Genomic DNA, 144,179 nt, shown 5'->3' on the forward strand with positions numbered 1-144,179 from the left:
CGAGGGAGAGATTCAGACAACGGAGGCAGTCAGTGAAAATGACAGGATATGGCTTCAGCCGTCACTGGCTTTTAGATGTTAAGTCATAGTGCTTTCCTCTACAACTCGCTGTCATTACATGCAGCACAAAACTCAGCTCCCTGCTGAATTATGCATGTGGGCTGGATAAGTCAGGTGCCAAGACAACAGCAGCGACGCATGTATGTGAGGAAACACACACACACACACACACACACACACACACACACACACACACACACACACACACACACAGATAGGACTGCAGTTACCCATAACCTTCATTGTCACAAAGTGCTTCTAACAGAACGATGTCGAGGTTATCTCTCAGGTCGATACATCCAGCACGAGACGGTAGCTAAATGGTTTGTGTGACATGTACGCTCCAAGCTTGAATTTCAATGTGAAACATAACTTCTGTCTTCCATGACTGCACTGCTCAATAGTGCTAAAAGTAACAAGTAGAGCAGTCATGACGTGGGAAATCAATAAAAGTCACCGACTGTGGAAGATAAGGCTGATCTTATAATTAAACTAATACAGTGAAAAAATGACTTTCGCAAATGATTTCCACTCAGAATGAGATAAAGAATAACAGTGTGTTGATGTCATTTGCAGGATTTGATGATCCATGGACCAGGAACACACACAGGCATGTAAACACTCATATACTTGACAATATGCAGTTTCATCAGTATTCCTCGTTGCATTAATGAAAACTATATCCAATCCAGTTCCCATATAACAGGTCTCAACCTCCTTTTAAACATTTCAAAAGGCCTCTTCTCAATTAATTAATTCCCTACAGTAAATGTTAAAATACTTTCTCTCTTCAAATATTATCTGAAATGAGATCATATGTGAGAAATTAAAGCATCCGTCTCTGTCACATTAATTAGGTTGCATCATGTGGTGGATATTGGAGACCAGCAATTGGTAGTGAGATTATTAGAATAGAACCCACATGGTAATAATAGGCACATTAACCCCGATATTCTTTTTGTCTGAGAAACACTTTCAACCAAATCAGACATTTATAATAATGAGAGAGAGAGGAACAGAGCAGAATTCAATTTGCTCTTCATCAGCCAGCGTGCTGTAGATGAGCAGAAAATAGTCACTTGCACTGCAAAAGTCTAAATGTGCTCCGATCCCTTTATAGAGAAAGCCATGGATGGATGTTTATGAGATGTGGGCACTCTTGTGGTTTTATGTGTGGCTAATTTACACACATTTTACAACTGAGGGGCTTTAGGTTAGTTTATTAACCTTTCATAACTGATTTGTGCAGAAGAGGGTGTGTATGGAAGTCTCACACACACACAGTACATTGGGTTTTCTGATTAAAATTAAATGAAACTAAAAACATGAATACATTTGAAATTGAAATGTCATTCTTCAAATGACCTGAGAGCTTGGCGTGTTTTCATGCTGGGATCATTAGAATACAAAGGCGAGAAACCCTTCCTTCGCCAGAATTGTTTCAACCATCAGTACAGACTTTTCGTTGATTTTGAAGCAGTAAATCTGCCCTTCAATTGGACGATGAGTAAAGAGCAGTTCAAGGGGAATTTTCTTTTATGTTTCAGTTCATTATGTTTTACTTTCTTGTTGAATCGTGTTAAGGAGGGGAAAACAATTGACATATAAGATATAACCTGAGTAAGATAAGGTCAGTATTGGTTGTGTTGGGTGTCGGGAAGATATTTAGAAAATGTATTTCTATTTGCTTACATAATGCAAGGCAATACTATTAAATGCTACTGATCAGCTTAATCCATTGGAATGATTTAGTCCCGTCACTAAGTTGCCGATCATATGCAGTTGGGCAGTCAAGCCATTGTGACTGGAGGTAGTTCAAATGGTCTTGTATGTGAAATCAATTTGCAATTGAATAAAATACCACATTTGGAAAGAAAGTATAATTTTGGAACTCTCAAACATGTAAAATCACCCACTAAAAAAGCATAAGATGTGGTTTAATTATGAAGATGTTTTAACACCATATGACTGTATCACTACAGTTGCCTTCAATGGAAGGATAGGTAACCAGAGAGAGACAGAGAGACAGAAATGAAAAGGCAGGAGCTTTAAAAGCTTTGGGAGGATTTGGATCCAATAAGCCATGCTGAGGGATTAATCCCTGTTAATGCAATGCCTACACAAACTGGACACAGTGCACACACACACACACACATACGGGGGCAGGGAGAGGGATGGTGGCATGTGAGCAGAATGACAGAAATAAGCCTGTATATTGTGCTATGTTAATGTGGTAAAACAACGCTGTTGTTCTGTGGCAGCATTTACACAATTCCATGTCAGCGTCTTTGTAGCTACTTTAAGTCCAGCAGTCAATCTGCAATTGAGCCAGATCAGCACAAGTATCAGTGTCCTTCAAAGGTGGGGATCAGCAATATCTACAGTGAAGCCCCAAGAGTAGCAACATTACACTAAAAAAGACGAGTGACACACCGTTTCTAGTCACGCAGTCAGACATTATGTCTACTCTCCAAGAGACAAAGACCCATACAACAGCCCTTCGGTATCTAATGACTCACTCTTCAGGGTACTGGCCAATAACCAGGAGAACAAACGCAGCATTTTACATATAATATACATTTCTTGCAGTCGCTTCAGCATTTTTGTTCTTTTGGCCACAGTAGATTTAGCATTCTTGAAACAAGTTTATAACAGCTGCTTGCATGAGGGGTTGACTGCAGTTTCATTAAAGTTAATCCAATACCTCTATGCAAATTAATGGGAGAAAGTGTTCTCACGAGAGAAAAGAAAAATCCCCTACAGACCTGTAGCCTCGGGCCCAGACAAAGGATTTCTCAGTGACAAACTACAGTGTAATGAAAGTTTAGAACAAGAAGAGAAATCTAGTAGACAAGCGTACTGTAGGTTAAATGTATTTCTGGCCATAGAGTAGAAGGTAAAGACTACTTATTGTTGAACCCTGTACTGGATAAACAATCAGTGTTAGAAATATGTACACAATTTAATTCAACAGATGGTGTATAAGAAGTAGACGCAGTCACATATTGGTTTTTGACCACCGCCATTTTTTTTGCAACCAGAAGTGACACGAGAGGGTGGAGCTAAAAAAAAAATGCTGAAAAAGACATTTTTAGGCAACCAAAATTATATAATTAACTTTAATGGACTGACACACACTGTGAAAGGGTTAACATTCTAGACTGGACGACACCATGGCAACGACCGGCCGAAAGCATACCCTCCTTTGTCCAATTCACCCTAAATGGGACCACCATTTACTAAATTAATATCATGCTGTATTAAATAATTGCGGTTCATTTTCTCATCGAATATACAATCAGACTTATTTTTGCAAGTTGTCCCCTGCTGGCTATTAGAAATATTGCACCATTAAAGCACTTCCACATTGGCCTCACTATTCAAAACAGTGTACATTATTATACAGGACAAACATTCACTATTAATTTATTCATACATTTATCTATAACAACTTAAATAATTGATTCATTATCGAATTTCCATTCATAAGAAAAATGCTTTATATATTTGAATATCTTGATATAAGAGGAGCAAAACTTAATAAAATCGACAATTCATCATGGATAAAATGCAACAGAAGATATATATATTTGCTGTATAATTACAAACATTCTTACATACTGAACTGATTTACAACACTAGATAAATACATACACTTTATCAAAGACACGTAGAAACTGCATTTATAACAATAATCACTTGCATTTCTAATGATATGTCAATGCAAAGGTTCACTATCATCATCTAATTAACACTAATAGGAATATGATGTATGAAGGTGTTTTTTTGTGGTCATTTGCTTGTAAAATATGCAGAAAGATGCAAAACCACATTTGCAGCAGCAATTGTCAGGAATCTGGGTCTAATTGAAATGCTGGTTCAAATCCTATGAGAGTGGGTTCGCAGGGAGGCACTTAAAGTTTCCTAATGTGTCAATGAAAGATGGCTGCATTACGTACATTGCTTTGACAAATATATGCAAATATACATATGTATATATGTAAACTAAGTTGATGCCACTTTTACTGAAGTCAAATAGAGCAGACACATCTTGGCTTTTACTCTGCCCTCAATTAAGCCTATTGTGTGTGAAGGGATGATTTAAAAGTGCTTGCAAAAATCTGTGATGATTTTATTGGTTTACATTTCTACTTGTGCTCACTTTTACAACATGAGGTATCCATTAACCATTGCTACCCAGGAAGCAAACGGATTGTCTTCGCAGATGCTTGTCCGTGTCTAATTTCTCCCTATTGTGTTGTTTCACTTGAGGTAATATTGATCCAATCAATATTTGCAGAAGCCAGCATTTGTTAAAAAAAATACTAACAGTGTGTTTTTCTTTTTGTATCCCAGGTGGTATAAAAAAGTTAAGCTTTTAAAATGTTCTCCTTTTGATGTTTTCAGTAAACCCTGGGATTCAAGGATTTTTGCTATCGATGTCACTGGAAATTCAACAAAAGGTACACAGTGGTAGCTTCTCCCAGCACTTTATTGTTCTCTTCATACATACATACATTATCTGGACCCGCTTGTCCTATTCTATGACTCATAGAGGTGCTAACCACTACCCCACAGTGCCGCAAACACTTTCCCAAAAAGTACATTCATATTTAATTTCACTGTTATACAACTACATTTTCCTTTCAAGTGCAACAACCATTATAGTCCCTAAACTAGATGATAAAGCATCCAATGGCTGTCCTGTATGCAACAAAGCCACAGTGATTTTGCAGTGCTCATTGCCTCCACAACATGAGTGGTGCTTTGCTCCTATGGAACGTATCTCAGAAGAGATTTGTGCTTAGAATGAAATTAATCCAGTGTGAAATCAAGAGTCCAGTGGTGTACCTCAGGAAAGCCCACAGAGGACACTCATGATGCTGAGCATCGCGGCTATGTTCCATCAGTGCTCATTGCTCTGCAGGCAACACTGTGCATGCATCTGCATGACAAAACATGCCCTTTCATCCATGCAACAACACAACGCTGGTACCCTCACATTACATTCAAACTATTTAACATCGGACACACTGACATTTCTATACGGATCACTTTTTGGCCTCAGCAAACAGAGGCCCCAGAGTTTTATTAGTCTGCACAAAGGACAAGTTCTTCCTCCCACAGCTTCATATTTTTTTTTTTTTTTTTTCAGTTGACAGCCGCCTTCAGTCGAAATGCCTTGAGGATCCATCATAGTTCAATCTAGACAAGGTCAAGGCGTGCTGTTTTTCTGTAGCCTATTAGTTAATTCTTCCAGTGGTTCAGGCGTTTCGATATATCCAGCAACAACATCAAGCAGGCCACTGTCTCATTAGCACTGGCTCTCTTGTCCCAGTCACAACCAGGCAGAAGATACTAACGAGGGCATTAAATGAAGAAAGAATAACTATCACAGTTCTGAGGGTTGAAGAAAAAATAGGTCTCGATGTACTGTACCGTTTTGGAGGAGCTGAAGAATCTCTTGTTGAGGTCAGAGAAGGGCAGGCTCAGAGAAGAAGAAATCCTGCAACAGAGAGACACTTAATCAGCTTCAATAATCATAAAAAGCATACACATGTCATATATCTGTACAGAACATGCTCATGCTAAATAGCTTGAAAAGGTTAATCCCTCAAAAACTTTGTCAGTGGATTTTAAGGGCATTTTTGTGAATAGGAACATTGTGTTACCTTGCCTACAAAACTGCTTACTATTTTGTTCCGACAACTTTTTCCATTTATTTGGAAAATCAATTAGCTTTTGGGAGATAGGCAAACTGGCACATCTCGAGAGATTAAGCATTTCAATTAAAAAACCATAGATGAGATTAGGAAAATGCTTCCTGAGGTGATAAAACTCTAGGAACTCGTATCATAAATCAGCAGGAACATTTTTCCACTTACATAATATGATTTTTGGATTATGTTCCCCAACAGTATAAAGGCATAGCTTTACAGCGTATAGTAAAAGCAGGTAGCCCGCAGAGCTTTTTTTTGTCTTTTTAAATGTTTCATACCCAGAGGTGATATTCAGAGATTAGAGTGCAGCTCAAACAGACCTTCACTAACAGAAGCTAATCCCTCCGACAACGAATGCTAGGACAAGTTCAATGTTCAAACATACTACAGACAATGAATCCGACAGGATTGAAATGGAGCAAGAAGATGAAGAACTTGTTTCTGGCATGAGGTCATACATGTACAATCCTGCTGGTAAAAGAGAGGCAGGCTCATGGAGCAGATGCATCCCACTGATAGGCTGGTGTCTATATCATTATCAAAAAATAAGTATACAGTTATAGTACACGGGACTACCTACAAATAACATTTAATTTGATGGGAACTTTAATATGAACATAATGAGGACATAACGCCATTGAGAAGGCTTGCTCATGTGAGTGAAAGAAAGGTATTAATAAGAGGTTGTTGTCCAGCTGCCTGTTGGTTTTCCTACCTGCTTTCACATGGTGCATTAGTGATTATATATCTGGAGGGTTATTGGATATGTGCCATAGAGCTAAGGCTGATCAGTGACCCTAACTGACCTCAACCTGACCATTGCTTGATGAGAGAACGTGGGGCTTTTCAGTTTTTTTCAAGGCTCTGATGCAGGTTAATGGCTGACCTCAAACTCTCCTAGAGTCATTCTGGACTTTGACACTGGGTTCATCTTTCATTAGCCAGAGGTCAGTTGTGTGTTGTGTATATGCTGCAGTTCACTATTTGCATGTGAGTGAGCGGGCTCACATTAAAACTGTATGTCTTCGTAAGGATGTGCATATGTGTGTGTGTGTGTGTGTGTGTGTGTGTATGCCCTCTTTTATATGAGAAGGGCTCAGAGAAATCAAATGAAGCAACCGATCTGCTGGGACACAAAGTGAGGCCTGAGACATAATTGGCAGCCTGCAGCTGTAATCGAATGTGCCTGTGGTATTCATGAGATTGAGGCAGTAATGAGGCCTATTTTCCCAGAGTGATATTACAAACAGCGTAAACAAGACAAAGATGAACATGTTTGGGGGTAAAGAGTTTCTCAGCACCAGTTCTAACGCTCTCCACAGCATGGACTTGCATTAAAACAAAAGTTTTGTACCAAGAGAGGGACTGTGATTTCAAATAACTGCAAAGGGCAGTAACAGCTAGGGGGTTGTGATGTCACTAAATGTAGTAATTGTACAATAAAATTGAAAAACAGGATGCCATGGCTTGTAGCTACTCCGTAACTAAGAGCTAGTTTCAGTCATTTATTGAAGACTCTGTTACTAGGTTGCCAGGAAACATCTGGAACAGGGCCCAAACAAAAGCGATCAACTATGTAAACAGGAAGTGAGGTTGCCAAATGATACTTTGAATTTAACATAATCCTTTGTACATGTAGAGTTAGTTATTCAATACCGTTTAGATTGGGAGGGTAATCATGATAAATTGTAAGCTTTTGCTACGTCCTAAAGCATGCCCTGATTTATCGTCTATTTTACTCTAAATGGGACCATAATTAACAAAAATGGACATCATGGTGTATTGAAGAAGACTTGAAACTAGTGATGTGACCATAAACTCATGTTGACAATGATTATTTGCTTTCTTTTAGACTTTCATGCAATCAGACTTATTTTTGCAACCCGAGCAAGTTTAAGGCACATCGGTATTGGCTTCACTTATGAGAACTGGAGGTTGCTGCGAAGCTAACTGACTCTGTCTAATAAACATTTTTGACATACCATTTTGTAATTGGAGTTAACTCATTTTGTTTTGTCATTTCAACATTTTTGGGAGTGTCATGCGGACTCTTACACCTCACTCTAAACAGGAATGTGTTTGCAAGCTTGCAAACGTTAGCTTTGTCGGTTAGTTCAGTTGGCTACATTACAGTTACAGTTTGGTAACAACTCAGTTCTATGTAATGCATCATTTGTGTGGTACAATCTGTTTTAATTGATGCATACATCTCCACTTAGTAAACTATTATGTTATAAAGGATACATTAAAACTTGACATTTAAGGCTTTGCAGATGTTTTACAAGGTAGGAAAGGCTTTCAACATGTTTGTTAGGCCTTGAAGATGCGTTTTAATGGGAAACAAGCTGTGTTTGTGAACTCCAAATGTCAGCTTTAACTGTGCAGCAACATCTTGCAATATGATTCACTGGAAGTAACATTGCATTTACTGAGGATAATAACTCAATACTGTATTGATTCTTGCGAATGCAGATACTATTTTTTAATGAAATTGGTTACTTGCCAATACCTGCTGCATTTAGGGTCATTTGACACGAGGGGGTCAGTTTCTCAGTCTTCTGACTGAGAAACAATTACTAACTAGCAGATTTGGAGCCATTTGCGAGCTAAACCTTTCATTGTGGCTCACGCTGTTATGGTTTCTCAGGGCATGAGTAACAGTTAGTGCTAACCGGGAGGTCTGAAAGCAGCAGGGGCCCATTGAGGCAACACTAGTCTGGTGCATTATCCTAGCTCTCCTATGACACTTACTGGTGTGTGAGGCAGCCAGTCTGAGCCGGACAACCTCACTGCTGCTCATCGGACTCTCCTCTCTATCATCTCCCATTCAGCTCTCTTTTCTGTGAACCGGCCAACCTCTCTGTTTTGTAACTGTCTAATTGCTTTCTGATAAACCCTGTGTACCCATCTCTTTTCATCTGTCCAATTTTCTCCTTTTTGCTAGCACACTCACAGTTCATCACTCACTCCTCCTTAATCTGGCACGTTTCTCACACTCCTAAGGTATGAAGGAAATTCTGAATACTCCACCGAGAAATCATTGAGAGGAAGTGTATTTTCATATAAACAAAACTTGACATCATATTTCTCTTTCTCTCTCTCTCTCTCTCTCTGTCACTCTCATGGTATGTGCTTCTCATACAAAAACGTGCACACTTCAGTATCAAATACCTGCACGTTTTCATCCTTTTGTATTTCCCAGCAGGGCTCTTTACAAATATAGTCAGACTTAGGCAGTGCATCAAGGAAGTAGTTCCCCATAATCCGCGTTGGATTTGGAGGATCTACACCCACTGTCCCTCTCCTCTCCTGTCAGTGGTGGGAAGCACTCAGCTGGGGTGCTTAAAGGTAACCAATTGCCAAGAGCCAGGACGCTGGGTCACGGCTAGGTAAGGCTTCGGATACAACCCGCATAGGCATCAGATGTGATACATGAGGACAGTCACCTCCCACAGTGTTTTGGAAAGCACTACAGGAGAAGCTCGAGGGTGAACTCTTTGTGTCAACGTGTGATTAAATTAGAGGATGGTTGAGAGGGCAGACTTAGTCGATATTTCATATTGCCCTATGGATATTTTATCAGCTTCTCTATTTACAGAAGTAGTGACAGCTACTCAGCGACCTCAAATGATGCACGAACACACACACACACACACACACACTAACACACACTAACACACACACACTAAAATCGGGATGCATGTAATATAGGCTCCTCTATATTCCCACATAATTACACATCAGCAAAACATATTTTCTCAAAGCAACAGCGCTCATTTTGTTCTGGGGGACATGAACTACAGGTCAGTGGTCACTCAGTGTTTCCTCATCATTTCCATCATACAAGTTCATAGTCATTGTGATCAGATGTCTCACTGGTCATTGTCGCAGTGCAACTGAAACTGACTCCTGGGGGAATACCGCGAGAGACTCACTTAAGTTTAGCTTTGCTCTCAGAGAGCTACTTTCTTGCTCTACTTCATGCTCCACTTCTTGTCCCCTATAAGTTATCACTGGCATAGTTAACTTCCTCAATCCATCATTGCTGACAAACGTTAACGCCGTAAAGAGAGCAATATGCAAAAATGTATGTTGAGTCATCCAAACCGATCAAATCATATGGGCTTCATCCACCATTATGAATAAAAGGATGTCCGTCATGTTTCGCTAGAAATGAGTGCGTTCCATAGAAAGTTAAAAAAAAGTGTGTTTGTAGTTGTACCAGTATCTCTCACACTCTCCCTCTCACCAAAACCAATGGTTTTGGGATTTCTTGTGACAGCCCGAGTGTCCAACTTCAGTTGCACGCGCAAAATCGATTTGCCCACTTTTGCTCAATCTCAATAGTTACTTTAAGCATGTGATGAATAAATACCACCGGCAGCCTACTGTTGGTGTGTGTGTGTGTTATTTGTACCGGTGTTGGATGAGTGGTGGGGCTCATTGGCCAGTAAAAAAAAATATTTCTAATCATTGTAACCATCTTATTTGCTAGTGAACCACTGATCACTACAATGATTGCTCAGACATTGTGCACCCAAACAACCTCAACGTGTCGACAATCACCGCGGGTCCGGTGTCTCCGCTCCGAATGCCCCTGGGAATCTCCTTGCTATGGTAACGACCCCAAAGACTTCCACTGTGATAACAGCTGTAGTCGTAGCAACAGTTGGCTACTGCAGCTCTTTCACACTGAGACAAAAGGACGAGGGGGTGAAGAGGAAGAGAGGGCAAGATGCTCTCTGTCATTAGTAGTCCGACAAGATATGCATCTGTATCTGCAGAACCTCCTATTAATCCACTCATCTTTTTTCTATCCATCCATTTTTTTGGGTCCATCTGTCTCCTGCCCACTTCCCCTTCTGTATTCTCACCTGTCCATGTATGTTATTGCCTTGTGTTCAATAGATAATTAACCACTTAATGCTTCAGTCATCAATGCACAGCCCGTTATCATGATTATTCCCCCTTTCTCTTTAAAGATTTACTCTCCAGTTCTTCATGCAACACTGATTTGGCGACATTAACATCCTGACAAATCCAGTGGCCATCCATCCAAACACAAATCAGAAGAATTCCTTTTTCACCAACTTTCATCTTCTCACAACCCATTTCATTTCACCTTGGCGCTTCTTCTACTCCCCCTTTTAATGATGCACCCTATAATTTCCTCCTCATATCCACTCACCCCTCTCAGTGTAACATCTCTATCACTCTCCCATATCATACCCACCTACCACTCCACATCTCTGCCCCCTGCTCTGTCTCTCCATCAGCACCTCCCCCTGAACGGCCCATGCACCCCCATGAGAGCACTGAGAGAGCCTGAAATATTGATGGCCCCAGGCGAAAGCCACCTCCAGCACAGTCTGCAGGGGGTACGGGCAAGGCCCGTGGTCAGGGAGAGTTAGAGCTGGTGAACGTTAGCATGGATACGGGTACGGCAGATGGAGGCGAGGTAGAATGAGGAGAAACGCTGGACTATATGTGTGTGTGTAAAAAAACATGTTATTCCGACTGCCAGCTGGCTTCTTCACATGCGTCTGGTGATTTTCTTCCAGGTGATTTGTTTGTGGATGGAGTGAGTGGACCCCTGAGCTGGACATTTTCCATACAGGGTTCACTCAACGCGTTTCTCCAAGATGAGCCTCAAAGCAAGCAGGAGGTTTGTTTTGGAGATGCTTGTTTATCCCCCCTCCCCCTTTCCTGCTCTTCTTTTCTGCTGGTTTGTTACTATCTTGTTCCACCTCTTGACAGTGCTCTCCCCCAAAGCCAAAACCTTCATTTTCTGCTTGTTAGTCACACTCCTTATCTTTGTCGTAATATTTCTTCAATCTTCTCTACCCCCCTTCCTTTGTCATTCCTCTATGGTTTCCCTATCTGCTGAAGGTGACCTTGCCAAAAAGACCAATAAGAATCGCCATGGAGACAGCATCCAGCTTGGTGATGCTTATATGGAGAGAGGGGGAAGGGGTAAAAATAAGAGTAAGCAATGGTGTGAATGCAGCTTGACTACAGAGCTTATTTTCTGCAGCTCCTGATTCATGGTCCAATCGCTCTAGTTTAGATTACTATAATATTGCCCCTCTCTCTCTCTCTCTCTCTCTCTCTCTTAAACTAAGACCAAACATGAAAGGTTGTACTGTTTACTGTTTACTGTGTGTCTCGGCTTTATGACACCCCTTTTTTGTTTCAGAGGATGTGAGTTGAATTTGGACAGTGAAATGTGCCCCCTTTTTTATCAATGGAAAGTGCTGACTTGGTCAAAGTAGAAATCTGTTCCTCCTACAACGTAAAATTACACTTACTTGAATTCCAGCAGCAACATAGACCATGCATATATAAACAATGTCTAAACCATTCTGCAGTGTCATTAAGAGCATCCACAAGGCCATTTAGCTAAATGTGTTAAAACACAATCACAGGGTGACACGCATCCTCTTCAATCTTTATGTGGTTAACACAGTCAGACCTTCCTTTTAAACCTTGTTTCATAATTAAATATAGTGACAAAATATAGTGGATTTTAACCATCATAAGCAAAGGGAGCCGCTGTTTCAGAGTTGATCAAAAATATATGAAGTGAGAAAAGCTTAAATTTCCGATGCTGCTGCAGCTTAGATATTGCTATTTATATTGCTGTGCTATTTCGTTGAGGGATAACTTTTGCTGCTCGCACATCTGTAGTTAGTTATTTGTATATTCTTTTGACTGGTTTTTATTAAAAAATTATGATTTGCTTTCCGTGACGAATGGCAGGCACAAAAAGGTGCTAACTCAAGGTAATATGATACAGGACACATAACCTCTCCTCCAGGGTAGGAGGAGGACAGGGAAGACTTAAATGCCCATCCATACCAGTCTATCTAAATGGATTTCTTCCTACTTCCTGCATTGGCACTGAATGTTGGCACCATAGGCACTAATTCACAACCATGATATCAACTTTATTCCTGCAGGACACTGGGCTGGTGATTTATCTCTTGTCTTTATCTGCACTGATCGAAAACACAACAGGTCAAACTAATTTGATCAAGCACTGGATATTATGAGCTTATAATTCAGCTGTGTGAAGTGTGCTTTAAGATGAAGGAAGGAGAAAATATGAATCTTTGTCTTGCTGCATTCCCATCGTGGGAATATCGTCTCATGCTTCCATGTCATAGGAAACCGAAAGATAAACGAATTGATGGGACATTCAGTAACGAGAAACTATACGGATAGGCAGAAAAAGAAAACATGGGCTCTTCACTAGCAAAATCTTTGGCCCTCAGTCGTTGTGTGGAGGAAATGCAATCAGGCCTGCAATGTGTCACTCACACGGCCGTAGGCGGAAACATTCACAGCTCCCTGTCAAAATTAGGGCATTGATTCAAAATGTAAATGTGTAACATTGCAGCATTTAAAAACGTTTTTTGTAACATGTTGATACTGAATTGAACAGGACCAAACTGAGGGCTTGGGCTGCTTTGAGGCTCTCACATCAAGTCACATACTGAAGTGCATACATGGTTCTTGTGCGGTGTATGATTTACCATGGATGGGACCACACTCACTGTGTAACACCAGATAAGATGTGAAATCTTCTCTGCAGTTACACTAGCCTGCAAACATACACACTGGGAACAGTAAAAATATATAATACCAAAAGCAAGAAGAGATGTACAGCATGTATCGTTATTGTTTGGAAGCTTGAGGAGGAGAAGAACAAGCCATTAACACAGCACTATTACCTAATAAAGCTGATTTATAAAGCCCTTGTAGCTCTATTTTGGTCTCCACCAAATCCTGAGGCAGTGTTGTGCATGAATGAGTTCAAAAGAACGTGTTCATTGAACACGTTCTTTTTTCTGTGAACTTTGAACTGAACGCAATGCAATTTGTAAATAAAGAATTTGAACATGAATTAGTTCAGATTGTGTGAAATGAACGACGAACGTCAATGTTGAGGTCCAATTAAACGTTAGGGGTGGGCGGATCGATCCATATATCGATAGTATCTCTTTTACAAGTATAAGATCACTTGGATTTCTTCACAGAGTTTGTGTGAGCGCAGAGTCCTCTCTCACTCCGCTCACTCAGATAAAAGGCAAAGCTGTGAACATGTTATTGTTTCTAAACAAAAACATGTAGTCGTGAACATGGGAACAGGGCCCAAAATGGCACCTCAAGGGATCATTTTTAGGCTAACACACTCCTGAGGGAAAACATCGAACTCCTAAGCAGCTTGTCCCAAGTTTACACTAATTAGCCCTGACTTTTTTCACTTGCAAATAGTTTGAAAGTATGAAAGGAGATCGTAAACAAAAGCCCCAGATGGGAGGAAAATCAGCGCTCAATGGCTTTTTTTTTTTTTTTTCAAAAGATGCAATCTGAGAAATCTAGCAGGTTAAATATCTGGACCTTTCTGCGAGTCTCAATCTTGTTGTGTGAAAATTGCCTTGACCGGCAATGGCAGCTCTGATGAGCTAAAGCCAAAGGAGAGCACAAGATATGGCTGTGAGACAAATATCGAAGGAGGGAGGCAAATTTATTTATCTCTAACTCAGCAGAACGGACAACCCTTGCAGTCTGCGTTTCTCTTTTCCACATTTTCTTTTTCCTTTCTTGGATTTTCACTGCAAATCAATGTGCAACTTGGATCACTAGATTCTTGCAGACATCCACTTTTGAAGGAATGAACTCGCTTCTCGCTGGTGTTTTGGCGTCGTTTGGAGAGCAGATCATGAAGTGTCTTGTAATGTGTGGCCCCCTGTCAGTGTTCACTTGTGTAATGTGCAAACCACAACTTCAAGATACCCCATTATAAGACAGATAGTCACATAAAGAGATCAGTGCAGCAATCTGATGACTTTTAAAGTCGTAGAATGTGGAGATGCCATATGTTCACCACCTGGTCGCTTACTGCATGCCATTTAGTGCCGGGAAGTGAAGTGGGTTATATCAGGTTGTTTGCTTAAAACAATCATCAAAACAGTCATTTGACTCAAAGTCGATGTCAAGTGCAGATTTTTATTATAAAATGTATTGTTTGGTGTATGAACCTGCATAGTTTATTACTGAGTTTATTGTTTAACGATATCATTAAAAATTGTTTATGGATGCGATTTGAAAAATGCATAAAAACTGTCTTCATGCCTCATCTTTGGCAGTTTGTAATAACTCCTTGTGTGGATTTGTGTGCTTTCATGTGCGAGTAACTCACAATACGATAATATCACAATATTTTGCCCACAACGGTGACATCACGATACTGCGATACACGATATATTGGGGTGTCCGTTTCACAGAATTGGTGAAACAGTGCAGTGCAAAGTCTTAGCTCCGTCCCTCTTTAATACACACTGACTGAACATGTCAACATGTGCCATCATTCCTATATAGCCATAAACTGGCAAAAGGCCAAGAGGAGTCATGAAGTAGTGATTCTGGTGAGGCAAATGGTAACATGCTATTACACCTGCTTTCTATATATTGTCCCACCACTCCTGTGTATAAGGGCTTACTTGTGTCTGTGTGAGTGCATGTACATCCTGAAAAATGCCCCTGCCAATGCTGAATGAGAGCTGCGTGGTTGGGACAAATGGTGTTTCCTAGCAGCTAACTGTGGAGGACTAGATGGATGGGAGGGACTATGTGTCTCTGCCTCAGCATTGATAAAGAGCATTAGAGGGCACTCGACAGACGGGGAGTGAGAGAGAGAGAGAGGAAATGGCAGTAAAGAAGAGGTAAGAGGGGAGAGTGAGCAATATAATTGGAGATAGTTTGACAGATAGAGCAGTGTTTCCCCTACCATTGTACAGGCCTGGCGGCCCGCCAGGCCAAGGAGACCTGCCGCCAGGCCAAAAAAAAAATCAAGCCACCAAAAATATATACCAAAAATAAGCCACCTATCAATTCATTCATAAATCAATAATCATTTACATTAGGAGCGCCTCCGCGCAGCACAGCAGACTTGCTCCGCAAGACGCGAGGCCGCAACAATCCTCACCGCGCGCCCCCGCTACGTTCTTCTTCGTGTACGTTCTTGATGTTGTTCTGATGCCGTTCCGCCTCGTTAAACCACCACGATGTCGCTTTCTACTTTGAAAACACGGAACGTTGACACTGTATTTTGATAAGCTGTTGCACTCTTCAGACTCGTGGTGTGAGCGGAACCGGTCCATAGGGTCCATAATATTTATTTTATTACATTACATTATTATTTATTTTTACATAATAAAAATGCGGCTGTGTGTCTCCGTCCAAAACCCGCTGCGCTCGCGCTGTCTGCTCGCACAGATCCGCTCGTGCGCACATGCGCTGATGCAGGTCGAGTGTTGTCGAGAAATATAAGCAGAGACGGCGCTCCTTAAAAACAACATCACGCCATGTGTGTGTAGTATTAGGACGTGATGACGTATGTACAACCGGCCAAAGCCCGTTTGCCCCCCCTCCCCGGGGGGGAGGGGAGGATTGTTTTTGATAAGATGTGGAACTTTGAGTTAACTGCTGTTGAGTAAACCTATAACTTATATTTTACTTGATAAAATAAGACAATATATGCACTCATATGTCGTTGTAGTGTTTTACAGTATCTGTAGCTATTAATGTGATGCTCATCATTTTCCAGCCATATTTTTCTGGACCCTGATCATTTCCATCAACCAGCACCTTAATAAGTCACTCACTCCTTGTGATCTTGAATACACTCTGGTTGAACAAAAATGTTGAATGCAAATATAATAATTGCAGAATTGCAGACTGCTTGCTGTGCCACCTGACTTAATCCAACTGCACCAATACACCATCCCACGCGTCTCGTCTGTTTAGGGTTTTTTCGGTGGGTACCACCGGGCCTGAAAAAAATTCTAGGGGAAACACTGTAGAGCGAGGCAGAATGGTAAAGTTTGGACACAAGGACATGGCGGTTTGCAGCAGTTGCTGAATTGTCCTCTTCACTGATTTCAAAGTGAGCTTTAATCAATCACAAAAACCAGATGATGAGCTCTGTATGCAAACAATGTAGTGCAGAGAATAAACAAACAAGTCCAAGCAATGACGTCTCCTCACAATCCAGTTATCGGAGTAAAATCTTTACAACTTGCAATTCAATTTCTGATGAGTCTCATTAAAACCCAGAACAGCAAAGAGGGATTGATGTGATTGTGTTGTTGACCCCTGAACACTGTGTGTGCTGAAAGGATTTGTTTATCATAAATGTGAATTGCAAAAATTATAGCTAAAACAAATACTCAGCAGTGGAGATGGATAAGACTAATCCAAAAAAAGACATTGATTTGCATACATTTGAATACATGCAAGTATTTATAATATAGCCATAAATCTACTCTGTTGTGAAAAAATACTGATAGCAAGCTGCTCTTTTTATATGCATGACTCAAACTGTAGAATGAATACCGGATTACTGTGTGTGTATGACATGTATTGTGTATAACATCAGACCATTCACAATACACAAATGAAATGGAAATGAAAACTAACAAAAAAACAAACATATTTGTGTGTGTGTACACCCACATGTATCCACATGCAAGTTGCCAAACCTCACTCTGAGTTGTTTTGACTTAGCGCACATGAATATTTTCAAGGTTTGTTGTGGAGGTGTAAACTATGCAAACACAGAGCAAACTAAATTAGCATGAAAGGCACAAAACCGAGCCTGGGGCACACAAAATTATAATTACATGGAATTAGCTCCACAGATTCTTACTATTATAGGGTAGTAAGAACATTATGTACCAGCAATGCTTCAGCATGCAAAGTCCCATCTCAGCAATCCACCTCAGCCTCCTGTCACTTCATATTTTTGCTGTGTAAAGTCATGTGGTGTGATTACAACTGACAAGGAAATTATATTTTTAGTATGCTACAGAGTTAAAACTGAACATATATATATATATATATATATATATATATGGATGGATAGCACACCTCTTTAGATAATTAGAACTACGGAGGGAAAACACGATTTGTGACTATTGTCTCACATTCCCATTATTCACACACCATCGATGTCAACGCCTCATTCCTCCGCCACATTTAAACTTCAACAATTTACTATAAATAAACATCATACGTCATGAAATTTAGTCAGAGCTTGACCTAAATTGAGTTGACTCACGGGCTTACATTGCAGCCCTGCTGCAGTAGTAGCAGAATATTCTAATGAGCTGAATGAGCCACAGTGTGACCTCTCACTAACTGACCTCTGTGCTCAGATAGGTTTCCGGTCAGCTTGCATGCCGTTTTGGCGAGCAAGTGCTGCAGCTGGTGTGCTGCATTAGCACACTTGTGAGTACACAAAGAGGAGGGGGGATGGGTGGGTGAATGAGGTCAGGCTTATCAGACAAATGGATATTTTTTTAATTTGTGGAGGACACTAAAAGCATCCAAATAAATGCACCTTTGCTATTTTTAGCAGCTTCGAAATGTTCATTTGTTTGACATTTCAATGTTCCAGTGCAAGATATCATAGAAGCCGCTTCACAACAGTGTGACATTCATCCAGCAAGGGATGGAGCCCCCTCAATGACAGGACAACAATCACACACTTATATCTGCCATACTCAGACCTGCAGCAAAGCACTTTGCACATTTATGGTTACCGGGGCTGAGATGCTTTTGTCACTGAGACAAACAGTCAACACTCAAGTCTCACAGGCATTTCTGAAAGGCCAGTAGATGAAAAGATCCCATACTCGAGAATTGCGAGACGAAGATTAAATCATGAGAATGAATCAGTGTCTCTCATCTGACATATAAACAAAATGGGTTGTTAACTGAATAAAATGTTAAATAACCATTTTATTGTGCAATACGTGTGTATGTGTGAGTGTTTGAACTAATTCAGCCATTATTCTGTCAAGTCTTTACACATCATCACAACCTGGTCGTAAATGTTTCTTCCACACATCTTGAGTGCAGATTACTACCTCGAGACTGAGGTGTCAATGCTGCAACTGGAGTGAGTTATTATCTCCCAACCCCTGAAGATCCACCAATCCTTCTTAGACCTCGTAAAAAGTGTGACACTGTTGGTGCAGCACAAACATTTATAATAAACCCCAACAGACTTTGTCAGCACCCCATCACTACCAGCTATCAACAGCCTATCTGCACCAGCTAGCTCTACCCTAAGGTTCAAATGTCGGATTGTCACAACAATTTGCTAATCCTGTTGCCGATGTTACACTGAGAAGTTGAGTGCTTCCTCCTGTGTTGTTATGCAGAGTTTGCTTTGAGTTTCTTTCTTCCTTTAAAAGGATACTTCACCCATTTGCATTAAACTTTGTATCGTTAGAAACCATATCATCAGAGGCTGAGTTGGTTAGAGGGGGCAGGACTACAACACTGGTTCCTCATGTTTTCAACCCGCCTATAGGGGGCGGGACGAAACACTCTTATAGAACTTAACAGAATTTGTCTCCAGTCTTGTTCGAAGTTATATTTATGAAGCTTACCAAGTCTTTTAATACTGGTAACTTTGTGTTTGGTTGTTGTCGTTATTGTGTTTTTGTTCAAAGGACTTTAAGTTTTATATCTTAAGTTTGTATTTTATTTATCAGAACTTTATTTTTTTTTTATGTTCCTCTTCCGTTTCGACAATAAAATAAACAAGTTTATTTTTAAACTGCATTATCATATTATTTTAGTGAAGACTCATAAATAACTATGAATAACTAATGTTAGGGAAATCTGTTAATGTTTTGTTACGTGTTTCTGAAATAAATAAAAAATATTGGCCAATATATCGGAATAACAAACATTTGTATCGGTATCGGCCTTCAAAATCCTTTATCGGTCGGGCTCTAATATTCATGTTTCCACCTGTGATCAACTAGACAAAACAGGTACTGAAATGTAGGTGAGTTTATGGAATGGGATATGACACAAATCATGCCGATGTAAGAATAGGCAATTTGCTCATAAAACACATCAGTGTTTTGGCTTTGCTATGAGTCAACAATGATGAAATCCAGCCTTGTGAAACCATACGACTCCCACATATTCAACGCATTGCAGATTGCAGAGTGGAGAAACAAAATCTGGTGGAATGATGCTGCTGTTGCTCTAATGCTTGTGCTGTCAGGACATGGTCCAAGTCATTTATAGGTTAAAAACAAGGACAATGGAAGCTGCAGGAGGGGGAGGAAGAAAGAGGGGTGAAGGGGGCAGATAAAGTGAGAGGAGAGAGAGAGACATGCAGAGAGAGTGCAGGGAGAACAAAGGAGGAATGAAGCAAAAGCATTAAAAGAGACAGAAGCTGACCTCGGAGCACCCTGGCATTAGCTTGCTCAGAACAGAGCATGGATTTGAGCAAATCAAAGCTTTCCACTTCAAAATAATCCACATTTGATAGCTTCCTCCCAGCCAAATTGGGACAGACAGGTCAAAAGCTTAACAGTCAGACACATAGCACATACATCATACTTCCAGGCACGTACACATGCAAACATGTGTACATCCTACACATGTACACATGTACACCCCCCCCCCCCCCCCCCCACACACACACACACATTAGACTGTAGATGCCATCCGTAGAAGGGTACCAGTTCCCCATCATGCTCTCACATTTATTTTCGTTTTCTCTGCCGTTCTGTCAGGTCTGCAGATTAACTGGAGAACAGTTTCCTCCTCAAGTCAATTTTACCAAGGTAGCATCGAAATAGCTCGTCTATTTATATTTAAGAGTGATTGACACTGTGTGGCAATTTCCACTCAAGACCACTGAGACCACCATCTGCACGCCACACCTCTGTCTCTGTTCTCTTCCTCTGGGGAATCCCATTACTTCTCTTCATCCATTACTTGTCTTCTTCATCTTTAAGCATCATTTATTTTGCCTTCTCTGCTCGGCGGAGCACCAGTCCCATTTCCACTGACAGCAGTTCGAGCAATTAGGTCATCAGTTGGCCTATTTAAAGCATGAAGAACTCGAGGCCTAGATTTGCTCTTTCACTTAAGAACATCGGAGTCTGCAAGAAATTGCGCAAAGGCAACATGTATGAAAAGCTTTAGACACCGAAGCATCGACATGCCTAACTTGCGGAGGCATATCAAATATGCATGGACTCATGTGGCCGACTAAAAGCCCCGGACGAGTGCAGAGTGTGCTGCCGTGGTGAAGGTCGGCCATCTCTTATAGCATCTCTGACACACACACACACACACACACACACACACAGACACACACACACACACACACACACACAGTGGGTGCAGACTCAGTCGTATTTACTTGCAATGTCAGGAAGTGTGAATTCTTCTTATGACCTTGGTCACAGGCAATGACCTGTGATGCGTTAAATAAGTCAGGGACCGACTGAAGCACTAAGCCTTGCAGACTAGGAGAGCTGATTACCACATGGGTCATTGATCTTGAAACAACTGGAGTGACCTCATGTTTCGAGATTGTCCCGAACATTACCACTTCAAGCCCTGCTGTATATCCACAAACAGCTTCTGTATGAAGCATGGATTCTCCTAAACCTGCTTAGCACATTCCAACAGCGTTTATTGAGTTACAAAATAAAAAACTTCCAGTAATACTTGAATTGTCATATGGCCATCCATCAGGCTAATGATATCATTAAGATTTGCTTAAAATGCTACTGTGCCACATTGTCACTGCATGGCTCAGTTAATTGAAACACTCACTTTGGGGGATTGGATGTGATGAACTTATTGGTCATCACCCTGCTGCTGGACACTTACAATTATGCTCCACTTATGGCAGCCACGCTACAAAGTTCTATTCCGTTCCCATGGTATACAGTTAAGTTATTTGCAATATTAAAACCTTTTATACTGCATTTGATCACTCGAGGCAGTGCGACTGCTGTAGCCGAAGACTGCAGGTCAAGAATACATGAGAATCGGTGCAGTGGAATTCACTTCAAGTACTTGTCACCAAAGGAGCACTACACATGTCAGTATACAATTGCCTGAAGGCAACCATGACCAGCCTGTTACAGTTAGTGCTCTCTTGTAACAGTATTCCACTGAACAAGCACAAGAGCTTCAAGTGTTTTCAGGAGAAAACGGTCTGCTGTCTCTTGACCCCTTTTTTTCTGACAGGAAAACATCCATCCATCCATCCATTTTCTACCGCTTATCCTGTATTCAGGGTCGCGGGGGGGCTGGAGCCGATCCCAGCTGTCATTGGGCGAAGGCAGGGTACACCCTGGACAGGACGCCAGTCTACAGGAAAACATTCTACATTTAATTTATTTTGTTTTTTTCTTCATTTATTCTATTCTATCTAATTTTTGGGGGGGGGATCAATAATGACATTCCCCTCAGTCTCAGCTGAATGTCGCGTTTAGTGTTATTGTTAGCATGCTAACAAAATAAAATCAGTTAGACATAAGACATCAACATGCTTCTTGCCACCATGAGCCTGTTAGCATGCAGATGTTAGCCTCTAGCTCAAAGCACTACTGTGTCTAAATGCAGCCTTTGTATGTGCTTTTATATACGTGTTGTATTCTTGTAAAGGGGAAAGAGATACCAAACACTCACTACTGAAACATAAAACAGACACACAAACACATCATCGTATGCACACAGCCCCCATACGCACACAGCCCACCCCCAAGGCAAGGAGCTCAGTCAATTCAAGCTCTTATTCACACTTACTGCTGTAGTGGATTCGTTGTTGGCCCTTTTCTGAAGTCAATTGATTCACCACGCTTGTGATTTAGCATCATTCCCTCAACCAATCTCTCCCTCCTTCTTTGTTGGCCTGTCACAGACTGCGATCAACGTCAGGCGCCATTGATGGAACATGGGAGCATGACTAGAGACGGATAGAGACCACCAGCAAGTACTGCATCTGACGTTGCATTGTTCGTGTTCCCATTTTAACGTCTTCAAAATGTGTATTCAGCATGATGGTGGATGGTTGAAATGCAGAATGATTCAGCATAAGCACACAAGCATTTATAGGGATTACAATCCTTTTGCCCTGAAAGCCATTTGTCTGTTTTTATTTCACTGTATAAACAAATGCTCATGTTTGCGATTTCATTATAATCTGCCCTGTTATGGCATTAACGTACATGGGCCAGATTGAAGCTGGCGATATGCAGCTGGTATGCCTGCAAGGCCCGCACATACAATGAGCACAGAAAAAAAAATCAGGTCACGGGCACTTAATATACTGATTCATATGAGACAGTAACAAAGAATACACGGACATAACGTTAATAAAATTGCAAATGTCTCACAGTGATATGTAGAAAGAATGAATACATTTTTATCAGAGTGGTTAAATGGGCCCCAGTATCAGAGCATCAATAGAGTTTAAAAGGACAGCTACCAGGGTGCATTGTTATTGTAACAAAACAGGAAGCATGGATTATGCAGCACTTAAAAGGTTAATGATATGCTCCGTAGTGATATTCTCTCCTTCCACACACATGACATGCTATTTAGTGTGCACGGATGCACGGCAACACATTTCAACTTTGAAGCAAAGGCAACATGTCAATGTAGACATTTGCAGTTGTAAATGTATTAAGACCCCCAAGTTAAAAATGAATGCAGTTTTAATGCAGCAGAAATGTTTCTTTCATGAAGGTTATGATATAAAGTTTTTCATCGGCTATTTTAGATCTGATTTCATGTATGGACGGAGAAGACAAAGTGTAAACACTTATTGTTTTGAATGTGTTTGCTGCGTTACAGTTTTATACGGAGCCATAGATATCATATCATATAGCACTAATTGTAAAATTGTAAATATTATTATATTACAGTGCATATGTATATAGAGTGTCTTTTTATTTTTATTTTTTCATTTTGGGTATTTTTTAAATTGTATTTATGGTCTTGACTGCAGTATTTCGCTTTATTGTTTATTCTTTGTAAGTATCGTGCACACTGAAGACCAAGGCAAATTATAAAACATACTTATTAAACTTGTTAATAGTTGACAATATAAACTCTAACAACGTTGTCCTGAATGGAATAAATGGAGTATGTTTTAAAATGCAACAGAAGAAAGGTAAAGCATGACTTTTTAAAACATTTGTCAGCTCAACTTGTTAAGTTGCTGTTAAGTGCTCCTTGCTGTGGAGATGCTATTATATGAATTTTGCTCTCCTGCCACCGTGCAGAATGCAGCAGGCCGGATTTTAACCGACACATCAGTTCACTAGTTATCCATTTTTAGAATTCACAGGCTGGTCTCTGTGACAACATTCATCCTCCAGTAATATGTCTGGCCTCTTCCACTGTCACTGTTGTGAGCCTTAAACTGACTCTGGTTATGGTCTGCCGGCCGCTTCCACAGAGAAATAACATCATCTCATTAACATCAGTTTTTATACAGTGTGTACACCACAGTAACAGTCTATATATTGGATTATTATCGCAACAAAACATGGCAGGTAGAGGCACCAGTCGTATATCAAGACAAAAGTGGTTCCTATCAAATAAACGGTTGTATTACTTCCAGACAGAAATCTGAAAATATTGTGTTTGAAAAATGTATTGCTCACATTTCTCATTGGGGCTGTAAAAAGCTGGTGTAATATGATAAGCGCTCTAGTGCCAAAAGGGCTTATTCCTCCCTTCACAACTTCTCAAATGCACCGATAAATCGTCAGTGACTCAGCCTGACGAGAACGAGCGAGGAAGGTTAGCATGAATTAGCACTCCAGTGCTAAGCAACTGTGACGCCGCAGAAAAAGAAGAAGATATAATTAGCCACACTCTCTTCAGATAAGCAAGGGTCGCTTCAGGCCATTCAGTCAAGACTTGCTCATGATTTGAATGGCATACATTAATAACCATGTTAATCTTCTGTGAATGCATAAACACTGAGTGATGCAAGGTTACAAACCACGAGTTAACGTTAGGAAGGTACATTCATGCCTGCAGTCTTTGCTAGATATCTCTATAAAGTTAAGTTTATTTTAGGAATATAATTTTATGTTTGAAAATATGTAAAGCCCAAAACATAATATTAAAGTAACATTGTATCCTTCAAAAATGAGAATGTATGGTACGTGAAGGCTACAAAACATCATGGGTTGGAAGAAAAGTAACAAGGACTGATTTGCAAGGCTGTACTTCAGTGCACTGCTCGAAGATGAATGATGATGTCAGCACGATTGAATGCTCACAATAACAACATACATCATGCTCACCATCTTAGTTCAGCATGTTAGCATTAGCACATGTGATGATTAGCACTGTAATACCACAGATTATTGTCAAGTCATCCAGGCTAGGGGTGTGCAATATGACGATATTAGATCCTGAACGATCAAAATGTCTCAAATCACTCCACGATCTGCCTTTACGGAGAGATCGTTAGTATCGTGCTTCAGCGCACATTCGCCGTCCACACGGAAACGTTTTTGTGCAGATATTCTGCTCCTCTGTATGACGGCGTATTAGGGCCACTGTATGAACAAAACGGAGCCGAGGAGGGCAATATTCCGAGAAATAAGTCGCAGATATGCTACTTTATTACGACACTAACAAACAACCGCTAACGTCCCATGAATATATGTACATTCATCTCTCTAATTAATCCATGCCAACATGTTATTACGACGCTAACAAACAACCGCTAATGTCCCATGAATTTATGTACATTCATCTTTCTAATCCATGCCAACGTGTGACAACGCCTCGTCACGGTCCTTAGGGTGATGGCTGTGGATGGTTATTGGCGGTTTTATTTTTATGGGCCAAATTGTCATCTTATGGGTGTTGTGTTATGGGTATTGATCGGGTGGTAAGGCTAAGATGTAGCCGTAGCTTTCACTTGTTGTCAGAGCAACGGCAAACATCCGGTCAAGCAACGTCTTTACTTCCTCTATGAACGCTATAATAAAGTGGCAAATTACCTACTTTAAAACTAGCAAATCTGCGACTTTTTTCTCTGAATATTGTGCACCTCTCTCGGCTCCGTTTTTTAAATGTATTTATTTTTAACTACAGTGGCCCTAATACGCCGTCGCACCTCTGCCACTACGCTGAAGGATTACGAACGCAAGCGGCATGGAGGACAACACGGAGGAGTTGGTCCCTAAAAATAATTCACTATTTATAGTGTTGTTTTACCTTTTAAAATTCTTGTTGAATGTTCATACTTTGCAGAATTGCACTTGCAAATTTGATTAAAATCTGTTCAAAAAGGTACTTTGGCCTAAATGGTCTGTTATTCTTTTTTTTTGTTACCTGTTGTTGTTCCAGTTTTGTTACCTTGTAGGGCTATATTTTTTTAAATAGGGAAATTAGTTTGGTTGTACTGTTCAGTAACTTGCAAAATAGTCTTACAAACCAACATGAAAAAGAATCGTGGATCGTGATCCTGCCCATCTAGTAGATGGTGAGTTATTTCAGAGGATAATTGAAAACATCAGGTGATCAAATTGAGATTCTTGGCAGCATGAATGTCTGAAATAGATGTTGAGATTTTTCTGTCTAGACCAAAGTGGTGGACCAACTGACCGTCTGACTGACCAACAGAGCCATTCCAGTAGCATTCATTGCCAGAGAACAATATGCGAGAGGATGAGAACTTGACGTCAGTTGTGTGTGGAAACAAGCTCGCTTTCTAGTTACAGATCAAATGCACAATGAATATATGTATTAATACATGGCGGTTGCCATTCGTCTATTCATCTCCGCAATCCTCACTTTCCTTCTTTCCTGTCTCACTCTCTGTGATATCCTTTATGAGTCACCTACAGGTCTGCGCTGCTGAAGAATCCAATAATTACTCCAAAACAACTCGTATCGAAAGCCATGGCAGGTTTATTTATATTTCAAACACAGGGCGTATAATGGCGCTTCACAGTTGCAAAGAAAATTAAAAAATCCAAACAGACTAAGAGAACGTAGAGCAATAAATCTCCATAAGTAACAGTAAAAGGCACAAAATTAATTATTAAGTGAAGTAGTGAACATAAAACATGGGTTTACAGCCAGCTCTCACCAAATTATGTAGTATGATGCCCCAACTTTTAGGTAAAGTATGCAATAAGCAACACCCTCCTTGCTTTTTGCATGTCATGTAGTCTGTACTGAAAGCAATGTAAACCCATCCACGTAGCACTACGTATGTTCAGTTGTTTATGTAACTACAACTACTCAGTTGACTGTTATTTTAAGCCCAACCATGATGTTCTTCCTAAATCTAAGTTTTTTTCCCCCTTAACCTACCTTACAGGTTTTGGAGCCTAAACTGAACCGAAACTATTTCCATGGCAATGATGTGGTGTATAAATGACATGTGAAAAATCAAAAATGCATACTAATGACACAGAAATGCCATGCTATTTATACGCCTTCCCATGAGATTGGGTTAGTGTTTAAAAAAAATTAGACTGGGAAGGTCTTTTAATGCTAATATATTGCTCAAACTACATGTAGCAATCATACAAACCAAAACTATATGCACCATCTCCACATACACTTTGCTTCCAATAAGGGATGAGACAATAAATCAACAGCAGAGTGCAATCAAGATCAGCATCAAGTCGGGAATAAGGGAGGGAAACGGACTGCATTCTGTCTGGTGCCTTCAGTTTTACCAGATTCAATCATTTCTGCCACACCGTTATTTCTCCTGTGGTGCATGCCATATAAGGGAATTATACAACTTATTTGTGAGAGAAAATGAAGAGAAACGAGTGATGACATCCCGTTGCATTTGTATGGCAGTGAAAGCCAGAAACTGCCTCCAACTCAAATTTTATCACCAGAAAATGCAAGGAAACAGAAACAGATGGAAAATAAACTGTAAAAAGAAAAAAGGACTCATCCATTCCCTTGAACAAATCAAAGCAGTCAGACATGATAAAGTAGCTGGCTGGTTCTGCTATCGCTTAAGAGCCGTTGTGTCTTGTATTATTATATTGGAGCAGTGCAATTAAGTTGCAGCGTCTGAGATGTCCACTGACCGTTCACGTTTGGTTTATTTATCATGTCTAATTGGGGTGAGTATATGCTTGCAGTTGTAGCAGTAAAATATATGCAGTGACACTGTGACTACACACAACACACAGTATCATTCACAACTCAGTCACATATGCACAGTGACAGAGAGGGATGAAGAGGGAGAGTCGTTATTTCTAGGGGCCAGAATTTGACTGATCACCGGGGTTGTTGAGGTCGAACCCCCAATAAATTGAACACAGGCGAATAATCTTTTTCCTTATCTATGTGAAAGCCAGGTGCTGTGTGTATCAACAGCACAGATCAACGTCATGCTGTGCTTTCTTAGAAAAAATGCACTAACATGAGCATTTCGATCACATTTCGATTTCTATTAACCATATAGTTATATTAAATTTGACGACCCAATTCTTTGTTTCATTTGTTTTAACATGGAAATGCAGCCGGCCACGAATGGGTTACTGTGAGTGTGAATAGAATGACTATGTTTACATAAACAATGAAGATATATAATTAAACATAATAATATAATCAGTCACACAAGTCCTTGCATTGTACAAAGATGACATTAATATGCAGTATTCACAGACAATATCTAATTGAATCTATTCATTTCAACACTGTGTGTGTGTGTGTGTGTGTGTGTGTGTGTGTGTGAGTGAGCGAGAGAGAGGGAGAGATGATTACCAAAGCATTGTGAGTAGATTTAACAAGTAACGTGAAGACAGAGGTTGGCCTCTTCTCTGCTTGTTCTCGTGTCGTCTAATTTCATTTTTCTACTTGGTTCTCCAGTGGGGGGGCTTTGCATCTCAATGAGGCTCTGTCCAGCTGGGAAGTGGTCTCACTACTAATAAAGAACAATTCTCTCACACTGTTAGGAAACTGGCAGGAAGAGCAGGGGGCTGCACTGGCAAACGTTATCAGGGAAAGTGTGTCTGTGTCGTGGTTTAACGAAGACGGAAGGAATGTTTCCAAATAAAGAAAAACAAAATGACCAACCTTCTTCGATATTACAATATAACGATTATACATTTATTGTTGAGTTAAAATGTTTTGACTTGTACCTTAAAGGAATAGTTCACCAATTTTGGAAATAAACTTACTTGCTTGCTTTCTATGCACCTATATTTGTACACCAAATATGAAGCTGCAGCCAGGAGATGGTTAGCTTAGCTTGGTATGAGGACTGGAAGCAGAGGGTTATGTGCTGGACGGTTTCTTGGCTAGGGGAGTCTTTTCATATCTTGTTACTTATGCTTTAAGGAGATAGTCTTATGATCTTCTGGCCCAGATAAACAAACACCTTGCACATTCTGTACAGACTCACGCACACCCGATCATAAAACCAAAAAGAGACACGGACTCACTAAAGACAATCAATATACTTCTGGATATCTGCAATCAACCATGACAACAGTGATCAAGAATCTAACTGTATCAACCATCCAACTATCCACATGCTATGATTGAGCAGCTGAAAGCTTGACGTCCTCTCACAGCAACACATCTTTTGACAGTGGCCATTTTCTCACCATTATGTTTAGCAATGGGCCTGTGGCTGCCAGAGATGGGGGGCTAGTTGCTGAGGCTATCATTCATAGCAGAGAGGAGGAAAGGATTAAGGCCAGTGAGAAAGAGCAGAAGGAGAGGGGTCTGCATCTTAATGCAGGCCTGAGTGTGGAACAGCCTTGTTATGAGGTGGCTCGGTGGAAAGGGAGGAAGATGCAGCGGCTGGGTGGGTTGGTAGGTTGCTGCTGGTGGTGGTGGTGGTGGTGGGTTAGGGGAAGGGAAAAAGTAAGATGCCAAATTTATATTTTTAGAAATAATGAGGATAAGAAGGATAGATGAAAAAATTAAGAATGCATGCGCAGTACACAAAAAGAACATCATGTACAGCATAAAAAATGAACACCTCTTTTTGATGCTGCCTGTGCTCTACACGATTTTAAGTTAATTCAACCACTGCCATTTGGCACCAACAATTATTATTTTGTTCCAATACCATTGATGTAATTTGATTTCCTTCAAAACAATTAAAAGTTTAAAAGCCTTTATTTTCTGAGTTGGAACACATACTGTGGATTACTAAATCATCAGTCATTTGTCTCCCATTCCAATCTACATCTGCTATCTCACATTCATCAATCAATATTTCAAAATCAGGGAATGCTTTTTTTGTTGCTTTTTGATGTCTGATGTCAAAGCTCAATAGTTAAATCAAATGAGTCACGCAACGATTAAACGAGTCTCTCCAATCCCAATGAAAGTTAAGGCAGACACCAATACGCCTGAATAGATGAATTTAAAAAAAAAGTCGAGAAGAAGACTAGAAATTCAATTCACTTAGACTGAGAAAAACATTTCTCACACTTCAAAGGACTTCTTCATTACTAACAGACACAATCTTTGCCTCAGACACAAGAAGCGGCAATGGCTGTCACACACAGGCAAACTGCACGAGGACACACAATCATAAACCTGACATGGATCCATCATAACAGCATTTCAGACTCCACCAGCCTCCTTCCGTTGTGGCTGTTTGCCCTCGCACTGTTAGGTTCCAGTAACAATCATCCCAAAGAACGCTTTTCTCTTAGCCAAAGCAGCTGAAAAAGAAACAACAGGGAAAATAACTGCTGTTGCACATGGGGAATTTGATACATGTGCTGACCTTAGGTGGATGTTTTGCATAACTTTATATGGACATTTGGGATTGAGGATAATTATCCTTGAGGTTCCATAGAGTTAAAGCCTTGCATAATACATCATCATGTGGAGAGCCACAGTGTGAAGAATCTCCTCAGTGGATGCTTGTTTGAACAGATTAACATTTGACAAATCAGTATGCAAACATTGTATAAAATGGATCTTTTTCAAAGTCTGACCAGCATCCATATTTTGCATCAACGGACATTTTCACATACTAATAAGCATTAGTGAGCTGTGCTTTTCAAAGCAAATATTATCTTTCCCTAACTTTAAGTGTGTTACTTGCCGAAGTAAAACCTAATTGCGATACACAAACACGGCAGGAGTAATCGATGGGGGAACAAAAATTGCTTATTATTTAATTCATAATCCACAATTTTCTTTGGCGAGTCCCTAAATCCTTGACTTGTAGGTACACAAAGCAGATTCTTTTTGCAGTGTTAACAAGCGTCACACCAACTATAGAGGCACTACATGTGCAGAATTACAACTCCCTCCTTGCCCTTGCCAGCCTGAACCTGTGCCAACCCTCGTAGCATGGCCATTAGATGCAAGGCAGGTTAAAAGAGTGAGACTTAACGCCTGATGATTAGAGTGGATGGCCCTGGGTTTTGGACAGGTAAGAGCAGACTTTAATTGACTAGACTCACTGCACTGCTTTGATTTCACGCTGAAAAATGTGGGAAGTTATTGGTGGGATGGGTGGACCGCCTCTCTCAGTCTTTGGTTTTAATAAAGATAGCATCAGCTCGTCTGTGCTTATGACAGCTGGAATGTGACTATCAGACAGATACAGAGCGAGCGAAAGAAAAACGAAGCGCAACAAGGAGACACAACTGCAGCACTTTTCCAAAATGACACAGTTTCATGACTGCTAGTGATACATTAGGTAATCAGCAGATGGGTGCAAATTGTTTTGGATGACAAACATTTCTTCAGTTTTATCACCCTTGACTGCGATCACTACAATTTCTGTACCAAATTACTGGGAGGGCCTTTGCTTACCAATATCCAGCTTACTTGGATTAATCTTGCTGATTTTTCTTGCATCTTATGATAAAGAAAGTTAGCTTGTCTTGCAATATCTCACAGGAAAGGGTTTTTAGAATAGGAATGAACTCGAAGTTAGGGATTGTCTGTTCATTGTGTGAATTATTCAGTTTTGGCATTCCTAGTTATACCCAACAACAGCTCCGGAAGCCTTTCTAATGGTAGTCTAATATTGTAAATCTATGGAAAGCAGTGACCTATTTCGAGAAACCTTCTTTAAGAACAAGTACATAAAGGACACGGAGATGTGAAATATCTGGTTTCTTCTGCAGACGCAGTTTCTAACTGTTGGGAATGACGACATCTCATTCCTCTAGCGAGGCAGTTTAAATATAGATTTCTGCTACTTTATCTGTTTCTGCAGCTTCCGTCTGTTGATACATGATCATGGGCTTCCTTTTATGTTTTCATCCTTGAACTCCAGCAACCGTAACATCAACTTCTGTATTCAGCCTTATCTACACGGTGCCAAGAATTTAAACTCATATTTACTGCGGTGACATTAAAGCATACATTTAAATATTAACTATGATTGAGCCCACACAACACCAAGGCACACTGCAGAAACACACGAGGGAAAGATCCCCCCTCCCATTACCCTATATTGCCTTCATCCCTTCATTGATGCAATATGGTGTAATCTAGTCCCTCTGACTGAGTACTGGAATACACACCTCCGACTCTGCAGATATTTAATACAGGACTGCTCTATACATTATAAATGGCCCTCTGCAATATACCACCCTTCAAAAAAAGCCACTGTGCAAATACAGAAATGACCTGTCCTTGGAGAATTGGGCAATTATGTTCCAGTGTTATTTTTCTTTCTGTCCATAAAATGTGTCATTGTTGACATACAGGAGGAGGGCGGGTTCCATTCTGTTTTTCCTCTCACAGTCCAAAAACATGCAGGATCGGTTAATCAATTACTTCAAATTGCTTGTAGGTGTGAATGTGAGCATGAATGGTTGTCTAGGTCTGTCTGTACATGTCGGCCCTGTGATACACTGGCGACCTGTCCAGGGTGAACTCTGCCTTCGCCCAGTGTCAGCTGGGATCAGCTCCAGACCCCTGCGACCCTGAACAGAATAAGTGGTAATACCTGACGGATGGATGGATCGGGGCTTTGAAGGCAGTGATAAATTGGCATCAGGTGGAAAGGGATGTCTATACCCGTACACTTAAAGTGATATTGATTGTGTTTTAAGGATGACCTTTTTCAGGTGGGCCAAACAGGTTTTTCTGCCGCTCAAGTCCACAGCAGTCTTGATATCGCTCTCTTCAAAAGCAACAAGACTCCTTTGACAGTAATGTGTTACCTTGCACAACACAGGAGTTCATACAACCCCAATTCAAAAACACAGAACCAAACACTTTCAGTTATTTCCAAACTAGCCAAGTTTCAGCTAATGTTCACAAGATCCAAAACCTTATTAGTTAGCTTACATCACTGCTTTTTTAGGATATCTGCATTTGAAAAATCTGGGAAAGACTGCAGATGAACCTGCCCTTGAACCAGATAACCTTTCGCTAAGGTCAAAGAGGTCATCATGTCACAGTGGACAACAACTCAAGAAGAAATGAAGAATGTCAACAAATGATCCAAGAAAAATAAACACAAACAATCAAAATGTGCGGCACGGGATGATGCATATGAGAGGTAAGTGCAAATATCACAGATTTTATCCAACATGGCCGTGGGCTGCTTCTTTTTTGTGTGTGCCCTGTGTCCGTGTGTGGCAGAGACAAGCAGAGAGGGCAGAGTGCCGCTGAGAGTGATGAGATGCGATGAGACATAGTTTGAGTGAGTGCATACTAGCAGGAGGGAGAGAGAGGCAGAGTGTGTGAAAGTGGATGAGAGAGTGAGAGAGCAAGGGAGAAGATGGACATAAATGGCTATGAGTTAGCATAGCCTGCTAGATTTTTCTTTTCTTTTTTTTTTTTTTGCAGCTGAAGCCAATTGAGGCCACTAACACTTGCAGTAAGGCTGCTTTTCAGGTCAGGCAAAAAGCTGCGCTAAAAGGGTAGCTAGACCTAAATCCATTGTTAATTTGATGGATTGAAAGACACTGCAACCTACTAACGCATCCAAACACGTTGTAGTACATCAAGTGATTACATCTTGTCTCATGTCAGCTTGTCTAGTCGATTTCAACTGTTTATTATTGATTCATCTTGATTTGGATCCCTAGCAAGCTGAGCATAGCTGAATCTGGATCAGCCACTTGTGTCCTTTAAAGTGCCAATTGGAGACAGCCACATTCTCCTTCTCATTCATACTGCTCAGTTTATGTCTATCACAGTTTTTTTTGGCAATATATTAGAACATCTTGTCTATCCTCAATATTTCTGAGCTGGCGCTGCTCATACATGCCGTGGGAAAGTGAGCGACTGCTGGTTGGGTGACTCATTTGAGTTTGTGGATTAACTGACCTTGTAAGTACAGGGGGACTGGGAGTCTGAGCTAATCATCCTCCCTTGGAAGTGGGCTAAATGGTAGGGTACTCCGGTGGCCGCATGGCAGCGAGTCACTTGACAAGACACTTAAATGTATCACTATTTGCCGGAAACTCATCTTCAAATAAACCCAAGGTTTTCCCATCCTCCTCTATAAAACATAACGCAACTTTGGCTGTCACGATTCTCAGCGCCACAAAAAGAGTGAAAGAATAACCTACTTGATTTCACTCCTCTCAAGAGCGTCTGCGCTGGAGTGTTTTTAACCAACAGAACGATGCCTCTTGATGTTCAATCGTGAACAGAGAAGACACACCATGTCTCCAGTTTCACTTGAGCCCTCTGAAATTGCAGCGGAGAGCAAGCGCTGATTTTTTTTTCAAATCTTGGAGGACAAGATGTCTCTTATTACATCAACAAAAACTACTTACTGCCAGTAGAAATGTAGGTGTTCTTGTAAAGCTCTCAAACTCATATTTGACTACTTTCTCCTACTACCATCTTTCCTTTACACACAAAGGCAGGGAACTGACCCTTTAGTCTGTGATAATGTCAACTAGTCCAATGCACACCAAGACTCCAATTATGTATTAACCTATCAAAAATAATATTGCTGTGAAGCAATGGAGGGGGTTCACACAGATTGCCCATTTGTTTACCCACACACACACACACACAAACACATACACAGGTAAAGGTAAAAAAGTGACGTCCTGTGAAATGTCCAATAATAGCCCATACAGCCTGCATGTCTTTTAAACCCGCAAAGGCGCGGTGTAAATACTGACTCCAAAACAGCTTTGAAATCAGCATGAGTCACCTTCCCACGCACCACGAACCAAAATCTCCACTCCTGTCAAACACATCTGACTTGATATGTAAAAACACACACACGATAAAAAAAATAAATAAAAAAAAACGGCGGGCGACACGTCGGCTGCCAGACACACAAACACCAACCGGCGACTCAACAGTTTTAGGCTCCGTGGAGCCGTTTTACCTTATGTGGATGTTGGAGTAGACGGCGTTTTGGCGGATTTATCCGTGTTTTGTTGGTAACTTCATCTGTTTGTTGAAGACACGTTGATAGGAGAGAGGAAGGAGAAACGCCAACAAGCGTCACCGTGATAGCGGCGGCAGCGGCGGCGGCAGCAGCGGCGTTTCCCCTTTGAAGCCCCGGTAGGTTACTTGTCCTCTGACGCCTTATGTGTCCGGTGAGTTTGTGTGTCTCCGGCCGGGAGAAGAGCGAGAGTCGACCACGGTCGTCTCCATTACCGAGCTTTGTATTCACCTCGACGGTCTGAGACGACGGACGGGTGGAGAGGAGGACTGCCTCCGTCTGTCAGGCGAGCCGGGAAAGATACCGAGATACCGCTGCTGCAACCCACCACCAAACTCCAGAGAGAGAGAGAGACAGCGAGAGAGAGAGAGAGAGAGAGAGAGAGAGAGAGAGAGAGAGAGAGAGAGAGAGAGAGAGAGAGAGAGAGATATGTGGTAAATCACAAGTGAAAGGCATCAGTGCATTTAGGTTACCCATCATTCATTTGCGGTCATTGGTATCCACTTGTAGTAAGATGATGTCATCTAAAATTACTTTACCAATCTTTGTGTTTTTATTTACACAGAACCATTTTTTTGGCGAACCATGTTTTATTGGTTATGTATTTGTTTCTAGAAACTTGCTTGTAATCCAAGTCTTCATTGGAAGGGTTACTCCAGCAATTTTTGTATTGCACTTCATTAAAATTGCGGGATTCACGACAGATAAAAGATCAATAAAAATCGACACAGCAGAGGCCAAGATACTGAATTATAGTCCCTATGAGTCAAGTTCCAACAACACAAGTACCCACATTTCCCATAATGCAACTCAATAGCAGCATTAACCCAAATGCCAGTTTGTAACGCAGGTTTTCTGTTCATTTTTTATTTTTTATGCCCCAAGCCATGGTAACCCTGGTGACATCATCGTGGTTATTTTCTCAGCCGCTCATCTAGGGCCACAGAAGACATTTTACAGCTTCTCCCGCAAGCTGAGTCATATTCCTCATGACAAATAAAGTGACTTTTATGTGTTTTGTGTTTTATGTGTAAAATCAGTGGGGCGCCCCTTTGATTTTGGTCCAAGTTGCATTATCATTATGAATTGAACATAAAATGCATTACCACACACAGTAATGACAATAAAAATTGAATGACAAAAAATCAGCTTGTTTTAATGGACTTGGACCGAGCAGAAATGAATGGAAAACAATGGCCGCCTATAGGGAAAATGCATGACAATATGTAGAACTGCACAACATGCATTAAAAAGATGTTCAGTGAAGACGCAATATGATTTGATTGAATTGAACGCTAATAGTCTCTGAAATAGAGAAGACTAGTAGATTTTAAATCACTTTCATGGGCGCATTGCTTTGGTAGCCTTGAGCTTATTTCCTGTAAAGACTATCAGGCATGGGGGAAAGTAACCTGCGTGGGATCAGTCCATTTTCTTTTCTGCAAGATGTGTTGATTGTTGTCTCACATTAAGGGAAACGTGCCACCTTACTGGATACAAACCAACACAGTTCTGCCCATCTGTTCTTATCAGACTGGTCTTTCTGAGCAGGGAGTGTAATTTATTTTGTCACCCTCTGCTTTAGCGCTGTATAGTCTCCGTGTCATGTCAATAAAGCACAAACTGAAGTGAACTGAAAGGGAGAGGGAGAGATATGAAATAGATTCAGCACCACGGACAGCTCACCGTGTGCCCTAACTAGGCCAAAGACTGCTCTGGTTCTTGCTGGCACCTTTTTTATCATGTCAATCTAAATTCAACTTGGAACAGACTAAAAATACACCGACATTAGTGTTGTTGTACTCAAAATGATTACCCCTAAATACAGAGACAGAACACAAAGGAAACACGCAGCTTTTTCTATAGATGGGGAAAAAGGCAGGAAGGCATGTAAAGTGTATTGAAACATCAAAGGAGGTTTAATGCACGCAGGTTTATTGCTTTATTATAGGCCTGCTTCCGCCTGTCACATTTGATCACTCTCGTCCCTGCGAGGTGAAGGCCAGGGAGAAAATACAAGTATTTCTTGAAAGGTCGACATTTACCTCGATGTACTACAAAGCTGGGCACACGCTGTGGCTCTTTCTCCCACACACATTAGCACACACTGGAAGTGAGAATAAATAACCCCATTCATAATTCTTTGGAGCACTGTGACTGCAGAGTACTTTTTTGGTGTCTTTTGGCTCATTTTAACTGATCTCAGATGGAATAACTCTAACTTATCTCTGCAGTAAAATGCAATGTGGATTTATCCCAAAGCTCTCTCTCTCATTCTCTCTCTTGCTCTCTCTCTCTCTCTCTCAATCAATCAATTTCTGCAGGCTACAGCAACCACTTTTCTCCCGAGCCGGGCGAGTTGCAGCTCATTGATCGGTCTTCCGTCAGAACTCCCTTCAAGTACGTTTGCGCAAAATTTTTACACTCAACTGGTAATGAAGTGACTCCTCAGCCACTGTTCACTTGACACTTCCCACGCACCACAAACCGGGAGACAAGGATCTACACACTTGGAGTACGATTCAAGAAATTACCAGCTTTGTGTCTAAGCATTGAAACAAAAATGTTCTGGGAATTTTGCTGTCTGATACAACGCAGAGGAGTAGCTGAACGGCATTAAAGGAGATAGAGATGATGAAAGCCTCCAAGATCCAGACTTGAACCCACAATGCGTGGCAGGCACCTGGGCATGCATTCTGATCATGTCTGGTGCAACATGAGGCTTTCCGATAAGCCCACCTTATGTGAATTTAAATCAAAGTGGCTTTCTATGGCGCTCCCTGAATGTCTTTAAGTAGCATCTGTGCTGTGTGAGGAGGAGAAATAAGGGGAGGGCTACCTGCTTAATTAGAAGGGGAGTGTGTGTTGTGTGCACAGCACGGTGTTATCACATGTAATCAAACATCTTAACAAGCATCTATTTGAGCCCTCACACAGCATTCCCTGTGCGTCTATTACGCCATATAACTACATATATCAAAAAGGATTAATTTACATTCAAACTCATTTATCTTAATTGCCACCGCAGCCTAGAATCCATTTACATTCCACATCAGTGCTAGAGGTAAATATGCATTTGTTTGCAATTCATTAATATATTAAAATGAAGGACAGAGAATGACTATGGCAGAGCAGCAAGTCATGTGACGGTCCAGCTGACAAACAGATGGTCTCTCTTTCATGCACGCACACACACACACACACACACACACACACACACACACACGCTCACCCACTCACAATCACATAATCAAAACCGTTTAATGCCCTTGCTTCCTCTTTGGAGAAAAAGGAGATAAAGTTTCACACAATCAGGAAATTGCCGGCTAAACCTGCATGTCAGAATTAGTAGTGACATTTCGCAGAAAGGAAGGGACCTTTCATTCTGTTCCATGAACACTGGCATGACTTTGGCCCGGACTAATTAAGGAAATTGTTCTGTTTATGTGTAATGTCTGCACCTGCTCATCAACATCCCTGACAACATTGATTAACTGCATGCTGTGTAAGAGAAGGCTTGGCAGCTCATTAACCAAAGGAACAGGAGTTGAAGGGCCGTGTTATAGTTCAGAGCGTTGTGTCCCTGTAGTCACTCTTGAAGAACAACAAATAATGACACCACACCTTTTGTTAACAGGTTTGAGTTATGAGTTTTTGTCAGACACTACAAGGCAAAGAAGAAAAGGTACAGGCAAGACAAAATGTATCTGCAAAACGGTGGAAGTTCACATGAGTCTAAATGTCTTCACCACTCAACTACACCATCTTATGACTATAGACCTTCTTAATAAGGCTTTTAACTTTAATTTGGTATGTCTGAATTAGAGCTGCCGACTCATTTTTTTTGGCAACCAACTTCTCAAGCATTTCAGCTCTAAACTGAATTTTTCTTTGGTCATGTGTCTTCTTTTGTGCGTGAATCAGAAGTGTGTATTTAATCATAAAATCTCTCTGAAAGACAGACATTATACACTATTGAAAATGGCCCTTAATATTGGTTCTGAAAATAATCAACTTACAAACTAGATTTTAATCAATCACTTCAATACAACACATGTAGTATTTTCTTCACATTTGTCTTTTCGTCATTCTTTTGGCTGTAGACGAAAAAATGACGACTTCCAGACCCCTTTGGACCTTTGACCTATACACCTGATGTGAATTCACATTGTATTCTCTCGAATACAATCACTAAACAAAAGCTTGCATATCGAGCAGCTCTCAATGGGAAAACCGGGAACACAAACAATGGCACATGACTCCACTTCTAAATTTGCTCTACCCGCCTGCCCTCTGGTAATATTATTAATATTATGACCAACCACTTTCGAGCATCTATCTTGTCTAACACCTGTCCTCCTGTCAGATCACTCATTTTAATGCAGACACTGCTGAATGCTTAATAAAAGTCAACAGAAAGAGAACACTGCCAATTTACAAGTCAAATATGCATGCATGCAGACACACACACACACACACACACACACACACACACACACACACACACACAGAGATGCACCTGTCCGCCTCTGCTAAATGTTACCATCTGAATAGGCTGTCAGGTGGTGTCAGTTGCAAGGGTTTTTTCCTCAGTGGGTAATTGGATTTCAGATATAGAGCTACCTGTATTGTGGAGAGGACATGGCCAAGTAATCAACAAGTTCAGGCCAACTAAGCTGGAGGGATGAAACCACCTTTGATTTGTTGTTGTTATGGATATAGACTGTATGAAAGAAGTGGACGTTGTCACCTTTGGTTTGTGGACTGCCGTTTTGAAGCCTTAAATTTGTCATTTTGGCCGTCATGGCTCTTTGCAATGTCAATGTCAATCACAAGGTAGCCACGTCCTGCTTTATCGTCTATTTACCCCGAATGGGTAAATAATTTACCAAATGTAAATGTGAATGAACATCATCCGAATTTAAGAAGAGTTAAATCTATCAATTAAGACCATAGACTGCTATACAATCTGACTTCTTTGCAAACAGACGACTTGCCCTCTGCTGGCCATTAGGGGGAAAAAAGCAAGTTTAAGGCACTTCCACTTGGCTTCACTTTTCAGAACCGTCATCAGTGGTAATTTTATCTTAATTATGGAATTATTATTATTATAACAAGTACAATATCCATATCATCTCCACTCACAAACAAATTTCTCTTTGAGAAAATTATTATTATTAAGTATTTCTCAATGCATATCATAAGCACTCACTGCTGAATAAGCACATTATACAATTTCACACTGCTTAAAAATCAAGTGGGATTCCAGTGCTATATATTGCCCTGTCAACACCTCTCAAATGTGATACAAATTAGTTTGAAAAATTAATGTATTAATTATCACCTCGAGTGCTTCACTTTTACAAGATAGTAAATAAGTCTATATTGCGTATGACATCCATGTTCTATAGTAGGAGGCAGAAAATACCCATGATTGTGTACAGGATGAATTATTTTTGTGTGTGTGTCTGTGCTTGCGTGTGTGTGTTAATTTAACTGAATTTAGACCAAGACTACAATTATTGGTCTTTTCAACACTGCCAATGTTGTCGAAATTTATTTTAATGTGTCCCCCTGAAAAAAAAAAGTAAAACAGTCATTTTCATTGCATGTTCACATCACATTACCTCCTATATTATTATCATATTTTTTTTGGAGACACAGGACACACAGGAGGAGCTGTGACTTGGTATCAAAAACTTCTGACATTACTGCAATAATTGCATTCTTAGGCAATTCGATTGGGACCACTTCTGTTTTGGAAACGGCTCTCAAACCATACATCGTCTGAATGCCCTACGGCTCTAGTGGGTTGTAAAGTTTCATGAGGCAGTGATTATCCTCGAGGTCCCAACAGGTCATTATATACTGTGATGTCAAGTTTCAGAAAATGTCTATTATTGACTAACATCATCACGCATGAATACAATTGGTCTCATTGGATCCCTATGGGTCTCAGCTTTCCTATAATACCTACTTAATTCAATTCCAAGACTGTTTAGGGAGCCCAGTATGAAGAAATATTCAAATACAACAGTCTTAAATAAGAGAAAATAACACATTTATACCGCATAAAAAAACTGCATGAAAGTGTGTTCTATTGGTACCCATGTGTCTCCCCTTTACATTTTTTATAAAGACCCAAAGAACCATTTCTATTCACATATATTGGGGTGATAGGTCATGTGACCCATTTAAAATGTCTAGCTTTGCTCTCGATTTAAGACTGAGCTACAATCTCTTAAAAACACTATGTCGGCTGGTATTGCTGGATATCCTGTTGGGCTCTACAATCCTGATGTTTCATGGTAATCCATAGCCGCATAAACGTTGAGATATTTCAGCCTGGACTGACTGACCATCGTCACACACAATGGCTGTCAGACTGACACAGCATCCACAGAGCCATGCTGCTAACATGGCTCAAAAGAAACATCCTTCTCATCAAGCAACAAGTCTATTCTCAGCATCCTGTAAAATAAATTGCTGCATGCAATTTCCTACACACAAAGAAACAAACAGCGTGATGAATGACCAAACAAGGACGAGTGAACCCAGCATGGAGAGCCTTCAGAAAAAAACATCTTTGAGATCGTTCTGTTGATGAGTGCTGCGCCATAGCTATTTAACCTTCCGTGCCAAAAATCTGAGCTGCGCAAGCTGCACTGTTCAAATCTACTGTTCAAATTCAGCCAGTCGCATGTAGGGCAATTTAGACAGCAAACACATGAAATACAGTAATACATTCAACAGTGATTATCGACTCTGTTTTCCAAAGCCCACAGATGATATAATGGCTGAGCTTTTAAAGGGACAGTGTGTAACGTTTTAAGTAATTTATTAGCTAAAATCAATATCTCCATTCATAAATTTGTCCTCATGTGTATCACGACCGCGTGCCTTTTACAGTCAGTTTTGTAGATCAATATAAGCATATTAGTAACATTTGTTTGTTGTGTGTCTAGTTGTTAGCTGATGCTATAGGCTACGACATAGTAATGGAAGGCTACCAAAAATAAACCAATATAAACATAGCAACATAATTAACTATCTTGCTGGAGGAGTAATTACTTATCGATGCTCACACATGTTTGTTTGAAACCTCATCACCTGAAAGGATACTGGTGAAGTGGTACTGGACGACATGTTGTCATAGCTTCTTGCTACATAACGGCTACTGTAGTTGCAACAAAGCGATGCGCTAGAGAGCTCTATTCGTTTGCAATGCAAAATACAATTTCACCACTAGATGGGAGTAATTCCTTAACACTGTCTCTTTAAGAGCTTGTTGGGTCAAGGCAGGATTGTGCAGACCTTTGTCTTAGCCCAGGCTTCCTTACATGGCTCTTTTCCCTGGGGAGAATGCAGACAAATGAGACTTGATGCCAGTGACAGCGACACAGGGGAGTTTATGGGGCACTGAGAAGCCAATGGGCTGATGATGCCTGCCTCAGACAAAACCATGCCACGGCTTTGAGCAATCAGAAACTGCTTTATAGTGCAGGAATTTTATCTTTTTGCAATCATGTTAAAGTGCCGGTGATGATACAGTATATCATTATAATGAATTGGGATCTGTATTCTTTATCCCATACCGATTAGGAATTAAATGAATTAATCTCTCTGCCTCTATAGAGCAACCGCATTTCCTTTTTGGATCATATATATATATATATATATATATATATATATATATATATATATATACACAGTGTATTACAAAACCAATTTCATTACAGTCAACATATTAATACAGTCCACACTAGATTTAATGTAAACCATTTGCATGTACAACACCATATTGCACAATTCAACCACCAGCAGTATCTGTACATCACTTTCCATGCCACCATAATCAGCAAATATCCAAATCTGTTTGAAACAAAATATATTGTAATCCTTTTTACTTTCACCTGCTGCTCAGGAGCACCACCTAGCCTATGCATACACCATGAGGTGAGCTCTAGCTGCACAATCTGCTGCCTTTCTGACCTTTGCTTCAGTCAGGCTGTAACAAGACGGCTCTGACACAAAAACACAGATAATTGATCTGTGTTAGACTCCCAGAGGTCACACCAATTATTTCCTCTGTGAAAGCCAAGCAAAAGGAAGACCAACTATACCCAAGTCCATCAGAAGATGAAAAGCCAAACTGCCGCATTGTTTTGTTTTTACATTTCTTTCGCCCTGTATCACTTTTCTCTCCTCCGGACTGGAAATGTCACCAGAAGAACTGTGAGAAAAATGTGCCGCCTCTCACTCAGCCCAAACCAAACTGGTTTATTTCTCTTCACTCTTCTCAAGTCTTTCTATTCTCATCAGACTCAACATCTGCCCGGTAACATATTCTGTGACTCAAGCGTTACACACTGACACACACCCACATGCACAAACACACATGTATAGTCTATACACACTTAATGGGTGCAGAAAGGTTCAGAAAGGCAGTGGGCCACATGCGGACACATGCAGCCTCTCACAGTGTGGGAGAGAAAGGGCGAGTAAGAGGTTAACTTATTTCGATGAGAAAACACGGGCGAGTTACGCTATTTTATATTGTTGTTGAATTTTTCTTCTCTCTGTCCTCTCCTGCATCATCCCTCATACTGTACATCACACACACACACACACACACACACACACACATTCATGCTGTTGCTGGACCGTTCGAGTCCACAGTGAAGGCTTGCTGTCTCACTTTGGAACACATCCTCTTGGAGGACTATCCATGGAGTCTCCTGTGTTTTTAAGTGTGTATCCATTTAGAAGATATGTATCCTCTAATACACTCAAGCAACATTCATGGTTTAAACACAACACATGTGCCAAATCCTGGCCATGCTCCATTTGGGACTAACCGTTCCATTACTTCTATTTAAAAAACAGAGACTTCGGCCAGTGGCCAATGAAACACAGCCACAGATGGTTCCTTAATGCTAGCATGGGCATTTACAGATGGGGGGGGGGCATAATGAAATGAGCCAAATGGGAACAGAAGCAGCTTTACAATAAAGGTAGAGACTGAGGGATGAGCATGATTGCCAAAGTGCAACACTAACTGTTAAGAATGCTTTTTTAACCTCTATGTTCTTCATAGTGACAAGAAATGTCTCTTCTTCATCACTGTAGGATTATCTGTGCTTAAAGCAAAGATTATGAAAAGGATATTTGACCAGATGAGGACAATCCAGGATGATGGCAAGTAAATAAATGTGGCAATGGCATATGCCAAAACAAAGATCACATGTGAAGAGCTTAAGTATCCATTGTTAAAGTGGGGACTTTGTGTTTGTGATAAATACTCTTTTCAAACAGTGACCTTTTCCAGAAGATGTGACAAAAACACTTTCAGTTGCAGCAAAAAAATTGACCAAAAAAACAATCAAACTGTCACAAAAGTAAACTATCAAGAAAGCCTCATGCCTAATTTGGTATGAAACATGCATGCAATATAATACTGAATACATTAAACTGCTGCCTTTGGGTCCACATTGGGATTACCTGTCACGACTCTGCTGGGAAAACCAGCATCAGCTGCCAGTTTATTCTCTGTTTATCCGGGCTGTTATATATTATAAATACATAAGCTACTATGCACCTCTTCTGCACTGGTGCGTTAATACATTATTCAGGACTACAAGGCCTCGAAAACACTTGGCGCATTCATGCAAAGCGTTTCTATACTTTTGTGGAAATGCTACATTAAAACGGGTGAAGGGGCGACACTGTCAAATGTTAAATGTACAGGAAAGCTACAGAATGTGTAGGTGAATATGACACGGATGATCCATTTGTCCTCCTGGCCTCTTTGTACTGTAATGGTTCAGCTTGTGTGTATATCTAACATATCTGCATTTTAGTTCTGAACCACTCCCATTTACCACATCATTTATATGTATTGTACCCAGCCTTTACTGTAAATAAAGTCACTTAATTGACAATAATGTCAACACTGCCGATGGTATTGTTAATGGTATGTTGAAATGGCATGAATAACACATCGAAGGATGACATGGAGACATGTTGGTTATCACGCCACTGACATCACGCACAACCTTGTCTTTGCATTAATAAGCTTGGACATATGCCATGTTCAGCGATGCTTAATCACCCCCCACACACAGTCTTAAACACGAGAGTACTTCCAAGGACATCATAATGACTTACAGGAAACCCCTGAGGGCTGTAGCTCAGGTGGCCTTCAATCGTGTATTTGGTGTCTCAATCCTCTCCTCCTCCTCCCACATGTTGACGCATCCTCGAGCGAGACAATGAGCCCTGCGACTGTGTAAAAGTAAAGCATGGAAGTTGCGTAGGAACACAGCTTCTGCTTAATACTCTAAATTAAACTCAATTCTTAACTACACCATAATTAGGACTTCCTTCACCTTTAGCTGAAGCACATTTCTAACCTTAATGTAATGCGGAGTCATATACCACTTTCAAACAGTAAAACAGGAGTAGGCTGTCTTAGGGATGTTAACACTTTTAGCCAAGGTTGTGTTTGTTGAGAAATTGTTAATCACTAATTAACTGTAACATTTGGGAGAACTGAGAACAGGCATATATAGCTTATTATGCATGTGACTAACACTGTATGTATTAGTGATATTGCTGGGGTTTTTTTTGGTTTTCGTCTTTTAGCCCATGTGGTTTTGTGACAATATATAATAATTTAGTGCGGTGTCCTTTAATGTGAATGCAGAATCTGAGACTCTGCGATAAGTGTTTGTGTGTATATTCTGTATGTGTGTGCATTTATGTATGCGTGTGCAGCTCCCTGTGTCTTAATCTTTCCATCGCTCCTCAGGCATCCTTTCCTCTGTTTTTACAAGATGCTGAAAACTGCTGTATCCGCAAGGGGTTCCCGACCGAGCATCTAATGCAAATGAGCCAAATCCGGTTAATGTGAGATAACAGCATTGACAGTAAAATTCTAAACTCCAAAACAACAACAACAAAAAAACAACTAAATGACTTTTGTTGCTTTATGCTCCTCCAGATGTTACATCTAAAAGTGTTAACCTTCTATAATGCTCAAATCTGCACGCTTGTTATCAGTTTTTCTGCTCTAAATGTGGATCGTCTCTGGTTGCGCTACAACCTGAAAACAAACTTTATTAAGTGATATTTTGAAATATGTTTTTCATATCTCTAAATAAGAGTATTGTTTCAGTAATTTGTCCTTTTCACAAATGTAATTTTAGGTATCCCCCCACACACACATTCAGCTGAGACATTAATCACAACCCACTCTCCATCGTCTGTGTCCTTCACTGCCATGTTAACCCCACATAACATTCATGGACAGTCTGCTCAAAGTCATAACTCATAACTCCCTCACTGTGTGCATAATGAGGATTTACCCTTCCACCTAACATGGGCAAAAGGACAGGAGATTTATAAGAATATAAGATTATTTTTGAACTTCTTCTTCAGATGGAGGAAGGTGTGCCACTGTGAAGATCATTTCACACAATTACACTGTGATCATCTCTGGTGGTATCTGATTAAATGGCCCAGCTATTAAAGCAGTTAGCCCCCTGCTACCCAGGAACTCAATTGTCATACTATCTATTTTCTCTTTTCATTAGATCATCCTCAGTTCTTCATTATAAAATGACAAGTATCCAAATGAAAGTGAAACCCCATTCTACATCTGTGATCTTGCCATTTGGTCAATGAAAGATTATATTCATCGAGTCTCATGTGTCTACTTGTGAAGCCAAATCCACAAACGTAAAAACTCATTGTCCACATTCACATTTTTAAATGGAGACTTTTAAATGTAACAATATTCCTCCGCCATAAGTGGCAACAATGATTTTGTTATACGGGTCACTAAGTGCCTTTGGTGTCCCCATCAGAATTACTTAGTCATCATGAACATATCACAAAATAATGAAATTCTGAGGCGGTATTACAACTGATTAAACATTGACACAGATATCAATTCAATGTTCACTGATTTTAAATGTGTTTTCCTCATTTTAAACCACTTCCTTTGTTTGGGTGTATGTGATTTTGGCACGTCCCACACGCTGCTCTGCTAACTTCAATGAGTGCAATAAGTGATAAAATGACACAAAAGTAATATAATTTTTTATATATTCTTATTGTCTACAACAAGTGTTCGATGAAACAAGTCATTTTTTTCATATTCTTCATTGACAGTGAATTGTTGTCTTCTAAATTTATGAACTATGAATGCTTTTCTTCATATTTCTGCCTAAGTCCGAATGAACTGTTTCAACACACACTCACATTCACACCTATGTGTAATTTAGAGTCATTATTCAATCTATCCCAGAGCCTGTCTTGCTGCTTGCTGTGAGGTGCTAACCACACCATTGTGCAGCCCAGGCCTGGACAAAATACAGAACTAGAAAGAAAAATAATAAATCAATGATTAATCATTTTGTGTAAAAGTAAAAGGAGGACCACATATATGAGAACATTTAAACAGTTTCTTTTCTCTCTGGCTTATAGTTGCTGTATATGTGAGCATCTGTGAGGTAGCTGTGGAGATCCTCCCTGACTTTGTGTAGGTGGTAGTTTTTTTACTATATTGTCCCGTTTTTTTGTTATTGTTGCATTTTCTTGTATTATGATTATATTATGTGCCACTTACTTGTTGCTGTATGAATTTAAAAACAAAGAACTGGCATTACATGAATTTTCTATACATAAAAACTGCCTTGCCTGACACCTGCCCCATCTTATTTCTTTCTTTCCTTCTCTAACTCCCAACTGTCTGGAGAAAGATTAAATAAAAGATGAAAAAAGGGAGCAGACATCTGATAGAAGTGAAATCTCAGGGCATCATTCATCTCTCAGCACCGCGGCTGGCAGTCGGGATCATTCAACGCTCCGCTGTCTCTGCTGCAGAGGAATAATGATCAAGCAAATACAGGCAGATGTGACACACAGTATGTGAACTCATTTAAACATTACTGTGTAATGTATGATGTTGGACTATACAGCATCATAAAACTTCTGACATGTGTAAATGTTATGGGCAGCAGTTAATGCTGCATCTGCTGAGAGGCCTTCATAAAAGGTTACATCCTGGCTGCCACACATGGAAATTGGCAGTTATCTTCTGATGTTTGGTGGGTGTCGACAGCGCTGCCTCTCTGTGATGCATTCAAATTTTATTCAGGCACACAGCTGATAAGCCCCCCCCCCATACACACACACACACACACACACACACACACACACACACACACACACCTTTTGCTTGCAGTCATATTTCTGTGTTGAACAACTTTCCGAGGTCTGCAGGCACACGCCCACACTTTTACAGTATCTGCAGACTTCCCAATAAAGTTGGTGTCTGAACTCCCCCATACTCTCTCGCCTTCTCCTTTCCCTCACTCACTCACTCACTCACTCACTCACTCACTCACTCACTCACTCACTCACTCACTCACTCACTCACTCACTCACTCACTCACTCGTCTTCAACGTCTCCAGACATTTGGTCCACTAGAGGTTGCTATTGATCAGGTATTCCACTTAGTAGCATCCTCTCTGTCATTTTATCAACACTTTTCTTCTACAGAACAGGAGCAAGAGTGTTTCACTGCAATAACTGACAGCCAGGCAGCATTGCGTTGGCTGAAAATAAAATAAATGGTAAATGGCCTCATTTATATAGCGCTTTTCTTCAAAGCGCTTTACAGTAATGACTGACATTCACCCATTCACGCACACATTCACACACCGACGGCGGAGTCAACCACGCAGGGCGACATCCAGCTCGTCAGGAGCAATTAGGGTGAGGTGTCTTGCTCAGGGACACCAGGCACCCAGCTAGGAGGAGCCGGGGATCGAACCGGCAATCTTCCGGTTGCCAGTCCAACGCTCTACCTCGTGAGGATGGAAGTGTTTTTCATCAGTCATTTTGAGGTATAGAAAAACAAGAAAAATGGAAAATGTTTTTAAATGTAATGTTTTGCTCTTAAAACTACTGATGAAGGTCTCGTATAACTTGGAGTTTCTCACGTACTCATCCCCATCGCACTGGCTGCCAAATGGAGCAGCACACTTGGCGAGTGATCATTAATTTATGACATACCATATGAGCAACACTTTTTTAAAGAGAGTGTGCAAATTTCCTCCCTATGACAGTTAAGTTGAGATATATTCACCCTTTGTGGCGCTGGGATAGCATAATTTAGACCTTGGAAGTGGTTTTAATGCCGGCTGCGAGTTCCTCCTCATGATGCGATTGTTTTTCAGGGCACCGGAAGATGAATGCTGGAATTTAAATTGTTTGTGGAAGTGCTTTCACTAATGGAAGATTAATTTAATGTTCTCTTTAATCATAGTCATAATAAATGAATCTGGTTTGGATTTGATCTGTACGTGGGCTTTATCCATTGCTAAATTAATTATTGGTAAATTGTAGACTGTCAAGGCAAGCATGCTATCTCAGATATGCTTGTTTTCATTTACATTTTAAGTGTTCAGCATCTGAAGACCTGACTGCACTGATTGATTACCCGGCTCTCCACACCAGATCCCCAGCAGTGGCACAATGCACAGCAGGACTGTCTCCATTGATTGCACCTGTGGCGAGGCTTTTAGTAACGTCTAAGATAGCGTCGAAGTTAAAGTTCATGCAAACACAAATTACTCTCATGAGATGCAAAAGTGTGTTTGCAGGTACACATTCAAACATCTTGAGGGCTTTTTTAACTATGAGCAACAAGGTTCTTCTATAATTAATAGAAAACATGATATAATCAGTATGGTTTTACTGTACTGAAAAAAATATTATTAATTGGTTTTCCTTCCTCTTTTTCATTCATACAGCCCATTAAAGTAGTTCTGCCTCAGACAACATGCCTGTTCGATGTATGCCCCCGTGTTGACAGGAGGAAATGAGTCATGTGTGCCAAAAATACACAATCTTTGAAGTCAGAGTTTGCCTGAGGACGAGTAGTATTCCTAGGAAAGGAGTGAATTCATGTGTGGTATTAAGCACATATCGCATATCTCATCAAAAAGATCTGAAAGGCAACACAAACAAATGCTGAATTCCTAATATTTCGCTTTGGTCTCAGACCTGCATTTCCTACAGGGATCAAAACCAAACTCATTAGGATTTCTGTTTGTGTTGCACACAGTTTTTGATCGGGCATGCTTACTTTCAGCACAGCATATCAAGTGCTTTCATTAGTATTTTTTTGCTGGAATTATCTGAAAGCCTGGAACAAGCTCTTCTGTGTCCGGGAGCAAAATGAAACAAGAGTAAATTTAGCTGTGAACACAGAATCATCAGATAAAAAACTGCCAACTGTTTCCACTTTACACTGTGAGACCTGATCACCAAACTGGAAGCAAAATAGTTGTTGTGAAACAGCTGACTGATATGTACTTGGGCATCAGGGGGAGCTGTTAAAAAAACTGTTAAAAACATTTCTCACATTTGAGTTGTTATATATAGAATTGTCCCATTCCAACATCACATGGTTTGTTCTGACAAACAATGCTACATATATTTATATCTTAAAGTTACAATATGTAAGAAATCTAAAGCAACTGGCTGTAAAATCATCCTAATATGTAGGCCTAATAGAGACTCAGGAATAATGATCATATAACATACTGAACTCACAAAAGAGCTAGTTAAGATTCCCAAAAATGCCAAGATAAAAACCGAGGCAAAGCAAGGGTCTATATAGGGGATGCATTTGAACGGTGGAGACAGTTGAAAGCTGAGAGGAATTTGAAATCGGATGCAGAATTGGCTACACTTCTCCTAGACAGGTAAGTTGAGCTTGGCTAACTAAGTTAGCATCATAGCTTGACGGGGATGGACATTTCGAATACTTTGAACTGTCGAGTAACAACGTTATTCATTTCGATCATAGAAACAAAAGTTAGCAGCACATCTAACGCTAGCAGCATTAGCACTGTCCTGTTACGGGCATCCGGCTCTCTAGCCGGCAGCCGGCCGGACATCGGCTGGACGCTAGCAGCATTAACACTGTCCTGTTACGAGCTGTGCTGCTAACGTTTGTTTCTATGATCGAAATGAGTAAAGTTGTTACTCCGCTGTCCGGCCGCCTTCCAGCCAATCGTGAAACAGATGCCTTCAGATTCACAAAAAAACTCCGACAGACAGTTGCGACAGGCTGATTACAACCAATTACAACCACATATTCACGGAATGGTGAAATTATCGTATTTCTGGTCTTTTTTGGGATTATTGATCGTACATCGTACAGAGGGCAAAATTGTCGTACAAATACGATAATTATCGTACACCTGGCAACACTGTATAGCGCCTTTAATAAAGTAAAACAATCTTGCTCATCTTTGCGACCTGTCAATCACAAAGTCAACAAAAACTAATGTTCTTCTTTGTTGTATTTTCTCTCATGCTCTTTTTGTCCTCTCTCTTTTTTCAGGATCACCATTTCCAATTCCATTCGCTCTCTGAGATTTTTTTTCTTATGGCAAAAATGACATTGAGTTGGGAGCCCATCTCTGAACCACTGTCGATATTTAACGGCTGAAGGATCAGACTTAAACGGGCCTACATCTCTGCATGAACAGCAGGGAGCTTGTGATGACATCTCCTCTATAGGAGGACGGGTAGTCATGCTGAGACAGTCTTTCTATCTATCTATCTATCTATCTATCTATCTATCTATCTATCTATCTATCTATCTATCTATCTATCTATCTATCTATCTATCTATCTATCTATCTATCTATCTATCTATCCACTATCTATCTAAATGTTGATATAGTAAATTAACATTAACTTATCATAATCAATAAATTAAGAGATGTCCAGGGGGCGATGTGGGAGATTGTGACTATAGTATCTCATAATTTTGCCAATATTTGAGTATTTTGTAATTGTTGTCATTCTTTAAGTTTTCATCTATTTGTTTTTATTTCCATGACTGCCAACAACAGGGAATACGTTGAGCTATGGATGAATGCATTTACTATCTTAACATCTGCCAGCCATTTGAATTAAATACACTTATATTTCCCCACAGAGGAGACCCCCAAACCTTCCTTTTATATACAAGATTGAATTAAGTGAAAGACAGCACACTGTATTTCACAGTGATGTGAAGGCAAACATGTCCTTTTATTTAGAGTGGAACCAATTCTCCCTGAGCCGAAAACAAAACACCGCTATGAATGAGCAAACCATAACAATAGAAATGTTTTCAGCATTGGACAAAATGATGATGCATGTGGAGGCAAAGCCTATCAGTCATCTTTGCTTGAATAAACACACTTCAGGTGCGTCTGTGAGCACAAAGGGTGAAGAGGAAGCCTGTGATGATGATAAATGTTGCTGAACACATATACTGTAATCCATGCGATGATGCTGCAGTCTCAACAACTCCTGGGGCTGCTTGACCCAAATTTCGGAGCTCCATTTTGTATAACGGGTGGAAGTCAGGCACACTGGGCACAGCAAGAACAGAGCCGGGATGTGCATGAGAGAGTACACAGCTATATTTATTCAGAAGAGGTTACCTCCGGCAACCTCGCTCACCTGCTGATCACTTTGGAAGGCCAGTGTGTTCTCCGTGGAGTCTTCGGCAAGGGTAGAGCTACTTTATTCAGTGTTGCACTTACATTAAAACACGTTTGAGTTCATATGTTCCTTTATGTGATTCCAGAGGGGGATTTTTTTTAATCGTCTTTATGAAACGGTTTTAATTGTTGATTAAATCTAGTATTTGGGAGTAGGCCTTTAAACTGTGTTTAATAAACAGGCAAAACACCAAACCTTGATAACTTGCATGACCAAGAGGTTCTCGCCAAGCTTGTGTGTAGTTTCCGCCCCCCCCACTACACTCCGCTCCTCCTCCTTTCTTTGCCTCCACCCTTCCTCCGAGGCTACACCTGTTGCATGGGGTATAGAATGTTGTCACAGCTTGCCCTCCAATGTTCAGGCCTACGGTGAGCTAATTTCACACAAGGATGATTCTCCCGTGGTTCTCGGACACAAAGGTGACAAAACAAGGTACGTTAACTTTTTCCTTCATCTTTTTTTTTTTTTGCTCCTTGTTTTTTAATATAGCCTGTGACATATATTATACTCAAGTTTTTAGGGTGTAGCCAGTTTCCTCAATCGTTCAACTGGGAGACTTTTATTCTGGCCTCGGGTGTGAAAGGGAGCAATATGGGAGATTATGAAATAACTCTGCCTCCGGGCTTCTCTGTGCAGATGAAGCTTGCGGTGTTAATATTTAATATTTACTGTACACGTCCCAGTGGTGAGGTGGTGTTAGAGTCGGCAGAAATCCTCGGAAATCATTCTGCAATCAGGAAACAAACGTTTTCCATGAGCATGAATCCTTTATGTTGGCAATCCAAAGCAATACAGGACTTGTACAAATAATAAAGTTGCTTCATGCAGAGGTTTACTCAAAACGTGTAATTTAATAAAAATGTGTTTCGCACTTGTACTTCAATTGGGTATTTCCATTTTATGCAACTTCATACTTATACTCTATAATATATACATTGAGTATACATATTGTACTTTTTATTCAACTACTTTTGCTGTTTTCCTGCCATTTATCGAATGTAAAACTAAAACTTCACACTGTGTAGTATTGGAATTATTGTAGTTTTTGTTTTTCTTGAATAGCCGTGAGGGTCGGCTTTTCTTTTGAAAATCCTGTTGCCAAATTGCCACTAAAACAAGTGTCTTTTTTTCCATTGGAGAGGCAATTACAGTAAGATTTCTGGCTCCAGTTTTCCTTTGAAGTTCGTCTCAGCTCAGTTGTCTGTGTGCAGGTTTCAGATGTTGTCAGAATCCTGTGGAAGAATCAAAGCAGGATTTTCTTTTCTTTTTTTTCTCCTTTATTGTCCAGATGTTTGAAAGTCCAGAATAAGTTCCACATCATCCAAGAAAAACAGATCTGTGTATATGCTATTTAGAGCTTCAACATATTGTGTCTGAAATAATGGGGCGGTAAGGTGATACAAGCAGTCATTTTAGAGGCCTAGAAGTACGTTTAGACAAAAGACAACCTCACACAGTAGGTCGGTGTGATTTTCGAGGTGGTAAAAGAGATGAATTTGATCCTGGAGGTCACATTTCCTACCTGTAGCCCTGTCAACCTACACAAAGGTGGTAGTTCTGCTACTTTCCGGTTCATGGATCTGTCCTTTGTCAAGGAATCCCACCTGTTGGCCACAGACATTGATGTGTGTAAGTGTCTGTGTGCATGTTGTTTTCTTTCTACACTTGTGTGATATGTCGAGTCGTGGAGACTAAAGGTCACAACCTCTGACACAGTGCCTCGGGTTCAGCTGCCTCAATACAGATGCCGAAGTCTTTATTTTAGTGTTTTTGTAATGAGCTGAGCTATCATTAGGCTTTTTCAACTTTAACAACATGACCCATCTTTTGAGTATTATAAGCATGAACAGGGTTGCAGGTTGCTGTAATAGTTTTTAAACTTTAAACAAAGATAGATACATACTTCCCTTTTTATGTCCGTAAACAAAAATGTTTTGAAACCAAATTGCTTTCAAGAAAATATTCCAAATTGCTTTTCAGAGCAGAAAAATATATTGACACAAATTCAGATAACCGTAACACATCAGATAAAAAAAATTTCTATCCCTTGGTTGTTGTGAGGCAGTGGCTATATTAATCCTAGCTTTTCTATTATTAGTTTTTTTTTTTCCCTTTTCAGCTGATGCACCGTCGAGTTTCCCCACATAAAAGCTTTTAATGTTTCCTAGAACGGAAAGCCTTACAATCCTGGGCAAACACAGGCACACACAGATCAAAACCCATCAAAAAGAGAGCACACATGCACACACCCAGAGTTGTTTGAAACTCATGTGTTTACATTTCAGGCTTGTAGGAACACAGAACGATTTTTGAAGATTGAAAAGACCCCGTTTTTTTTTCTTCTTGGTGGTTTTTCTTCTTTACATTCGAGAATTAAACTTTCAATAATTTTGTTGAAAGATTAGCTCTCTGCAGTATAATATGCTTGATGGGTGCCGAGTCTTCGAGCTACGATGCATTTCCTTTGCCCTTGTGTGTGTGTGTGTGTGTGTGTGTGTGTGTGTGGCGCTCACATAACCTGTTTAAAGACGAGGCTCTTTGCTACTAATGTCCCTGTCAGGTTGCTTAAACAGCTGCACACTTGAGTATCCATCCACACACACAGTCACAACGCACACACACACACACAAACACACACACAAACAGTTGTTTTTTGCACAAAAAGCTTCAGATATGTTGGAAACCATGTGCTTCTTCACACCAGCTGTGTCTTTACACTGAGATGATTAACAATATGACTCACTGACTTCCACCACCTGGCCACCAGAATTATTGGGAGCAGACACCATCTTATCAGACCAGGAGAATCTTTCTTTGACGACACGTGACAACCTTGAAGCATGTTTGTGTGTGTGTGTGTGTGTGTGTGTGTGTGTGTGTGTGTGTGTGTGTGTGTGTGTGTGTGTGTGTGTGTGTGTGTGTGTGTGTGTGTGTCTTTGAACCCTGCATCACACAGCTCTGCCAGCCAGATGTTTCTTGGTCTTGGGATAATAATACCTTACAAGGAGGCAGGTGAAGAGAGGGTCATAATGCTAGTGAGTCCACATGCCATCTGGATCAATTTATCCTGCCAGTGGAAATGACTGCCTTCACCTGACATTAGGGAGGAAACACTTATCATTAGTGCTTGTTTGTTCCAGGCTCGTTTCAGTGGACCATCTTTTCCTTTTTAGGAAAGGGTGCTCCCGCACTTGAACTATATGTTGGAGTCCTTTTCATTTCAGATGCTTTGAAGCCAAGAGATGATATATAGATGCGAAACAGAGCAGCCTTCTCTCTTTTTGTGGTCTTGTTGAGAGGCAGAGACTTCTCAAATTACACTCACAACACAATTGTGACAGTTGAAATATGACACCTAGTGGTTTACCGTTCACACTGCAAGTTCTGTGAAGGAAGTACATGGCTGTCTTGTTCACTGTGAACATACTGCACATGTCCAAGTATGCAGGTGGATATTTTCACTGTATTCTCCATTGAAAATGCAGTTTTAGATTACTATTTTCCAATTTGTTCTCAGTCTTACTTAAAGAGACAGTGTGTAGTAATTACTGTGGTGAAATTGTATTTTGCATTTAAATGAATAGTGCTTTGTTGCAACTACGGTAGCCGTTATGTACCAAGAAGATATGACATGTCGTCCAGTACCACTTCACCAGTATCCTTTCAGGTGATGAGGTTTCAAACAAACATGTGTGAGCATGTATAAGTAATAACTCCTCCAGCAAGATAGTGATTTATGTTGCCATGTTTATATAGGTTTATTTTTGGTAGCCTTCCATTACTATGTCGTAGCCTGTTGACCACAAACACAAACGAATGTTACTAAAGTGCTTATATTGCTCTACAAAAATGAGTGTAAAAAGCGTGTCTGGAAGCGCCTCTCGCTGATGTCATCTCCTTTCATTCACACTGGCTCTGAAAGAAATCATGTTTAGGTGTTTATGTCCCTCTCCGGCTGTTGTAGTTTTCAAAATGGTGGAATGGCATGGAAGCCTTCTGAGGACTTACCCGTCTAATGTAAATACAGATAAGAAATTCCTCGCTTACAAGGATAAATCAGATTATTGGCAGAGGTAATTATACACATATGAGGACAAATTTCTAAATGGGGATTTTAGCTAATAAATTACTTAAAACGTTACACACTGTCCCTTTAACTATTTTATTTGTTTAACGTAACTATTTGTTAATTAGTTACATTGCAAAGGCAGGATTAAATTAAACATTAACCAAGATAAAATACTACTCAAACATCCCTGTTTTCTGACCACATCCCACTAATTATTGGTGTACAGTCCACTTATCAATACATTCCCTGAACTCTATCACAGAGTCGGTGCATCTTGCTCCTGTTGTTGTGTGCATTGGGTTGGTCCTGTAGTCTGTCGGCCCAGCGCTGTGTGTCATGGCTTCCTGGTTAGCCAAAGCATCTGCTGCACCCACACCCACAACCCAGAGAATAAGGTTGAAGCAGGTCAGCTTGGAATTAGAGAAACCGAACTACTGGAAACATAGTTGTACGTAGACACGCCTCAACAAACTGGAAATAGTATCAAAGAAGACAAGAAGAGGGAAAAAACAAAAGGATGGTGGCAAGGAAATTACATTATTTGGGGTGGTTTTGGAGCACACAGAGGCTGAAAAAAAGTCTTTCAGTACCATCAAATTTGTCCAGTTCAAATTTTGGTCACCATAATAAATCAAACGGATTTGCTCCACTCAGAAGCAGCCACCTCCCAGCAGCTGCTTCCGGACTCCTAACTGTGAAGAAATATGCAAGATGGAGGAGAAGAGGGACAAAAGAGCTAAAAACAGAGAATTCAGCGCTGAGAGATGCATGTCAGGGAAGGACAACCGTTAGAGGCAGTGAGAGAGAAATGCTCCCAGGAGAAGCCGAGGAGATAAATGATGAGAGAGATAGAAGAGAGGGGTGGGGATAGTTGACGTATCAGATTTATTCAGCCTTGTGGTGGTATTTTAATAAAGCTCACATATCACTGTCTTATTGTCTCTGGCTTTCCCAACAGAATTAACACTCTTGTTTACTCGCATGTCAAGCGCTGTGAATCACGCCAAGCAACTGTGGCTGAGACTGGGCCTAATGCATTCCACTTCATCTGAAAAGAGGCCTTTTTTCAATAAAGGTTTGGGCTGTCTCCTGCAGCCCTCTGTTTATTAGTGGATCTATCATAAGAACAACAGATTTCAATCACACACACACACACACACACACACACACACACACACACATACACACACACACACACACACACCTGTTGTCCCCTGTTTTCACCTGAAACAACATTGTCTGTGTGTGCCGCGGTCCATCTCTGACTCAGCAGCATTCTTGGGTCTCCCTGTTTCCCATGGCCCGGCAGCAGGCGTTGTTTTCATATACCGCTCTCCCACAACACATTGTGTCGACAGCTTTGCTTACACAAGCGAGCCGAGTCCGGACTTAACCATTAAACACCGTCTTGGTGTGTCCTAATGACTACCTGAGTCAGGGTTGGTTTTCCTCCGGCTTCCTTCCACAGTCCAGAGACATGCAGCTTAGGTGAGTTTAACTCTAAATTGCCCATAGATGTGAATGTGATGGAGAGGTGCTCTGTCTCTATGTGATGGACTGGTGACCTCTCCAGGGTGCACCCTGCCTTCGCCCATTGTCAGCTGGGATCAGCTTCAGCCCCACGATGACCCTAGCATGATAAGTGGTCCTCAAACGGGATTTCATTGGTTTTGGTATCAAGGTGAAATTGACCATTTTTACCACACTGGTGTTAAAAATCAAAGTTATAAACCAATGATAGATTCATAGTTAAGTTGACTTTATCATTTTGTTATTGTTTCATCCGTCTGCTGAAGCACTCTTCATTCTTGTGTGTAATGTAAATTACATCCACAAGAGGCCGCTAACGGGTCTCCAGCCTGTCAGCCTCTGAGTAACGAGAGGGAAACAAACGTTTGGAGTCTCAAGCTTCCAACATTCTTGTCCTTCGGCTTGCAGCAGTTCTTTCCTCTCCGACTTGTGTTCTGTTGTGAATTTAGCACCTGCTTCCTACTCTGGACCAGCACTCAGCAGTGGCCAGCTGAGGTCACAGCCTCCCAGCGCTGTGGCTCGCAGGAAAACACATCAGGACAGAAAGGGGACCAAGCAAAACATGTGGAACTGCTCAGTGGGTCTACCATGAGAGTTTCACATATGATAATAATCAATACAGCATCTAAATCCTTTTTTTTCCTCCGTGTTGAAGCAAAAGCTTGAACATAATCCAGAAAAGTCTACAGAACTGTGTCTGGAGGACCAATTCGTTTTTAGAGGCTCACTGTGCAGTCCTCGTATACAACACTGTAAAGTGATATCACTAAACCACAAACACTTCACATACAATCGCTCACTCCAGCGTCCACTCAAAGCCTGCAGAATACGGAACAAACATGTTTTTGTTTTTACAGGCTATGGCAAAGATGGTTCCAGTTTGGGAAGTCTTTAATGCATCATCCCTCTCCTGCAGTGCATGCATGGTCCATTATTCCCAGCATTTGATGTACTTAGCTCTCACACAGAGAGATTCAGGCTATATCCTTGATTGCAGCTGAGTGGAATTCACTGGCAAAACACATTGTTTTCCAAAGAGAGACTAAAGTTCTTATTGAGGATTTGCTGTAAACAGGCTTTTGTGATATAATAACATGAAGACATTGTAGTCTGGGATGTAAATATCTGCACATGTTTGTCAATATTCCGTTAATTACATTAGCCAACGAATGTGTAGCTATTCTTAATACAATTTTCTATTTTGTTGTTTATGAAGATTTTAGTGTTTTGTAAGACTATATTGTCTTTTTTATATTTGTAAGAACAAGATATCTTTGAAAAATGAAAGAGCTACTCTGACAAAAGAATGTATTTGTATCCCACAGAGACCTGTCTCATTATAAAATCTCAATGGGAACAAAGCTGTTAAAGTGGGAAAGTTAGAAAGCAATTTAAAGTGTTGCAAGTGGCTCTGTTCTGTTTTTCATTCGCCCTAAAAAACAATATGATATGCAGAACTCGATGGATTTACAATTACAATGGAGGAACATTTGGGTGCATTTAATGTCACGATGCTGACTCCTCAGTACCTGAATGAACGATGAAACACGTGTACACACACACACACACACACACACACACACATACACACACACACACACAGAGCCCCACTGACCCTGCCGGAATGCACATCTTTTCTCCACAAGACCCTTATTTTCTTTTTAGCACCACACAGAAGTGACAGGTTACTCAAAACAAGCCTTAAATCCTCTCTTAAAAGACCCAGAAATACCTCACACAGAAAACCCATCTGTGGTGTAGACAGATCTCTAACTGGGAAGGAGCCTGGACTTCTATCCCTTCTGTTTGTTGAAAGAACAACCGAATGTCTAAATCACAAGCCCAGGCCCCCTAATTTTGACAGGCCAGGGTCGGGCAGGAAATGATGTCATAGTCGCAGCAGCAGATCTCCAGACGCTGATAAGGTCGCCCTCCCTGGGAACGTGAAACAAGGGAGGGACAGATATCCTCTTTGTCTTCTCTTTCCTCCTTTCATCTTGTCCCATCAAAACAAGAGTAATTATGGCCAAAAGCTATGCAGACATTCGTCACTGAGACAGTGCACTCCATAACAATGTCACTGAGACACGCTGGAAGTGTTTGGGTCCGATCCAAGAGCAGGATATGAGATTGCTCTTCTCCGGTTGTGTTAAATCGAAACAAGCCATGCCTCATAAAGTTAATGAATATAGACTTGGAGAGCAAATGGAGTCCGGTAATTGATCCAAGAAGTGATACAGGGGGTAGACTGCCACAAGGGGAGTTTGGGTTTTCCCATTCTTTAATGACAAGAATAGTGCGCACACGCACTGTGAGTCATGCTTTATAAGTTGTGGAGAACGTGGGCGGCTGTGTTTAAGCCTACATGGGAGGTTATGAGGGTTTGAAGTAAATCACTGAAGGGGTCCTGCTCACTCGCCTTAGGGTTCTCCCACCCACCAGAAAGGAATTAGACACGGGAGGGGAGGAAAAGGAGGACGGAGCACTCAGGGTCTCGTCCTGCTGTGTTTGCGTGCAGTGTGTGCGAATTAATGTTTATGTCTGTACTAAAAAAAAATGGCAGTACAGTGCATGTTTACACGGTTGCTTAATGAACCCGTGTGGGCGTGCACTCCCAAACTTCCTGGCTCTTAGCGGTATCTCCGGAGCGCTCTATCTCTGTGTACATTTCTTTGTCTGGTTTTGTCTGGTTCGCTCTGTGCGTACCTATGCGTGTTTATGTCTGTGTTTTGTAGAGCGTCCTATCAAATCTCCCCGTTCGTTGACTCACAGAGCACACAGCGCTCCGCCGTCTCTCTTGCTGGCTTAGATGGACGGCCCATCTGGTTTTCATGAAAGAGGGATCAAAACCCGAGTGTCAGCCCGCTTTCATCCTCCCTGCCCTCGGCCTCACCGTCACGTTCCTGATGGGGAGACGGCTTGGCCCAGTTTGGACCTTGACAATGAATGAAACAGAAAAAGTATTCCCCACTTTCTCATAAACAGGTAGAGCCCTGTGGATACCACACACAGATATCTTATGATTATGTCTGTGAATAAATAACAATCAATTGCCAATTATATTTTTGAGCTTCGAGAGAAACAATGACATCAAGTTTGTTCTAAAATGTCCCACTCAGATATCTGGGTCATAATTCAACTGTGAGGGATCCTTGTCAAACATAATCAAAAATATGTATGTGGATTAAATGGGTGCCTGTAATGTGACAGGTGTTGCTTTTTTGGTGACAACAAACATTGACTACAGATCTTTTTAGTGTCTTTAAGCTCGCTGTTTTTGTCTCCACTCTTTCAAGCTCGCGAGCACTTTTGGGCAAGAAAGACCTCATAAACCAAATGCTACCTAGCCAGCACCAAATGGTAAACAGACAGAGTTAGCCACTACCAGGGAACACTGAAGCATTTAGCATCTAAAGAGCCCAATATTTTTATTGAGAGCTGGTGGAGACCAAATACAGAGCTAAAAGTAGAGTGAATATTGCCCACATTCAGCAGGTCTAATGTTGCTCCATATCTCCTGGGTTTGTAAATTAGCAACTTTTTGCAAACACATTGTGCATTTATTGATTAAGTGAAAATATGTTAAGTGCATCAGTCAATGCAAGTTTGACTGATGGTCAAAAAATCACATCATTGTTGAATTAGTATGAACATGCACATCCTTAGTACCCTCTGCTGCTTTACAGTTTAATGTTTTTTTAAACAGTTTTTTTCTTAATCTGGGTGTGATAAAAAGTTGAATATTGGGGAGTCGATCGAGATATTTTTGTGGAATGTTAAATACACAAGTTGTGGTAGTTTGTCAATAAAGTAAGAAGGAGGAAAAGAAGGAATGATAGAGGAGGAGAGAACGAAACTAACAGGAGAAACGAGGAATGGAATAGTGTTCTCCATTTCAAGAACGTCACCTACACATTTCTGCGGTTTAGGGTGAGAGACGAATTAGCATAGCTTTCTTTCTACGAAAGAAAACATGTGAGGAATGCTCAAACAGACTTGCACTTTCTACCTATCTGGGAAACCACAGATACCAGGAGGGTTAGAGACAGAAACAAAGGCTTGTGTTTCATATTTCCAGCTGCAACTTCACCTGCTGAATAACCGGGAGCTTTTGATTTAAAATAAATGTATGCTGCCCTTTCCCCTCGTCATGATGAACATGTACAGACTCACATAATTTTTGGAATTTGAGCAAACAATCAGACATAGGTTGAAGCCAACGGTGAACTGCTTGTCTAAACCACCTCGCTTGCACTCATTCTCAGACAGAAATAAACAAACGCCTGTCAATCTTTTTTTTTGCTGTAATGAATGTCTCAGTGATGAACCTGGCGTCTTGCAGCAGGAGGTCTTGGGTTTCATACATCGTCCAAATCCAGATGTAAAATATAATCCACAGGGTGTAACCCCTACATTCCTCAGGCCCAATGTGGAAGTATAGCAGCACTCTTCGCATGCCTGCTGTTTGCCTCGGACCTCTACAGGGAAGCCCCCTCTGTTGTCTCTCCCTTTGATATGAGTCAAAGACTGGGCAGTCTGCTGGAAGACAATCGCTGAAGAAAAGGAAATGAGAAAGCCCGGAGCAGACAGTGGAAGTTTCAGTAGACAGGGGAAAAAAAGACTGACTTAGCCTTTTAAAAGCTCCCAGTGATTAAAATAGAAAGAAAGGGGCCACAAATGAGGGGCTGGATTTTTGCAGCTCTCTGATGCCGAGCTGAAGGAGCGTGTATGCATCTGTGTGTTTATACACGCATGACAAAGTAGGAGGTGGGAATCTTCCAAAATCTTACATTACATACAGTGACACACAAGTGCAGTGAGCGGAGACTGACATACTTTTGTGAATCCATTTGTGGCATATTGTGTCTATGGGTGTTTCGGTATGTGACAAAGCCTGTGTGTTTGAGAGAGAGAGAGAGAGAGAGAGAGAGAGGGAGAGAGAGAGAGAGAGAGAGAGAGAGAGAGAGAGAGAGAGAGAGAGAGCGAAGAAACAGAAAAGCCTCGAGGGGGATTTCCTCTGAAAGGGAAAGCTTTTCTCCTCCCCCTCTCAGACTCTTACTCCCTCCTTTCCTTCTCCCTCTCTCTCTCTCTCTCTCTCTCTCTCTCTCTCTCTCTCTCTCTCTCTCTCTCTCTCTCACCCTTGAACACCCAGAGTAGCCAGAGGAGCGAGAGAGAAGTGAAGCTAGAGGATCAACAGGCGGTCAGACAGCTTGCTGCTCTCAGTTGCTACACCCTCAGACTTGTGGAGAGTCCACGAAGGGATGGAAACGACTCTGATGACTTTTTCAAGCGAGACAACTCCCTGTCATGTGGATGTACCTCAGTCGACTCCTCTTGTTGATGCTCTGAACATGGCAGGTCTCTCAGCACAGAGCCCAGGGTGGCCGTCTAGAGAGGACTATCAGGACCAAAAATGAAAAGAGCTTTCTGCCTGATAGAAGAGAAACGTCTGCAAAGATGGTAAAGTAACGCCGCAGTAACAGGAGTTGTCGTCCTGGTTGTATTAGCTTGTCTGTGTCGTTACTCTCTGGGAAAAGTTGAAGTGCTCCACTGACCCAGTTGCTGAGAGTGTGAGCCTCTAGACACCTAACTTTGTTTCTCTCTCTCGCCAGTCATGTGTGACTGGGAGACTGCTGTGTTGAAACTAATGCATTTCTTATGCTTTAAACAGACTGTTTTGCAGTTGCGGGACATCGAGCACAGTATTGATGCACCTTCTTTGTTCTTTTTTTTTTATGAAACCTTATCTTTGTGACATACAAAGGCAGCACAAAGCCAATGTAGCTGCACTCTTCAGACCTTTTTGTTATCCTCAGCACAGTTGGTGGGTTTCACATCAACAGCCCACAGCATCTCCAGCGTTTTAAGTCCGTGCACACTGACAAAGGGAGAGTGACAGAGAGAGGCACATTGTCTTTTGTTTTGCGTCTTTAAGTCCTTTGAGTGGGACTTAATTGATGCAGATGGCACACATACTTCAGTGAGTGGAGTGGTTTTTGGTGTATAAATTATTCCACTGCTTTGCATGTGCACTTTATGGGATTCTCCAGTTCAGTGTCGGGCACAGTTGGCAAACGTTCAAACCACAGGGCTTTTTTTTTTTTTTAAATGAATGACAAAGAACCAGGTGGGGACATGTTTGATGATGGTTCTGTGGGAGGATGTGGCATCTGAACATTTTTGAACTCACACTGGCTGTAGTTGTATGGTCACAGTACCTTTGCTTCTTTATATGGAAAGCAGTCTGATCCACAACATCTGTCCAAGCGTGCCAGATAAATGATAGCTTTTAAGAGAGCAGGACTTGGCTGCAGACCGTGGCCACCACTGTACTTTGTCCTCCCTTCACGTGCAGCGCAGCATTTGTTTGACCAGCTTTTACAGCCCCAACCGTTTGTTTAACTTATTGCATGACTGATGTCGTCTTCCGTGACCACCCTCAAACTTCCAGCCTGCATAGTCTAAATTATCAGGTCGCTGCGCTATGCATGAACAGGAGCTTCTATCTTGGGCAAACACTCGGCAATCATACATAACCCAGAGGTCTGACTTTGCTGGTGTGAATTTGTATTTGCCTTTACAGGAGTTACTGTGTGAGAAGCACAGCCGAGAGTAATTCATTCACCAGCAAGGTCAAGCAGTCTTACTGCAGCATGTATTTGATTTTTTGTGTGCAGTAAACATGGCGATAGTAGTTGCAGCGTCGTAGTCTGTTGTAGAATTCAAAGTATATTCAAAGTAAATGCAAATCACCAAAGCCTATAAGAGATGTGATCTAATCTTGCCAAACAGGTTTAATTTGAGTTCAGGTTTGTCTGTGATTCACCTGAAATTGTAAAACTATCATGAAGCAAAGGTTATTTTTATAAGTGAATGATTTAGCTGGTTAGATTGTTCTTCCTAAGTCATAACAAGGAGATGATCTTTATTTATTGGTTTGGTGGAAAAAACTATTTACACACCCAGTAGATTAGTATTCATTTGGTGTTTATATCCAACCCAATTTATTTATTTCCAATATTCACTCTCCCTTTAACTCTGTTTTACTCCCCACTAACAGCTGGGAACAAGTATCAGGCACTTCAGCTGCTACATGCTCCACAGGTAGAGTGCAGTGGGTTCATCAGAGCTTTTTCACAATAAAACAACAAAACTACCTGTTGACTGTGTCGCGAAATACTGATGTAATGCAGACGTAAAACCGAAACAAATAGACATTAAAACACTCAGTGGAGCTGAGGAAAAATGCGGGTGATAATTCTCTGCGAGTTCGTCATAACAAACAACCATCTTTCACACACGTAGTCATTTGACCCACTGTTTATGGAAAGATATTTTCTTGTAACAGCTGTACGTCTCTTAATAACTCACAGCAACAATCAGGTTTTTTTTTGCCTTTGCTGAATAAACTGATGAAGAGTTTAACATTTAACATTTAACAGATGACTGATCAGCTCTTTCTGCTGATGTCATTTTCTCTGTTATTCCCATAATGCATGTTATTGTCTCTGGACATCATGAAATAATAGCCAACATGAAAGAAGAATTAAAACTTGCCCAATTTAAAGAAAACCCTGAGGATTTCTCTCAATGTGTCTCTCATAGATGAGTTAGATGGCCAAGCAGAGTTGTTTGCTTCTCCTACTGGCCGATTACAGCGCTGCGCTTGTAGCACCAACCTCTTACCAAACTACGCCGTAGCCAGGTTTACTCATTCCAAACCAGTTGAACTTTTTGCAACATTAAAACATTCACTTAAATCGTGGCCTGTTACATCCCAGCTCGTTTGGGGAAAGGGGACGCACATAAAACAAACCAGGTGGAATTGGTTGAGGTCAACTGTTGGTTTATTTGTACAGTTTGAATAAAATGTGACACAAACGAAAAAACACGTCGGTTAGACGGTGGACGGGAGGGGGAGCTGTCGAACTTAAAACAAAAGAGCTAAACTTAAATAGGCTAAACTAGACCCTCGTCAATAAATCAAACAAAACACAACCTGCACAGTAAACTGAAATACCGAGGCTCATACTGGCTCTCTAAACAAAAAGGCAGACGTACAAAAGGCGGTCCCCCACTTAGCCTAATGAAACTAACAAAGGTTATCCTCGAGTGTGAGTGTGTGAAGCAGGATCTGTGTTTGAATCTTTACCCTGGCCTACATCTACCGAGTGCCCCTGCACTGACCACCACACCAGCAGTCTACCATAGACAGCAATCCAGATAGAGAGAGAGAGAAAGCCCGAAAGACTGCAACCGGTCCAGCTTAAATAGTCCACCTTTGCTGATTGGTCCTGCAGCAGCACCTGGAGTACAGGATAGGAGGAGGAGAAAACCAGGACCGGAGCAAACAAGGGATTGGAGCCTCAAGGGCAGGGGCCACCGGCCCTAGGGCCGTAACATGGCCTGATAATTGGATGGAAAGATGGTTACAGACTCTCATGGATTATCACTGTACCTGCTTTGTATCACCAGCCAGATCATCAGTGCATTTTCCAAAGCCTCAGCTTAGAGCATGCATGGATATACCTTAATTTATTACCTGTTGGGAACACTGTGGACATGCTGCGTAAGAGCATCCAGATTCGGGGTCAGCCGACAGTCAACGTACTGGCCGGGCTTTAAAGGGTCACAAGTGTGTCTCTGTCTCCCAACATCAGTAGCTGCCTCCCCTGCCTCAGACAAGTCATCCCGTCTTTACAATACTGTTGACTGTGCTCCCTTTGGCAGACAGACAATGCTCACTGCTTCACTTTCTGAGATTTCGCCAAATTCTACATCAGAGGCAGACAGGGAAAGTCTAAACAATAAATCAATGTGATTTCTGGAGGAAAAATGTATAAATTGCAGACATTTATTATTTCTACCTTGCTTTAAGTTCAGTTTCTGAGGGTTGTCATGGAGCTGTGAACCATATTTTCAGCCTGTTTATTATCTCTATATCACAAAAGTGGGTCAAGCTCAACAGAGGCTGTGCAGTTTATTTGCAAAACAGAGCCATTGCCAAGTTTTGGGAGGGGGGGAAACGTCTGTGCAGCTATAGGATGTCTGTGGGTCACTTTTCGGAGTGCATTGTCTCTAGAAACTCATTTACTGCAGCGCTGTCATTTCCTTTCCTCCACTGCGTTTGAACGGTGGCTGCTTTTTGTGGCTGCTTTTTTAAGGCAGACGACAGACGATGCATTATAGTTAGTTCAGTCATCGTGACACATCAGTCTCAAGTCGGAGGAATTTGTTTTTACCTGCTTAAATTCAAAACCAGCTCAACAACTTCATTCATATCCGTCGGGCAAATCTGAGCTGCCTCCCTGTGTGTCGAGGGCACGTTTCCTGAAGAATAAGACCTTCGGCTCGTATGCCATATAGACTGCTGTGCTCTGTTTAGCTCTGTTGGCAGTTGTGCACATGTTTGAAAAGCTCAAGGACAAGGAGCAGCAGATGTCAGTGTTTAGTGCACTCCTCATAAACACACTCACATGCTGACCAACTAACAAATCCCTAATGTGTAAGGGCTTAATGGATTTTTACAAGGCCCCCCTTTGCTTGTATCATTAACCCTCTTCAATTGCTCGGCCATTTTAACATTACTACGGTGTGTTGTAGTCTTCAAAACCATTTTGGATCAGATTTTCTGACAGAAGCATTGGGAAATGTGCTGAGAGCTTTGTTTTGTCATGTTAACTGGGAGTGGTTCAACATGAATCAGTCACTGGGGACATGCCAGAAGATGTGAGCTATGCAGTTGCTTTGTCCATTTTTGTTTTTAAATCACCCCATCAGGCATTGGGCAACTTAATCATACACCTGTCTGATCCTCCAGTACTATTTCAAAATATGCTAACCTGGCATGACGGGGAAAGACTTTTTGCCGAGTGCGTCCAAAACAAAAATGCCACAGGCTTCGTTTCAGAGCACCATTTTATTAAAAATGTGTCTGTGAGTCAGTTTTTGGTTTTGAAAGAGCTGATAGCAGTGATTTACATCAGATTCATGCACACTTGGTTGATAGTCTGAGAAGATTGTAAATGACAGATATTATCAGCAGTGTTATCTTAAGAATTGTGGATTAATGAGTCACTTGAAATCAAATATCAGCTCATCCGGCTTTAAATTCTTGAATCTCATGCAATACGAGGGGGGGGGGGGGGAAATCCAAACCAGAAAACTGGAAACTATTAATGCGGCCTCTTCACAAACACAGCTTGAATTCATCAGATCTACAGAATAAATAAACAATGTGAACCTCGCCAGATTTAGGGCCTGATAGTTAACACACACCATGTTTACTGGTGGCAGCAGCGACTATAAGAAATTACGTAAGTATTGTATTGTCTCGTAGGGACCTTTTTTCTCTCACTTCTTTTTACTGCTTCTAAAGATTTAAGATGGCTTAGCTGAATGGAGTGGCCCTCTGCTGAGTTTAACAAGAGTGGATCACACAAAGGCAGCACTGTGTCACCGGCAAATGAGAAACACCAAATGTTTAAGGAGGAAGGAGTGGAGAAAGATAGGGAGAGATACCGGTAATGTGTTTTGGATTATGAAATGGGATCGTGATTATGATTGCATCTTCCCACTTTTAGGTTTTTTGCTGATATCCCATCAGCCCACTGTTCCCATGCTACGATTGACTGATCTCACGGTTGAGTTGGTGGTGTGTCATCTACGATACCTGGACACGTCTGCATGTCCGTACATGCAGGATTCAGGATCTACTGGCAGGTCTTGACTCAACTGTCTCTTCTGCTTGTTTTGGGTTTTACCTCAGAGGCGCTGTGACAGTCAAGCTAATGTGACGACCAGTCAAGGCAAATTCCTTTCAGCGTGTCACATCAGGAGCTGCATCCATTTAGTTGATGCTAATCTTTTTTTAAAAATCACATTCTGGTCAGCTTAGCTACTTTAATCTTTTTGAGCCGTTGTGGCCTATGACACAGATACACACTGTGCGTTACACACCTTGACAGTTTGTTTATAGTGCGGCTCAAACCTGGGTCCTGACTTTCTTTGACCAAAGCCCGAGGCAATATGGAGGAGACCTGTAATTATGTGCTTAATAGTCAACACTGCAAAAAAACTCCCAGAGGGCCTGAATGGTGGACAAAGACAAAGAGACATGCCTATTGTTCACACTAGGATGCCAATTCAGGTCAAACAATGATCTTTGTCGGAGACTAGGGCTATTTCTAGAGTTAAATCACATGCTGCCCTAGACAATGATGAGCAGAGAGGGAATCCCCCTGTGTTGAATGCGTAAAGGAGGCGGTGGGGGAATGCCGCCGTCAGCTGGACATTGATCAAACCCCACCGTCTCTGCAGAACAAGATAAAGGCTCAACATTTAGGCTTGATGAATGCTCCTCGCTGGCTGATTGTGGGAGTGAAAACACTTCGGAAAAAGTCTCGACTCTGTTTCTGTCAACGTAAATGAAACGAGAGCAAGACACCGCCCACTGATATACAGTGAAGAATTGTGTTATTAGTAAGGATGTCGGGAGGCGATTGTGTCCCGGTGCTCGAGCAAATTGCCTGTTAGACAGAGAGGAACTGCTAAAAAACACAACATCAACGGCTGCAGCGCAGACAAAACAGCACACATTACGGTGGGCGTGTTCATTCAAAGGGAGACTGCATGAAAAAGACCAAAATCTAGCATCGACCTCAGAACCTCAGGTGTACTCCTGGCATTTATGGAGGATCACTTTTTCATGTGGTGTATACAACCTCTTCACCTCCACTAAGTGCACAAACCAGCTCTCTATTGCTACTATGAACTGGGAGGAAAGGAAAGGTCACCAGAGCCAAAAATGATCCATCTAACACGAAGAAGGAGTGAAATCTACACCGTGAGGACTAGAGAAGAGGAAGTAACAGAGTTTTCTATGTGTTTTTAATGTAACAGCAGACACTGAATATTCGCCGGTTCTTGTCATTCAGGGTCACAGGTTGTATCGTCTATGTTGTCCACAGAGGTTTGAATATGCTCTTTTCAGGTTGAAAATTGTTCACTTCCTGAATTGTGCAAGTCCTTGTCTGAGTGTTTAAACCAACTAAGGTGTGTGGACGTTATGATTATGACTAAATGAGTGTTTTCACCAACTCATGGCACAATTTTGATTTTTCCCAGAAGAATTTCCTACCGACTCTTTCACAGTTCAGGCCACTTTTCTGGCAGTTTGTCACATGTAATGAGAAACAGAAGAAATCACAACACCGGCACCTAATCCTCCCTACGCTCATTTCATTCGGCTGGATAACCTGTCTGAGCTGGGTCCAGCGGAGCCGTGCTCAGTCAAATCTCGAGTGTCTCACTCGTATGAATATCACCAGCCGAACCACCCACAGAGCCGAGTTCCAGTCTGGGAAAACGTCTCGGGCTTTTAACCTCCTTTGTTTTCAGAAGAAGTTTATCCAGCCATAGGCGTTTGTCATTTCAGACAGAATGTTAACAAAGAGAAAGGTTTACATCTCAAATGATTTGAAGCAATGTTGTGATAAGAAGTCACTCATATTTTTGTTTAAGGTTGAATTTCGGTGAGAGATTGATGAAGACTACAGAAGAATGCACATGCTCTAATAATTTAAAAGCTGAAAGTGTACAGGCAGATTCTACTCGTACACATAGGGAAAGTGGATGTCCCAGACTTGAGCTGTATCATATTAGATAGGACCTCTGCCGTCCGCTTTGAGAAAAACAGTAGAACCCAAAGTTGAATGGCTGCAGTCAGTCTAAAACAGCTGTGATGCATTACTGTTCAAGCCTCTAAGGTATTCTGTTCTCCATTTCCTAATCTATTGTGACAGATGTGCACAATCAGAAAAAGGAAGCATTCTTTTCTACTGAGGACATGAAATATCTACAAGAGATACAAAAACTTAGTGGTTATATATGGATACGGATTTACATCCAACAGCACATATTTAATGCTGTCGATTATGTTTTTTTCTTCCAGACTCTTTACTGGGAGCGAATACAAACACTAAAGTGAGTCGTGAAATCCAAATTAAATGATTTACTGAATGACTCACTCATGAACCAACTTTATGACCTTTGTTCACAATGTTTCTTAAATGTCCAAGGTGCTCACTTAAGCATCTTCAGTCCCAGCGCTGACCAGTGTGAGGCCTTTGAAGCTGCTGCACTCGTGTTTACCCTGGGCTGGTCTCTGGTCTCGGTTAGGCCATCAAGCTAAATGAGGAGGGGGGCTCAAAACAGACTCCTTTGTGGGGCAGGGAGATTGACACAGCAGGGTACTGTGAACTGATTGTATGAATAGCATGCCTGCTGTGGTTAGCGGCGAAGACCTGTCCAGAGTATGCATCATTTTCAACTCTTTTCACTTCAAAGAGACATGTATTTGACTTAACTGTGCACTCAGGTGCTAAATAAGAAAGGAAATTGTAATATCAAAGAAGTGCTGTACCTGTATGTATATGAAATATATATCCCAGACCATGTAGCCCACATGCCAACTTCACAGTGGGGGTCACATTTTTGTTTTTTAGTAAAATGTCTCATCAACTATGGATGTATTGCCATGAAGTTTGTTAAAATATTAACTTCCCCCTCAGGATGAATAATAATTCAAACTGGTTTACATAACAGAAAGGCATGAACAAAGGATTTAAAAGAAACACTAGGCAATACAAAAGACACATAGAAATAGGATTTTAAAAGGATTTAGCACAAGCACATGCAATATTAATGATGTGTATTTATTGCTAATTAGCTCATTGCTAATTAGCTAATTGTTAGCTTGCTTATGCACTTATATGGTGAACGTGATCAACATTATTCCACACTTCATGTTAGCACGTTGACCTGTTCTTGTTAGCTTTTAGCTCAAAGCATCCCTGTACAACCTCAGAGCAGCTATGCTTTGTTAAAAGAGCCGTGCTCCGACATACTAGTGGAAAAATAATGGTTTGATTCATATGACAATTGACCACCATCTGACAGGCGAAGGCCAGAATTATTTCCTGTGGCTCCTACGTTGCATAATCAAATCAAAGTACAGTTCTCGCGGTGCTCCACATCAAATACTTTAATCTATGTTTACAGCCCCTAATATCTAAATACGTTACCAACTCAAATACATGCCACTGATTTGGTTCACCAGAAATGCTTTAAAGTCTTTTCATCTGAAAAGTTTCTGTGTGTTTTGCTGGACTTCAACCATAGTACAGATGCTGTAACTTAACCAAGGCAGACATTTGAACACAGCGTAAACACTAGCACCAAGCGTGTCTCCTGACAGAAAACCTTGTTGTTAATTCACGCCGTTGCATCTTTATGGGCATTTGTGACAGGCCTGCACATTTCTTTGGTCTGCTACAAATATATCGGTTTAATTGAAGCAGATCCTGGCCAGACATGAAACGGTGCAGACACTCATGCATGACAGACTTATTCATCTCAAGATAAGTTGATAAGCCTTTGATTAGTCTCAACCAAAATACTCCTCTTGAACCCCGATAGATGATACTTTTTAATTTACCTCAGATCACTTTTGATTTCTTTTTTCTTTTTTGTCCTGTCATTTTGCATTTTGTATTTGCAGAGAATTTTTTCCTTGCATATATTATCCATGTTGAACTTCAAATAAGTGTTAGAATAGACATTTATCTTTGAAATTTGTTGTCCACATGACACACAGACTGTAATTTTCACACACATTCAACCCGAGCTTGCAGACTCATGAGAAAAAATGTCCATTCAATTAAGATTTAAACCACGTTCACAGGTATTTAATAACTGCAATGCCAGAATTTCAGTTTGAGGGCAGCTGTTATTAATTATGTGAGACAACACAGTCTGCAACGGAAGATTTGAGCTCTGAATGAAATATCGTATGATTCATTGAAAGATCAACACAATTCCCATTTGAAAAGAATGTGCAGATGACACTACTCCTTTAATTATGCACTGATTGATGTTCTGGTTAGTATTCATTAGATGCACAGGAGCGTGTTTATTTTTTTAATCACTGCAATCATAGTTTACAGTTTGGTTTGAGTTCCTGTGGCTTTAAACCAGGAGCACGCCCAGGAAATTGATTTAAACGTAAGACATTAGATGCAAAATTACAAAGATAAATAATGCACACAAAAAAAAGAAAGAAAAGGATTTCTATGTAAGTATGTACTTTAATAGAGTAGAAAAGTATTGTCTTTTGTCATGTTTTGTTGTTGCTGATGTTCTAGAGATGGCTCCTGGACAAAACTTAAACCAGAGTCTCACAGACTTATTAATTATAATGTTATTACACAAATCTCATCTCACTGATCATTCTCTTTTTGTCCTCCAGAACCCAGAATCTCTTGACTCGTCCATCCAGAGTGCCCTCTCGGCCCTCTTCCCACCTTTCGAGGCCACAGCACCCGTCGTCCTCGGCCAGCTGTTTCGCACCATTGAGGAACATTACCACGGTGATGCCTTACAGTGTCTGCTTGACTTCCTTATCCCCTCCAAACACCTGCTGGAGAGCGTCCAACAGGCAGCATGTGTGAGTATTCAATGCATCTATCTGGATTTCGTCTTCATTTTTATTCATTTCTAGAATGTTGCAATAATAATACACACAAACGTGATACACTTATTGTTTAGGTATTTGAGTAGATATCACTATTTCTGACCCCCATTGCAAATTAACCATCTATGTTTGCAACTTAGATTTTAAAATGGAAGGAATGAAAAATACATAGAAACTACTGAGAACAATGTACAACATAAAAGTGTGTCAAACAAATTCAACCAAAATTACACTCAAAACGAATTTTGATTTTTTTCCCCTTAGGCTGGATACTCTGATGTGGTTTTCCGCTGCGAGGGCTGGCCTCTGTGTCTCCATGACAAAACTGTCATCCAGCTAGCGCCTGTCAACGCTTTGCTGCTGCGCCCGGGAGACTTCTATTTACAGGTGGAACCTTTCGGGGACCAAGCGGCTCGCGTTGTCCTCAAAAGTCTGCTGGAGGAGGGTTGTCGAGAAGTGGAGGAGACCCCCGTCCCCGAGACTTCCTATCCCTGCATCTTCACTGAGGAATGGCTGCAGGACATCAATGAAGGACGCCATGGAACTCCTCTGTCACGTTGCTTGCTTTGCACAGATCAAGGAGTAATCAAGTTGCCCTGGGCTAAGATCGCCATCCCAGAGTTTTTGGACAAGCCTAAAATCATGCCTACTTATCAGGAAGCTCCTCCTGAGCCAAAACAGATCTCAGTTCCCTCCCATTTCCACTCCTCTACGCTCCCAATGGAAGCCATTTTTCTTCCTGCAAAAGGCAGGATGCCAGCATCTTTGAGACCTGTGGACTACTCTTCCAAACTTGTCAAAATGGATCATGACAGACGAACCCCAAAATCCCACTCCAGACCTTTCCTCAAACCTGTGGGTTGGGTTTCTCCTAATACCTGGGACAGTCGTAACTATCGAGAGATTGAGGGCGATTATGTAGACCTGGTGGATATTGCCAAAGGGAAGGAGTTGGAGGATAAGCAGAAAGGCAGCCAACCACATCCACCTCATTCAGTTGCGTTCAAACCCGTCAGGCCACCGCCACCGGTACCTCTTGGGAATACTTTTGCCTGTGGACGCACCCTTCAGTATGCAGAGGAGCCTTGTATGCCGTGCAGCCAAAGAAGGCTGGGGCATGAGCCTACTGACCAAGACTTGAAGTGTAGGTACAGAGACTCGTATGTGGCAGCACTGAGAAACCCAGTCGCTTTTGAGAGGGGGAGTGTAGACCTTCTGGCTGCCCTGGACGAGGTTGGCCTTTGTGAAGATGGAGAGTTGAGACACAAGGGTGCATTTCAAGCTCAAAGAGACGATCTTAGAAACTTTTGTAACCACTGTAATAACCCTGTGACGAGTAACGAGCTCTACCAACACAGACACTGCTGTGAACCAACACCGGCAAACTTCACGTCTCATCTCAACGACCCTCCTACGAGTTCTGAATCAGATGACCTCATGAAGGAATCGCCCACTATCTTGAAATCCACCCCTGGTTTGAGCCAGAGTCACAAAGTACAGATGAAACTTATTTCCCACCAATCAGGACACCATGCGGTTGTGCATCCAGGACCAGACGGTGACATGACACCACATCAGAAGGTGGAGGTTACGAAGCCATCGGTAAAGCACAAAGTTAAGGTTAGGTCTTTGTCCACCGTGTCAGAGACTTCTAAAGGTAGTCCGCTTCTCTATAAAGTCACCAACAGGAGCCACAGTGATATATGCCCTGAAACAATCACCAGCATGATGCAGTGTAAAAAAAGTGAACTGTTGGATCAGGTGACTTTGAAGCTGGAAAGACTGAAGTCCCTTAAAAAAGGTGAGCAGAGCGGGCAAGTTAAGGCTGAACGTTCAAACTACTTTCATTCTCTCTACTTTGAAACATTCACACACATTTGCACATTGTTATTACTGCACACACAGACGTCTATTATGATCTGTTGCTCCGTGCTTGAAGGGCCACTGAACACTCACACCAAACAGACTCGATTGAAACTCGACCGTGACCTTGCGTGCTTGAAGAAATGTGCTCCGCTGAGATTATGAAGGCTCTTCAGAAAGAGGGTTCACAGGTCAGAGATCAGGCTTGTGTGTGATCTTCTGCCACTGCAGTCTGGGTTCTTCATTCACGTTCTTCCTATTAGTGAGGGAGGGAGGGAACGGAAATAGCACGCTGCACCCCGAATGGAAGGGAGAGTCAGAAAGCAGAGCATTCCTCTAATGCAGAGAGACAGCGTAACATGCAAGAAGGAGGATGCTGTGTCCCCCTGCACCCACTGGCATGCGCCCTCATGCCCCCAAGAGGCATGTTGAGATCTCGACTGGGAACATGCTTGTCATGGACTATTAAAGCAGCGAAGAGAGAGAGCACAGGCGAGGCTTTGTTGGCCTTAAAGGAGAAGCCAATTAGGATGTCTGAAATCAAAGCCAGGCTTAGTAGCCGGCCCACTGCAGTGTTTTTCTTACAGAAACCGTGTCCACTGTTTAAAGGCTGCCTGCACACAGCTGTGCAGCTGCATCCATGTTGATAGAGGATTATTAAGAATTATGAATGAGGTTCTGAATAATTACTGTTAGAATAAAAGGGCAAAGGTCACCAAACAAAAGTTCATAAAGTAAAAAAGAACATCCTCCTGAGACACAGTCAGATGGATAAAATCAAAGGAAGTCATGAGAACCAAAACACACACATACTTCTCAATTATACTTTATTATCATCCATTTGTTTTCCTTTGCTTGTTCCTGTTGTTTTTGTGGGAAGATTATAATGTGTTTACTGTGGCGCAGACTCCCAGTCAAGTTGGAGTGACGCTCCCACCGCCGCGGATGGACCAGAATCCAAACTCCATTACACAAAGATAGAAAAGCCATCTCCTGCACATTCTGCAAGCTCGGACACTCCTCAGCCTCCACAAATCGAGGAGTCTCCAGGAAGTTTCAGAGGCATCGGTGGTCTGCTTGAATTGGGCATCATCAGTTTGCCAGGTATTTATTCTTCTGTCGGAGTTCTGAATCTGAATTAATCATCAGAAATCACACTATACTATACTAATTGTTTGATATGTTATATGTTTTCTTTGTCTCTCTCCTGCAAACCCTCAGGCAGCAGGGACAGGACAGGAAGGGCAGTAGTGGAGGTCCATGGTGGCAGAATGGAGTGGATGTCCCCTCTTGTGTCAGCCCAGAATGTCTGTGAATTACTGCTCTACTTACACTCCATACCGAGGTACTGAAAACAAGTACTATTATACATCTCTGCACCAAGAAAACCAAGCATAAACAATTATTAAGTGGTGGTCTCCTCAGCTGCATGACAGAGGAAAGCTGTTGTCTTGAGCAATTGAAATAAAAGCTCTGACCACAAGAGGGCAGCACATACCATTTTAAATATATCTCCAGTGTCCAGAGAAGCCTTTGAATCATATAATGCATGCTCTTACATTCAGACTTAGAAGTGATCCATATGTAAAGTTGCCGATTTACTAATATAATAAGACAATGTTTTATACAGGATCACAACTTGATGAAGTGAATAATTCCACCTTATATGTAGTACTTTAACATCAGCTTGCAGTAACATTGACCTTTGCTGATGAGGGTCAATACTCCCCCGAACAGGTCTACTAGTGAAGACTTTAACAATGCTGTTTGTTTACACTGGGTTTACTCGAGGCTTTGAAGTTCAAGAAGCCCTCCTACTAGATAGCTTGGCCTTCCTCTGTCCCCAGTAAAGAGCCATACCATAATAGTCTCTGTCCAGGCTGGCTGCCAGCTGTCTGGTATGCAGCGCCTTACTAGAATTAGCAGCCATGTCTGATGTAGGCACACACAACAGTAACCCGAGGAGGCCATTAAGAGGGGGGGGTGAAGGCGTCGAAATGTGAAGAAGAGTGTGTGTGTGGATGTCAGGGGAAATGAAAAGATAAATACAGATTTGAGAAGTGCAATAATAATAAATAATCCTAAAAACTTTCTTTTTTTCCAAACAAAGCCTGCAGTGATAACGTGTGAAAAGGCCCTAACACGATTCAACATTTTTGGCAGGAATGAAGTTCGCGAGCTGGGAATGACTTTGGTCATCAATGCCAGGAAGAAGCCTCCCTCGCTTCACCTCTACAAAGCTCTGCTGATGGCCCAGGTTAAAACAACGAACCTGCATGCACACGTCCGATTAACAACAATGCCTGCAGTCAACCAAAATCACTCTCACAGCATGTCATCAGATGCTGACAGATTGCTACGTTGCTTGGAAACCGATGGATTAGTGTTGTGTGTCTGAATGTACAAACACAAACGCTGAGTAACACGTCTGTGTTGTAACTGTAAAACACTGTGGGCTTGTTGTACGGTCGGTGATAGAGTACTTTTAACTAAATGATAAACTACTACAACTTATGCTGAACTCAAACATGTGACATCCGCCTTTAACTTATTGACTATCTTCTACAGGAGCAAGCGCTCCACGCTGTCCACAGTATTGTGATGCTGGTGGATAAAGACACTTGTCCTCGACCTGAAAAACAGCCAGGGTTACAGGTCAGCGATGACATTACCTTCCATGTTCTCCTCTGCTTTCTTGATTTGACACTTAACGACGAGTGGTGCGTTTCCTTCTTGTCAAACCTTTCCCTTTGTGTTTCTCTATAAGATGGACGTGGTGACTACTATGAAAGCCCTCAACAAGACAGTAGAAGCCTCCCAGCTGACCTCTGACCTGGGAGGGACTTTCATTTACAATCATAACGACTGGCTGCAGTTCCATCAGGTACAAAATGTTCACTCACAACCCAGACTAACTTTGATTGTGTGGAGTTTCCCGTGGATTCAGAGGAGACTGCTGTTCAAACATAGTTAGCCCACTGGGGCGACTCATTATCCACACACCCAAACAGCCACACCAAACATTCATCATCTCTGTTGAACTTTAATGCCACATTTGGCTTCGGTCTTTGAATAGTGGGAGGGTTATATACAGTATTACAGGGGAATTTAACGGGGATGGGCAAATGATGGCTGTAAATTAAATGTATTTTAGGATGCGTTAAGTATCCAAAACTTAAAACTTGTTTTTGCACAAAACAAATGTGTTTTTCAACACAATTTTAAATCTTCAGGACCCTAAAAAGAAAACAAACTCAGAAGGAAGAAACATTTTTTGGTTTAACCGACCATTCTTAGACTTATGCAACCAGTGACAAGGGTATTAGTAAATACAATTTAATTTTAAGGTCCACAGAAGGTTGTGAAACACTTTTCCACTTCCACTATTTATTGATTAAAATTCATTTCAGAGACTGGTTTCCTTCATGACTGACCTGCAAGGGGCAGATGGCTTGTTGCAGAAGGCCATCAAGAAAGTGGATGGCAGTAAGCAGACGGACACCGCCCAGGTAGAATAATGCATGTTCATAGGGTGACGTTGTGGAATAAGTGCACGTTTTGGAGCAGGTCTGACATGTTGACTTTGCTGTGGCTGCAACAGGAAGTGCAACAATGCATTCAGGAACAGAGGGCCTCAATGAAAGAGGTACTGGAAGACACTCGACTGGTTACTCTGCAAAGAGAAGGAGGGGCCTTGCTGGCCAGAATGAGGAGGGAGGAGTTCAGATTCCCACAGTCTGATGACTACAGGTATCAGATAATATATAAATCTTACTTGTACACTGATCAATTGTTGTGTTTTACACAAAAACACTTGTCTTAAAGAGGGACATATTTTACTCTTCTCACCACCATATTGAGCATTCAGCTGTCGTTAACTTGGTGTGCATGGCCTTTAAGATTTCCAAAATAATTCTAACAGCGTAATAAGTATTTTAAATTTGCAAGTTACTCTTAAATTAATAATATATGATAATATAACACTGCCTCTCTGCATAACGAGTAACTTTCTGCTTCTGTTTAAAAATAAAGTTTGAATGTTGAGTGAATTTCATTCCTAAATACCTTTTGAACATTAACTGATTATTATTATAATACACTATTTATATTTGTTCTCGACATTTTTGCACTCCATTTCACAGACTTAATGACTTCCATAACATATTAATCTATTTGCAAAACCTGAAATTATAATCACATAACACTTATACTTGATGGGATCGTAAATTAGCAATGGTGCATTTATCCCCGTAACACACTTAAAATAAAAAATGCTACCGTGCAGTGGAGTTGAGGTCGAGTGTGATTTTAATGCTTGTTTCGCCGTTCTTGCAGAGATGCTCTGGAGTCAGTGACAAGTCTGTACAACCGAGTGGAGGAGAAGCTCCACACTCTGGTGATGAGATCAAACGAGTCACTGCAGAACCTGGAGTTCCTCTTCAGGCTCAGAGAGATGGAAGCCAAAATTAGCACGGTAATAGCAGCTCTTTGGTCATTTTCAAACCTTTCAAATCTAGTATGGGTTTGAAACAGATGAAATTCAGTAACACAGTGTTCTAGATAGGGAGATGAAAGTGGGTCTCCTTTGTAGCTTTTCATTAATTTGACTCTTTCTCCAAAATAAAACATGGAATGTCACAGTTTGCCAAGCTATAAACCAGCATTGTTTAATTCTACATTACGTCTTGCAGGCTGGGATGTGGATAAATGCAGAAGGCGAACAGAGACTGAAGGACTCTTACGCAACAGACGATACCCTGGAGTGCAGTGAAAAGGCCGTGCAGCACTTTGATGTGTTTCTCACTCAGACTAAGGTTAAAAAGAAAAAGAAACATTGCCCTTATTTGGCTGTCTGTGTTTCTCTTACAACAGTTTATTTTGATTGAGTAAGAAATATTTAAATGACTGCTCTGTTAACGGTAAATGGTAGATAAGAGACTCCCATGTAGGAGAGGGGAGGAAACACAAGTTCCACTTGACGTCTTATCATTTGTTACAGGAGAAACAACAGTTTGCCTTGAAGCTAGTCACGGAGGCAGAGCGAATCGTTGCAACGAGCGATCCCAGCCCTGCAACAGATGTTTTTCGCACTCTGGTCAGCACTTTCAAATCCAACATGGATGACTTTATGCTGCGGGTAGAACAAAGGCACAAAGAACTCAACACACTGGTGAATGTTCACCGCTTCTGTGAACAGGTTTGGGTTTTGTCTTTCTTCGTTTGCCCTTTGTCTGCATTTCTGACTGATTTGTGTTCAAATTGAAATTTCCCTTTTCCTCTCTCTCTCTCTAGGCATCTGCCCTGGCCAAGGAATGTATTCATTCTTTGGAGCAGGTAGAGCAAGGGTGTTACTCAGCTCAAACTCTGAGGACGCTCCAGATGTATGAAGGGAGAATAGGTGGCGAATTCTCCACCCTGCACTTCCAGGCTCTGAAAGCTAAGGCCTGTGATGTGGGATCAGGGGCCTCGGGGGTAATGAGAGTGTGGAATGCAGCCTGGGTCCTGTGCCAAGAGGTCCGGCAGCGTCTTGAGGAGATGCAAAAGAAAGAGAAAGCAGCAGATAAGAACCAGATCCAGTCGACCACAGCTGCAAACCCTCAGAGAGAAGATGGAGGAATGGAGAAAGAGGAGAAGAGGAGTGAGGTGGGGGAGGATGAATGCTTCCCTACCCAGCAGCTGACCTCTCAGAAAGAGGTAGTCAATATCTCAAAAAGTGAAGGAGAAAGCCCCGCTGCTGCATGCCTTAACCACCATTCAAAACCTGACATGAAAGGGAGTGAGAAAGGAGAAGCCCAAGCACAGAAATTATCTGAAGCAGCAGTTAAGACTGAGAAAATGCCACTTTCCTCCCCACACCCCATCAACATTAATCCACGAATCAAACGGAAACAAAGGGAGCACCACAGTGAGGCAGATCTGAGGAGCACACACTCAATGGAAGGGGATGAAGATGTTGCATTGCACCAACCCGTGGGTCGGTCTCTGAGCGAGGGCTCAAGCGTGAGCCCTCATTCCACGAGCATCTTTGGCTTTTCACCTTTGAATGTAAGACACAAACACTGTCAGAGCAAAGCACAGCCGCTGGAACAAATCCGGCCCACTTCCCATAACGAGAGTGTACAGTCAGGAAACCGGATGTGTGAGTCAAAGAGAGACAGTAATGAAGAGGAGGGTGGAGGATGCACTGTCTGCACCCAGAACCCCAAAGACTTACGAAACCCAGAGACATTACTCACAGCAACAGAAAACAATGGCAGCAATGTTTTGTAAGTAATACCCCTCCCCCTTCAGCTGTAATCTAAAGTTCAGTGAGACGCTGTCTACAGCAAATTATATACATATGTTATATTCACAAATGGTACAATTGTTCTGCAGCTAAACAACACTGTCATACCCAAAAATAAATTACGTAAAACTGAGTGTAATTCCAAACTCACCTGGGTTGAGTCATGAGCTTTAACAAAAATCAACGATTGCACATTTTTCATTTCCCATATATGGACCAGGAAACTGAAGAGGATCATGGAGGAGCTCCTGTCCACAGAGAGGGAGTATGTGAAGGCGCTGGGGTACGTTCGAGAGCACTACTTCCCCGAGTTGGAGAGGCCTGACGTCCCTCAGGACCTTAGGGGCCAGAGGGGGAGCATCTTCGGCAACTTAGAAAAACTCCACGACTTCCACCGTCATCATTTCCTGAACGAGTTGGAGAACTGTGTGAACGAACCCTTCAGAGTGGGACGCTGTTTCCTACGACATGTAGGTTCCGCATGTAACCCTAACCCTAAAGTACAAAAAGAGTGTGCATGCACCTGAGGAATAGTGGTTTCCATGACGCAACCACCTTTTGGCAGATGTGAGGTATCCTCTTTTGAACCCAAACTGATAATTAAGTATAAACGGTTGCCAACCAAAGCCCTTCCAGATGGGCCCTGACTGGAGAATGGTATGTCTTTAACTTCCAAAGAATCAACGTTGCATTGATAACATTAAGAATGGGCATCATTTACCAACATCCTTTCTTAAATTGTTCTGAAGAAAGTCTCTAAGAAAAGCCTACACCGCATTCATGACGTGTTCTTAATCGGCAGACATGTTCACATCTGTGTTGTTATGTTGATGTCTCCCACATCTTCGTAAATTGAAAGCACATGCCAGTTCTTCCTAATTAGGAAACCAGGAAAGGGGCATGAGACTGCAGGGCCGTGTGCACACGCAGTACTCACACACAAAAAGTTGAGATGGAGGTAAACAATGCAGAAACGAAAATCTAAAGACGGTGAACAACCAGAATCCAAACAACCAAAAAATTATAAATATATGTTTATATTTTCAATCCTACATCATTAATTTGCACACACACAAGTATGCTTTGAAATGTTGGTACCTAAGAACAAATCCCACGTAAGAAGACATTGGTGCCAGCAGCCTCATACAAACTGCGTAAGTGGGGTTTAAGAACAAATATCTAGAACTCCTGATGAATGAGGCCCATTGATTGGATATGAGGCGTACGTAGCTGCACACAGCCGTGAACTGCTATGGTACACTGCTTAGTTGGCCCTTCACAGTGTGGCATTGGCATGTTTATTGTCGGTGACAATGATGATGACTAATGGTCTTTATTTATTCCTTTTCTTTTAGAGAGAGAGCTTTGCTTTGTATGCTCTTTACAGCAAGAACAAACCGCAGTCTGACAGTCTTCTAGTCAATCATGGACAGGCTTTCTTCAAGGTGAGAACGACTGCTTTTTTGTTGCTCTTCTTTCTCTGATTTCTCTTCTCAAAACAACACCATAGATTTTCTTAGAGGGAGAATAAATGGTGTTTTCTTCTGTTGGCAAGATCAGAATATAGGGCAGCATATATGTGTGGCTGTATGTAGACAGAGCAGTGTTTTGTGAGTTAAATGCTAACATGGCTAGTGACATCCTAGAGCTTCACTTCTAGTATGGCTAAAAAAAAAAGAAATGGCCAAATAAAACCTCTCTATACGTTATCTTGACGGGCCCCTTCTCCAACTCAGCTTTAGCATTATCCTGATAGCACTGCTGCATGTTCACCGACTCTCCTCTCCTCACACACCAGCAAAAGCAGCTGGAGCTGGGGGACATGATGGACCTGTGGTCGTACCTGCTGAAGCCAGTGCAACGCATCAGTAAGTACAGCCTGCTGCTGCAGGATATGATGAGGGAGTGTGGCCCGGGACAAACCAGGGAGATGGCTGAGGTGAAGGCCGCACTGGAGGTCGTCCACTTCCAGCTCCGCCACGGCAACAACCTGCTGGCCATGGATGCCATCCAACACTGTGATGTGAGCCAGTTTGTTTCTTCTTTTGTGTCATTTTGTAAACCAACATATCAAAACAGATAACCAGAAAGGAGGATTTCATGCCTTGTGGTATATACAGTACTTCATATACAGTTGTGATATATGTGCTATACTAAAGGTATGTAGGTGTAGCACCCTCTCCTCCCTCATTGAGCAACACTTTGATGGTTGCACAGTTGAGATATAGCTGCTGCCACGACTACAGCATTTATCCAGATTTAGGAATGTTCTTCAGAAGATTCATCATTGTGCTCTTGGTTTGTGTTTTGTTGTCATCCTGAGTAATATGGGCTGGAATGAAATGAGATGAATAAAACCAGTACAGTGGAAAGATAATAGTTCCATCATATTTCCATGGAATGTAAAAGGGAGGATTGCGTGTGGGATGATGATCTGTAGCTCCATTAGCTGGAAGGCAGAGATGGAGGGAATGGAGTTGGATTCATATACATTTTGTTGGTTAGCTTTTTAACTTTATGATGTCTGTGACAGAAATAAAAGTAAAGTTGATGTTATTCTGTATCAATTACTGCAGATCCTTCATTCCGTTCAATGTTCACGAGTCTATCTGCACATCATATTGCTGCAGGAACAGTACAATTGAAGGTGCTTACTAGTACCAGTACATGACCCCCTGACTCTCCTTCTGCAGGTTAATCTGAAGGAGCAGGGCCAGCTGATACGCCAGGACGAGTTCTTGGTAACATTCAGGAAGAAAAAATGTTTACGCCACGTTTTCCTCTTTCAAGAACTCATTCTCTTCAGCAAAACCAGGAAGACGGACGTAGGAAATGAAACATACATCTACAAACAGTCATTCAAGGTACACATATTGCTACACACGTACTTTCATGGGGATTTTCCAAGTGCCAGTAAACGGAGGAATAGTTATGCAATAACAGGAATAGAAGTGACTACACGGTTACACGTACGCATGCTTAAACTGATCATGTCATCTTACATATGTTTACTCAATTTGCTAATATTTCCAAGTCACTGACAGTCTGCAGGAGATGACTGGAAGGAACATTGACCTTTTGGCTCCATGTCACACAGTAGAATTACTTAACAACAAATCTGAATACTAGAAAATGTTCATTCTAGAAAATGCTGAATGATTTGATAAATGAGTAATTTGATTCATTTTGTATTAGACTATCACTAAAGCCCTGCTTATGAGAGTAACACCTTGCCCACCACTTTCATAACATGTACTGTATTCTGTCCTTTCCAGTGGTTTTGTAGACCTTCTGAAGAATTACATAACACTCTCTTGCCAAACTGCTTGCCATATCTTAAACTTTCACCCCAACATGTTCGTTTTCCCTTTGTTTACATTTAGACGTCAGACGTGGGCATGACCCAAAACAGTGGTGACAGTGGCCTTTGTTTTGAGATCTGGTTCAGGAAGAGGAAAACCCAGGACACATACACACTGCAAGCAGTCAGCCGGGAAGTGAAAGACGCCTGGGCCAAGGACTTGGAGCGGATCCTGTGGGAGCAGGCGGTGCACAACAGAGGTGACAAATACACGAACAACAAATACACGAAAAAGCATAACCCCAGTGTTATGCTGTTGTAGGAAAATGTAATGCAATGTAATTTAATGTAATTTAACTCATGATTTGAAATGTTTTCCAGAGGTCCGTATGCAGGAAAGAGTGTTCATGGGTATTGGAAACAAACCCTTCATGGACATCAAGCCCAGTGATGCAGCTATCAATGACAGAGCCGTCAACTATATGGGAAGAGGTGAACAAATACTGCCAGTAAAACATGTTTATTTAGCCATTCATAACCTTTGTTTAAGTCTGTATACAATGTGATAACTTTCTATCACTTTGTTTTTCTCCTTGACTCTCATCAAACATTTTCTCTGGTGTCTGCAGAGAACAGGGTGCTGCCCTCTGTTGGATCACATGATTCACAGGACGGGCTTCCTGGGGGTCGGCCAAAATCTGTTGGTTCAGGAAGCAGTTCGTCTTCCTCTTCTTCCTCTGGAAGAGGCTCCCTGTCCCCAGTGGGATACCTCTGTGGGCCAAAGCGGAGAGAGGTTGGAGGTGGCCTTGGAGGATACGTATCGCCTCCTGGAGCTCTGGAGGAAGACGACCTGGACCATGAGAGTGGGAGTCACAACTTAATGTGTGGGTTCAGTGTGTACAGTTACACATATGTTCTTAACTCATATATGACCAGAATGATGCTTAATACAAATGGTCTGGAATATTAAATGCGACGGTACATCCAGGAATCTCCCATTCCCATGATGTTGTGTTATTGATGGCCCCTGAACAGCTTCGCTGAGGCTCATGAGTTTCACGTTTGGAGCCTAAAGACATTTTTATTTGACAGTTTTCTTTCCCTTCAATGAAGTTATGGGTAAATTATTTTTATAGGCATTGATGGAAATTTCTGAAGGGACTGATTACTTACACTTACTACATTTTAGATTGGATCACCCATCCATTCATCCATCCGTTGATCATGTGTATAATCAAGCTGTCTCTTTGTTCCAGTGGACAGCTCTGAGTCGTCAGGAGAGAGTGTAAGTGGCTTCAGCAGTTCCAGTCACAGCTACCAGTCTGCTATTGGAGGAGAGGTGGAGGACGCCTCCGTGGTCTCTGCCTCCGTGGTGTCTGCCTCCGTGGTCTCTGCCTCCGTGATCACCGTTAAGGATGCAGCGGTTGCTCACGGGACTGAAGCCGCTGCAGTCTTCCACAAACCAAATGCTCTGGCAGGATCCCCACAAAAAACCCAACCACCAGTTGCACCCAAGCCCAAGACCAAACCACAATACCAGGCTAAGGATCTGCCCTATGGCAAGGTGCAGTACAAAGCTCATAACCAGTGATGGAGTCATTGTTCATATGGTTAAAAACCCTAAAAACTCCAAAAATGCCATAATGCAACCTCAAAGAAAATTACTCACACAATAAACACTATCTGCCCTCCTTTTACTGAAGTCTATTTCTTTCTGCATGCTTGGTTAATTTTCTCATGTCACTGATTCATTTGTTGTGATGAATATTAAAATAACACTGTTTTTATGAATCCCTCAGGTTCAGAATTCTAATGTGGGAAAATCCACGGAGGTTTGACCTGCGACACGATACAAGGCGAGTGTACTGCAGTTATACATCATGCAGCTCTTTAAAACCTGTATAAAATACTCATTTTGTAAACATTTAGTTGTATATAACTTGTAAACTGTGCGGCTGTGGGATTAAGTTTAAATGTTTCTTCTTTTCCTTTTTTCTACAGATTTGGAGGCAACCCAAGACAAGCAGACTGTTGGTATCAGCACTGAAGACGAAAACTATTTAAACATTCTTTTATACCAGCTGTTACTGTAATCCATTACCACTCTGTAAATAGATATTGATTTTTTTTAATCTCACCACTAAAATGATAGGTCAGAGAAATGTCTGTAATGTGCTGGACCTAAAGAGTGATACTTGCTTTGTGTAGTGTAAATCCGTCTAGTTTCATAGCTCATGCAAAGAGTCATCGGGTCGTCTTTGAGTCTGTGTTTAGCTGCTATTTGAAATATAATGCTAAACTTTACAGTCGTCAGTTAACGTGGCTCGATAATCCGGGTGAAATAAAAGGGGCAGCCTTTTAGAAACATGCACCGTATCCATCCTGGAGGACTTTGATACAATCTGGTGGAGGTCTGTGCTGAATTGTTTCACCAGGGCAGTAAATGACATCCTTTATGTCCCAAATGCACAGCTTTTTGTGCAGATTTATGAAACATAATCACAACATTTGTATGTCTTACATATTTCTTCAAAAATAAAACACATTCACAATGTCCTCTCTTTTGATAAAACCTTTTGTATAAACTAATATGTTACCAGAATTGAGATATTTAACACTTGTATGGCCTTTTTCTTTCATTTCAAATACAGAATATTTACAGTGATGATGAATGGGCTGGCTCTGTTTTTTATTTTATTTATTTCTGCCACAACATTTCTTTTTTGCAATAAACTTAACCAACATGCTTAGAATCAGATTGACAAATTTAAAGTCAAATATTGGTGGCTAATATCAGTCGTTAATTTGCATTCGCCAGTCAATAACTAGCATCTCCTGACTAAATTAATCTTTTCAGCCGACATTGTTGAAATGGAGAGCAACAAGGTAGCAGACTGCCAAATGGCGTCTCTCTGCTCCACATTAAGCTCAGACACAATGAGATTCGAGGAGAGACAAGAAAAACACGCACAAGAGTAATTGAAAAAACATTGTCTGTCACTGCATCCATGCAGTCGTTTACATCTTAATTCATCTTAAAACCCAGACTTTTCCACACCTCCAGAAAAAGGATCACACTTCTCCTTAACCTTTTTATGGATAAAATGTTCTTTGTATGTAGACATTTCAAAGACCCCCCCCCTAACCTGGAAGTGAGTCCAAGCGATAGAAGCTACTCCCTTAAGTAGCCACGCCTGCCTTAAGGGGCATTCAGTCACACACTTTCTGGGTTTGCACAGAGCTGCGTCTTTGCTTTCACTTCTGGTGATCACTGGATTGACTTTCCTCCTGTAATGCCCACCTCTGGAGTCAAGATTTACACTGGTTAATACCGGTCGGCCCAGAGCACTTCAAACCACATGGCAGGCTCTACTCTACTTTTATCGACATTGTTACACTCTCAGGTTAATTACTGACATTACTTTTGATTGCATAATTGGTACTTGTCAAGCACAGGAAAATTGCTGTAGCAGGTTTGTTTTTTTTTCTTCATGTGCCAAAGAAGAAACTTTAGCAGTGACATCAGAAGTTTTTTTCTAGAATGGATCCTTTTGTGCACATGAATCTGTGCATACCCTTCCCTTATCGTGTATACCGAAGCACATTTACTTTGTGATGCATCACCTCTGATTGACAACTGTCTTGACTTATACATTTAAAAACTTTCTTTAAGGTTAAGGCTGGTAGTCTTTTATATTTGTGTCCTTGTCCAAAAGGCAATGCAAAGACTAAAAACAACATTGTGCCTTTATCATAAAGTAATTTCACATAACAGATGGGCAATGTAGTTTACAGCAAATGCCACTCAAACTGCATTTATTGGAGACTATTTTCTACAGTGTTCTAATAAGCGCTAGTCAGTATTTATAATTGTGGGAGGGTGCTGTGTCGGTTTTAATAAACTACAGCTCCCATGTTATTGTGATAGAACATGTCACCCACTAATTTAGCTGTGTGTTTTTAATTAGACTGGACGTCTGTGGCGCTCGTAAATAAGGTACAGACTTTGGATACACAAACAATGCTTGTTAGTAGGATTAATTAGTCTAATTAATTGTTTTTCATGGGTTTTGTTGATTATAAAAAAATGCAGAATGTTACCTTACATTTTAACCTTGTTAGATAAGCTTTATAAAAGCCAGGGAAACTATTACATTATAGTGCTGGTTCAACTGTTATTAACCCAACAATACAGTGTTTTACATTCAAAATATGTTTAAACAATTCATCTATGGTCAAAAAGGTATACGTTTACCTGACCTCATTTTTACAATCTGCTGGAACACAGGTTTTACAGGAGAAACAGGAAAAGTTACATTTAAGAAAAACATTGTTTACAAAAAAACAGCCATGTGTGGATGAATGTGTTGTGTCCTCTGACGTTCCCTCTTTTCTAAAAGAGGATCAGGTGTGTGGATGGGTGCGGCTGTCAGGTGATTGGGAAAAGAGGGTAAATCAGAGGTGGCTGCCAATACCTCATCACACGCTGCTCTAATTCACAAAACTGTAATGTAGTCAAAGATCGACTGTCTGCCTAAAAATATGTAATTTGGTTGCTGTATGAATACAATTGAATTAAAATTAAAATTGCCCTTGACCTGCTGATATCAGTACTTTCATACTTTGCTGCCTTTAAAGCTGAATAGTCTAATAGAGTTTTCCTCCCTCCTGTCAGAACATCATCTGAGCACACACACACACACACACACACACACACACACACACACACACACACACACACACACACACACACACACACACACACACGCAAGAGCACAAAACTGTTCTGACGTATTGTCTGCAATTTATCACCGGATGGCATTTCATAACACTACTTATAGGCTACGTGTGCGCTGACGTGCGCGTGAGTGCACGCGCGAAGGGGCGCGTTCTGTTTAGTGAAGGGTCGCCTCACGCCCACCATCAGCCCCGGGGGACTACAAATAAGAGCGAGATAACCGCCAGGAGGAGGGGCACAATATTTCCCTCTGAGCTGGAGACTCACTGAAGACAGTTTAGTGAAAGAACAGCGCAGCAGTCATGGCTCAAGGTAAGTCACCCCGACGACTCATTGTATCATTAACTTGGCAGAAGTTTGCATGTTATCGTTGGGTATTAGTTTAGAGCTAGAGGGTTAAAAATGCATGTGAATGTTGATTCCAGTAACATAATCAGCTCCACCAGGATTGTCCTTTGATCTGTACTCTCCACATTTCCTTCTATGGATGTTTGTGTTAATGCAACTTTAAATCATCTCTGAAAAAAGGGACAACTGTAAATGTGTGCACATATCAGCAGCCTGTGTTAGCTGGTTTCAAAGCTGCAGGGATATTTATTTTATCAAGACCTACAGAGCAAACACACACACACACACACCACCCTATAAATAGTTTACATTTAAAGAGTGTGTGAAGGCATTTAAAACGTGCAAAACAAGAATGTAGGCAGGCTTGCTCAGTATCATCTCTCAAGGTTGATTTGTGTGTTTGAAGGTAAAATGTGTAGCATGCAATAAATATCAGAGGAGGTCTGCCGGCCATTCTGTGGCAGAAAAGGCAAACCATTTTCATTTAACACACTAAACCCTGTGAACTGGAACAAGCTGGTCTGATACAAAAAATAGTTTACCATTTGCTATATTTAATCTTAATAGTCGTACGCCTATTGACGTGCTACATACAAATATGAGAAAAACGTATACCGTTGTGAACTTGCAGGTATAACAGACAGCACATTGATAAGTCCGTGTCACCTGTTTTCCATCCGTTGGAAGTTTACAAAGCGTTAGTTGAAACGTCTGTGACGGAGCTCTGAAGTCAGCATGGGTGTTACCTGCCAGACTGAAAACACCATTCACATATTTATTTTTCCAGGATTGAAATAGTGTTTACTGTACCAGCGACTAGTTGACACTAGCTGGATCTTGTTTGAATTTCCTCATGATGCTTATGCTGGATTTAGTGCTGCTCAGGAGTCCCTCTGTGTGTGGTGTGGGTCATGCTTGGTAAAGTGGGATTGAAGTGTAGATTAAAGGTTAGTGAGGAGGGCAGAGGTAAGGCTGTGGATTCTCTGCCTATACATTTGCTACAAGTTTTAACCTGACACAATAACATGCAGGCTGCAATGCAATGTCTTCAGTTTAGCTTCAAATCACACATGACTCTGCTACCGCCACATACCAAACACATGCTGTTGCACTGTGGCTTGGCAAAAAAATCCAAACGAATGTTCTTTCATATAAAAGACGTAACTGCAAAAACAGCCCCAAATCACCACAGAAAGCATGATGTCAGTTCCCCATTGCATCTTTAGTCTGTTTTATTTCTACAGCTTTCGTGGCTGAGACATTCACGTTATTAATCTTGGCAAGACTTTTTTACATTCTGCTGAATGCTTTGTTTTATTGGACTCTCTTGTAATGAGATATGAGTACAGTAAAAAAATTCTCTCTTCCAAAGGAAAAAAAGAAGAAAAATGTGAATTTCTTGAACTCAAGTGAGATACAGTATTTCTTTCGTGAGGTGGTTCGACAATAAACTGTTAAATAGTTTCTGTGCTCCAATGCAATGCTGCAATGCTGAGCGTTCTAGTCCTGCCCGATGTGTGTCCTGAGATATCTTTTGTTGTGATATGACACTATAAATAACATTTAATTGAGTTGAATGTCTAGTTGATGTTTGCACAGATCAAATGTAAGCTAAATGCGTGTGCGGAACCCGCAAAGCCCTCATAATCCCCTGACTACAATTTCCAGCTGTCCTAGAATACATAGCATTGCCATCTTTAAGGCATTTACCCAGTTAGGTTACACTAACATGTCTTCAATTAGGAAGTGAGCCAAGGTCAAGATCAGTAAAACACCAGGGGAATGAGAAATACTGAAGAATGAGAGAGTTCATATAAAACAGCAGGACGTCTTTGCAGCTGAGTCTTTGTTTACCCGAATCCAGCCTTGACTCCACTACCTGTTTCCACGGCGCCAAGGATCAATATTATATTTGGAGAGGTTGAAAGAAATGAAATGTCATGGGGCAGGAGGTCTGTGGAGGCATTGTGGAGGGGGAAATCAAAGGGTGGGATTCTCTGAGTCACAAGGTGCCCTGGAGAGAAGGAGTGGTTGTATTTGCACATTTACAAGGAGAGACGCTCTGTCTGTGTCTGTGCCTCTTATTAAATCCATACAGAACGGCCTGTGAAACGAAATCTGACCATAAATGACCTTTCATTGCCATATACAGTATATATATATATGTGGTTGACCAATACGGGTTTTTCAATGGCCGATATCATGTTTTTGATGTTATCATGTTTGACTTTGCATCTCTGTGCTCCGTGATAAAAAAACAACCTTGTTTGTTTTTTTGCATCTGATAACATACAACAATTTAATGAATAATAACAACAATTGAGACACAAAAAAAATTGCTTTAGGGGGCGGGACCCACTGACGCTACAGACCTGTTATAGATCAGTGGTGGGACTTCACTACAGTGAGCGTAAGTATTGGCCGATGCCGATCATTTCAAAACGTCATTATTGGCCCACTAATATATAAATAAATATATATATATATATATATATACACTGACGACTATAAAGTTGTCAGACACAATCTTCTGTTTATTCCTATTTAAATACATCAGTAATCACTTGATGACATTTGCGAATTATTACAACTTTATGGGCGACCCTATGAATAATAACACATTCATGGCCACAACATGAAGATATCCAGACTGTACTTAACCACAGCATTCTGGTTAATTCACTACAAGTCTGCCATAAAACAAGGTATTTGTAATTGTTGGGCCTTGTAAATTCTCTGAAATATCCCTCAACCTATTCACAGCTATACGTTTAACAACTTTCACTTCATCAAGACAATGTTGTGGCATTTAAAGTGCTTCATAAACAAGCACACAATTTAAATTGAAATAAGGTCCAAGAATAGTGCTTAACGAGTACCAACAACTATGTTCTACACATTTTAATCAATATAAAGAGAACCTGTAATTGTTATGTAGCAGTTTATGCATCTTTTGTAGAAAATGTTGCTGTATTTGTTACATGTTGTTAAAAGGATAGTACCTATTCTCAGTAATGAAATCTACATTGTATATTTCAGATTATGTATTACACGCCTCTTCTATTTGTGTATTTATCTTTTTCAATGCCTTTTACTGTAAATGCTCTGGTTTCTTTTAAGCTCTGGACATTGAACGCTGGAACCTGGAGTGTGAGTTCAACAACATGGACCATCGCACGGATCTCAACGGCGTGGATCGTCTGATCGTGAGGAGAGGCCAACCGTTCGCAATCAGCCTCTACCTTCGCTCTGGACTCTACCAACCGGGAGCCAGCGCCCTCGACTGCGTCGTAGAGACAGGTGCTACTCCTTCTTTACTGCTGTACTTTGACATATTTCTCAACGCATTTTCTCATAATTTGCTTAACTGAATGCAAAGTTTCTGTTATTATTGCTGTTCATCATTTGCGGAAAAAAAAACATTTGAAAAAGTGCAGGAATGTCCAAAACAAATACTTTCCTGTCATTCAGGAAGGCTCACATTGGAAACCCACTGTGTGTTTCTGCCGACATTATTTTCTTTATAAGCTATTGTGATTTCAGAGATGAGGAGGGCAAAGGAGCTGTTCCATCTGTGGAAAGGAAAAAGAAGTCTTTTCCCCTTCATTACTCAGTGATATGGGCACATTTACAGTAGCTGTCAGTTTCTCCAAGGTTAACCTCAGCTCCTCCCTCATTGTTCTGTGGGTGTTAATAGACCTAGCTGTTATTGTTGGGAGGCCCACATACTGTATGCTCATGTATTTGTTGTCAACCCTATGAACACTGGAAACCATCTGTGTCTTTTCCTCAGTTCATATTTGGATAAACGTCTCATGCAGTGTACGATAAGACAGCTGTTACTTGCCATCAAATCCAAAAGAGGAAGTGTTGCTTTCCAACAGGAAAGCATGTGTATAATCATAGATAACATTATCAAACTTTAAAAGTCAAGTATATTTTAATAGATTGGAGTAGGACTCTTAATCCCACCCAATGGGAAGGAAGTGGCCTGCTGTTGATTGAAGGGAACACTTTTAGTTTTTTAAGATTTCATTATTTTTCCAAAATTTAAATCTGAACTGAGGTTAGTCAAGGAGACTTGAAACTATTGTGGTCATGATTAGATGCCATTACACACTCACGCTGCCCATGTATGGGACAAGATTCCAGAGATATTTGAACTAAATTTAGGCCATGTTGGGAAAAATGTACCCTGGGAGTTTCCATTCCCCAGACATATATTTCCCTTGGCTTTGTTCCCACATGTAATCTCAGGGCTCTAACCATAGTCTCTGTTACTTCTAGGCCCTCAACCCTCTGAGCAGTATGGCACCAGGGCCTCCTTTGGTCTGTCTGCCAACATCGACACTTCCCGCTGGAGCGCTGCTGTCACCAGTCCCCCCGGCGACATGGTGGCCATGTCTATCTGCTCTGCCCCTGATGCACCCATTGGCCGCTACACCCTGACCCTGGGCCGATCAGGGCGGCTTGAGTTTATCCTGCTCTTTAATCCTTGGTGCCCAGGTGTGTAAACAAATCATACGTCAAGCTGTCGTGCAGAGGGATCTCGTGTTGCTGTTTTAGGCTACAAAGTACTAGCTGTTTCATTCCAGAGTGGGTTATTCAGGAGCAGTCCTGCTTCCAGTCTTTCTACTAGGCTAAGCTACCCAGTTTCTGACTGCAGTTTAATATTCGATGGACAGATATGAGTGACATTGCTCTCTTATAACTCTTGGCAAGGGAGCAAGTATATTTGCCTAAATGACTAAATTAAATTAAGTGGAAGTTTACAATTTCATGACAACACTTGAACATGATGTAGTTTTTTCCCCCACTAAATGAAGACGGATGCTTTTATAGTCATGTTCCACATAGGGTGACATGTACAAGGACATTCATTGTATTGTTTGTGATGTCTCTTGGCACCAGGAGATGCAGTTTATATGGACAATGAGCAGCATTTGGCAGAGTATGTCTTAACTCAGGATGGAATCATCTATCGAGGCAGCTACAAACATCCCATATCTACTCCCTGGAACTTTGGCCAGGTACCAACACCAACACAGACGCTGCTCCACTTCACCTTGCACTTACAGCGCGGGGAAGTGTATGCAACACTCCTATTCAAATAACAGGAAAAGCCCACTTTATCATGTGATTTATGATGAGTTATATAACTGCAAACAGGCAGTCATTTCTGAACATTTGACATGATGTTACATAAATTACTGCGATAGTTTTATCTGACAGTATGGGTCTCATGAACTGTTATTATTTTGAGCCTGTTCTATGACACTTGATACACAGTTTGATTAGCCTGGCTTTAGCAGTGCATTAATTGTGCAGCTGTTGAGCTTTACAGCGTTGCACAGTGACACATTTACTTTGCTTTGTGTGTTGCACTTGTTTTTGTTGTTTAGAAAAGGACATGTCTAACCCGTAGATCTCTCTCTTGACTGTTTTCCCACCTCTATACTTGTATCAGTGACAAACAACTACTCTGCAGTAATACATGTTTGTATACCCGTACAGTTTGAAAATGGAATCCTGGACATCTGTCTGAGGATTCTGGATATGAATCCGAAATGTCTGAAAAATCCTGGCAAGGACTGCTCAGGGAGGAGAAATCCCATCTATGTTTCCAGAGTGCTTAGTGCTATGGTAATTCATTCACCTCTCATATCTCCATCCTTTTTTATTTACATATAGATAGGTTTGTGTGCATGTGTGTGTGAGATACCAATGATGTAATTTCAAATGAAACATAAAAGCTTGAATTTTATATGTAAAAACATGTTTTTGTACTTTCCTTTGCCTCTTAGGTGAATTGTAATGATGACAAAGGGGTGTTGCTGGGAAAATGGACAGATGGCTATGAAGGAGGCGTCAGCCCCATGTTTTGGAGGGGCAGTGTGGAGATTCTGCGCAACTGGGAAACACAAGCCTGTCAGCCCGTTCGCTACGGACAGTGCTGGGTGTTTGCTGCAGTGGCCTGTTCAAGTAAGATAGGACGCAGTGGAGCTCGGTGGCCTATCACGGGGAAACAGACTTGATTCGTCACAAACGGACACAATATAACACCATATATGAAAACACACATTTATGATAAATATTTTGCTCCTCCTCATGTTTTCACAAAACTCATGTAAGTGTTTTTTGTTCCCTGGTAGTTTCCAGAGCCATTGGCATCCCCTGCAGAGTCGTCACCAACTACCTGTCCGCCCACGACAACAACAGCGACCTGGTAATTGAACGGTTCATCAACGAAAACGGAGAACTCATTAAGTCCAGAGAAATGATTTGGTAAGAATTATGCACAGTGTGTCACGCTACAGTAGCCAGCAGGGTTGTTTATCAACATAGATTAAATGTCATCACAGTAAATATTCTGAAGAAAAGAAGGTGTAATAAGATACATAACATCGAGCATGTAAAATTATGAGATTATCAAGACTTTTTTTAATTATTTAAAGTGGGAGGAATAAAATCATCAAGAGTTTAATTCTGTGCTACATCTCAAATGTGACCGCAAATAAAATAACGATTTCTTGAGGAATAAGTAAAACACTATTTTTCCTCATTCACTTCCCAATACTGTAGTTTATAACATCTGCCCGATTGATTATTGATTACAATTTGAACATACAGTTTGTAATGTAAATAGTGTCACTCATGTGAAGTCATCTACAGTTTTGGTACAAGTCCAGAAAGTGTGTCAGGTGTAGCTGATGCAGCTGATGGGGTTTATTGTATCTGTAGGAATTATCACTGCTGGGTGGAGAGCTGGATGACCAGGCCCGACTTCAAATCCGATTTTAACGGCTGGCAGGCCAGTGACCCTACACCTCAGGAGAAAAGTGAAGGTAACAAACGTGGCATCACTAAACCCATTCGGCCACTTTTGTCCGAGGCTACTCCTCACCGAGGTGGATCTTTGTTTTCCTTAGGAGTGTACTGCTGCGGCCCCATCCCTGTCAAGGCCATCAAGGACGGCGAGCTCACGTTCAAGTATGATGCGCCGTTCGTCTTTGCCGAGGTCAACGCTGATGTCGTCACTATCATGAAGAGGAAAGACGGCAGCACATCCGAAGTCACCAGCACTACAGCGGTGGGCCAGAAGATCAGCACAAAGAGTGTTGGCAGTGATGCCAGAGAGGACATCACTCATCTCTACAAGTACTCCGAAGGTAGAGAGCACTGCTGGGTATCCTGTACTGAACATCACTGGAGCTGGTCCTTACCATAAACAGTATTGGTGCAACTATATACAAACATACAGTATATGCACACCAGCAGGTCACAACAAGGTCCATCGCTGTGTAAATTCTTACATTCCCTGTCAGTAGTTGTGTTACTCTTTAAAGGAGGTGTTTTAAGAAGGTCAGGTTTAAGCTCCTTTACTTATACAGGCAATTTGTTGGGTTTAATAAATACAAAATGTCAGTGTGTGATTTTGTTGCTTCCACGTTTCCAAGGCTCTGCTGAAGAGCGGGCAGCTTTCAAGAAGGCTAACCACCAAAACAAGCGGCTCCAGCAGCAGGAAAACCACGGCCTGCACCTCACTATCAAGGTCTCGTCAGACATGAGGAAGGGCTGCGACTTCGACGTATTTGCCGTGGTAACAAACAACACGCAGAGCGAAAAGAAGTGCCGTCTGGTGTTTGGATCCTGCGCCGTGTCCTACAACGGGTTTCTGGGGGAGAATTGTGGTTTTAAAGATCTGCTCAATGTTGAACTCTCACCAGGAGCAGGTGAGTCAAGTCATCACGTTTTGGATGTTCCTGCTTGAGGTGATCAACTTTTTACTGGCAGTATTGAATTTATTGTAACGTGTGATTGTAGAGAGGCGAGTTCCACTGAGGCTGAACTACACTAAGTACGGTGGCCTGCTCACTGAGGACAACTTGATCCGTCTGGCAGCTCTGTTGATGGACTACTCCAACACAAATGCAACGCTGGCAGTGAGAAACATTGTGCTGGACAATCCTGAAATCAAAGTCAGAGTGAGTACAATGAAGTGCACACTGAAAGAGATATAAAGTGAAAAAAGGTATCGCCAGTTAATTACTAAACCCTGTAAAGGGCCATGTCTGAGGATTATCTTAAATCTTTCAGCCAAACCATATCATACCATACCATACCATACCATACCTTAAACCATACCAGCTCTAACATACCATACCATACCATACCATACCACACCATACCATACCATACCATACCATACCATACCATACCATACCATACCATACCATAAACCATACCAGCTCTAACATACCATACCATACCATACCATACCATACCATACCATACCATACCATACCATACCATACCATAAACCATACCAGCTCTAACATACCATACCATACCATAGCATAATAAACCATACCATACCATACCATACCATACCATACCATGCCATACCATAATAAACCATACCATACTAGCTCTACCATACCATACCATACCATACCATACCATAATAAACCATACCATACCATACCATACCAGCTCTACCATACCATACCAGCTCTACCATACCACGTCAGTACAGGATTACAGTATTGGAACATGGTACGTACAATATTAACAAAGCTTGCCCAAAACCAAACTGTATCGTATAGAATGTGTGATTTTCATAGACTAACAATTGGGTGTCATTGTGCTCTGCAGATCCTGGGTGAACCGAAGGAGAATCGGAAGCTGGCTGCAGAGATCACCCTCCACAACCCTCTTCCAGAGCCACTGGAGAGCTGCTGCTTCAGCATTGAGGGGGCCAACCTGACCGGAGGAAACGTCATCTCTGAGAGGTTGTATGAGTCCCTCCTTGCCTACAGAAATTATCGTTCTTTACACACAAAGATAACCAGCTGATCAGACAATCTCTTTATGATTTATCTTTTCTTTATGTGTAAATGTTGATCTCATTCAGGTAGTTAAGTAAGGAGAAGCCAATGATTTAAATACTGACCGCATGAATGATCTGTCTGCATGAGGCATTTTCAAAGTCAGTGCTATTATTTGGCCAAAGCTCTGTTAAAAAAAGAGTAAAGAATGAAAGAAGCATACTTCTTTTTTTAGCTTTAGTCCTTTAGTCCAATGCAGCTCCATTCGCAAGGCCTCCTTAAATAGTCAAAACTGTCCTGAGTTTGGTATCAGTGGTAATCTATCATTTAAATATTTATGCTATCAGAACAGATACATTCTTTCTAGTGTGTTAATATTTAAATATTTATCTAACAGGCTGGGCTCCTCAGTGGGACCCGGGGAAGATGCCAAGGTGAAAATTTACTTCACTCCCACCCACTCTGGGCTGAGAAAGCTGGTGGTCGACTTCGACAGCAACAAGCTGTGTCACGTCAAGGGCTACAGAAATGTCATTATTGGAAAATAAAAGTATTAACAGTTCTGTTACTTTTGTCAGAAATGTTCTGTGAATGCAACCTGTTTTGTTGTGCTTTTCTTTTCAAATGCTTAAGAAATTTCACCGTTTATGCCTAATTGCTTCACATCTTTCATTCAGAGCCACAGATATTAAAATGTGAATGCTTTGTACTCAGTAAGGCTTAGCTGATGTGTGCATGCAAAACCTTCGGCTGATTATGTGCTGTGATCTGAAGTGATTGAATAGTGAATGAGTACTATGTACTATTTTTATACTTTTTCTGTGCTACAAATTAAAAAGTTGTTACACACGTCTCGTTATTTTGTGATAATGTTTCAACCAGTCAGAATGACGCAAGACTTTGATCTTGCTGGACAAAATGTGAGCCCAAATGCAGTTTGTCGTTTTTAAATGTGCAATTAGTGTAACAATCTACCGTTTGCAACAATCTACTATGAATATATGTTTTTCTGATTCTGATTTAGACAGCATTGTTAGCCCAACAACCAGGATCAAAATTGTTCAGTAGAAGAATATGGAGGGCATCGTCACCCACAGAAAACGTGCTGGTCGTAGTATTTCACCACATATATGGGTATAGTAATCATATCATGTATTGATTTCAAAGGCAAACTTGATTCTTCGTACCCGGGACATAATTTGACAAGCCTGTGGATGTTTGTGTGGACGCACACACACATCCACAGGCAAGTATGCATGTGTATGTATGCGTGTAATTTGTTTTCCTGAAGTTGGAGGAAGTGCTGCGCTCTTCTGGCCGCAAACAGTAAATGCAAGTGATATGTGGATCATATGAACCTGCAAGTGTTAAAAAATGCGGTTGAAGAGCTTCTGTAAAAGACATTGTATGTGTTGCACAGCAGCTGGCTGCAAAATATCAACACCATTTTGAACAGGATGTATAGGTAAAGAAGTACAATAGACAAAACTGATTTACCAAACCTTTATCCATCCTCTGTCAGTTCTTCCCTTTCACAATGTGCAGGTCAATCACTGTAAAGTGGGAGATGCATAACGATCAACAAGCCCGTTATTTTGAGCCGCCAAACCACAAATTTCCTCTGCCGACAACATGGCTTCCTCACACGACCTCACTAACACATATAATATAAGATGATACTAATATAACACTTACAACAATGAATACCAGAATCACAGAAAGAAGACCACGGTATTTTTTAAATGACTGTATTCAACAGAACAGATACCAAACAGCAGCACTTAGAACAAATACAGTCAAGAATGTGATTCAGATGATAAAAAGTTATATTGTGGTTGAGAAAATGATAACAAAAGTTTGAATGATCAACGTACTAGTTGAGTTTCTTGAGTTGTTTAAGTAAACTTAATGATAACAGTAAAAGTCTACATTATATATTCACAAGCGTGAATATACATAAGAACAAATATATTATTTTGTTGTGATGTATACATTTTTATCGTTACAAACACTGCAGTGGTCATTTGGAATACAGATATTGTTTAAACAAACATTACTTAAATTAAATCAATGCACTTTGAGTTCTCAGGAAAATTGAAAAAGCTTAATTAGTTCTTTATTTCAGAGAAAACATTGAAATACTGCAGCTATCGGCACATGGTTTGGTAAAACACAGCAAAACTGGCACGTTGCAAAGGAGATGGTGTGTTCCGTGTCTCTGTCTCCTATTAATTATTCATGATTTCCATCATAATTGTAACCCTCCACTGCTGTGTTACTTTTGTGAGAAGTTACTGGTGCTCTGCCATTGAACCATTTGAGTCTTGCTCAGACAAAATTATAGACTCACTCTCACATTCACATAAAACACAATCGGGAAAAAGCACAAATAACAATGCAAAAAAACGCAGTGAATAAAATTGTGCCCTTCATTGGCATCGTCACAGCAATATTAAAGACAAACACAAAGGGTCCAGGTATGCCTGAGGCCTCGACTCTGTGGTGTGTATTGATGATGACAATCCCTCTTTAAGCCATGAACATGCAGACAGACCGGCACGCCGCCCACTCTAAAGCACACAGCTCTCATTACAGTCAGTGGTGCTGCCAGCCGATCTCCTCTTCAGGGCCCTGCCCTGTGTCTGGTGCTGGGGGTGCAGGTGGTCCCCCTGTGACCGCTGACCTGGCTCCTGCAACTTGACATCGTCTGGGCTCCGACTCTTCGCCGGCTCCACCCGGAGGAAGGCGTGGACGCGGTGTTGCTGTGCCACGGCGCCGCTGAAGTCGATGACGCGACACTCATACGTGCCCTCGTCCGACGGCTTGACGCTGGAGAGACGGAGCTTGTGGGAGATGTTGCTGCCGGCCACTTTTACCACCTAATGGGGACAAAGGATGATGTATTCCTATTTCATTTCATAAAAATGCACATTACGATATAAAGTTGACACACAAGTCCACAACACATATGTCAAATTAATGCTTTACATACTTGAAAAGAGCAGTCTGCCCCTAACTTGAACACAACATTCTTAGATGGTCTGCCATTTCCATTAACCTACACCTTCACCTACACCCTTAATTCCAACTGCATGAAAAAAAAGTTCAAAATACTTTAACTTTCATATGCATATGGACTAATTTGTCGGTTATATATATTTTTAATGCTTTAAATCCTTCTGTTGAGAATTCCAAAGTTTGACGCCGCAAACAGAAACACACATTTGTTTTAAAGTGGTCCTAGAAACTTGATGCTTAAAATCCAATCTCCTTCTATTTAAAGATATATGGTAAACAACCAATTTATGAAGAGTTGCTGAAACATTTATCCAAGAATGCATGATATAAAAATATTTTGCAAACCCCTTGGATGTCGATCATATTCATTATAAAATGTGCTAAAAATGTTCAATGATATTATCTTTGTTTTGTTCCTGTTGATGGTGCGCGATCAAACTCACACTAATTTTGGTGGCATCATTGGAAGTTCGCTCCAGGGGTACAACCTGCACAGAAATATGGATTATGGATTAGGAACAGAAGGCTGATTGAGAATGCACATTTCTAGAAAGATCTCATGCTACTGAAAATGACTCATTTCATGACAGCGAAACATTGCAGGGGACAAACAGGTTTGATGTTTCCAGCAGGCTTTTCGTTTCCTTGTATTTGCCATTTTCTCTGGTGGTGGGGCGCACATTTGTGTGCGTGGGTATGCATGCTTATACGTGCATGTTTAGATGTGTGTATGTGTATGAGCATGCAAGCCTGTGTGTGTGTGTGTGTGTGTGTGTGTGTGTGTGTGTGTGTGTGTGTGTGTGTGTGTGTGTGTGTGTGTGGAGGCACAGAGGTATTCTTTTGGGCATAGGTATGAATTATGCATGAGATTTTCAAAAATCTATTTCTTTCTCAGTGTCAATTATAGTGTCTGGAGGCACAACAGGGGAGCCTGAGTTCCTCCGTGATGGGAGAGAGTCAACCTGTTCCCCCAGTGCTGGCAAATGCTAATCAGCAATTATCCCTTCGTTTCCTTGCTGGAGGGTTTCTGCTGTGGCTAATATTGAATTTCCCTTCGTCCGATATAGAAGGAGCTTTAGGTTCAGTCCGAGCAGTTCTGTCCGAATAAATTGAAGTGCAAAATGGCAAAACTATAACTGCAAATGGACTTTGTAACTCTACTGAGCAGGTAAAAAAAGGAAAGAAAGCAAAAGCCCTCACGTATGAGAAAATAGATGTCACAGATTATGTTAGGATAGGCTGTTTGCAAGCACTTACCATACGCATCTAAATGATATAGGAAATGAGTACCATTTGGTTTTATATTATCCTTTTTACTGGGAACCACACATGCTGTTTCCTTGGATAAAATGAACTAGATTCTTTTAAAACATGGAGAACACCCAAAGAATGAGTTAGCTATTCACATGTGACAGGAAGCCTGGGAGATGCGAGATGAGGGAGCTGTTTTTACGGCTTTTGTTTATTACATCTATTACCATTACATGTTATGTAAAATGATATATAGACAATATTATATTATACAATATACACACACACTAATACAGCGAGTCTGTCGTATCCCCACAGCCCTTTAGTGAGCTCAAGTACCCCTTCATCAGCACCATCCATAATGATATTATGAATGCTGCATGTAGTTTAACATGATACATTATCTTAATTATTATTATCATCAAATATACAACTTTTTCAACCCTTTATTCAATATGATTTGCTAACTCTATAACTTGATATAAACGTGTTACTGTTTTTTTTGTCTAAATGTACTAAAGATCAGATCAAACCAATTTGCAATTCTATTTGACTGTTTATTTCCTCCTTAAGGGGTGTTCAAACCAACGCAAATATGCAGATTTTAATAATAAAATCTCAATTTCTATTTTTAAGTTTAGTTGAGTTAATTAGCTGAGTTTTCCACCTGCCCCCTGGCAACTGCAGAAGTACCCACTGGATGAGAAGTTTCTCCCTCACATTATTAGTGATCTCAGCAGGCTTCTCTTGCCAGTCTCTGAGGTCCTTGATGTACCACCACTGGATCTCCAGAGAGTAGGAGGGAGAGCCCGCCCCTCGGAAGGAACAAGCCATCTCTACATCCTCACCGCTCTGCGCTCTCATGTCGTGTGGCACCTCCGTAAAGAGAGCTGCAAGATATAAAAAAAGGGCAAAGGTTTAGATTTCTATTCGGAGCTCAGTGAAAACGTTTCACTTTCGATGCTGCTGCATCACACTTCAGCAAGAGAAACACTGTAACACACCCGTGCAAGGTTTCGGAGGCTAAGTGGGCCTAAATTTAGCTATGAGAACTTCAGGGAGAGAAGGCATAGACTCAACAAACCAGTGCTAATTGTTAGATGAAAGCTTTGCTTATCAGTTGCCATTTTGGGGTATGATCCATAATGCATAAACACATATGTACAGTTCTGCACTTTTCACTCTCGCCGTTTCTCCAGATACTTTAGCAAGTGTTAATGTGATGTCAAGAACTTCGATGGTACAGCAGCCCCAGATAAACAGTGCACCAATCCCACGCACATACTGTTACCACCTACACAGAGAACATCATTTTCTTCCTATGTGGCTTCCTGTAATGGTCAATAATATAAAGTAAGACTGCTCACATCTCATATCATGAGCATGCAGTATATCAGTGGGGGGGCACTTTGTATTCCTTCTCGTTCATGGATGCTCAAAGATAATGGAGACTGACTTAAATGCATCTTTCTCTCTCATACACACAGTCAGTTTTCTAAAAATAAACATTCAATGTTAACCCTAATATCCCCAAAACAAGGAGAAATAATGGATGAGGTATGAACAGCTTGGAGGGCTCTTAAACTATTCCCTATGATGTGAAAAGTAACTTGACCACAGCACAGCAGCAAAGGATGGTTACACACACACACACACACACACACACACACACACACACACACACACACACACACACACACACACACACAGGGCCTTATGTTCACAGCCTTATGTGTTACACACTTCCTCCTCGTCTCACTCATTTGTCCCTTACATTCTCTCTCTCAGTCCCACTCATTGCATTGATTTTATATAAGAATATTTCAGAAATATTACAGGAATAACTGCAGAACCCTGAACTAAGTTATTAAACTGAAATATGGTCTTCTGAGATAATGAATACATTTTTTAAGAAAAAATGTTGACTATTGCAACTGTGACGATGTAAATGTTTGCCATCAACAATAAAAATCAGTGTGACAAAGTATTGTAGAAAGAAGTTGAGCAGGAATTAAACCTCAGACACATTATTTGCTCTGGAGATTTGAAATGTGAGATCGAGTCATGAGTGAAAGTTTAATGCATGAAGTCTGATAAGAATAAACAGTCGTCTGTTCTAGGTGATATTCTACCTCTCATCTACAGAATAATGCTCTCACAGAGAGGCACAAGGACTGAGGAACTTTGGACGCTATATCTGTAATTGCCGTGCCCTTGATGCACCGCTGCTCGCGGCCAGGCAGTGGCCTCATTTGTCAGGTGGACACATAATGGAGAGATGGAGCTATACTGGGGGCCAAGGAAGGGAGAGGAAGAGAAAAGCGAGGGGGAAAAAAGAAAAGAAGGACAAGGGCAAAGGGGAACCGCTGAGTGTTGAGAAGAAAGAGCAAAGAATGGTGGATGCAAAAGTGAGGAAAAGTGATAGGGAATGCAGAAAGAGGAGCTGTTCAGCAGAGTGACTAAATTTAAAGTGACTGTTTGTAAAGGAAAGTATGGAAACGTATGACAGAGCAGCATGCAATGAATCTTGTTCACTATACACGGCATGTACTTCAGTTAATGTTCCCCAGTGTTGGCTCTGCTGAAAGCTGCAGCTATATTCACAGAAGTCATACCAACACAGGGTCCTCTATTGAAATACATTAATATACATGTGTATATGTTTCCTTCTTCAGCTGAGAGATAAAACAACATTTCTCCATATGTAACATTATAATCCTCCTACATGCATTTTGTCATGGCAACATGAAGGTCCGTTGTGTATGAGCAGACAGCGCGACAGTTATAAAAACATTTAAGTTATTCTTTTAATTTTCTCTCCGGGTCTCCTCTATAATGTGAATCCTCCTGACTGGAAAATAATAGGCAAGATAGTACATTTCAGTCTAACTCCCTCTACCTCTCCAGGCTGTGTGCGTGTATAATATTGCAATCCGTCAATCAAAATATCGATATCAGCCTCAAAAACTATTATTGTTTGGGCTGTATTAGAATACGATTTTGATTTTTAATGACAAAAAAAAAATGAGTAATGGTACAGTGTACTGCACTTTGTTAAAAAGCAATGAGAATGAAACACAAAAAAATTGTATTCAATTGTCCTAAAATTACAAGATATCTTTCAATTTTTTGTTATATGCAAGATATGCAAAAATAAAGTGACAAAGACGGCCTTTCACAGTACAGTGCGGAAGATAAAATATGGAATAACTTAATTAAATCAAGTTTTATTAACTGAGCGCATAGATATACTTTTTACTAGGATTTCTTCTCCTGTAGTGTGAAATCAAATGCCATAGGTGAAACCAATAGGCATTTTATAAATATCACACTGTTTTAATTATTAACTGACTATCTATGAAACAACAAAAATAACAACATAGATAATGAAGCAGAAATGTTTTTCCTGCAAGACCCTTGATTTCTGTGCAGCTCTGTGTAGTGTCTTGTCATTCTGCTGCACAGCGGGATACATTTTCTGGGATAATTTCCTGTGGCGCTAACTGTTCCTTCGATGCCACCGTAGACTGTAATCACAGCTGGAGTAATGATTCACTTTCATCTGATGATGCATGCCTTTCCTGATGGCAGAAACATCTTCTGGGATGATCTGAACCGAACACGTCAGAGATACAGAAATAGCATCTGAGGGAAAGCTCTAATGATGAGTCGAAATTTAAAGGAATCAGAAATTAAACTGTAATGTAACTTTTTCTTTTTTATAAAAAAAAAAAAAAAAAGGTAGAAGATAGCAGTTACTTTAGAAACAGCTCCTAACCATATCTTGCACTTGTTAAGCAGCCAATTATTTCTTGAATATTTAGTAGGGCTAAATTAATAAGCAGAGACAGAAAAGATAAATGTCTCTCGATCTATAGCCACAGATTCCTTCCACTCTGACACAACAAAGAATGAAATTAAAAAAAATCTCCCGAAGGGGGCAAACTTGAGGTAAAATGCAGATTTAACGTCTGATTAGATTTCTGCAGTGTTTCATCTTTCTATAACAGTATTAACTTTGTTTGAAAAAAGCCCTTTGTAATCGTGTTTGAAGTGGTGTATGAGTGAAAACAATCTTTCGCCTCTATATTCAGTTCTATTCTCTTCTTCCTCTATACATCTTATTATTCAACACTTCCTCTCTCAGCTGCGTGATGAAAAGCACAGACAGTGTGACAAAACGATCACAATGCCTTGTAGCAGTGTGTTTTGAACATATGGTGCCAGAGCTGAAGCCTAGAAATAGCATAGAACTTCACTGTGCATATGAGAAAAACAACAGAGGGTGGCATTTCAGTCATCTGAGTTTTCTTAGTACTCGATGCAGAGCCCGGCACTTTTCTTTGGGGTCCTCAAGATACAGTATCAACAGCTAGCAGCAGAGCAGACTGCAGCATCTGTCACGTTGTTGCCACAGACAGGGAGCTCTGTGTGGGACACAGTAACAGACACAAAAACAAGTGAGCACAAACATAATGAAAGACATAATAAGAATTCCAAATTTTGATGCCAAGCTTTTGACCAAGTTTCCCAAAAGCTCCCATGTTGCTCCAGTTTTGATTTGACTGGTTTCCCATCAAACCAGAGCCTAGTACTCAGCTACTGCATCAGCAGCAGGAGGCTGAGGTGAGAGACATCAGGGTTTGTTAGGTGATCCAGGCTCAAGACAAAAGGGGACTGACATTTTGTTTGGTGTCTGCTGTGTTTTAACTTGATGTATGAATTAAAAAATTTTACTTGCTATTTTGACTTTGTAACGTCTACTCTTGAAAGGTGCTATATCAATAAATCATAATTATTATTACTTCTGTTATAATTCCATTATCAATAGACTGTTGGCTAAATGAGAAACAAGTAAAGTGGTTCGGACCGAGCCATTAGGGCTACTCCGGATATCAGTTTTTTAACATTCAAAGCTTCTATTGTGGTTTTGGAATAACGCTTTGAATGGCGTGTGGGAAATATTGTTTTTTAAAGGTTACGCCATAAAAAATATGGATTGAAGCGCAACATTTCGATGATGAAAATGATATCTGTTTTTTCAATACATTTTTAGTTCTAGACTAATGACTGAGACAGAGGTCGACAGCGCCCGCTGTACTTTATGTGTACTTGGTTTGTAGACTACAGTTTTGAAGCTTCGAGTGACTGTAACCAGCAAAACAGAAGTGACCATATTTGGACTGCAGAGGAGCGACAGGTGGATCTGAAAAACACAAACGGCAGAGCGGCAACCTTATTGCATTTGGTTCGATTTGGCTTCTGGGGCAAAGCTGTTGACAAAGTTAGTTTCCATAAATAAAGTGTTTATGTCAGAAGCTAATTGCATTGGTTCCATGGTAGCATGGTAGCGACAGTAGCTTTTTCTTCTATTTGACTCTAAATGGGATCATAATTTACAAAATGGACATCATGCTGTAATAAGACTTAATAAAACAAGCGATTGAGCCTACAAACTCATGTTTACTAAATCATTAAATCATGTGAGATGTAGAGTCATTTTCTCACAAACTTCCATGCAATCAGACTTCTTTTTGCAACCAGAGGAGTCGCCCTGAGAAAATGCAAGTTTAAGGCAGTTCAAATTTGGCTTCACTTTTCAGAACCAGAAGTTGCCACCTGGTCATCACAGTAATCTGCATATGTGCTGGCTTCATTAGGTTACATTTACAAAGACTAAGATTACTGCAATTGTTTGCAGATTGCTTTTTGAATACCACAAACAGTAATTTTCTACAACTTACAACCACAGTATGCAGGAAAACAGGTGAAGAATCAAGCTGAGTCTCCACAGTCAATTGAAACTACAGTGTGTGAAGTCAAAGTCAAGTCAAGGAGAGATCTGCACGGGGAGTCAAATACACTTGGGAGTCCAAAGCTACAGACGAACAGGCTTACACCGACAAGGTAATTCCTGCCTATTTTCCTATCCAACCAATAAGAACTAAATTCTGCAAACGCAAGATTTTTCTCAATTGTCCACACTTTCTTTCTACTTTAAATCCTTTCTCAGCTTTTTTCTCTCTCCGGCTCAGTAACATCTCCCACAAATCTACCACAAATCTCCCCCTTTCGTTGTGAAGACTACTACTCTTCTCTCTCCCTTTTCTATTGCCCTTTCATTCTCACTTTCTGCCAATTAGAGGTTCTTTCTACTTCTGTGCTCTCACCTTCTTCCCTCCTTTAAATCACTTCTCCTCCACATTTTCCTCCTACTCTCTGTGGCTCTCTCGCTGAGTGGGCAATCTGTGTCTGTTGGCTCTCTGGTGTGTGGCATAAAGAGATGCTTCCAACACTCAGAGCAGCTCACTTCATTTCTTGGAGCCTTGCCCACCGGCTCTGGCAGCTGTTCAGCATCCCGGGAGACCTACCCTGTGCGTGTCTCACTGTATGTGGTGCCCTGTAGCTTGTAAGCCGCATACAGTGGATGTAAATGGAGCTGTGCTGATTTAAAATGCACGTCGCATGGAGTGGTGTTTTGTTTTTTTGTGCACTGATTTGTTTCCAGTGAAGGACAAACAGACTCAATACCAGCTTTAGATGGCAAACTGCATATACACTCGAATTGTTAGTGTTGGTCTAGGTTTTTAGGGATTGTGATTGTTGACGATTTGTTTACATGCACAAATTGAATTAGCCATGAGCATAAGCCACAGAGTACACATCCAACAGGATGATGAATGTTAATAGTAGTCACATGAGATCATAAAGTGAGTTAACACGACAATATGTTTAAATGTTCCTCATTTTATTATCAGGCTACTATGCTGAATGATACGAGTCCGACTTAGCTTTATTTATTTTTTTTAATCTTGTGGTGACAGTGGGGCTGAATTATTATTCATAACTCGCTTAGTTGATTGATCAAATCAATTTGTAATCCATAAATTAATTCTTTTAGTCGATTTTTGAGCAGAGATGCCAAACATTCAGTTTTTGGCTTCTCAAATAAGAGACTTTTCCTTCATATAATTGCAAATTGAATACTTGGGATTTGGGACTGTTGATTGCACAGAATAAGATATTTGAATATGTCATGTTGGGTAATGGTAAATTGTGAGTCCCGTTTTATCAAAACAAGCACATCCTCGAAACCTCAGGAACAGCTGTTGCTGATCCATCAATGCAAATCCAATTACAAATAAAAGCTCTCGTGACATTTTCACCAAGCTGGTAAATGCAAAGGTCCACATGAAGGATATTAAACATACACACACAAAATAATCAAAATCACGTCAATCGCCGGTGCCGATCATCAGCTGTCAATCATCAGCGGTCATTATAATGACGTAGCTTATTGAAAGTCCGGTCGGATTCTCTGAGCACCGCGGCCGTCTTTTCTTAAATCCTTTTGAGTTCTCCTATTGCCTTTCCTTAACCCCGTGATGTTTTCTCCAGAGGTCAAGAAATAGGAGTTAAGACCTAATTTTTTGACTATTCCACTGCAACCTATGTACATCCCGATATATCAATCTACAATGACACTATAACCTGTTGGTCTATACTCATGAATGGAATACGCTCCCTTCAATTTCTCTCTTCACTAAGTATTTTTTTTATGGACCTTATTGACATATTGAGAATTAAATGTCCCGTCTACAATTTGCATCACTGTTTTTGCTTTTTAAAACAGAAGAAACTGTGTGACGACCAGAGTACCCTCTCACTGTTGCAAGGAGGTACCGTTGAAAAACTCACTGCCACCCACCATGTTGTAAATGTGTTTGCCAACTGATGCCTGGAGTTAACGAGATGCACCTGTAAGCTAAATTTGACACGTGGATGTGAACTTTGACACCTAAAATGTGAAAATTAACTTTCATCTGAGACAGTCATTTCCACCATTTAAAGTGTTCCATAAAGTGGCACTATCATCACAAAGTCACGAAAAGTGTATTATTCCTTCTCCCCGTCTCCTGACCACACACAGCGTTGACCGTGGATAACGACACATCAGCGGGCTGAACGGAGCAGATGGTAGTGGCAGTTGAATAATTCATGTGACTACAAAGTAAGGATGACAACAGTTAAAAAGGACATTTTTGACCAGTTATCCAAGTCGATCTATTTATTTTAACCAATTGAGCTGTGAAGACATCACAGCTGAGAGCACATACACAAAGGCTTTGTGGTGCTAGATGCACTACCAAGCAGAGCGCATTGCATTTGGGATACATTTGTATTTGTTGAGCTCAACTGCCTGTTACACTGTAGAGATGGCCCAATGTATTCACTACAACACATCACATCAACAGCCTCATAGAAAGCCCAGCGTCAGTATTTATGACCGTATTGAAAGTCATATCATTGGGATTCCTAAACACCATGGCACACCGCAACAAAAAGCCTTAGTCACATGCAAAAAAAAAAAAAAAAAAAAAAATGTCCCAGCGTGTCTCTCTGCCCCTGTGATATTCTGACAACTGACTGGGGAAAGGGGCTGGTATATGTACTGCAGGCCTGATGAGCAGAAGTGGAAACAGGTGGGAGAGTGGGAGGGGAAGGTCAGGTCGCTGCAGGGCTGATGAGGGAAGTGAGAACAGGTGCGTAGAAAGGTGGGGCGGAGATAATCAGGTGAAAGGGAGAGGAGGAAGACAGAGAGACAAAATCTGACATTTTGGTCATCACAAAAGTGATAAGCAATTATTAATAAGCAATAATAATGAACTGTCCAGCCCTAATTGTAAAATCCCTAAAAATATCTAGTCATTCCAGTATACACTCCAAGTTCTGTACTTATATCCTAAATCATAAAGACTAGTAAGTCATGCTGTGCCCGAACTAATGCCTCACCATCCTGTCTCTCTTGTCCTCTCTCCTCCTCCTCTACACTTTATCGATCTGACAGTTGTCAAATTGCCTTTCAGTTTGCCACGCAGACGCCCACGTCACCCCGGCTGTGAAACACAACTTGTTGACAAACAGACTGTCTCCCAGCGAGTGCTTTGCCGAGGCCAGGCCCCGACAAGCCCGCTCTCACTGTTTCCTGACTTTAATCACAGTAGCGTCGCCAGAAATCAATGCCATAACCTTGGTTGCTTGATTGCTAAATCAACATAAAATCTGACACCAACGGAACATTTTGACAGCAGAGAAAAGAGTAGAAAACTTGCATCTCCGATGTGAATAGTGACGACCAGGGAATTCTCAAGCACGCTGAGTTATCTCATTTATAATGCCACAGTAATGGTTTGTTTGGCTTGGCCTTTTCTAAGTATAGATTTTCATAAAGGCAGCACTGTCAGAACTGTCTTCAAGTAGAGGCAGGGGACCCCTGTGTCAAGATGCAAGTACAGTACATGTATTTTTACATTTCTATAGTGCTCAGAGAGTAACAGAAGTCAGGTAATGAGAACACAGTGGCGTCTGCTTGCTATCCACCAAAAACTCATTAAAAATGAAAAGGAGGAGAAAAGTAATGAAAGAAAGCAATGTGTTGGAGGACATAAATATATAAACAAATGATCATATGCTGCTGCAGCCTAAAAGAGACCACTCTCACTTCAGGACCGAGGCAAAATCAGACAGATAAATCCAGCTTGAGTGCCAATGTGAGGTCAATCCATTGAGCCTCTCTCTCTCTCTGTCTCTGTCTCTCTCTCTCTCTGTCTCTCTCTCCCTGACAGCTTTGGAGTGAGCTTGAGCTGTTTGAGGATGGCTAAATTGCATAGGGCTTATTTTTCTTCTTCTTTCTTTTCTAAATCATTACAGGACAAGGTTTATGTTACTCTATAGGTTTTTCTTATTTTGAACACATCACATGTAGAAAACAATAGTGTGTTAATCTGTCCCTCATCACTTTCAAGTCCGATCATTCCTAGTTGCAAACAGGACTCAAGGACTGCACGGTGGTTTGCAGGATTCTAGTCTCAGTTTGGGTTCGTGGAGTTTGCGTGTTCTCCCCGTAATAGCGGGAAGTAATCTGGCTTCCTCCAACAGTCCAAAGACATGCAGGATGGGGAGTCAGCAAATCATAGTGAAGGCCACACTTGACCCAAAATGTGTGACAGCTGTTTAGGATGTTCCTAAAATGCACTGTGCAAAACACAACTGCCATACGGTGACGTTTGTCAGAAATGATTCCACGGGTGAAAAATGTACTTGTATGGTGAGGCAACAGGACAGGAAATAAGCATGGGTGGGGTTGAAGTCAGCATCTAAGGACAGCATTCCACAAGTCGAAGAGTGTCAAACTGGCTACATACAGCCACATACAGCCCAATGGTAAATGGAGCTGCATTTATTTAGTGATTTTCTAGTCTTTTCGACCACTCAAGGCACTTTCACTACATGTCTACATTCACCCATTAACACACATTCATACACTGATGGCAGAGGAGCCGCCCGCCCATCAGGATCTAGTCTAATATAACTTCCCACGCATTCAAGCACAGCCTTCGGGGACAATTTGGGATTCAGTATCTTGCCCAAGGACACTTTGGCATGTGGAGTGCAGGAGCCGGGAATTGAACCGCCAATCTTCTGATTAGAAGCACCTCTCAGCCACAGTCGCCCAATTTGAGCCCAACTGTTCCGGAGTAGTAAAAACCATTACATAATAACCTATGTAACAGTTATGTAAAATGAGGGTTGGGATAAGACAAACAGAGGCATTTGGAATGAAGATCTGGCAGTTGGAGGTATCGCAGAAAACCCACTCCAGGTTAAGTGCAAACATTTATCCCCGGAAAAGCTGCTATCTTACAGGGATAGCGAATAAAATAAGGGTCATTAACTCAATTCTTCCATTTGATTCACATCCGTAGGGCACTGAAAGGCAGAAATGACTCATCAAGAATAAATCATCCACAGTAAATATCAAGACATAAAAATCCAGTTTAATATCACCAAGGTGAATGTAAATAGTCTGTGAACAGAATCCCAGTGGAAAGGGACATTTCTCGAACTTGATGAATGGTTTTAATAATCAAGGAGGTCCCAAGGGAATGATAGATGAAATAATAGAAGCTCCTGTAATAATGCGACCTGCTTCAGTTATTTATCTTGATCTTAAAAAGCTGTAATCCTGCATGCAGATGGTCAAGTGTAATACGTAATATATTTTTCAAATTACTTTGTTAGTGAAAAACCTTCAGGGGCTAGTACTTTGTACTAAAGACTTTAGTTTTCACCCAAGACAAATAAGGCAGGTAGATAAAGTCAGCTATATTAAGACATTTTATTCTTATTAATTCCACTTACAGGTTAGGACAAATAAAATAGTGCATGCTAGTTTCACCTTGACTCCCTGTGCCAAGAGATTTCTGTAGAGCAGGTAGTCATAGCTTAAAGTAGTTAGACTACAAGTGGTAACTGATAACCAAACGTGGAAAAAAACATAATAACATAATAAGTGATAAACAAAAATAAGCAGCCTGGGGAATTTGTCAAAAAGTCAATAATGCTTCAGAAACAGCGATGGTGCAAACAGACAGAAGTCTCCTTGGGGAAATAATCGCTTTCTGCAAGACCTTCGGCCTTGATTCAAGGTGGAAGGTAAAACAATGAAATACGAATGGAGCATGTAATCAAGCAAGCAGCTGTCGGCCTGTTTTTTTTATAGCCCTTGGGACACAAGACTCAGAGGCTCTTTTTGCATTTCCTCCTAGTGTCTGGCAACACGAAGTAGCATGTATTATTGACAGCACATACTGAGCCATTTTCGAGGATTCACACTGTACTTCATCTGGACTCTCCGGGGATTAAAGACAACATTGTGTTCTGTTCGAGTACATAAGTAAGTGATGGCATGCATGTTTTCACAAGACGTAACAGTTGATCGCAGCTGAAGCAGTTTCACCTTGGTTGGAGTAATGTAATGACATGGAGTACATCTTTTAATTAAAGTGAGTTGAAGTGCGTTTATACAACCAGGACCTCATCACTCATCATGTCCTGTACAGTTTATTCTCCAGCCTCTGGATTAAAATGTACTATCACTGCATGTACCACTGAGCAGAGCCGACCATCTCTGCCAGAGAAGAAAACAGTCCACTCAAAACTACATCTTGGTAGGTCTCTCTCAGGTGGTTCAGAAGGTATTTCAAGAGCTGATCCTGCTGTTATTAGCTATTGCGTAATCACCACTGAGGGGGTCATGTCCCCATCAATATATGAACAAGACTAGGTTGAAACTGCATCACTAGAGGAAGCAGCTGTCCCTTCAAGTTGGGACATTTTAAAAGGTTCTTGGTGTCCTCTGAGCATTGTTTCAAGCATCCTTTCACTCTCCTGCTCTCTGCTACAGAGCCACGGCCAGCACCCTCCAATGTGACAGCATGACTGTACAATCTGTTGCACACACCCCCCCAAATCCCCCCACCCTCGCACAGTCAGAGCTCCATTAAATTGAAAGCCAATGCAAACTGCAAGGGCTGACCATCCTCATTAAGAGGACACCAAGCAGAGGACTGGCAGAGAATCCCAGACACTTTGGAAGCCTAATGAATTGGTACACGTCCCCTCACTGTGAAAGTGGTACGCACAGGATGGATAACAAGATGAACACTGCCAAAGCCCAATGACACCGTCTCGCAGTTGAAATGAAGAGTTCAGAAATTGTGATAAAACCATGTCTTTTATTCTTCTTCTTATCTCTGTTGTACCTCGTCTAACATTCAAAACAACTTCATTTAGACAGTGTTGTGTTTGTTGTACGATGATCAGTCTATGAAACATACATTTGTACACATAGTTTCATACAAATAAGGCATCGTACAGTCCACAGAAAGCTTCAATATATATATTTTTAAAATTTCTGATTCAAGGATGTCTGGACGTCAATGACAAAAGGAGGAGAATCTCCGCGTCCACTTGGTCTGGCATCCTCCTCGGCCTTCCCTGCTGAGACTCTGACACATGTGAGTTGAAGGCACTGATCCCTGTAACATGGTCATTTGACTTCACACAAAAGATGCAGGTGATTCAGTCTACACGTCGGCCTCAGTTGAAAATGACCAGGCCCCAGCCAGATACACTTATCTGCAACCAATGAGTCAGGGCTGAATCTAACAAGCACTCTCCAGAACAGTGCACCCAGCAGCTCTCAGCTCTAAATGATGGTTCAACCCCCCTTTGCTTGGGCAATTTATCAAAGGGCTTGACTTTAAAAAAAACCCCTGAGGATTACTTAACTACAAAAGCACTTGTTTCTACTGGAGCTGCCACTCCACTAAAAGTGAAAATAGAAGGGTTTTGATTTTGTTTTCTGGATCAAGTTTTAAAAACCTGAAGTTTTTCATTATTCGTAAGCCTCAACACCCTGAGTAGTTTTCTTCTTTATACCAGAGAACACAACGATGGAAGCCAATTTTAATTAATTCCCTTTGGGAGAGATGCTACTAATTGATTTTCTGACCTGTCGAAGACAGTCAATCCATTTGGAACGCTGCATACAACATTCATTTATAGTCATTGAGCTAAAGCTAACTTGCTAAGCAGAAAGGGCTCAAGGGACCAACTGGTGAGACACTGTGATGAAGTGGTTATCACACAATTGAATTAGACAACAGTAAATCTATGTCCTGATTGGCTGGAGAAAGGTAGGAATGCTACTAGGTAAAAATGCCAATTATGTTTAAAAGAGCTGACACTGAGGAAAACAGAAAAAGTATTCTATACTTGAAAAAAAAAACAGTATTGACTCACAATGAAAGCACTTACAGAGCCATAATACAGCTGTTTCAGCAGCTGTCTGATGACTATTACCAGACAAAAACATATTTGTAGCATAAAACTGTGGCACCAGTAATTAAGAAAATACCCACAACGAGATTTGAAGTATTGTTTTCTTCTTATGGCAGTATTCACAAACTATTTGTAATTGTATCTGTGGTGAATAACACTTGATAGACCAGCCATAGCAAACAAATCAAAGTCACAAGTCAACACAAGCAATATGTGGCCAAGTACGAACCCCAATAATAAACTCACCCAATGATTCTGTTTCAAAGCTGTGAATAAGAAGACATGGTTTTGGTTCTGCAGTAGAATAACAAGTATCCTTAGCCTCTCTCCTTTGGGTGCATTCAGGAGCTGTAATTTGTCTCAAGAACACTGAAGGCACCTTGGCTGTTTTGCTTTGCTTTTATGGTTCACCTTACATTTCATAACCATCAGACTAAACCTTCAGCCAACCTGTGTGGTATAGTTTCTTGCCATAAATGGATCCGATAACGTTAAATTGGACAGTAGACACATGTGCACTGTCGGTCTGGTGTGGATTTATAGTGCAGAACTCCTCTCAAAAACTGACCAGAATTACTATTGTTGTTAATGTCAAACACACTATTTTACTTGTATATTTCACATAAAGTGCCAAATGATAAGAAAGTATTTGTGGGATAGGATTTCTAGATGTCTGTAACCTTGCAGTATAAGGCAGAAACAATCTGGTATACAATATTCACTAGCTGTTTTTGGGATGGATTTTTATTGCATGCTTTACTGTTACTGAAACGTGACGGAAAAAATTTTATCATTGCTGTTATTAGGCCATTATGGTGGGAGCTTCAGATGAATATTTGTGCCAGAAAGGTATAAATACATAAATGAAGCTGTTCAGGGGCTTTCAGTTGTGATTTAAATGTGTACAGTAGGAACAGATGGGCCTTGGAGAAACAGTTTTGTGTAATGAGAAAAAAAGCCTCACTTTTACTGTATTTTCCACAAAGAGTGTCAGCAGTGTAGCTAACACAAAGCTTAACATACAACCTCAAGCTTATTCAGCTAAATACGGCTATTTTAATCTCCATCCTGGAGATCCTCACTTAAACAGTCATGATTCATTTAAAAAAAAACACAGCCAATATGTGTTATGCATGTGTAGTTGATATAATCTTATTATAGAGTGGAGATGTCTTTTATTTCCTCTGACTTTGTATCATTAATGCATTTACTTTGCACTGAGATGTAGGTCATTATAGCTATCATGTATTTTGGTCATTTTTTGTGCAGAAATAATTAAACACATCAACACCCGAAAGGCATTTTGGACAGCAGCTAGTAGCCTACTTAACATGCAGGCTGAAACAACCTCCAGGGAAAAGGTTTCATCAGAACTCTATGCTTCCTGATTTTGTCCAATAAAAAACGTCGAAACTAATTCTTCATCAATTTGAATTTGAAATGAGAGGTATAAGTGTGCCCAGCTCTTAATAACTTATAAAGTTAACTTCTTAAAAGTAATTTTTCACTTTCACTTTGATAAAATAAACAGTATATAATTACAGTAGGCTACGTCTGCTATAATTGATGTAACTTCCAAACAAGAATACACTTAAAAAGAAAACAACATATGTTCACTGAGTGAATATGATATTATTATGAGCTTCTTCTTCCAGTCAAGCCACCACCAACAGAAATGTATAACAATTTACCGTTTCCAGAGACGCGATTATCCACCTCGCCGTGTCCGACGGTGAGAGCCGCGTTAAGTTGAATATAAAGTCCCGCGTACTGTAAAATCCGTATTATCACTCGAAAGGCTCCCATTGCTTCAGCCGGTGTTTCAAGCAGTTGTATGAAATGTGTCACAGTAGGCGAAGAGCATCGGTCAAATATCCCCACCGGCGCTGAGCAGCCGTCAGAGACATAAAGCTCGGAGCTGGAGGCGAGAGAAGCTGCAGCTGCTGCTCCGCTCGGCTTTGCGGGAGGAGGTGATATGCGGAGCGGCGGCGGAGGGATAGGACACAGGTGCAGCGGTTTACACTGACTCAATTAGGCGGAGGGATCTCACAGAGCTGTGGAGTTGTCCCACCGTTTCCTTTAAAATGTGAATACCGGTAAGTAACGTTTACTCTGAGCATTATATTTTTTTATTTAAGTACTCATCATTTTCTAATTTCCCAATGTGTGCAATATATTAAAAATATTTAATTTCCTTGCTTTTTATTCTGGTGTGTTTTTGCATGTGTGTATTTTGCATAGTGAAACAGAGTTAACAGTTATTCTAGGCTTCTTTCCCCCACCTCTGACCAGGAGCAGTTGCTAGGCAACCTGTGGATACTCCAGGAAGTCACTGCTTCTGGTTAAAAAAATAACCAGCCATAATACACGTACAGATTTGTGTACAAACACATCAGTGAGCTAGGATGCTGGTAGGAAGACTTTGGTATATCTGGACAGACCTCGGCCTGGTCTCGGCTTCAAGTCTTCATGCCTATAACTAGCTGCTTGTACTGTCAGGCTGTACAAATGTACGTGGTGACGTTATCAATCTTCTCATCTAACTCCTGGCAAGACCCCACATAAGCGTATTTCACAAAATATCAAACTATTCCCTTAAATAGACCTGTTACTGAAGTACAAAATAGTATGGGGCCTACCATAGCCCTTTTCCACAGCAGACATTTTAACTTGTCAAAACAAGAAAAGCACAGTTGCAGTAGTTGCATTAATTATGGCTGCATTCCCTTTAGGTGAGCCAGTTCTGGGGATTTGGTATGTAGCATGCACAACTGGGACACTTAATGGAATGGAGCCGTATATGGATTTCATGCTTTGGCAAGTCAGAATGTCTGCAGAGAAATGGGTCTATTGGCATGCAGAGTTTGCAATCCCCTAATGGGAGTGATGTCATCAACATCCAATCCTGATCGTAATCAATATTTATGAATGAAGTATTTTCAGAATCACTTTCACAGGATACAGATATGGGTAGATATGGGTCTGTGCTGAGCTGTCCAGAGCTGACAGTGCAAACTGGGTTTAAGCCTTTAGCCAGTGATTCCTTTCCCACTTTCACAGCCAGAGGGTTTATAGCAAGACAATGATCTCATATTGGCCAAATGGAGACAATGAGAACATCCCCTTGTCTCTGGTGTTCTGTAGAAACATATAGGCCTATATTTTGCAAACATCTTTTGACAGTTTTCTTCTGTAAAATACATGGGGAGAAAATGTTGAGAAAATGTTGATGCCTCACACTTACCATGGTGCCTGCATAGGCATTTGTTTTTGCTTGAGCATGTAATTAATTATTTTCAAAGGGAGCCATTCATCCTGCTGACTTTGATCCATCTGTGCAGGAGTCTGACATGAGGAGCTCACAGCATGCAGTTTAGATTTTCTTCAAATTAAAGTTTGAACACATTTAAACATTTTTTTTATGAGTGGTGTTAATTATTCATGTGGGGCCAACAAATCCATTTGTTTGCTCCTATACTGTAATGAGGTGTTTGATTCCGAGGCACCTGCTGCCTTCTGTCACTGTTAGCACTACTGTTAAATGATTTGTTTGGGGTTTAGACATTTGGGACATCCACAGCTATGCCTGCTCTCTCGACGTATGAGCGTGGACAGCTAGCACTATTTGAAGAGCTCAGAAATCAATTCACAGCTACAAAAAGGAAAAAACAGTTAACCTTAGAGGTCTTTGAGAAATGGTACAATTTTCACTGGGTGCCTGGTCAAAAGAGGCTGTTTATTTTTCCTCTTGGCTGGTGCTGCTGTCTGCTCCATTCCTGTGGGTGTCAACCGGGCTCTCAAGCCCGACTGAGGGTAAAATTGAAGCTGATGTATGCAGACGTGAGCCCCTAAGACGGACACAACACCTGCCTTCTTGCTCTGAGCTCAGCACCTCCCCAGCACTAACTGCCTCACAGACAGCCCCAGCCAGAGATGAGGTATGAAAAACGTGTGTGTCGCAGATGACAGTTATACAGCACAGGGCCCGTTTAATGCAAAATGAAAGGAGCGAACTGGGAGAGGGACTAGACCAGGGAGTGGATTTCAAAGCCGACAGCTTCCACAGAAGCTTCATGACATCCATTATTTATTGAGGTCGTTTTGACATATTCAGCCGATTCTTTTACCTGATGCTGAGACTCAAGCAAATGGATGCTCTTGCATGACAATAAATACAATTGTATTATACAATTTTGATTTATTTGTCTTTAGATTAAATTGGATTTAAATAAATGTACATTGTGTTTATTGGGACATTTTTTGTTATCATATGGCAGAAAATCCCATGGCTCCCTATGATATATTCACCACAAGCATATCAAAAAATAATACAAAGAACTAATGATACACTTTTCAGCAGTATGAAGAACAATTGCAGCACTTGTCACATGACTTCCTCAAATAAATCATTTAGATGTTGATCGATTAAGTGTTATATGAGCTGTCATAGTTAAAATGGCTAAGCTAAAACAGTCGGTTTGCTCATACTACCTTAATTTACTTATAGGCTGTTTTTATCTTGACCCATATGCCTTGTGTTTAGATGTAGAGTAAATTTAATGCTGTTAGACTGTAAGAAAGATTACTGATACTGCTTCAGTAAAACCAAACCAAAACATCTATTTAAACAATTGCGTCATGCACATTGTATGGCAACTAATGGCTATCAACCTGCCAAACTAATCCATTAGTGTGTTGCAAGAGCGTGACTTGTAAAGTGCTGAGGACTGTGCCAACATGTTAAATGTATGGTTCCTAACTATTCACAGCTGTTCAGTTTAAGCTAACTAGCTGCCTCGTTAGGTCCATGAAAAATAGCAACAGAAAAGAAATGCCAGGTGTGAATGACATCGTTATACAAGTCCATGGACAGAAATAATGTGTTGATTTCTTTGAACAATGTGAAAAATGCTGTAGCAGCTGCTACATCAGATTCCATGCCCGGTGTAATTGACGATGGCGGTTGGATACAATACTCACTATGACATTGATCCAGGCCATTAACCCTATAGCTTCTTGTGAACATCTATTTTCAAAAAGGTTGAGGTAATGGCAGTATGTAGCAAATTGCCCCTCTGCACTTTTTCCCAATGCCCTGTTTACCACATCAAATAACAATATATCTGTTGGCTCTTGAATGCACAGAGATCTCCGGCTCTTCGGCCCTTTATGAATATTAAAACCAAGCTCCAAGCTTTGGAAACCATATAACCAGGGCTTTAATGGACTAGGTGAGCGCTTAAAATATTTCTGTGGTTGCTCACAGTCTCAATCATTTCAGGTTTTTCAGGGTGTTTTTGAAACCTTCACACGATCTTTAGGGATTTAACTCCACAAGTCCTGAGGTGTCTCCTCGCCTTTCTCACTCTCTTTGGAATGGCCAAGCTTTTTAGCACTCAGATGGTGCATGTATCACCTCCAAAGGCTATTTTGTGAGTCAAATGGTGACAAATGTTGCCATATCCTGGTAAAAAACGTGCAGGGCTTACACTCTGAGAAAAGTGACCCTTTTGGGGTTTAATAGGAGGAGAATGCTTGCTTGAGCAAAGTGTGTTTACCTTCCCAATAAGAAAGAGTGTCAGTAATTGGTGTGCATTGGAAATTATGTCACAAACATCATGCAGGGAAAAATATGCATTTATTTTTGATGACATCCAAATAAAGTAATTTTTCTAAACACTACCGATGCAGCACTTTATATGCAACAATATCCTCCTTGGCTTTAAAACTACAGGATGTTCAGCCGTGAAAAAAATGTATATGTTTATAACTGTATAAATGTATACAGGTGTAAGCTACAACCTGTATAAATATATACATTTATACAGGTGGGTGGGTGAAAAGTTATTCTTCATTTACATCTGCTGAAGGAAACGGGCAAATCCATCTTTTCTAGCACCGACTGATGCAATGTCATTTACCTACGCAAGACCTTCCTTGAACATTACACCGTGACACTTGTTCTCAACAGCAGGAACGTATTTTCACACACCACAGAATTCATCACTTTCCAGTCAGGCAGATCGGTGACCAGCCTGTCTCCTCTGTCTCTGCCTGTCATCTTACTGACCATTCAGGAAAAATTAAATGATGGCAGAAAACCTTTCTACCATTTCCTGGTTCATTGGATACGGCTCTGCGATCCGGTAAATCTTCCCTTTTCATTCCCGGTACAATTTGTGCTGTCTGCCCGCTGAGGAGCGTAGATGTCAACGAGCATCCCGGCAGGAACAGGTGTGGCACATTAACCATCTTCCCGTTTCCCGCTTTCCTCCTGAGGCTAATGTGGCATGACAGAAACATGAGATGAAAGAGGATACATCTGGTTGGCTCTGATGAGTGCAAGTCACATGTAGATGCGATGGGTCTGAACGTTGCGGGGGAAATCCTAATTTGTAAACTAGAATTTCCGTCACATGTGTGGGGCAATGGAATGAGTTGTGATCAGTAATTAATAACTTAGAAAAACAACATTCAGTGATTGCATACATATCAACATTTCACATAAAGTTACCTTCTACTTGATAAATGTTCTTTATAAGCTTACGATGCCTCTGTGGACTCATATTGCCTGCTTGTCTATGGGGAGCTGGACAAGCAACATCCATTCTGTCTATTAGACAGTTCACTGTTTAATACGCCCTCATCAGTGCAAGTGTGTTACACAGGAGGTGATGCAATCTTCTGTGCTCTCACTCTCAGCAGCCCTTGGCGTTTTAACACAGCGGGTGCAAATTACAGTCAACTGCTTTTTAATCTTCTACCAATTGTCATCGGTACTGCCGTTTTCTTGAATCCACTTCAGCTTCCCACAGGCCAGCTGAGTGACCGGGCTTTGATCAGCCACGCAAAAGCAACAGCAGTCCCATACATTAACGTTTTTTAAGCCCTGAGCATGACCTTAGACTTTTATGTACTCGACTGATTTAATTAATTTCATCTCCAATTAACACTGAACAATCCTTAACATGCTTCTGGCCAGTTAACCAGAACAAGAGCACACTGCGGTTTGTACATTGATCATATTTAGGCTGCACAAAATGAGACCACCCATAGTCCCTTTAGCATAAAGCCTGGAAACAGGGTCAAACAGCCAGGCAGGCCTACTAGGAACTGTAAAATTAAGTCAATTTACAGATTGTTTCTTTAATCCATTCAACAAAGAGTTATTGGAATTATGTGATAGCAATATCTTGCCTCTCTTTTTAGTCTTTGCGTCTTTTTTCCCGAAAATTCACACGATTCCTTAAAGTGTATCTGTAGGGACATTATCTAATTGTTAAGGACAAAATAACAACAACATTGCAATGCTGTTGTGGCTGGTTATTAGCACTGTCACATTAAGCAAGGCAGAGTTTTCAGGTTTTTTGCCTGTATTTTCATGTGCTTTCTTTCTGCATCGCAAAGACTGGAGAATATGAATTGCCCAAATCAAGCTCAGTGCCTTGAGAGGCTGCATTCAACTGTGCAATAACTGAAGAAAATATAGCTGACAAAGTAGTAGACCACAAGAAATACCATAACAAGTTCTTTATAGGTCTCTCTTTGGAGAAAACATAGGAATTTGTCTAGAAGGCAGATATTTTATATGAGAGATTAATTGTTTTGGGCTACCGCGGGCTTCTTGTTATAGAGTTGTCTCTCTTTGTGCACATTTGATGGAGTGAGTCCCTATTTGAAACATCTCTGGGAGCACTGTTGTCACTTGTACTTGTTATGTCCCCTCATATTTCAAGGAAAATAAAAGCAAATATTTCAAAATCTATGCTTGTACTTGAACACTTCTCTGGGGGATGATTGCATTCTTGTCCCATCGTAAAGCAAACCCTCTGCAGCAGCACCCTAAAATGTGAGAATCTTGCTGACATTTTACCACACACACAACTTCCTATCTCCATGCATGTTTCTGTACGTGTGCAATCCACTCCACATCTCACAGTCATACGGTTTAAATCATGTGAGAAAAGGCTCCTGCAGTCTACTCATTCAATCTCCTTCTTTACATTTATCCCCGACAGGCCTCACCGTCAGACTACTGAGAGAAATCTGCTCAGCTACTTCAGCAACACCCTTTGTTGCCATCACGCATCATTAAGATGTAAATGTAGCAAATCTTCAAACATAAGTGTCGTACCTGCCCATAGCATGCATTGAGAATCGCACGCTAAAAATGCATTGCTTCATTTTTAAGGTGATGGGATTTCCAGCATGCGAAGGATCCTGCAGTGTCTATGTTGTGTGATGAGATTCATCCTGTGTTCATCAGCATTCCCAAAGAGGGAGAGAGTGTGTGATTCAGGGGCGCATTATGTAGAGTCAATCAATTTTGCATTTGCTTGTGTGTGCAGCAACATTATTCACTATACCCTGTTGTCATGACACTATTATACATTGCAATTGCGGTCAAAAGGAAATGAGTGATTGAATGAAGAGCATTCGCAGCTGCTGAAATGCACAGCAGATTGACAGCGTGTGAGAACAATGGGGATCATGTCCTTCAGAAGCTTGTGTTTTCTGTCTTAAGTTAAATCTTCATTCAAAACATTTTCCTGTATTTTTTGGCAGCAGCATTGGTGTCATGCATATGTGATGTATCTTTATCAACTGAAACAGCATTCCTCTGATTTAAAAAAAACCATCTCAAAATCACAAAAGAGGACTTTTTTTAAATTGGCAAATCCTTAAGTACACACACACACACACACACACACACACACACACACACACACACACACACACACACACACACACACACACACACGTAGAGGACAAGCTTCAGTTCCAGCGGACTGTCTTCCAACAGATGGGTTTTTATTACACTTTCATGTGCAGCGGTGCCAAGCTCACCAAATAAACTGGCGTGTGCTCCAAACCACCCCTCCAGCAAATTCGTGTGTCTTATGAACAACAACGGCTCTGGCGTAGAGTGCCAAGCTCTAAAAAAATTGGCTTAACAGCAGGGCAGAGCAGCGATCGGTGCGGTTCCAACTTTATAGTGATGATTAAATGCAGAACAGGCACAGGAGCTGTAGACAGCCAAGCTGTTTTGTTTCACGTCTGAAAGGTGATGGTTATGTGTTTTCTTGAGAAACTTGAGCATCTGAGCTGCTTAGTTAACAACTCTAACCCTAACCCAGGTGTGGTAGACCTTGAATTCTACGTAATATTCACAGTAAAGCAAAAAAGTCACCCAGGTCGTGGTAAACTTTTAAAGCTGTATCTTAGTCAACTGGATTTGCTTTAGGTTTTTGAAGACGTTTCACCTCCCATCAAAGAGGCTTCTTCAGTTCTAACTGACCAGTGGGGAGTTTAGGTATTAATCCATGGTTCAGGGACGGTGATACCATTCATAACTGTAGTGTATGTCTATGTAAACATTTCTCATAAGTAATTACTATGGATATAAGCAGAGAAGATTCTTCAACAGAGGCTTGTATTAACTGATACAATGCCTGACAAGCTTTCCATTCTTGTCGGTTCATGAAGTTAACTATGATAGTGGCGGCCAATTTACCATCAAAATTCATAGTTGATTTTGAAACAAGGGGTTCTTGATTCAGATAGAGGCTGGCATTCTCATTGTTGGACAGCAACTGTTGATTTTTCCTGGTGAATGACAACTGCTGCTGCTTTATTATCAGTAGCTAGCTAGCTAATGAAGCCTTCCAGTTCAGAAGCAATGTATCTCAAATCTTACGGACTGCCACTTTAACAACAATTAACAGCGCATTACATGTTGTGGCACATAAGGTTTTAAATTGTGTTTTGGCACCACAGAAACAATTTAATGTTTAGGCAATAAAACAAATATTAGGTGACAACAATGAAACCATTGAAGCCTTGTTCAGACTGATAGCTCTTTGTTATTTTGCCAGTCGGGACTCTCTGGCTGCTCAAATCAGCTTTCAAAGTTTCGAAGTGCTGACCAGAATCCATCCTGAGCGGAGAGCTTTGCAGTTTAACAGAGGATGGATAGACAGAAGCTGAAACAAATTGTCTGCTGGCACATTAACTTTCACTCTGCTTCCCCCTGGCATTGTAATGTATAGTCTCTTCTGTCACTGAGTGAGATAATTTTTTGGGGAGGGTTATGGTCAATTCTTTCTTCAGATTCTTCAGCAGCAAACATTTAAGGAGGAGAAGTTATTTCAGTTGGACAGCAACCACATTGGGGCTTCTTTGTAATGCACAACCATTGTTCTTCCCAGCTCAGTGTCATTGCTTCACGACAGGCTGGCAGAAAGTAACGGCACACGGGGCAGTTGGTCCACATCTGGCCATCATCCTAAGAGGAGCATGACAGTTGGCAATTCCGTTGTCCTGTAATGCTCCTTCAGAGGTTCTTTGAGAATTGGCTCTGCTCTCCAGGATGAAAGCAACAGGCTTTGCATCGATGGAAAAGCTTAAGCTTCATTCACACTGAGCAAGAAATCATGCACATGCAGGATTACATATACGCCTTGGGTAGATATGAATTATTCATTGTAAGATGCAAAATGTGTTGGACACCCAGCTCTTTTCATGCATATGCTGATCACAAAAGACAAAAACAAATTATATTTGGCAGAGCAACAATTCTTCAAGGACAAAAAAACAATCGTGTTCACTGTTTACCTTTGCTACAAGCTAAAGCAAAATACAGCTTGAAACCAATAAAGCTGTCTCTAATTATTATCATCATCACCCAGGACCTAAAATGGGAGCTGAACATCAGATCCCCCACCAAAAAAGCCCAACAGAGGATGTTCTTCCTGTGGCAGCTGAAGAAATTCAATCTGCCAAAGACGATGATGGTGCCTCACCTCCTCCATGACCGTCTGGTAAGCTGCTGCCACTGCTAAGGACAAGAGCAGACTGCAGTGTATCATCTGCGCATGATGAGAAGGTGATTGGCTGCAACCTTCCATCCCTTCAGGACCTGCAGAGCTCCAGGGCTCTGAGGGGTGCAGGTAGGATTGTGGCTGACCCCTCCAATCCCGGTCACAGTCATTTTCTCCCCTCTGGCAGGAGGCTGCGGTCCATCAGGACCAAAACCTCCAGCCACATGAACAGTTTCTTCCCTTCTGCAGTTGGGTCCTCAACAAGCCCCGGGTCCCCCTCCCCCACTGCACTCAAATCCACCATTTTCTTACTTTTTACTCTTTTTTTTGCACATTCCTATACAGCTCTTCCATCTTTATTGATCAATCATACCACACGTTATGTCTCTGTTTGTTTATCTATAGTCAGTTTGTTTATTGGTGTATGCACAATGTATGCACCTTATTCACCAAGACAAATTCCTCGTTGGTGTAAAATCCTTCTTAGTAATAAATCTGTTTCTGATTCTGATTCTGGTTTAAGGCTGTAGTCAAATTGTCAGAGTATAATGAAAATAAATGTTGCAATATGTGCTAAGTTAACCACTGGGACTAGAAAGAACAAGGATGGCAAGAAAGCAGGACCATTACATACAGAAAAAATGTTGTGTTTGGATTTTTCATAAATTAACATGACATAATTCGACATGGAGTGACCCCAAATGTTAATTTATCAAGACTGGTTTTAAATCCATCAAGATAACTTTAATACAAACGACTATCTAGGCCAGGGGTGTCAAACTGATCCAGTAAAGGGCCGTGTGGCTGCAGGTTTTCATTCCAACCAAGCAAGAACACACCTGAACCTGCAGCCACACGGCCCTTTACTGGATCAGTTTGACACCCCTGATCTAGGCTATAAAGTAAGGTTGGTTTAGAGGAACATATTTAAGCTGGACATCGTTCTCTGGGTTGTTATTAATAACAACACACCCTTACTGAGGATCTTAAACATTACTAAAAGACAAATTAAAATGGGTCAAATGTGTATGAATTTGGGGATTGACACATGCAAAAGCAGCACTATCTGAAAAGATATAGATTCATGATTAGGTAATATACAAGCAGTTCAAGCAGAAATATGTATGTATAGAATTCAAATGATTATTCAATAAAAATGCCCTCATATTGACGTTGCCATGTTAAAAGGATGCAATATGTACAGATCTATCTAGGCAAGTAGACGTGCACAGAGAAACACGGCTTTACATGATGCCAAGAAGTGGTAAATTCGGCACATTATAATCCCATCATAATGCTACATGGCTCAGCAATATACGTTCCAGTTTTCCTGCTGGAGCGAAATCCTTTTTGCTCAAAAGATTTGCCTCTGCTTCTCCTGTCCTCAGGCACTTAATTTATGCCCTTTTTATGCAAGAATCTCACAACCCCTGAATTATGGACACCTCCTCGCAGTGTTTGCATTGGAAATGTGCTATAGGTGGCCATAAAAATGCCAGCACTGTGACAACACCATTAGTATAGCTGAACGTTGAAAGGTAAAAAAGAGGCGATCATTTCAGAGGGCCTGCTGCTCTGCTGGCATTCTGATTAGCCTCAGCTTCCAGGTATGTAATGAACTGTCACCACTAGTAATCTATAGCACAGCAGGGGCAGGCAACACCCTCCTCCTCCCTGACCCCGAGCAGACCTCTGTTACAAGTTCAACAGGAAAGATACAGAGGTCACTGTCAATGGTAAATGACACTAATGTTTTTATGTCTTATGTGTAAGATGTAGACATTAGAAATCCATCCATCCATCCATCCATCCATCCATCCATCCACAATATGCATCATTGGTTCTAACCCGAATGTTCAAATGAGGTGAAAGTGAGGAGATAGACCAAAGGAAGAGAGTGGAAGCACTGTAGCTGGTTTAGAGATAGTTCTGCAGGTTAGATATTGATGAGGCGTGGAGAGGAAGTTGAGAGGGGAGAGGTGATGCAGGGACAATGGTAAGAAATGGTGGAGGAATGCAAACATTGACATACACATAGAATAGTGAGGGAATTGATCAAACTGTGGGGCTCATTAGGGGCTGCATCCCTAACAAGGAGAGTGGTCTTTTGAAGGGTGTATCAACTACAGAGTCACATTTATATGGCGAAATGTTTAGAATGTAAATGGAACCCGACTCAACATGTTATTTGTTTAGAATTTTTCCACCAAACAGTTCCCAATCGATGCAGATCCAGATGGCAGATCTCGAAACGCAGGTCATTGAGCAACTTATCGTTGGTCATTTAGGCATTTAGGCGACTTCCAAATAAAAAAAAGTATTCGATGACTGGGCTGAATCAGATTTGTAAATAATAATAATAACAATAATTGCAGTTCCTTTAAATAACCCAGAGATCCTTCTTCACGGCCCTGCGATAGACTGGCGTCCTGTCCAGGGTGTACCCTGCCTTCGCCCAATGACAGCTGGGATTGGCTCCAGCCCCCCCGTGACCCTAAATACAGGATAAGCGGTAGACAATGGATGGATGGATGGATGGATCCTTCTTCACAGTCTATAAGGTAAAGTTCAGATCCATGATGGGCCTGTGAACAGGGTAGAACAATTCATAAATCCCTGTAAAACGCTGCAGCGTGGTCAGGCAGTGTTGTACTCCGCAAGTCTTCAGCCGCAGTGACACTCGAACACATTTCATCCCTGTATAACAAGACTGCTGCCTCTCCATGCCTCAGCCTCACGATGATACAAAATCAAACCCTGATCGTGTAGTTAAAATGAATGATTATGTGCAGTCTGGTCATGATAGAGAGAAGATGACGAAATGTAATGTCTAACTTTGAGGAATGAGTTTAGTGGATATTAGAGTGAATCAACTGAAAGGGAACTTCCTGTACTGAGCTTATGAGACACTTTTTAGAGATGAATGACCATCAGCTTTATTCAGTATCCACATAGCTGCATCATCATTTCAAATAGAAACTGTCTGTATCTCTTAGGCACAGTTTCTAAATCCGTTTATCCCTCGAAATGTCAAAAACTCATTCAAAATGTAATTTATAATGTATTGTAGCTGGGTTGATCTCATTTTGGCAAATCACAGCGCTAATACAGCTGACTCACAGAGAGATACACAAAGTCCCCTGTGAGACACATAACATATGTTTGTGATACAAAGTGGATTTGCACAATTTATCCTTGCTGTCATAAGAGGAACAACAGCCTGCAAAAAGGCACTTAGCGGAAAGGAAATGGATAGATAAGCCATGAATGAATTGGACACATAGCCGCTACAACGGTAGCAGTGTCAACGCAGCGATAATGTACCAGAATTTGACAAGTGGGCGAAAGAGAATGAACCAGAGTGTAATTAAAATGGAGAGTTTGTCTGTCCGTGACACAGAATAGAATTCTGAGATATTTAGAGAAAAAAAACTAATCACTTGCTTGCTATGAGGAGCACATTTCTGCACAGTCGTGAGCATGAACAACACGGATTAAGGGGCTGAAGATCACGGTGTGATGCCTCAATTGGAATACAGTGTGTCTGTCTGCATACCAAACAGCCAGTTCTGTGGTTGGGACTCCAGTGAATTCTCTCACATAAAGACTTTAATCACAGGTTGAACTGTAGTCATTGGAGCAGCTGCTGGTGTCTTTAAACAAATGATGATGCCTTTCAAGGACAGAAAAGAAAGAAATACTGACCTTTCATCCAATAAACCCTTTGTTTGTCAATCAAAAATGTATTTTCATAAGGGTCAATAAAAAAGTCTCTCAATTCTCCAGAGCAGCAATTTGAATTGTCAACAGCCTCAGCTGAATTTGTATTTATCTATTGCCTTTGTATGTCATTATTCATCCTCCTCTGAGCTTTTCTCCTGCAGTGTTTAATAAATACTGCTGCTGATGCCGATCACCAAAACAGTAACCAGTGTCATGTCAAGCCATGACATCATAACGAGAAAACTCTGTACAATTAAGGCTGAAAAAAGAGACCAATGTGTCGCAGTTAATTACCTAACAGTGACAGATTTTCCACATAAATCTACAAGAAGTCAAAACTGTGGAACAGCCTATAGGGTACATAGATCTTTCCTTAAACAATTCCGACTGAATTACAACTTTATTGTAAGATTAATTGTACGAGCTCACCAAAAATGTGCCGATTTGTATGCAAGTGCAAATCCACAACATGAGCATACACCCAGCAGAGCTGAACATCTCTCACGCACAGTCAGTAATCCACCCGCAGTCCTCTGATCTGCTTATTTGAGATAAAAGGAGTCAGACCAGTCTCCGGGCATTAGCGAGCGCCAACACCTTCTACCTCACAATTCCCCACCATGTAATTCCTGTTAGTGCACCTTAGAAAATACGACAGGAACGGGCCACACGTATCGGTGGAAACTTAAATGAACATAACTTCTGCGACACATTCTGAATAATGCAAACCTTGAATACAGAAGGATAAGCATATCATACCTTTAAAAAGTTTAGGAAAAAAGGACCATGAAGACAAATCGGGAGAGGAATCATAACCAAGAGTTCCTTTAACCATTCAAGGACTTCATAAAATAAATGTACTATTAGTAGAAACATATGGTTTACATATTGTTACTTATAATCAATTGTCGATTGTAAAGCACTTCATCAAAACTGTCAAAAAAGCTAAACTACTAGTCTCAAAACTCAAGCTTAACGCTGTAGAGCACATTGTGGGGGTAAGTTGTTTACTAGATAGTAATACATGGCATCATATTATTAATATATTAATTGTGTGATTTCCTGAAACGGCTGATTGTATGAACAAACAGATTGTAAAACAATGATTAAGCTATAACTAAATTGGGTATTGCATGATTCATGTTATTAGTAAAGTGAATATATGATCAGCCACACTGATTTAAATCGGGTGTTCTTCAGAAGGAATAATTAATTGAGGTAGATTAAATGGGTTAGAAAATTCATGGCTGCATGAAGTTAATCAGCAGAATATGACGGTAATGCGATGTGTTGATATTCAGTTTAATCTAAAAGAAGAAAGACAACAAAGTGCAAACTTTCATAACAATATAAAACTCTATAACTTCTTCATGGGTACACTGTTGTTTCAGGCTCCATCATGTTGCTCAAATTTAAAGTTTGGATGAAAGGATGAATTCAACAGACTTTTGCAATCACCTGATTTTTAGCGCTACCTTGAAGTTGATATTTGAGGTTTTGTGTTCACATCGGATGGATTGCTATGAAATCTGGAACACATTCACATTCCATTCAGAATGAATGCCAACAACTTTGTTGATCTGCTGATTTTTAATCTATAGTGACATCATCAGGACACAAACTGACGTGGTCCCCGACACTCTCGTGACACAAAATCAAAATTTAGCTGCTTTTTAAAAACGACGTCAACAAGCAATCAAGCATTTGAGCCATGTTTAATTGGAGATGTAAAATGACTTGACAACTTGCCATCAAGGAAATGATATCTCTTTCTCACAGCACACGGAATCTACTCTGTGTTTTCAGATGACCTTGGGCCTTCTTTCGGCTGAAGAGGGAACAATTTCAAGGCGCATCATTCAAATTACACCTAATTGGCAGGCCGGTCAACTCCTCTGTGAAAATCCAATACCAAATCTCATTTAGCTGCATGCGTGTACGTCTCTATTTCAATCAGCAAATGAGGTGGCCTCAATAAGATGTGATATAACTCATACATTTTAACAAGTCCACTCTCTCTCTCTCCTCAACTGGCACTGTTCTTAAAACTATCGGCTGTCCAGCTCCATCAAGCAGTGAACAGCTAGACACCATGGGGTTAATCGGTGTCACTGATGGAGGCTGGGCTGCTTGGAAACATGGCCATTACTACTGGTAGAAAGGATCATGGGGCTCATGGGATGTTACAGTCAGGAGGAATTTAAAGCAGGTGTCCTTCATGCTTGAAGGAAGTGGGAACACCAAGAAGTTATATCCTGGACAGCTGATTTCAGAGAGATGATTAAGCATCAGCTTAATTTGATGTATATTTGCCTTATTTTGTGTAGACGAGTGTAGAAGAAGAAATTATGATGGTATTATGACAAAATCAGGACCCTACGTGACTGATTTGTTATGTTCTTTATCTAGAGTCGGCAGCCTGAGTGAAAGAAAGCTGTTGGGTTTCCTTAGAAAGTCTTATGTCTAACAAAAACACAAGTCAGCATCTTACAATAGGCGTCCCAGGGGATAGTGGGTTTGAATCCATCTGGCTGTGTGGGTTTCTTCCAGTGGTGGAAGACTTATATTTAGATATTTTACTTTCTTTCTTTTAATTCTACACTGTAAAACAGACCTGCAGTCAAAATCTTACTTAATTTAAAGTAAAAGTATTTGCACCAAGAGTACACTTTAATAACTGTGACAAATATTGTTTTGAAGATTTTTGAAGAACCCACAATTATTTTGAAGCATCAATCAAGGGGTCTCTGATCCCCAAGACCCCCTATTATATATTGCCCATTTCAGAATCATACATCCATGTGTACATCACATTGATATTGCAGCTAGTAAAGGTGGGGCTAATTCTTATTGCTCCATATACTGCTGGGTAGCTTTAATAATAGATCATAAAGTTTTAGTTGATTTTTATGTTGTATAACAAATCAGCATCAAACAAAAACACAAGTTATCAAATAAATGTAGTGGGGTTAAAGGACATCAGTAAGGACACCAATCCTCCAGCAAATAAAAGGTTGTCTTTTTCAGATATCGGGTATTCATAAGACATACAGTATGCTTTGGGTGATCTGTGTTACGCCTATTAATCAGCCACTGAGCTGAGTCCCCATGAGCTGAAATGATCGTATAATATTGACTGAGGTTTCTGGCTGTCATTGAGATGCAAAGTGACTAATCGTGGAGCCATAAAGCAGTAGCTGCATGCAGCTGTTGTGCAGAGAGCACAGCACTAATGTGAATCATTTGGGGACACATTTCTTTTGGTTTGCAGGGATAGTTATATCAGAAGGGGGATTATATCGAACAAAAACCATCACAATCCTGATCTAAGTCTTATCCTGCTTAACTTTGGTTTGGAGAAGGTGTGTTTGCCAGTTGTGAGTGGATTTAGAGAAATTAGGATTAAACCAACCTGAACCTAGATGCAATTTCTCCTGCCTGTAGGCCTAATATTGGCTCGAGGGCCAATTAAAATGAATTGACCCATGAAATAGACGTGTCCTTCATCAGTCTGTGGCAATAAAGATCATGTGATGTGATCATGTGATGAGAGGGAGTTGGGGAGATTGATCTATTGACATGGTTACTAACTGGCAATCAATTGTGGTTAATTTGTCATTGAATGTCCGCATGTCGTGTTGTAACTGATACACCAATGTACAACCAAAACGTCATTTTCTACAGTGATGACACTTTTTCTTTTCAACTTGTAGCACAGAGCAGCTGCACAAAATGCGGCGGAGTGCTCAGAAAACAAGGAAAGATGCAGGGAGCAGTGCTTTGTGGACAGAAGCCTGTACTGATGTTGTCTGTGTCTCTGGCACAGCTGCAAAATCTGTTGATGTTAAACTAGTGACGTATTGTGTATATGAAAGAACTTCAGAGTGCTCAGCTTTGGTACCTGTGGGGCACAATGCCTCCAATGCATCTCAACAACTGCCTTTGTTCTCATTGCTTATGTTACTTTTCCAACAGTGGAAATGCCAGCCCAAAATATAAGTGCAGAAAACAGTGTAGATTTTACAGTGATTTGGCTGACTCAGATATTCAGCTCCAGGCTGTAGCTGGGAGGATAAAGCTGATGAGGACCATCCAGAATCTGAGGTGCCGAGAGCAACACTGCGGTGCCTTTGCTCAATGCGGGTAGTTTGGGGTGATTTTTGTCATTGTATTTTTTAATTGAATGGTCTGCCTCCCAGAACGAGTGAGAGCCGCCTTCAAGTCACTGGAGATGTTTATTGTTTTTCAATGTCAATGAATGTATTCTACCATTCAATATTGTCTGTGCACCCACAGCTTGATCCATGCAGTTCGATTCATGTCAGGTTTATTATTATTTTATTTGAATACCTTTTGGACAATAGCATGAAGACCTCACAGACAACTTTTGTGATGAAGTCATTGTCTTTTTTTCTTCATGGGTATTGTTGGTAGTGGTACTAACAGATAGAGTAATGGGGATTTAACCCAAGAGGAAGTTTTTGTGTGCAGAGCAGCTTCACAAGGAAGATTCAATAAAAAAAATGCTGACGCGCGCGCACACACACGCACACACACGCACACACACACACACACACACACACACACGCACACACACACACACACACACACACACACACACACACACACACACACACACACACACACACACACACACACACACACACACACAGTGCAATTACTTGTACCCCTTTCCTGAAGTGAGAGACCTCCGTGAAAGTTGGCCAGAGGCCGGTGAACTCCTGGTGGACTGGCACTGTCTGTATGACTGATGTTCTGTGTTTGGAGGAGAACAAATGATTTGTAGCTGATCATAAAGCAGCATTCAGTCGCCTTATATTATACGCAGCCGTTCTGCAGCTAACAATCAGTGGAGCAGATTGTGTATAAGAGTGTTGACAGAGAGGCGTGTTCGTCTAAATGACCTTTATAACTGTCATGTTCTCTTTTATTGCATACGCTTCTTAATAGATGAGGAGCAATGAGCTTTTAAAGATTGGCACTTTGTGCTTGTTAGAGAGCGAGGGTCAGTTTCACAGACATCTTGAATTAGATTTGAATCACGTTAAACTTTGAGGCCGTTTTCTTTGGACCACATTATCAGAGCAGTTAAAGCCCAGATATGGATGAGGCAGCTGTGTAGCTGTCATCAATAACGGACCCTTGAATGTTTTGTTTTTTTTGTAAATAACTGGACTTGCTTTATGTTTTTGAAGATGTCTCGCCTCTCATCCAAGAGGCTTCTTCAGTTCTAAATGAAGAAAGGAAACCTAAAGCAAATTGAGATCTGAAAGGAAGCAAGAAAAGGAAATGGGGAATTGCAACCTGCTGTGCCCCAATTCCATAATTATATGCAGGTTTCCAACATGTCGTGTGTTTACACTGGAGGAGCAACAAACACAGTATGCAGAGAAACTGCAAACGTGGTGGGGTTTCACCTGCTTCAAAGACCAAACTAAATTAAGAACTAAAACTATTTTATTTTTGGAGAATTATTTTAGCTCTGTTGGTGAAATGTAATGAGTGTTGGTATTATATAAGACTTAATAGCACATAAGGTATGCAGTTTTTATGGTGTGTGGAAGTGGGACATTCATCTCTTGGTTGTACCACACCTGTCCACAAGGTGTCCTCTGTGACTTTCTTGACTGTGTAGATCACCTGAGTGTCCTTGTGATCCTCCTGCTTGCAGAGCTGCTGCTGATTTTTGTCCCGGTCTCTTAATGACCAACGACCAATAAACAAGCTTTCAGCTTACTGCTTTTGGGTCAAAGTGCCCCATTCTCTTATGATACATCCATTGAATGTATAAGAGGAATATTTGTATGTAAGTATGTAAAGCCTTTTAAAAATGTGCCTTTACTTTATCTCAAAAAGTTGATCAGCCTGAATAGCCAGTTTCTAAGCCGTGTGTTAATCTCTTCTTCACACCCCTCCCTTCTGGTTTCTCCAAACCAAGGTAATCATTCCTCCCAACACATCGGCCTGTCGCTGCCTCTTTATGGTCCCCTCCACCGCTGTAACCTCCCTGCCTGTGACACACTATCATTTTCCCCTCCAGCAGTTTTCAATTTAGATTGATAAAACCAGCATGTCCTTTATAGACAGCAGGGAAGTAAATCTTTAAAGCTGCTGTGAGAGAACAGTAACAGTGTTTCCTGTAAAGTTTTTGGTTCGACCTAAGATTTAAACAAAGTTCATGTCCTATTCGTTTTCCATACAGATTTGTTTGAATGAAAAGTGTGCCATGCTAACCTCCAGCAGTGCATACTTTTGGGTAACTTTTAAAAGAATGTTAAATGCACTGTATCTGAATAGCATGCATACACTTGTAACCAGTGGGTCACGGGCAACAGTAGCCTACTTCCGGGTTACTTCCTGGGTAACTGTTTACGTTAGCAACGGCTGCTAGCGGGAACGCGAGCCCATGCGTTACACAGCTGTTTTGAGTTCGCAATCACGCTAATGAGTATAAAACCAGGAAGGAAGCTTGTGGGACGTTTGCTCTATGTTCGCTCTGACATCCAGTTGTGGAGAGTGTGGGGATCCTGGTGAGGTGGGTGAGTTGATGGTTGTTCTATGTTGTACGTTAAACTGTTCTAAATTAAACCTTGTGTCTGCTACAGTCGCCAGGTATCCTTTCTCCTGTGTTTGGGCTACGGTGCGGGTACGTGTGATGAACAGTGATTACGGTATTTTCTTTTCTTAAACATATTTTACGATCTCCTCGCTTTATGTATCCAGATACTTTTAGCGTAACGATAATGTGCTCCCTTTTTAGATTCACGCTGTCTGAGGGCAACGGGTATGTGTCTACGTGTGTGTGTGTGTGTGCTATGCTGTAGGTATGCTGAATTTACTGCTGGTACAGTTTATCGCTGGAATTTTATATGGTTTAATACATTACTAATTTTATGTATGTATTTGCAGGAGTCTGCCATTGCTGTTTTGCCTAGGGTTAATTTTATGTATTTGTTTTGCTTGCCTCTGTACGCAGGTTATAGCTGTTGTAGGTACTTTGCTTTCTTTGTTGTTTTTCTGTGACATTGAGATGCTGGATTTGGGCAATGTTTGATGGCTTGTCGCTCATCTTATCCTAGCTGCTTTTCCTACTAAGCTCTGCTTTGGGGTACTGGCCGGTATACTAGCTTAAACTTAAAGTAGCTTATTGACCTTGTTCTTTCTATTAACAGAAGCCAGTGAACGTGGTTCCAGCGTATTGAGGTTGTTGGGTGCTTCCTTTTTCCCTTCACAATATTTGCGCTGGACTAAGTGTAAGGCTAATGAGCACCTTCACCTTATTTTTATTGCGGTTTGCTATGCAGCCTACGCCTTGTGGTGTGTGTGTGTTTTTGATTCTCGTAGATATAGGAGCACTCGGAGTGGTTGCCGTGTGGATCTCTCTCTTTCTCCCCCAGTATGCCAGGTAACTACGCTCATTGATCCCAATATTAACCTGCCTATTGCTGCTGTTTTAGTGCCGCCAGTACCCTCGGCTTGCTATTTTACGGCCTTTATCCCTATTCGTGGCTTGTGCGTGTTTTTATCATTCTCTGCTTGTTGTAATAAAATACATTTACATTTTTTTATATCCAAGGGATTGTTGCTTCCGATTTTTATAGCCATTGCTTAATATCAATAAATATTGCCCAGTCAACTGGAACACCTGTCTCTGTCTTGTCTATACAATTGAACCAAGTGTGGGGGAAACTTCAAGACGGTGTGAATTGTTAAGTCTTAAGGTGTAAGGCCTTAGGTGGCGTTGTCTGGTATTTGACCATTCCTTAATGTAACCTAGGGTTACACACTTATTGAATATTCTTTGAAACAATGCAATCTAATGTCTCAAAGAGTAGCCCGGTAAAATTCCCTCCCCGTTTGTCCGAGGTGTGGGTGTGTATGAAGTGATGACCAGGGAAGATTTTCTCCCTCTGTCGCCATAAAACAGCTCTACAGGAAAGAGGGCAAAATGAAAACCCAGAACAATTACCCATTCTACGGCTATGGGATATCTATTACCTGATAAGGTCAGCACTCATTCGTCTCCTTAAACACCCCGTCAGCTGTTGGCGAGCAGGGAGGTTGCGGCATGATGATCAGACACAGGGAGGAACAGGACGGAGGGCGATCACCGGGGGGGCTTAATGAACAGCGGGGCTGTTTTTATCAGCGCATGCCAGGAGAAGTCCTCCATCACCAGTGGTGATTCACTAGACTGACCGGACTCACCTGGGGCTTGATTGTGAAACATTTTCTTCCAATTCAGCTTGCGAGCACACAGAACAAATCTGTCATGTTTTGTTGTTCAGCGTTGTTGATGGTTCATTATACTTGGAAGGAGAATTCATTCTTTGAATTTAGGCTCTCCTGAGGAAAGGAAACATATCAGGACAATACCACAACAGATTGTGTCTGGATTACTTAATTACTACTAAATTTAGCCTGCTTTGAAACAAAATCACTGGGTATTTCCCATTTTCATAGATAAATAAATAAATAAAAAATACATCTTGTATATTCTCAAGGTGTCTGTTGCTTCGGATCAGGGATTTTTGTTTGTTTCAACAGATAAAGCATCAATAACAGCAACATAATGTCACAATCTGGCAGAAATCTACACGTGCCACAACTAAACAGTTGATGGGCTCTTACCCTTTTACTTTTATACTTGTCTTACAGCATTTTGAAGAGCAAAAATGAGGAAATAAAAACAAGCATAACTAAAATTAGGATGTCATTAAAAGTTAACAATGTAGAATTGTTTTTTTGTCCACTCAGATTCTCATGCATGGTCTGCTACCGCTGTTGCTCCACATGTCGATAGAGGTTTTCATGCAATAGATTAGAAAGTCAAAGACACCAATCAGTGTCAGCAAGACAATTGATTTGCTGGATAATGAGACCAGAGAGCCACTTTTCACGGGTCCCAAGTAGGGCTGCCCCCTAATAGTCGACCAAACGTTAGCCGATGAGAAGAGTCTAGTTTTCATTGGTCGGTTAGTTGCAGAAAAATAAATAAATAAAACTACCTCCAGCGGAACACCGTCTCAGTGACGAAGCCTATGATCATTCTCACCGAGCTGCTCTCGCAGGATATATCTCTGTCTGTCACGTTGCCGATGCTAATAAATATGAAGAGATGCCATGATGATGCCCCCACGATGATGCCCCCACGGACCGACCGGTGGTGGCGGCCACCACGGACCAACCGGCGGCGAGCGGGTTATTTTATAATAAAAAAGACCGGTCCAGATCCTAACCAAAGCAGCCTCCAATGATGCAAAATGGCGATATTTGCATCATAGGAGGCTCCTTTTCCGAAAAGAAATATGGAGATTCCCGCAATCTGGGGAACATGAGGGAATGATGCACGACCATTCAAAATGACTACCGGGTTTCTAACGATACAAAGCTTAATGCAAATGATCGAAGTAATCCTTTAACAAGCAGCTGGCTTCATGCGTGCTACCGCTTGTAAATGTATTATTTTAAAAGCTCATTAATACGGGTTTGAATTTCTCTGTAATGTCGCACATTGTGTTAACAATGTTACTTATTCTTTGTCAGCCCTGGAACTAAAATAAATAAATAAATAATATCATAAATATGTGACGGCTAGTCAACTAATGGCTTGTACTAATGACTACTAGTCAACTAGCAAAATCTTTTGTCGGGGGCAACTCTAGTCCCAAGGCATAACACATTAATACACATTGCATTTCAGAATGTTTTTAATGCAAACTTGTCTTAGGGGAATACTTGATGGTAGTTGAATCTAATGCTGATGACAATATACACTATTTACTAATAGAGTACATGATTGAATATTATGTCTGTGCTTTGCTCCATGATACAATATAGGTTCATAAAGGTCTAATATTTAAATCTGTTTCCGTTTGTTACATTTTTAATGAAAACGTTGCTGATGTGGATGAGATGACAGGTAATAGCAAAAATCCATATTTGTAATTTAAACGGCAGATGATCAAGACTAGTGAGGCTTTGAAGGGTACATGCTGAGAGATTATGAAACTGTTATTTAAATCTTTAAGTTCATAACAGATGGAGGTTAAAGCATCAAGTTGAGTAACATTACAATTATCAAAACAAAAAATCAAAGTTAAGTCATAGTTGGCTGTTGGCATATTCATTAGTAAAAAGATAAGGTGTAAGGGTGAAAGCTAGAGCCAAATACATTGTCAGCACTATAAAATGCATTTGGCTGCCAGCAATTAGCAGCAGCAGCTTTATCCCTCCCAAACATCTTTGCTTGCATTCAATCCAATTAAATTAATTTGTCTTGGTAGTAGGTCCCTCAGCACACAGTTGCAGTGCTGTGTACTGAGTTTTTACACTGTAGGGCCTCTTCGAATGTGTAACCACTCGACTCCAATAACATCAAGAATCACCTTCACAGACTTTAAAGCTGCACTACACAACAAATGTATGTTAAAATTCAACCATCTTAGCAGTTTATTTAAACAGTTGAGGCAGAGTCAATCCCCTCTGAAGAAAGCAATTAATTTTTATATTTTATATTTTTTCCACTGTTTATTATAATCCTTGTCAACAGCCACAATAGTGGCTCTATGAGGCTGTGGCTTCTGAAGCGCAACTGTGCTTTAAACGTAATGCTAATGTTTAACAATTACATTTACAAATTAGCATTAAAGAACAAAACTGTGTTTTCCACTAATTTGTAAATGGTTTCAATTTGGTATTTAATTCTTAAATTAAACTCATCATGTACACATAGATACATACACACTTAATTTGACAAGCATTAATAAAATTATCACATATTCACCTATTACGTTTTGTGGTCAAGCTTATTATTAGCTTATCTTTAAAATGTAATTCAGGGAAACACTCAAAATGTTCAGGGCTAATGACGGGGTGATGCTGTTGAGGGTGGTGCTCTATAACAATGAAGATATCTCCAAAGAGATTGTAAGACTTTAAATGGCAAGCCATCAAATAGTTCTCAAGAAATGTAACATGCCTGCCTTGTGGTGGCTCTATAAAAGGTCAGGAGACCACCAAAGTCATATGGATACTTTATCTGGGAATCATGAATGTCAGTATTTGTGCCCATCCAAGTACAGTCATGACAGTCCATATGGACAAACCCAATGACATTGCAATCCCTAGAGCCGGGCCAAAAGCCTGCCTAAAACATAGCTACTGGACACACAGGAAGGTGTTTTTGCTTTTTTTGCTGAAGGAGTTTCAAGTACTTAAAAGCCATGCCTAGGTGGCCACTTTTCTTCTTGACCGGTAAGATATCGTTAAAGCTAGCTTTTAGCTAACACGAACACTGGCAACCCATTGAGGACCGTGCGCTTTGAGCAACAGCTGTGTTGTGACGTGAATGCAATGGAAGGGGGGAGTGCGAGTGCCACATCGAGTAGCTGGATGTTATCAATGTTTAATGACGTTAGCGTAAAATATTTCTGAATATTGAAGCAACGTTTTTTCAGCTGTCTGTGAAGTTGCCTGTTCTAGCTTTTATATGATACTTATATGATACCCCCTTGCTAACATCCATACCACCACCCACCTGCAGCATCACAAGCACCTTTACTTTAACAACTCCTCACTCAGTTACATCAATCATTAGCACATCGTCTTTATTAAACATTTAGCAGCGTGAAAAAGTTGAAAGGGCACGGAAGGAGTGCAGACACAGGTGAGTGAAGGTCTTATCAAGACCCTCCAGCTGTACCTCAGTTACCCATCACTGCCTCTGGTAACAGGAATTTAGTTCACAGAGTTTAAACTTAGCCCGGGCATCTATCATTTCCCATCGGCTGAATAGGTTGGTGTCGGGGCCCTGGCATACACAATCTGTCTCCTCATGTCTGTCTGTGCCGCCTCGCTGCACCATCGCTCAAACACACAGCGTGTGACTGAGGACCGAGCCGGCACCCACGGAGCACAGCAATATTGCTGTAGGACACATAAGCAAACAGGGTTTTTTTTAACGCATACTCTGTGGTGAGCGTCGACAAAGCAAAGTATCACTCTGCATGCAGCAAAATTTAATTGGAAAGGCAAGAGAGTGTTTCTGTTAAAGATGCTTACAAACAATTTAACAATTATATTTTACGTCATTTAAAAATGACAAAGGAAAATATAATTCCACGGAAATTTATGTGCAGAGCATCAGATACTCAGTTTTACAAAAAAAGATTTCCTTGAAATGTTCTTTCCACTGAGGCCGAAGCTGCAAGAGCACAGCTGACATCGCTATAAATCTCCCCCTGTTTAAGAGCTGGTGTGTGTGAACACAGGACAAGAACTACAATACATCAGCTGGAGGGCAAGCAGCCGCAGCACTAACACAAGGCACCCAGTCACTCAGCTGCCCTCCACTATGTGGGTTGATAAACATTGTGACATTACACACGTACCTCATTTTACAGTACCAATAGACAGTTGAATACCACACCTGAGGTCCAAGTTTTGTTAATGCAGCCTAAAAGCAATTTCCTTTACAATCACATATTTCCATGTGTCTTTTTGAGCTTTACTTAATTTGCATTTGTAGCTACTGTATCTCCCCATTTAGTGGCAACTTAACTGATTGTTTTCCTTTAGTTTCTTTCAGTTGTTACTTTGATTG

General features: G+C 41.0%; 4 protein-coding genes across 7 annotated transcripts in view; 2 read left to right on the forward strand and 2 right to left on the reverse strand.

The window, feature by feature from the left end:
• Positions 1–35,243, reverse strand: part of dlgap4b (discs, large homolog-associated protein 4b) — a 98,433-nt gene extending 63,190 nt beyond the window's left edge. The window contains exons 1-2 of one of the 3 annotated variants that reach the window (XM_084031887.1): positions 34,921–35,243; positions 5,500–5,566 (exon numbers count right to left, since the gene is read on the reverse strand). The gene's annotated coding sequence lies outside the window, so the exon portion shown is untranslated. Of the gene's footprint in view, positions 1–5,499; positions 5,567–34,920 lie in introns of those variants that run through there. The other 2 variants (XM_084031888.1, XM_084031889.1) reach the window with 2 other exon arrangements.
• A 28,074-nt stretch (positions 35,244–63,317) lies between these two features.
• Positions 63,318–87,814, forward strand: quob (quattro b). Of its 2 annotated transcripts, XM_084031822.1 has the most exons (25): positions 63,318–63,620; positions 73,468–73,665; positions 73,957–75,493; positions 76,462–76,659; positions 76,777–76,900; positions 77,719–77,812; positions 78,124–78,210; positions 78,323–78,439; positions 78,966–79,064; positions 79,157–79,305; positions 79,891–80,029; positions 80,247–80,369; positions 80,555–80,752; positions 80,848–81,705; positions 81,739–81,821; positions 82,062–82,311; positions 83,197–83,286; positions 83,640–83,864; positions 84,535–84,705; positions 85,225–85,402; positions 85,524–85,634; positions 85,772–86,026; positions 86,399–86,706; positions 86,942–86,998; positions 87,144–87,814. In XM_084031822.1, exons 1-24 carry the CDS (start codon positions 63,618–63,620, stop codon positions 86,978–86,980), a joined length of 5,634 nt encoding a protein of 1,877 aa, XP_083887948.1. In that variant the 5' UTR covers positions 63,318–63,617; the 3' UTR covers positions 86,981–86,998; positions 87,144–87,814. The 2 variants fall into 2 exon arrangements, with proteins under 2 accessions (XP_083887948.1, XP_083887947.1); XM_084031821.1 differs by having other exon boundaries at positions 80,848–81,821.
• Positions 87,815–90,058: 2,244 nt separating this feature from the next.
• Positions 90,059–99,908, forward strand: tgm2b (transglutaminase 2b). Its single transcript, XM_084031967.1, has 13 exons — positions 90,059–90,192; positions 93,349–93,528; positions 94,516–94,734; positions 95,140–95,258; positions 95,743–95,871; positions 96,033–96,210; positions 96,381–96,513; positions 96,970–97,073; positions 97,158–97,397; positions 97,686–97,961; positions 98,053–98,213; positions 98,884–99,020; positions 99,454–99,908. Exons 1-13 carry the CDS (start codon positions 90,183–90,185, stop codon positions 99,602–99,604), a joined length of 2,037 nt encoding a protein of 678 aa, XP_083888093.1. The 5' UTR covers positions 90,059–90,182; the 3' UTR covers positions 99,605–99,908.
• Positions 99,909–100,936: 1,028 nt separating this feature from the next.
• Positions 100,937–118,968, reverse strand: vstm2lb (V-set and transmembrane domain containing 2 like b). The gene is given in 5 exon segments (XM_084032191.1): positions 100,937–101,716; positions 101,719–101,935; positions 102,518–102,562; positions 104,046–104,215; positions 118,703–118,968. Coding segments are annotated over 5 exon segments (612 nt in total). The 5' UTR covers positions 118,818–118,968; the 3' UTR covers positions 100,937–101,651.
• Between the last annotated feature and the right edge of the window lie 25,211 nt (positions 118,969–144,179).

This window comes from Eutrigla gurnardus (genome assembly GCF_963514095.1).
Source record: "Eutrigla gurnardus genome assembly, chromosome: 2".
NCBI classification, from domain to species: Eukaryota; Metazoa; Chordata; class Actinopteri; order Perciformes; family Triglidae; genus Eutrigla; species Eutrigla gurnardus.

What these genes read in the sequence shown, in the direction of transcription:
- quob (XM_084031821.1), top strand. An exon ending in TACTTACACTCCATACCGAG is followed by an intron (nt 76,901 to 77,718) that starts GTACTGAAAACA and finishes CATTTTTGGCAG; the next exon opens with GAATGAAGTTCGCGAGCTGG. An exon ending in AAGCTCTGCTGATGGCCCAG is followed by an intron (nt 77,813 to 78,123) that starts GTTAAAACAACG and finishes TATCTTCTACAG; the next exon opens with GAGCAAGCGCTCCACGCTGT.
- tgm2b (XM_084031967.1), top strand. An exon ending in AAGTCCAGAGAAATGATTTG is followed by an intron (nt 96,514 to 96,969) that starts GTAAGAATTATG and finishes TTGTATCTGTAG; the next exon opens with GAATTATCACTGCTGGGTGG. An exon ending in ATCCTGAAATCAAAGTCAGA is followed by an intron (nt 98,214 to 98,883) that starts GTGAGTACAATG and finishes TGTGCTCTGCAG; the next exon opens with ATCCTGGGTGAACCGAAGGA.